The following is a 144,179-nucleotide window of genomic DNA, read 5'->3' on the forward strand; positions in this document are numbered from 1 at the left end:
TGGATTCAGCTCCACTATGCACTGAACCTCTGGAACCACGAACCGAAATAAACTTCCCCTCCCCTTCTCTGTTGTTCGTGTTGGGTAATTTTGGTCACAGCAAAGCAAAAGCTGACTAACACAGCAGGGGAGGGAAACTCTGGCATATGAGACTCCTTCTCTCCCACTTAAGCAAGTGCCAGCCTTGGTTTGTGCTAAACCATATTCTCTGCCCACTGAAAGTGCTTGTCATTGCCTCCTTTCTGCCGCCCATGAGTCTAGATTTTTTTTTTTAGACCATATTTTTAAGTAAAGTATTTATAAAGGAGTTTTTGCCAACATTATCTCTACAATTTCCTCCAAATAAACTCTTCTCCCTCGTCAGCTGCCTAACAGGCATTTTCCTTAATAAAAAATGCAAAGGCTTTAACCAGCACACATCAATCAGTGTACTGGATTGCTAAGCTATAGATGTATTAAATGCATGTTCAGCTTTTCAATTTATGATGAGTTTTCATGGATGTAACTCCATTATAAATTGAGGAGAAACTGAACCTAATTTCATGGAATTTCCCAAACAACTGCAAAGAAGACATCAGTCTTCATTTGGTAAAGAGAAAAGGGAGGCAAAAAGGTAACATGAGTTCTAAAGACTTATTACACCTTATTTGCATTCACCTGGGAATATGACTTTTTTTTTTTTTTTTTTTTTTTTTGCAGTACTTAGGGTAGAACCCAGGAGTGCTCTACCACTGAGTTTCATTTCTGCTTTTTTTATTTTGAGATTTCACTAAATTGCCCAGGTTGTCCTCAAACTTGCAAAGTTCCTGCCTCAGCCTCCAGAGTTACTGGGATTATAGATGTGTGCCACTGCAACCAAATGGTTTATAACTTCTTTTTTTTTCTTTATTTAATTTATTTATTTATATGTGGTGTTGAGGATCGAACCCAGGGCCTTGCACGTGCTAGGCAAGTGCTCTACTGCCTGAGCCACAACCCCAGCCCAGAATATAACTTCTTTATCTCCCAGTTAACAATGATTATGTCTTTCCCATCTCCCTCCTTATCATATCACAGACTCAGTGAGTTTTTCAAAGGGTTTCCTCCCCTGTATTCGTTTGGGACATCAAACGGCTAAGATGATGAAATACTGTAGTGATATAACATATGTGCCTCAAAACCTGTGGATTGCAACTTTTCAGTGAACTTTTATGATCATAGTGATCGCTGAGATCAATAGAGCACACACTGAGGCTAGCACTGACCTAAATGCTTGACATGCATTATCTTTTTTTTTTTTAAACTGAGAATTGAATGTTTTACCACTGAGCTACATCCTCAGTCCTTTTTATTTTGAAACAGAATCTTGCTAAATTGCATATGGCCTCACTAAATTGCTGAGACTAGCCTCAAACTTGCAATTCTCCTGTCTCAGTCTCACAAGTCACTGGGATTACAGGAATGCGATACCATGCCCAGAAGCATGCATTATTTTATTTACTCTTCATAACCACAGTAAGAGGTAGGTATTATCATTGATATATTACAGATGAAGGAAAAGGCTAGAGAAGTAACAGAACCTACTCAGGATCACATAGCTATTAGGTGATGGAATCTGGATTCAAACCCAGGAGATTGGTCAGAAGTTTTGAACTACTGCAGAAGACCACATGACTTCTTCTAAGAGAAGTGTGATCAGTATTATGCACATTTTATTACCTTCAAAATTTTATTATGTAATATTTTAGATAGAAAAAGGTACATTATGCACAATGTTTCATTAGTGCAATATATAGATGTATGTTTGCATACACACACACACACACACATATATATATATATACATATATATATATATATATATATATATATATATATATATATATATATAATAGTTTTGTGCCACTTAATGACGGATATGTTTTAAGAAATGTGTTAGGTGATTTTATAATTGTGCAAACATTATAGAGTGTGTTATCACAAACCTAGATAGTATAGCCTACTAGGGAATGTAGCTCAGTGGTAGAGTGCTTGTCCAGTATGCACCAGGTCCTGGGTTCAATCCCCAGCACCGCCTCCCACCACCACCACCAAAAAAAAAAAAAAAAAAAATAGCATCACCTACTATATACCTGAGCTATAGGTAAAGCCACTGTGCTATATGCAGTCCATCATTGACCAAAATGACTTTATGTGGAACATTACTATATATCTATCACAAAGTGTGTGTCGAGAATTAGGATGTAGTAACAAATTACCCCAGATGAAGAGGGTCAGGAGAAAGTTTAGGGCAATGTTAGAAAATCAGTTACAGTATATTATCCATTTCCACTTATGCGTCTAGCATTATCCTAGTCAAGAGAAGTATTAGAAGACCCTGCCATAAAATAAACCACATAGCCTATTGTGGTGGCAGCACCTGTAATCCCAGCCGCTCTGCAGACTGGGACAGGAGGATCACAGGTTCAAAGCCAGCCTCAGCAGCTTAAGCAAAAACCTTAAGTTTTTTTGTAAGAAAACTTAAGCAAAAAGGTAAGGGGTCGGGGGATGTTGTCGGTGGTTAGCTCCCTTGGATTCAACCACTCCCGGTACCAAATAAAATAAGCCGCATAGAGGAAAGTCACTTAGTTTTGTTACCCAAAAAAAAAAAAAAAAAAAAAAAAAAAATTGGTCTCTCTCTCTCTTTTTTTTTTTTTTTTGTACTGAAGATTGAATCCCAGCCTGTTTCTCATTTTTAAAATTTTGAGACAGGGTTTTGCTAAATTGTTCAGGACCACCTTAAATTGCCCAGGCTGGCTTTGAACTTGTGATTCTCCTGCCTCAGTTTTTTTTTTTTTTAATATTTATTTATTTATTTTTTAGTTATTGGCAGACACAACATCTTTGTATGTGGTGCTGAGGATCGAACCCGGCCGCACGCATGCCAGGCGAGCGCGCTACCGCTTGAGCCACATCCCCAGCCCCCTGCCTCAGCTTCTTGAGAGGCTGGGATTACTGGTATGAGCCACTGGGCCTGGCCAATTGGTCTGTTTGTACAGCATAAAAACTAACATTTTATAATTGTATCCTATAGACATAAAGGCAAAAAGCAGGTACAGTGATGGGCTCTGGGTGGTGTACAGGGCCAGACCTTGGGAGCCAGTCATCCCATTCAATCAAGTATCTTCTGAAGGATATGTCTAATAAGATGGGGATACACTTAAAAACCAGGTAGGCAGGTCGCTGCCCTCCTGGGGCCTATCGTCTGGCGAGAACCCTGCTCTGAGTCATTGACAAGCTCTAGCTATGTGACCTTGGATAAGAAAATTCTCCGCTCCCAATTCTGTAAAATATATGGGGTTAAACCAGGGAATCTGGTACTCAAATCCGGTGACCAAGGAATATCACTGGCTGCTGTATTCATATAGGAGTGGGTTAGGCTCCCGGCCCCTGTGCTACCGCAAGCCTGACGGCGGGGGCGCTGTGCAGGCATGCAGAGCGTTTGCGTTCCGAAAGCGCGTGTCCCTCGCCGCATGCCGTCGGCCGCGCGGCCGCCACCGCCCGCGGAGCGGGAGGGGCGGAGCTGGCTCTGTTCGGGCTCCCGAGCGGGGAGGCTGCCCAGGAGGAGGTGCGGCGGGTCCCAGCGGCCGAGGTTCGGGCGGAGCGACTGGAGAGGCTGGCAGGTGGTGCTGGCAGCGTGGGGAGAGCGGCGCCGTGGGCTGGGCGCTCTTGGCCAGAGGAGTTCACTCCATGCGTGCGGGCCAAGCACGGCCCCTGCGAGCCGCCGACATGAAGAAAGACGTGCGGATCCTGCTGGTGGGAGAACGTGAGTCCGCGCGCCCGGGCTGGCCGCGGCCGCCCTTGTCCTTCTCCTGCCTCAGCCTTGACCCTCCTCGCCCCTCGCAGGTCGGCTGTCCTCTCCGTGCCACCAGGCCTCCCAGCTCCTTCGCTCTTCCCTTTCGGCTACCCGCCGGCGGCCCTTATCCTCTCACCGCACCCGGGCCCTCCCCAGATCTCCCTTTCCTGTCCCCAGTGCTCGTCGCAAGCCTCGTCTCCTTTATCCCCTAACACCCGTCCTCATCCCTCCGAAGGTCCTCTCATCCTGCTCCTCCTCGCGTCCTTTCCTCCTGGGCCTCAGCGCTTCCCAGGCCGCCTCCTTTCACCCTCTCTTCTTCTGTGGAGATTCCCTTGTCAGTCACTGCCTGGTAGATGCTGGAACAGCAGCCTAACCAATTGGGATTGCGGGAGCCGACTCCCGGGGAAGCTAGGGGGAGGGGTGCAGAACTGTGCCACTTGGGGGCAAGGTCAGGTCTCTCTCTCTCTCTCTCTCTCTCTCTCTCTCTCTCTTCCTTTTTGCGCTCGCTGGCGGTCCTCGCTTTCTCGGTGCGTTGATTCAGAGCGCTGGGCTGTAGTCTAGCTTGGTGGTAGAGCACTTGCCTAACCTGCGCCAGGTCCGGGTGTTCGATCCCTAAGGCCGGGTGGTGGTGGCTGCGGAGGAGGCGTTTCATAGAGATCCTTGTGCTTTGTATGGGAGTAACTCCTGGTACTGCACATTTACTTTCAACTTCAAGTACTCAATTAGTAATAATTATCTGGGGAGAGTCCGTTAGTTGAGTCAATGATAGTTACCCTAAAACCTAATTCTTCCTACTTTTTTAACCATTATTTACTCCACGATTACTTGGTAGTTAATTTATAAATATCAGCAGGCATACAAGACTCCAGCAGGTATACACACACACACACACACACACACACACACACACACACACACCACGACCACAAGACACACACGATCCCAACCCTGCGAGATTATAAGATTTCACCTTTTGCGGATAGCGGATATAATAAAAGAGAGATGCTTCTGCTCGGTGACATATAGATAGAACAGCAGGGACTTTTCTTATTTTTACTTTTTTTTTTTTTTGGTATTAGGGTAAACCCAGGGGCACTCAACCACTGAGCCACATCCCCAGCCCTTTTAGAGACAGGGTCTCCCCGAGTTATATAGGGCCTGGCTAAATTGCTGAGGCTGGATTTGAGAACTCACGATCCTCCTGCCTCAGCCTCTGGAGCTGCTGGGATTACAGGCATGTGCCATGGCGTCCAGCAGCAGGGACTTTTTAATACCATTGTGTCAGTTACATGACTCAGTTGCCAGGATTAAAATAAAAAGAAAGTAGGCTAGGGAGGGCTGGAGTTGTTTGGTTTTGAATCATTAATTAATGCTCCATTGCTGTTTTTTTCTTTCTTTCTTTCTTTCTTTTTAACAGGGATTGATCTCAGGGGTGCTTAGCCACTGAGCTGCACCCCCAGCACTTTTTATTTTTTGAGACAGGGTTTCACCAGGTTGCTAGGGCCTCGTAAATTGCTGAGGCTGATTACAGGGATTACAGGTGTGCGCCATTGCACCTGGCTGCCATTGCTGATTTTAAGCATTTTTTTTTTCCTAAACTACGTTACATATTTGAAGTTTCTGCTATGCGCTCCCGAAAGTTAACATATATTTACTCTCTGAATTGTTTGTTGAAATTTCTGTTCATCTGCTGTTTGGAGATATCTTCCTTTAGAATCAGAATTTTGAAGCAAGCTTAGCCATAGTTTATGTTTAGTTTGCAGTTAATGAATTTTAAGTTATAACTATTTAATTGTATTTTTCATGGATTTTCTTGATAAATTTCAGAAAGGTGTTATTTAACATGATTCATGAAGATACATTTGGAGCAAGATTAGAGAAAGTGGGTGACTTGCTTAGAAAGCCGATCCTTAACTGTATCTTGAAATGGGTTTATAGTATAGTAATTTTTATGCTAATTTTTAGAAAAAGAAAACTCTGGTTGGGGATGTAGCTCAATAGTAGAGTACTTGCCTTGCATGCTATCATCTACAAGGCCTTGGTTCCGTCCCCAGCACTGGGGGAAAAAAGATCCTAGGTTTAGTTTTGAATATAGGAAGCAATTCCATATTGTTGGTATATAAAAGATCTAAATAGAAATGTTGTCAATAGGGGCGGGGGTTGTGGCTCAGCGGTAGTTGCTGGCCTAGCAGTGGGAGGCCCTGGGTTCGATCCTCAGCACCACATAAAAATGAATAAATAAATAAAATAAATGTATTATGTCCATCTACAACTAAATAAATAAATAAATATTACAAAAAAGTTGTTGATATGTAAGATACATCATCAGCCTTCAGACATTTTGGTTAAAACATTAAAGGTGTTGTTTATTTAGAAATATGTAAAATAGGGACTGGGGTGGTAGCTCAGTGGTAGAGTGCTTGCCTCCCATATGTGAGGCACTGGGTTCGATTCTCAACCCCACATATAAATATATAAATAAAATAAAGGTCCATCAACAACAACAAAATATTTTTTTATACAGTTTTTTTTTAATGTTTATTTTTTAGTATTTGGCGGACACAACATCTTTGTTTGTATGTGATGCTGAGGATCGAACCCGGGCCGCACGCATAGCCAGGCTAGCGCGCTACCGCTTGAGCCAAATCCCCAGCCCCAACAACAAAAAAATATTTAAAAAAGGAAATATGTAAAGTAATTCAAATATTTATTACAAAAATCACAAGCTGTATTCTGTAGAAATGAAAGCAAGGAAAAGAGTTAATAAAACTATATATTAGAGTTTTCTGATTACAGGGGGAAACTTGACACAAGACAAAGTCTTAGTTTTTGAAGGTGACACTTAAAGAGGTTGAAATCAAAAGCTTTAGGCCATCTACTATAAATAAATAAATAAATAAATGTAAATATTCATTTTTAAAATATTAGAAATAGAGTACATTTAATTAAAGTATATAATTTTATTTAGTCATTCAAAAAGCTGATATTTGGGGGGAAATATTTGAGACTTTATTTTTGGAGATTTAAAGAAAGTATCTGTTAGTTGTTAGCTCTTTAAGTGTGACCAAAGCTATTTTAATATGGATCTGATACATGGATTTATCTATACCACTAATATTAGAAAACAGTGGTAGCAATTTGAATTATCACTTGCTTGCTTAAGTGAGCATAGTTTTCAGATGCCAAGGTGAACAGAAAAGTAAAGAAAATGGAGCATCCTCTCTGGTATTATTGTTTTAAAACTTGCTCTTTCATTCTGTATCACTTTGTTACATTTTATTGCTGTCAATTTCTGTCCCTGAACCATGCAGTAGCAGCTTCATTCACTGAAGTTCTGAAATAGTTATGAGTACTTTCAACATTCTATTAGCTAAACCATTCTACTGTACTGTTGAGGTGCAATGGATCTTTTTTTTTTTGGCCCACTTCTGATTCATCCAGGCTTTAATGCTAATTGCTTAATGTTTATTTAGCTTAGACCAAAGAAGTTTGTCTCTCTATACATTTTAGGTATTTGTTACAGAGAAAGTGAAAGTGTCTTAAATGTAATATATATCTTAGCTTAATTATTGAACATAGCAAATGCTATTCAGACCAGACCAGAAGTCAATTACTATTCTTAAGCCAAAATAAAAATTTAAAAATCTTTAAAAATACACTCACATAGAACTCAGTTCTTCAGGGCATAACTTTTCATGGTCAATTTGTTGGCTAGAATTTATACTTAACTAGATTTGCTTTAGTATACTTAACAGGTATCCTTGTTACAGTAGAATTAGCAAGCACTGTATTACCCTTTTATCTAAATCATGTTGCTACATTAGTAGATTAATGAAGGCTTGAGATATATTTGTCTTCTACTGGTAAAAGTCATTAAGAAAATGGAACTGTTATTTTGTTTTCCAAAGAATCTGGTACCTCTAACCTGGTTTGTCTTACCTAATTTATCTCCCCAACTTCCCAAACTAGTTCAAGCTTCAGTTGTTGTGGTCTAGACTTTTGCAATATCTGCTTAACTGGTCTCCCTCCTACTTTTGTTCATTCTCTGTGAAGCAGGCAGAATCACCTTCAAAAAATATCTCGGATCTTTTTACCCATTTTAAAAATTCTCGAATGATTTCTACTTTCACTTAGAGTGAAGTCCAGACTTTTTAAATACAGGTCTCCGAGACTCTTAATGATCTTGCCTTTGCTTCACTCTCATGCTACTCTCCTTCATTGATTCTCTACAAGTAGGCCTTGATTTGGGAAATATCCTCATTACCAAATGTATTTACTCATTTGCTTTCCTATTTCTCAAAAGAAAGCTTCATGAAGGCATGGGATTTGTCTTATTTGTTGCTCTCTCTCCAGCAGCTAGAACAGACTTGGCACAAAGTAAGCATTCAAGTGTCTGTTGAATGAATGAGTTCCTTTTTCCAAATGACTCCTCTCATTCATAAAAATGTGATCATTCCCCTTTTCTCTCTCTCTTTAAAAAAAATTTATACTTTTATTAGTGCATTATAGTTGTACATAATTGTGGGGTTCTTTGTGACATATTCATAAGTTCATGTACCATAATTTGCTCTATTTCATTCCCGCATACTTCCCCTTTCCCTCCTTCTCGTCTCCTTCCTCAATTCTACTGGTTTGCCTTCTATTTATTTATTAATTTATTTTTAATTGGTGCATTATAATTATTCATAGAGTGGAATTCATTGTGGTACATTTATACATGCACATAGAATAAATAATTTGGTTGATTTCATTTCACAGTCTCTCCCCTTTCCTACCCTTCCTCTACTGGTCTCCATTCTATTTTCATGAGATCCTCTTTTGAAAATTCCTAATTTCCCTTTAGCTTCTGCATCATTCTCCTTTCTTAAATCCAGGCTCATGTAGTCATTGTTATGATCTGAAGGAGTAGCATTCTTCCAGTTCTCTCCTTTTGTGTCCTTAGCTCCTGTGTGTGTGTCCCCATCCCATGTGATGCTGGGGGTTGAACTCACGGCTTTGAGCATGCTAGACAAGTGCTCTACCATTGTGCTACATCCCAGCTCCTTAGAGTTGCTTGGGGCTGGGGTTGTGGCTCAGTGGTAGAGCACTTGTCTGTCATGTGTGAGGCACTGGGAAATTTCTGTGTTCTGGCAGTAAAAGTAGACCAGTGAGTTAGGATGACAATGCCATGTCTAGTTCATGTTTTGGCTGCTAGGAATTCTAGTCCTTGTCAAGAAATCAGCTTTTCCTTGAAACATCAGAGGCTTTTCTAGAGTATGGAAGTGGTTGAGGAATGATTCTTTAGCTGTAGAGTAGGTTTGAGTCTAAGAGACTTCAGGTATAAGCTGGCATTTATTTTAGGGAGAAAAAAGCCTTTTAAGGTAATTTTAAAGCCTTATTGCTTTCCATTCTGACCTTTCTTGGAATACTATTTAAAGATTAAACTGCTCCAGTTTCAATTACACTGTGTTTACATATAATGTATCTAGATGATATTCTGTGGCTCAGGATGTTTGAATACATTGAGTTCATTCTGCATAGTCTGTTCTGTATATAGAGTCTTCTATATCATGTTCACACATGATTTGAAACCTGCTTTCTACTGTCTTTATGCTCCTTTGGCACCAGCTTTGCACGAGTGTTGATCTGGTTTGAAGGAGAGGGATGGATTGTAGCAGTGGAACAGCCTTTGTCTTGTATCATTTGCATATCATCAGTGAAATCTTCCTTCTACAAATACTAAAGATTATTAGTTACAAATATAATTCCATGGTCACCCTTGCCTCCTCCATGTATTCTAATTACAGTAACTTAGGAAGGGCCAACAATTCTTCTTAATAAAGAAACAAATAAAAAGGAGGCGTTAGTTCTTTTGTCACTTGGTGCAGCAAGGGGTATCTGTTACCAAAAAAAAAAAAGTAGGCAATATGGCTAAAAGGGTTGTAACTGGAACCTCAGAATGTTATTTTTGCTTCATGATTATCAGGACTTTGCTGTCATTTGGAACTAGAAGTTTACAAGATGTGATGAAAATACAAAGGAATTTGTAGACTGGATAAATCTAGATAATTTGTTCTATAGTAATGAATTATGTTTTTCATGGATGACCTACTTAGAAGCTTGGAGTCTCAGAACTGTAGCATGTGGTGTTGAACGATGAATCACAGGCCTCTGTCTTTGGTTGTAATTGTGGCTTTGCTTTTAGTAGATCACTTCAATATTTCTCAGGCAAAATAGAAGAAATAGAGAACATTAAATAACTGGCTGAGAAAGAATAATTTTTTTCTTTTCTACATTAATATTAATACTTACATCAAGTCTTTACTTCAAATGAATTTATATTGTACTTTATTTCATTATAAAATTTTATTTGTAATAAATTATAGATTTTATTATTAAAATGTTTATATATAATATTTGCACTACAATCTTTATGTTAAATATAACATTTAATTAGTATAATAATTTAAGAAGAGCTTGGAATTTTATGCCCTTATGAAAATGATTTTTTTTTTGGAGCAGTTAAAAATATGCAGAAAATATACTCATAACTGCCATTGTTAAGGACCTCTTTTTTAAAAATTAGATTATAGTAACTGTCATTTCAATGCCCCTCCAAAAAGTTGTAGATAGACACAATTTATTTATTATTATGCAGTCCTGAGGATCAAACCCAGTGCCTCACACATGCCAGGCAGGTGCTCTACCACTGAGCCACAACTCCAGCCCCAAGGGACCTCTTTTAGATTGTAGACTGACTTACATGGATTTTAAAATTTGATAGTCTAAAATGTTTTTATTATTGTTAGGGTACTTCTCAATTAAAATTAGCTTTCAGAGGCCTATTTTAATTCTAAACATACTGCTACATTATTTCTTTTGTAGTCTTACAGGGTTATAGGTAGGCCATAAGGGAAATAAAAAGCCCTAGTTTAGATTCATTGAGCATTTCTTAAGTAAATTATATCTTTGTAATCCTTCATTAAAGTAACTATCATTTCAATGCCCCTATAAAAGTAAAATTATTGATGAAATGTGCTCATATATTCCTAAATTCATTGTAATCCATCTCTCTTGTTCTAATTTTGAACTTTTTTAAAAAAGGAAGTCACTCTTTATGTGGAAGATTCATGTTCTTTAATTTTTTTATTTTTAGCACTGTGAATTGAACACATGTGTGCTCTAGTATTGAGCTACATTCCCAACCATTTTAATTTTGAGACTTTGCTTACTACCTTACTAAGTTGCTGAGGCTTATAATCCTCCTCCCTCAGCCTCCTGAGTCACTGGGATTACGGGTAGGCACCACTGTGCCTGACTCATTTTTATTAGTATTTTTTAAATTTTGAGATAGTATCTGGCTAAGTTGCTGAGGCAACTTAGATCCTCCTATATCAGCTTCCTGAATAGCTGAGATTTAGGTTTGTGCCATTGCATGCAGCTATATTCTCTGATTTTTAAAAAATATTTTGGTTTGTTGTTGATGGACCTTTTTTTTTTTTAAATTTATTTATATGTGATGCTGAGAATTAAACCCAGTGCCTCACACTTGTTAGGCAAGTGCTCTACCACAGAGCCACAACCCCAGCCCTGTTCTCTGATTTTTAAAGTCTTTTATTATCCAATGACTTCACAAATTAGATGGGATTTATGTGTTATAGCGGTGTTAATTGCCTCAAATTCTTTTCCAGATGAAGCAAAACATAAATAAAGAAAAATGTTATGCTTTTTTAAAAAAATATAGTTAAAAAAATAGTAAACAATAGAAGTAACTTATACTGAATTATCCCCAGTCTTGATACTATTGTCCTGCATGTTCAGTTCTTCAAACATAAGTAAAGCTGATTATTTTGGTCTTTACAATGTCTCTAAGGCTTGCCCTGTTGGAATAGACCTGATGGCGGCTTTGTACCTTGGCAGGAGCCTGTTGCTATTCAGGCAGCCAGAACTGCCCTTCAGACTAATGAATTGAGCTGTGAAGAAATCTGAATTTCCAAATAAATTTTGGTCTTTCTGTTCTGAAGATATTGCTGAAGACATAGGGGATCTCTGTGAAAAGTAGGAGACTATGATCAGGAAAAAGTTGTTCTAATAATGTGTTAAGGAGAGAGGTGGGCTGGGGATGTGGCTCAAGCGATAGCGCGCTTGCCTGGTATGCGTTCGGCCCGGGTCGATCCTCAGCACCACATACAAACAAACAAAGAAATATTAAAAAATAAAACTAAAAAATAAATATTAAAAAATTCTCTCTCTCTCTCTCTCTCTCTTAAAAAAAAAATCCCCACTGATTTCTTCTAAAAAACAAGGAGAGAGGTGAGGAAGAATGATTGATATTTTTTTTTCTTTCTTCTTCTTCTTCTTCGATTTTTTGAGTTGTTTATGGACACAATACTTTTATTTATTTTTATGTGTTGCTTAGGATTGAACTCTGTGCCTTACACATGCTAGGCCAGTGCTCTACCACTGTACCACTGAGCTCCAGCTCCAGCCCCAGAATGGTTGAGTTTTAAGGGTCATAGAGGGGGAAGGGACTTTGAAGATAACATGGAATACCTGTTGCAAGCCTGAATTTTGCTAGGGGATCCTAAGCAATTTTGGATTAAGGAGCAGTGAATCCATCACTTTCTAGGAAACTAGTAGCCTTTTATTGTAGGTGATTCACTTAATTTTGAGCACTGTGTAGTAGTTTCTTCTGAAACTGGTGAGGACCTTGGAGTGGTGGGACATAAGCAAAATTTCTTCAAAGGATATTAGGTGAAGAATCAAGAAATTATGGGTGTTAAGGTAGGCAAATTTCTCAAGGATCAAGAATAGGACTTGTTTTCCTCTTGGTTACCAAGGAGCATCATTGGTAACCATTTTTGAATGTGTGCTTCATTTTTCCCATTCTTTTTTTTTTTTAATATATCTTATTTTTTAGTTGTAGTTGGACACAATACCTTTATTTATTTATTTTATGTGGTTCTGAGGACTGAACCTAGGGCCCTGCACATACTAGGAAAGTGCTCCACCACTGAGCCACAACCCCAGCCCATTTTTTCCCATTCTTAACATAGTAGGTCAGAGATAAGATCATAAAGATGTTTATCTTTTGTTATGCATAATTATGTGGAATTAGGATAGATATTATGGAAGTTGAGAGAAATACTACCTTGAATTATCTGAAGGTTTAGGGTTGCTGGGACTTTAAGCAAGGGCATTATGAATGGAGTTATATAAGAAAAAAGGACTTTGAAATGTTGTATATAAGTCAGCAAGTTCTAGAAATTCCTGAGCTCTGCATTGGCTTGTTGAGTCCTACTTTGTTCTTGTAGATAGATGAATGGTCTCGCCACATAGCTTTCCCATACACAATAAAACAGATAATTTGTGGATGTGTCTGTCATTTCTAGAATACTATATCTTACCTAATATAATGTGCATTTTTTCTTGTTTTACACACCTGTTTTCTAGGTGTGCTGATAAAGCATATAATATAAGCAGTTAGATGGCATGTAGTCCATTTTTTTTTTTTTAACTGACTTAACTAATGAGAAAATTGAGGCCTAAAGAGAGTCAGTAACCGTTCAGGATCATTATGATAATAGTGAAAAGCTGATTCTGGAATCCATATTTTCTGGCCCAGAAAGGCCCTCACTTAACTCCTTTAATTCAAATTTGTCATCATTCCAAGAAGAATTGTTAAGAAGTATCATCACTTTTTTTTTTTTTTTTTTGGTACCAGGGATTAAATACAGGGATGCTTTAATACCATATCCCCAGCCCTTTTTTATATATATTTTTTTAGAGACAGGGTCTTGCTGAATTGCTTAGGGTCTCACTAAGTTGCTGAGGCTAGCTTTGAATTCACAATCCTCCTGCCTCCAGGTTCATTTATATACTTAATGCATGCTAGTTATTGTACTAAGCATTATATAGCTGTCATCTTAATTAATTCTCTTAACAATTCTATGAGGGTTGTCAGTACTAAATTTCATAGTTGAAAAAACTGAGTCTTGATGACTTGCCCCAGAAAACATAGCTAAAAAATGGCAGAACTAAGATTTTTGGTCCAATTCTGTCTCATTCTAAAGCCTGTGTTCTTTTTCTTTTCTTTCTTTCTTTATGAATGTGTCACCAAAACAACAAAAACAAATACCCATCACCTAACTTAAGAAATTAAAAGTGTTACCTGGGGGCTGGGGATGTGGCTCAAGCGGTAGCGCGCTCGCCTGGCATGCATGCGGCCCTGGTTCGATCCTCAGCACCACATACAAACAAAGATGCTGTGTACGCCAAAAACTAAAAAAATAAATATTAAAAAATTCTCTCTCTCTCTCTGTCTCTCACTCTTTCTTAAAAAAAAAAAAAAAAAAAAAGTGTTACCTGTCCCCAGGAACAGTGGCACATGCCTGTAGTCTCAGAAGTTCAGGAGGATGAGACCAGGAGAATCCCAAGGTTGAGGCCAGCCTGGGCAATTCAGCAAAACTCAGTCTCAAAATTAAAAAAAAAAAGTTACCAATCAGTTGAAACTCTCTTTGATTTTGTTACCTTCTTTCCCTTTTCAAATCTGTGTTATTAATCACTAAGCTATGCAGCTGCATTTTACTAAGGACCAAGTGCCTTGTGATTTGCTGGGAGTGAGGGAGTGAACAAGAAAGACATATTCTCTGTCCTTGAGGAGTTTCCTATGGGTGATAGTTAAATAATTAATCCTTATCTTCTTGGATATGCTTAATAGCTGGTTTGAGTAGTCCTTCAGGAAACCATTGGTGTGTTGGAAGGTTGCCTAGGTATTACATAGGCACAACACTGTCTTAGGAATGTGTGTGTGTGTGTGTTGGGGATTGAACACAGGTTTTCTTATATGCTAAGTTCCTTCTCTACCTCTGAATTACACCCCCAGCCCTTAAATGAGTTACTTGATTTCTTGCTATGTTTAAAAACCTCTAGGAGAAGTAGATCTTTCGGTTTTTCCCTCCTCTCCCCTTTTGTCCCCTTCTTTGCTTTTAAATAGAGTGGTTGAACATACCTCTTTTATGGTGATTTTTGTCTGTGTTTTTAATATTTTCCATATTATTCCCATGTAGTATGTAAGGCTAAAGTTTGTACTTAGGAGACAACCAGGTAAATAATTATCAAATGAACTAATAGTTTGAGTTCTACACAAAAAAGATGGATCATATAGACATATAAGTTAATATTCTTTGTATGTTCTTTTAGTGTTTTTCCTTGTTAGGTCCAGGGGATGAGTGTGTGTGTGTGTGTATATATATATAACTACTCTTTTTGGATAAAAGATGTGCTACAATGTTTTGCAGTTTTTTGAGATATAATTACTTTATTTTTATTTTTAGTTGTAGATGGACACAATACCTTTATTTTTATTTATTTATTTTTATGTGGTGCTGAGGATCAAACCCAGTGCCTCACATGTGCTGGGCAAGTGCTTTACCACTGAGTTATAACCCTAGCCCCCATAGATTACTTTAATAAATACAAAATTTTCTTTCTCTTTGTATTCTGACACTAATTCTCTCATATCTACTGGGTGTTCTACAATTCAGTTCAATTTTTTGGGGGGGCCAACGGGGTATTGAATTCAGGGGCACTCGATCGCTGAACTACAACCCCAGCCCTATTTTGAATTTTATTTAAAGACAGGGTCTCACTGAGTTGCTTAGGGCCTCACTATTGCTGAGGCTGGCTTTGAACTGGAGATCCTCCTGTCTCAGCCTCCTGAGCTGCTTAGTTCCTTGCTAAATTGCTAAGGCGGGCCTTGAATTTGCAATCCTCCTGCCTCAGCCTCTCAAATCAATAGGATTACAGGTGCACCACCATGCCTGGATAGTACTAATTTTCTGTTTCTATCTGTACTTCTAATAAGAATTCTACTACATGGAAAACTTTCCCTTCTGATTCATATATATTTATGGACTCATGGATTTCTATTTTATGAATTATAATCCACAATCATAATTATTTTGGAGGTTTAAATTGCTCCATTTTACTTTTTTTGGTACTGAGGGTTGAACTTAGGGACACTCAACCACTGAGCCACATCCCCAGCCCAATTTTTTTATTTTATTTAGAGACAGTTCACCAAATTGCTTAGCACCTCTCTTTTGCTGAGGCTGGCTTTGATACTCCTGCCTGAGCCTCCCAAGCTGCTGGGATTACAGGCTGTACTATCATGCCCAGCTCCATTGTACTTTTCAAAATCATATTTATGCAGGTATAAATCAACACATGTAATATGACGTTTTTAAAGTTTTTTTTTAGTTGAAGATAGACACAATACCTCTATTTATTTATTTATTTATTTGTGGTACTGAGGATTGAACCCAGTGCTAGGAAAGCATTCTACCACTGAGCTACAACCCCAGCCCCTATGATCACATTTTATAATTATGAATGTGAATAAGAAAAATCCTGCAAGAATATAAACACCAGGCTGAGGTTGTGGCTCAGCAGTAGAGCTCTTGCCTAGCATGTGCGAGGCTCTGGGTTCGATCCTCAGCACCATATAAAAATAAATAAAATAAAGGTATTGTGTCCAACTACAACTAAAAAATAAATATTAAAAAAAAAAAGAATATAAACACCAAGAATGGTTATCTCGGAAGTAAAAGTAACTGTAATTATTTGTTTTTTCGTATTTTCTAAATTTTCCAAAATAAAAGTTTTATTACTAGAAAAGGTTAATAAATACTATTTTTAAAATAATTTTTGATAGTAAAAATTGGCATGTTCTAAATTTACAGATGGTAACTGAAATTTATCTAAAGAATGTCAGGTTATGTGCATTCTTTGGCCAGGTGCAATGGCATATGAGTATAATCCCAGCCTTGGGAGGCTGAAGCAGTAGGATCACAAGTTCAAAGTCAGCCTCAGCAATTTATTGAGGCCCTAAGCAGCTTAGCAAGACCCTCAAAATTTTAAAAAGGGATGGGGATGTGGCTCAGTGGTTGAGCAAACCCTTGGTTCAATCTCTGATACAAAAAAAAAAAAAAAAAAAAGAGCTACTGGAGAACTGTAAATGGTAGGTAAGAGCTGAGGCAATTTAAAAATTCCAAAATTATTTTGCTCAATTTGTTTTTAGTAAAAATTGTTTTTGAAATCAAATAACATTAGAGAGTGTGATATACAACATAATACATCTGGTCTTTGTCCCCAATTTCTGGCACAGAGCTTCAAAATTTCCTAATGATAGGAGTGTTTTTGTTATGAATAATGAACCCCTTCAACCATACTTGAGTTCATCCTATTGAGGTAACTCATTCATGAAGGGGGTTAGTCACCAGAAAAACCAAGTCCCCCAAGGATGAATGAGGGACTAATGTTTGAATTCAACCATATTAACCAATGATTTAGTCAGCCACATCTACATAACAAGACCCCCTATAAAACCTCTGAACATCAAAGCCCAGGAGAGCTTCCTGGTTGGTGAACATGTCAATGAACCAAGGTGGTGGCACACCCTAACTCCATAGGAAAGAAGCTTGCAGGATGTTTACATGGTTTCAAAGTATCTCCTTCCAAGATACTTGTTAATTACCAAAAGAAAAATAATAACTCTCCTATGGAGAAACCTCAGACATCACCATATCCAAGTGATCTAGCTAACATCCCCAGTCATGGGGCAAATTGACATCATCTGCTGTCTGCTATGATGCACTGAGAAAAACATACTGGAATATTCCTGCCCAAAGGTTTAAAAGAATTTTAAATGTTAATGTTAGGAAAGATAAGAAAGGGAGGGAGGGAGGGAGGGAGGGAGGGAGGGAGGAAGGAAGGAAGGAAGGAAGGAAAGAAAAGAAAAGAAGATTAAGAAATTTTTTTAGGGCTGAGGCTGTAGCTCAGTGGCAGAGTGCTTGCCTAGCATGCATGAGGCCCTGAGTTCAATCCTTGGCACCACACAAAAACAAACTAAACAAACAAAATAAAGGTATTGTGTCCATCTGCAATTAAAAAAAAAAAAAATATATATATATATATATATATTTTTTTTTTTAAGAAATTCTTTCAGATTGACAACAAAAGCAACATTTGATCTTAGACCATAAAAAATAAATATTTTCCTTTTCTGTAAAGGATAATGGTCAGACACATGAAATAATAGTATTGTGTTTGTGGTTAATTTCCTACTGTTAACAGTATACATTGGAGTTTGCTTTCAGGAAATATGTGTAAAGGTGTACTTATTTTCAAAGGGTCTTATGTAAACCTATTTGTAATAGATACAAATAAAGATATATAGAGAGATGGGAGGGGGGAAAATGATAATATAAATATGGTAAAATGATGTTAGTATGTGAGGAATCTGAGTAAAAGACATGAATACTTTGTATTCTGCAATTTCTCTGTAAATCTGAAATTTTTCAAAATAAGTTTAATAAAGTAAAATTGAACAAGATCTGGTTGCCAGTGAAATGGTGACTTGCATAATTGATGTTTATTTATTTTGCTATATGAGGGATCAAACCCAGGACACTTTACCACTGATATACATCCCCAACCCTTTTCATTTTTTTTATTTTGAGACAAAGTCTTCCTAAATTGCTGAAGCTGACCTTGAACCTGTGTTCCTCCTGCCTCAGTCTCTTGGGTAGCTAGGATTGTAGGGGTACATTGCTCAGCCCTGCTAAATTAGTGAATATTTTAATTATACTATGTGATATTTGTTTATGTATGTGATACATGCTGATACAGTCACCATTTCCTGTCTATATTATTAAGTTTTATTAGCAATTTTTTGGAAAATATAGCATAAGAGAAAGCATTGACTTTGCAATCTGCAGATAGATCTGCAACTAATATTTTTGTAAAATCTTGAGAAAATTTTTGTCTGTAGGTCCCAGGTTCCTTATCTGAAAATTTTCTGAAGAGCTATATAATTTGGTATTGCTGCTAGGTTCTAGCAATTCTGTGATCATGGCTTTGGACTCACTGATGTAGTAGGAACTCAGTCACACTTTATGGTAAGCCACTTGAAAAAGGCCCAGCCCTTCTCACACAAGAGAAGGTTTGTAGAAATCAGAGCTGGAAAACATCTATTAAAACATCTAATCTGTCCATCCACTAGTACTCAGTCGTTCACAGCAAATCCTCTCCTTCCTGTAGTGTAACCATTGATTATAGCCCTTTCCTTTAGTCATCTAGGAAGAGATTGTGATTGTTCTTAATTCTAAAAATATCTATTCTTTCATATTTAGACTTTACTTTTGAAAATTATAATTTGCTACTATGGCAGAGGCTAATAGGCAAGTTATTTTCCTCTGGAATCACAAAAGAATTTAGATGATAAACAGTTGAATGTCTAATAAAAGTAATTACTTGATAATAAAAATTATGTAAATACAAGTCAAATTTCAGAATAAAAATCAAGATTTTAAAGATAATATATTTAAAATGGAAAATGTAACAGATTTTTTTTTGTTTTAAATATATTTTAAAAGAAAATGTAGGAATGTAAAGAAATAAAGCACTGGTATTCTGTTGATGAAGATATAAATTGGTTTATTTTAGAAATAATTTATCAGGAGGGCTGGGGATGTGGCTCAAGCGGTAGCACGCTCGCCTGGCATGCGTGCGGCCCGGGTTCGAACCTCAGCACCACATACCAACAAAGATGTTGTGTATGCCGAAAACTAAAAAATAAACATTGAAGTTCTCTTTCTCCCCTCCCCTCCCCTCCCCTCCCCTCCCCTCCCCGTCTCTTCTCTCTCTCTCTCTCTCTCTCTCTCTCTCCCCCTTAAAAAGAAAAAAAAATAAAAAAAAGAAAAAGAAATAATTTATCTATTAAAAACAAAAATCATGCATCATAACTAAAATTCTTAAATTCCACTACAAGGAAATTATTTTGTAAAAATACTAATTACTGCATTGTTTGTAAAAGTGAACATTTGGATTGTTTCCAAATACTTTCATTAAAGTGACGATTTTTATTTTCACAGCCAGAGTTGGGAAGGCATCATTCATTATGTCTCGGTTAGTGAACAGTTTCCAGAACAATCCAAATGTTCACTGTTGGGAAATCACATTAATAAGTTATAAAAGTTTATACAATGGATTCTTATATAGAACTCCCAAAAATAACATTGGAGGTTTTTTAATATTAATATGAAACAGATTTATTATTACTATTTTTTAAAAATTACATATATATACACATATATATGTATGTACATGTATATGTATGCTTTTAAATATTTTATTAAATTTGGATGCCTTTGAGTTTAGCTAATAAGTAATATATTTCCTCTCTGGCTGCTGGATTTGAGCTTATATAGAACCAAACACTTTCATTAAAGTGATGACTTTTCTTTTCACAGCTAGAGTTGGGAAGACATCACTCATTATGTCTCTGGTCAGTGAAGAATTTCCAGAAGAGGTAAACATTTTGATTTCTTTTCCATATTTAGAATTTTTAAAAAAATTATCAAAAGTAAGGGCTGGAGGGCTGGGGTTATAGCTCAGTGATAGTGCGCTTGCCTCATGCATGTGAGGCACTGGGTTTGATCCTCAGCACCACATAAAAATAAATAAAATAAATAAAGTTATTGTGTCCATCTTTCTTTTTTAAAAAAAGTAAGAGCTGGGATAGTGGCTCAGTGGCAGAGAGCTTGCCTCACGTATATGAGGCACTGGGATTAATCCTTAGCACCACATAAACATAAATAAATAAAGGTATCCATCTACAGCTAAAGAATATTTTTAAAAATTATCAAAAGTAAGTTAAAGTGAAATAACTCTTACTTTTTAAAAAATGTTTCCTTTTCAACAGTTGAAACTTTTTTTTAGTTGTTGATGGACTTTTATTCATTTATTTATATGTGGTGCCTCACACATGCTAGGCAAGCACTCTATCTCTGAGCCACAACCCCAGCCCCAGATGAAACTTTTTAAAGGTTTATATTAGTTTATAGAGGCATATCTGAGAAAGAATCAACTAGATCTAAGTTTACCAAGTCCTTTGTGTTTCCTGCTTTTGACCTTGTCTAGGACATTTGTCATCTTGGTGTCTTTGTCATCTCATCTGTAAAATGGAAGTTGAAAGAGATAATGAGATTGTATAACTCATTCTTAAAAATAAAATGTTACTTATAAGCCCCCAATATAAAAGAGATGATGAGTATTCTATGAGTTGAAATTAGGGTGAAAAATCTGGATCTCTGCTTGTTTTCCACTGCCCACTCTTTTGAGTGTTTATGCAGAACCACTAGAATTCTAACACACATATTTGGAAACATTTATCTACCTATCTCATTTTACAAATGAAGAAACTAATTCATTCTTCCTTTGCTCACAAATGAGATGAGCTTAGTAATAGTGAAGTGCCACCAAAAATCAGGTGGTTTTATTATGACTGACAGTATATATTTATTTCCACTTTCAAAGTTCTAGTGTGAGGGGCTGCTAGCTAAAAGTTAGGCTATTTCTATGGGGAATGGGATAAGTGCAGTAGAATGAAAATGATTTCTGTTTTTTTTTTTCTTACATAATATTATTATTAGTAACACAGTTTGCATTTACTCTTTCTTTGCTCTTTTTTAGGTAGAAATAACAGTGTAATTTCATTGTTCAGGTAGAAATTTGATGTATCCTGTGTTAGGTTTTTTTGGTGCTGGGAATTGAATCCAGGGCCTTGTGCATGCTAAATATGTACTTTCCCACTGAATTACATTTCTATATGATAGTGTTTTCAACATCCACAACAACCATATGACCATTCATTGTTTCTTTTGCTTCCTGTTCCCTTAAATAAGATAGTCAAATAACTAATTACTTAGTTTGTAAGTATATTTTCATTTGTGGAATTGTTAACATTAATTTATAGTCAGTTGGGAAAGAGGTATAATACCTAAAGGTTTTCTGCAAAAATTTGACTTAGTTTAGAACTATTTTAGCATTGCCCTTCTGAGTATGGATAAGAGATTTTTATATTTTTTTTTTTTTTTTTTTAAAGAGAGAGTGAGAGAGGAGAGAGAGAGAATTTTTTTTTTTAATATTTATTTTTTAGTTCTCGGCGGACACAACATCTTTGTTGGTATGTGGTGCTGAGGATCGAACCCGGGCCACACGCGTGCCAGGCGAGCGCGCTACCGCTGAGCCACATCCCCAGCCCAAGAGATTTTTAATTAATTTAAAAATTATATAGTCTTGGGCTGCGGTTGTAGCTCAGTGGTAGAGCGCTTGCCTTGCAAATATGAGGCACTGGATTTGATCCTCAGCATCACATAAAAATAAATAAATAAATAAATAAATAAATAAATAAAGGTATTGTGTCCAGTTTAAAAAAAGAATTGTTTGCTAATTTCTTTTCTTTTTCTTTTTCTTTTTTTTTTAATATATAGTCTTGGGGCTGGGGAACATAGCTCAGTTGGTAGAATTTAGGTGCACTCTACCACCGAGCTAAGTGGTTCTTTCTTTCCAGCCCCTTTTTATTAAATTTTCATTTAGAGACAGCATCTTGCTAAGTCTCTGGGGCTAGCCTCAAACTTGCAGTTTTCCTGCCTCAGCCTCCTGAGTCTGTAACTACATATGTGTGCCAACATACTAGCTGAAAAATGAGATTATTAAGCATATGGCACATTAGGCAGCCAACTAGTTAACTTCTAGAAGTTAATTTGATAATTTACTGATTAATTTAAATATTGCTTTGTTTTTTGTGGGTTTTTTTTTTTTTTTCCAGTTCTTGAGATGGAACCCATGGCCTTGTACATTCTAGGCAAGTGTTCTAAACTTAGCTACACCTCCAGCTCCTGAAAATTGTGTTGGATTACCATAGCTCCTCGTCTGTAGAGTATCTTAGGCCTTCAACAAAATAGAATGAGAATAATATATTTTAAAAACTAATGTTTGAAACACCAAATTAATTTAAGAATTGTTTTTGTCTACATCAGATAAAAAGTGTCCTTAATATGTCTTCTACCTACATAAGTAGAAATGTGCATTGTTTTTCAAAAGAAAAACCTTTTTTAGTTTTTATTATGCTATTAGAAAATGTTTTTATCATGTTTTTCATATATATATTTGCATCTGTGATAAGTAAAAAAATAAGAATTTAAAAAGTTAAGATATGAATTTACAAGGGGCTAATATAAATAAATTTATATAATCTGCTAACGAATTTGATAATATCCCGTAATTTTTTCCTTTTCTGCGTTTGTTTGCAAAAAAGGTTCCTCCTCGGGCAGAAGAAATCACCATTCCAGCTGACGTCACCCCTGAGAGAGTTCCAACACACATTGTAGATTACTCAGGTAATGAATGTCCTTTTGTAGGTGAAGCTCTAGAGTTAGTTTAATAGTCCTGAAGACAGTCTCATTGAGCTTTTAAAAATTCTCAGAGGCTGAGCACAGTACATGTCTGTAATCTTAGCATCTTGGGAAACTGAGATAAGAGGATCATAAGTTCAAAGCCAGCCTCAGCAACTTGGTGAGGCCCTAAACAACTTGGTGAGACTTTGTCTCAAAATCAAAAAAATAAAAAGGGCTGGGGATGTGCTCAGTGGTTAAGTGCTCCTGGGTTCAATTTCTGGTACCAAAAAAAAAATCAGAGAGAGAGAGGGTCCTTTCTCTGTTGTAGTATATGATATTCCCCTAATATCTCTTTCAGTCCGCATCCCCCATTCTACTCCCTACCTAAAGCCTCCATTTGGTAGTTCTCTGTCCCCCAAATACCAAATTGGGTTCCATAATAATAAAAAATAAGGAGGAAAAGTAAATGGCAAATGGTATATAAGTCATTACCCTGCTGAAATTGGCACGTTTACAGAAAGAAGCTCTGGGTCAATTTTGTTGTCATCCATTCAGGTATGTTTTGATGATTTAGAATTCTGAATTTAAGAATATATTGAATTCTGAATTTGTTTTTTGTCAGCTTTACTAGTCAGCTTTCTGTTACTGACAAAATACCTGAGATAACAACTTAAGAGGAGTAAATGTATACTTTGGCTCATGGTTTCAATCTATGGATGCTTGGCAAGGTTACTTTTGGGCCTGTCATGAGGCAAGCCATGATGATAAAAGCACATGATACAAAAATGTTTACCTCTTGGTGGTCAAGAAGCTAAGAGAATAGAGAAGGGGTCTGAGACAAAATATACCCTTCAAGGGCACATCCCCAGTGACCTAATTTCTCCAATTAGGCTGTATTTTCTAAAGTGTCCATCACCTTCCAATAGTCCATTGAGCTATGAATGTATAATTGGATTATCCATTTATTATGTCAGAGCACTCGTGATCCAGTCATCTTCAGAAGGTCTCACCTCTGAACACTGCTGCATTGAGGATCAAGACTTCAACACATGAGCTTTGGAGGACATTTAGGATCTAAATCATATCATCAACCTTTGTCACAAATAAAATAAGTAAAACAGTTGTCAGCTTGCTTATATGTCAGAAACATATAAGCATTTTAAGCTTTTAATAACTTAAAAACTTTTTACATAATACTACTTACATTTTATTCATTTAATTATTTCTGATCTAGAACTTTTAGAACATGGATATAAATATAATGATAATACTTTGGATAAATTGATATTCCATATATTTTCAAAATAAAACACTATAACTGTACTGTCCAGTACCTATGGCCATTCTAAATTTTAAATGTTCTATAGCTGGGTATGGTGGCCCATGATGGTAATCCCAGCAACTCAGGAGGCTGAGACAGGAGAATCACAAGTTTGAGACCAGCTTTGGCAGCTTAGTGAGGCCCCAACCAACTTAGGGAGACCCTCTTTCAAATTTTTTTTTTTTTTTTGGAGAGAGAGAATTTTTAATATTTATTTTTTAGTTGGCGGATACAACATCTTTGTTTGTATGTGGTGCTGAGGATCGAACCCTGGCCGCACGCATGCCAGGGGAGCGCGCTACCGCTTGAGCCACATCCCCAGCCCCTCTTTCAAATTTTTTTAAACAATTTTTTTAACATTCATCATTCATTCATTCATTTATATGTGGTGCTGAGGATCCAACCCAGTGCCTTATGCATGGTGGGCAAGTGTTCTATCACTGAACCACAGCTCTAGCCCTCATCGCTCAAATTTAAAAAATAACAAAAAGAGCTGGGGATATAACTCAGGGGTAGAGTACCCCTGGGTTCAAATATTTTTTTTAATTTTAAATTTTTATTTGTAGGTGGACACAACAACTTTATTTTATTTCTTTATTTTTATGTGGTGTTAAGGATTAAACCCAGTGCCTCACACATGCTAGACAAATGCCTTATCACTGAACTACAACTCCAGCCCTGGCTTCAATTCTCAGTACCAAAAAACAAACAAAAAACAAAGGGCTATAAATTTAAAATGCAACTATATTTTTAAGTGTTAGCATAAAAAATGTAAAAATATCTCATTAATTTTTCTATTGAGTGGGAGTTTTAATTTTTTAATTTAATTTTTTATATTTTGGGTTAAATAAGAATTAATTTTACCTCTTTTATCTTTTTTTTTTTTTTTTTTTTTTGGTACTGGGGATTGAACTCAGGGATGCTTGACCTCTGAGCCACATCCTAGCCCTATTTTGTGTTTTATTTAGAGACGGTCTCACTGAGTTGCTTAGCACCTTGCTTTTTGCTGAGGCTGACTTTGAATTTGATCCTCCTGTCTCAGCCTCCCAAGCTGCTGGGATTACAGGCATGCACCACCATGCATGGACTCTTTTTACCTTTTTAAAGATAACTGCTAGAAAATTAACAATTACATATGTGGCTGCCGCAGCCCGGCTGGCTGGGCAAAATAACCGGGGGGGGTGACGAACAACTTGTGTACGTTGATACAGCAGGAGTGGAAGCCGTTTATTGTAGGACAACAGAGGTATTTATACATTCCACACAGCTTATCTTAATTAACATAAACTAGATACAGCAGTCAACCAATAAGGAATCTCCACACTCAATGGCTCCATGGCATTACCTCACAAACCACTCTCTCTGGCAAAATGCCAGGTGCCATCCAGACTTGTTTACAGACTCTAACATGTGGCTTGCATTGTATGTATGTTGAATAGCAGTATACTAGAAATTGAAGCCTCATAACTAGCTTTATTTATAGAATTATTCTTTTTTTTTTTTTTTTTTTTTTTTGATACAGACAGCCTTATAATTTGATTAACTTAATTATTAGAATTGAAGCCTTGTTGACTACTCAACATATGGGAAAATATTAAATATACAGCCTTTTTTTTTTTTTAAGCATAGTATAACATACCATTACTAGTTTCTTTGTGAGAAATAACAGGCATTTGGGGGGAGACATGTAAAATGATCTAAATTAATTGCTCTTGATTTCTTTGCTTCCTCATCCTAGCTCTATCATGTATACCCTTTGAAAGCAGTTCTGGCTAGAAATATGTGCTTGATTCTTCATTGTCATGCTATAGTTTTGCTTCTGGGTCCTGGTTATTATTACTTCTACCTGCTATCTAGATTGTAAGCTTGTATTGACCAGATTCTCACGTGGCCTTTTGGACCCTGTTATATAGAGTCTATATAACACTTAGTTTTCTATCTTGAGTTGCTGATCTCTTTTGCCTGACCCTTTGTAACCCTGGATCAGATGCTGGCCTAGATTTATCACACAATGCCTCTGCTCTTCTATGCTCCGGCTACCTTCATTATGGATGTGTCTTTTATCATTAGCCAGCTTTCTTATCTTAGTTCAATTTTCTCTGCTCCTGGGTTACCCTGGTCTTTGCTACCCAGTCTTGATTTCTTTGCTTCCTCATCCTAGCTCTCTCATGGATACCATGGTAGAGCTATACCATGGCATTTTGAAGGATAGTAATTGGGTGTCACATGTATTATAGGTTGACTATTGGTTATAATGAAAGTGTTTAAAATGTGAACATTGACTTTTGTCACTTGTAGAAGCAGAACAGAGTGATGAACAACTTCATCAAGAAATATCACAGGTAAGTTTAAAAAATAGTTGTATGTTTTTGTTTTGTTTTTGTGGAAAAACAGTGATGACCCTATGTGTGTGCTTTTTTCATTTTCTCACTTAGCAAGAATTTTCAGTTATTTATTGTTGATGCTAATTTTAAACATGTTTTTATTGTGGATCCTTAGGAATATTTTTCTCTTTAGGGTTAAGCTTTTTTTTCCCCTTCAAAATTTTTCTGCCTTCGAGCCAAATATATTAACTAGTTGGTAATTAAATGCTAATGTTTGAATTTTTATTTTAAAATGACATTAATTTGTTAATTTTTCTTCTAGGCTAATGTCATCTGCATAGTTTATGCTGTTAACAACAAACATTCTATTGATAAGGTAAAAATATATGACTTTTTCCCATTATGTTTAGTTAAATTTCAATGGAGCACTTTCAAAGTTGATCCTCAATTTAGAATTTTAATGATTAGAAGACAAAATTTTTAATGATGATCTACATCATGATTTTGCTCTTATTCATTTTCATTTTAGGTAACAAGTCGATGGATTCCTCTCATAAATGAAAGAACAGACAAAGACAGCAGGTATTTTTTCTCTCAAACTTTATATTGAAAAATTTCAAATAGGAATTTTACCAAAAAGATGTGAGCAATAGTAATGAGCATCTGAAAACCCTTCACAGATCCATCAGTTGTTAACATTTGCCACATATACTTTGTCAGTTCATCTGTCTGCTTACATACCTACATACATCCCCACACACCTGTTTTGGGAGGAATCACTTGAAGCAGTAAGTATATTTGAGAGCAAAGAAACAGCACTATGCTAATAATTCATAATTACAGACAGATTAATTATTTTGATAATCTTATATTTTTGTTTCTCAAATTGCTGCTTGAAAGTCTCAGTTTTAGAGTGTATCCTCACCTGTATTTTGTGTGCACACACACCCTCTATTTTTATGGTGGTGCAGATTGAAATCTAGGACCTTATACATACAAGGCAAGTATTCTACCACGGTGCTAGACCCCCAGTAACCCTCTCTCCTATTTTGTACTCCTTTGATGAAGTATGGCATCATCGATTACTCATGGTGTGGGCAATTATAGTTGATTGTATACAGTGCAGTGTATGTTAGAGCAGGAACTTTGAAAAAAATGAACAACCCTTGAAATCTGGTTTGACCCTTTATGAGCTTGTAGACTTTGACTTGTTAGTTTCGTCATGTATAAGTGAGGATAAGGGTAATATCTGTCTTAGCTACATGTGGTTATATTGAGAATCAAATGAAATAATGCATATGTAAGTACTTTATAAATTCTTTAAGTAACTCTTTAGGAATTAATAAAGAAAGATTTCTTTGTAATTCTTTGGAAGATGTAAGTATGACAGGGAAAAAGTAAGAGAGTGTGCATTCTGTATTTTTCTGAACCAGAATAGTAATTCTGAGCATAAACATTTTAAATTTAAATGGAAACAAAATATTTTCTTGCAATATTATTTAATTGGAATAACATTTATGAAGCGCATTTGAGTCTTAAATGTTAAGAAATTCAAACTCATATTTATTAATTGAGCACATTTGGTCCTGTACTCAATTTTTTAAAAATTTCTTTTCAGTTGAGCCTTTTTGTCTTTTGAAACTCTAAAAGCCTAGTTCTTTTTTTTTTTTTTCTTTTTGTTTTTTTTGGGTTTTTTTTGTACTGGAGATTGAACCCAGGGGGTGCTTGACCACTAAGTCACATCTCTAAACCCCTGTTTTTTGGAGGGAGAAGTACTGGGGTTTGAACTCAGGGGCACTCAACCACTTAGCCACATCTCTAATCCTATTTTGTAATTTATTTGGAGACAGGGTCTCATTGAGTTGCTTAACACCTTGTCATTGCTGCGACTGGCTTTGAACTTTGCCATCCTCCTGCCTCAGCCTCTTGAGTTGCTGGCATTACAGGGGTGTGCCACTACACCCAGTCAAATCTCCAACCCTTTTTATTTTTTATTTTGAGACAAGTTCTCACTAAGTTGCTTAAGGCCTTGCTAAATTGATTCCCTTATCTTATTCTCCTGAGTTGCTAGGATTACAGTTGTATACCACCATGCCCAGCTGAAAGTCTGGTTCTGAACAGATTAATGTGATCATTTATCTGTTTTACTTAGTTATGGAAGAGCAACTTTGGACTGAGATGGCATTGTAAGTGCTATGCCTAATAGCTCCGATGGTGCCTTCTTATCATGGTTTTAAACTTTATGGTGTCTTATTGACAAGATGGAAAGGGGAGAGTGGACCCTTTAAAGATGTGGTTCCTACTGCAGTAGTCTCTAGTCAGATTTGGCATTTTAACTTTAAATAAATTAAAATTAAATAAAACTAAAATTATAGTTTCTTCAATATGTTTAGTCACATTTCAGGAGCTTTATAGCTACATCTGGCTAGTTGTTAACAGTAATGAATGGGGCAGGTAAAGAATAGTCCTACCATCATAGAATGTTATATTGGACAGGGCTGCTTTGGAGGATCCAATACCTGTGTGCTCCTGATATTTGTTCTTCTTCATTAAGCTATTTCTGGGAGGGACTCTTCAGAGAAGGCATTTCTGTATACATCTGTTATTATAAACCACTATGTTTTTGGAAAACATTCTGGATTGGTTGGGAATCAATATTTGGGTAATAGAGTGGGTCAGTTTCTTTAAGCATGATGGTCATAGCAGGGAGGTAAACTAAATGCTTCAAGGGTTTCTATTGCAGTTTCGAGTTCCAACAAGATAATTTGCTTTCTCCAAGCTGTCTTGTAGGATTCACAAATAACAGTTCTTCATTAGACTGATCCTCTTTGATAACTTATTTCGATTTCCCACAGTCTTCTCCAGATTTCACTTGTCTAAAACAAAATCTTTAATTCTCTGCCCACCCACTCTCCCACCAAGAAACAAAACTCCCTCCATCTTCTATGTCTTATGGAATCTCTTCATTTTCTCTAGCCAAAATCCTGTATATTTTTCCCTTTCCTTCAGCTTCTGTGTTTATCAGATACTAATATCTGTATTAGCTGTACTCCTAAAATGTGTCCTAAATTTGAATATTTCTTCTTCATCTTCACTATTATGCTCTATTCCAAGCTATCAGATTTTTAAAAAGCCTTTTCTAACTGGGCACAGTGACATGTGACTCAGGAGGCTGAGACAGGAAGATTGTAAGTTCATGGGTAGCCTCAGCAACTTAGTGATACCTGCAGTAATTTAACGAGACCCTATCTCAAAAAATAAACTAAGTGCTAGGGATGTAGCTCAGTGGTAAAGCACTCCTGGGTTCAATCCCCAATACTGAAAATAAAAGGGGAAAAAAGCTTTTTCTTTTTGTTTTGATGGGAGGAGGGGTACTGGGTATTGAACTCAGGGGCACTTTGGCCCCTGAGCCACATCCCCAGCCCTTTTTTTTTTGGTATTTTATTTAGAGGCAGGGTCTCACTGAGTTGCTCAGTCCCTCGCTTTGCTGAGTCTGGCTTTGAACTCATGATCCTCCTGAGCCACTGGGATTATAGGCACACACAACTGCACCCAGAAAAAAAGCTTTTTCTTAATGAAAAAAATCAAACATATACAAAAGTGGAGAGAATAGTGTAATAATTCCCATGTATCTGTCATCCAGCTTCAACAATTAACTCACTGCCAGTTTCATTTCATCTATTACTCCTCCCATTGGAGTCATTTTGAAGCAAACTAACATACTGTATCACACTATGTATCTTTCAGTATGTATGTTTTAAAAGTAACAAATCATTGCATTTAAAAATGTGGATCAGATCCTGTCATGCTCCTGCTTATAACCCTTCAGTGGCTTCCATGTAAACTAACAGTAAAACCCACACTTCTTACTGCAGCTTTTAAGTCCTATATGTCTGGCTTTTGATCGTGTCCAGCCCCATTTCATAATTTTCATAACCCTTTTGCTCAGCATCTCTTCACTCCAGCATCTTTGACCCCACCAGGATTTTTTTTTTTTTTTCTCCAATTTGAGTCCTTTGAATGTGGTGACCCTTCTTCCCAGGTAGCTCTTCCTTGCTCTTCATATAACAAATTCTAATCTGGTCCTTCACTCCTTTGTTCAAATGCTACTTTGTTGGAGTGTTTTTCTCTAATTACTATTTGTAATTAACTTCTTCCATGTGCTCTATCTATCCTTTATGCCCCTTTTCAGTTCCTTCATAACACTTACTGAATTGAAAATTGTTTACTTATTGTTCATTTTCTGTTTTCAGTGTTAGAATTGGAAGAGATCTTCCTTGTCTTGTGTCTTTAATATGTTTGTGATTTATTACAGGTAGCCATTAAATATGTGTTCAATGGTTAGATGAAACTGCTATCTAGGGGGCTTAACCTGACTATAGTAAGAGTTCATGAGTTTTAATAAGATTTTTACTTAGAAATTCTGAGTTATGATGAGAATTAAATGTAGATATAAGGTCTTTTCTCTTTATTATTACAATTCCTATTCATTTCAGGCTGCCTTTGATATTGGTTGGGAACAAGTCTGATCTGGTGGAATACAGTAGCATGGAGACCATCCTTCCCATCATGAACCAGTATACAGAAATAGAAACCTGTGTGGAGGTATGCCTCATGAGAATTTATTATTGGTGAATTCTCACTAACCTGATATTCTGAATAGGAATGGGGGTGATATGTGATGGAATAAATTTTCTGCTCTTTGTGCACTCATGTAAACCCAAGTACAACAGAACTAGGCTGTGTGTAGACATTGATATTGTGATGTCCACAAAGGAAAATGCAGTTTTCAGTTTCTTCACAAAATCTGCCACCTTATTTTGATAGTTTTAAAATACATTTTTTGTTCTCATAATTGATTTACAGTATAAAATTTTTAACCTTTTGGGGCTGGGGATGTGGCTTAAGCGGTAGCGCGCTTGCCTGGTTTGCGTGCGGCCTGGGTTCGATCCTCCAGCACCACATACAAACAAAAGATGTTGTGTCCGCCAATAACTAATAAATAAATAAATAAATATTTAAAAAAAAATAAATAAAATTTTTAACCTTTTCTTTTCAGTGTTCAGCAAAAAACCTGAAGAACATATCAGAGCTCTTTTATTATGCACAGAAAGCTGTTCTTCATCCTACAGGGCCTCTGTACTGCCCAGAAGAGAAGGAGGTAACCACCAGACTTGTTTACTGGAATGTAGGAGAAACTCTAGTATGATAGTGCTTTTTAGTAACTCTTATGTGTTTTTTGCAAAAGTTAAACTTTCAAATTCAAAATTTATTACTTTATTAAATAGCAACATTTTCTTAGTATTTTTCTTCACTGATATTCATGTTAAATATTCAGAATGTTTTCCAGATTAAATGTTTCTTTATTTGCCATTAAAGCAAACAGAAGAATTTGCAACAATAACAACAAAAAAATCCAAATATTTATCTAATTATTTATACAACTTTGCTATTATAAAATCTGAACTTAACACAGAAACAAAAAACTTGTGCTTTTTTAACAATCGTAGTACTGGGGATTGTGCATGTTTAGTGCTCTTGGTAGCTTTACCACTGAGCTACACTCAAACCTTTGTGTAGTTTTTAGAAATGAGTACAATATATAACTTGAATGCTCCTTTTTGTTTTATAGCTAGAAATACAGTTATTCCTTATTTAAATACTTAAAATTTAATAATATATTGCCATAAACTTAAGAAAAACTGATTATATTTTTTAAAATTTACATGCTATAAAATTCACGTTTTAAGATAATTCAATGATTTGCAGTATATTAAATACATTATGCAAATATTATCTAATTCTAGAACCTTTCATTACTCCCAAAAGAAATCCTGTTCTCAGTAGCAGTCACTCTGTAAACCCTCCTTTTCCCAGCTCCTTACAACAATTAATTTATTTTATTTTATTTTCCATTAATCTACTTTTATTTCTAGTTTTGCCTCTTGGATATTTCATATCAATGTAATCATACAAAATATGTTTTTTTTTGGTTTCTAACTTTTTTCACTTAGCATGTTTTCAAAGATTATCCATTCTGTAGCAAGTATTTGTATTTCTTTTTTCTTTCTTTTTTAAATGGTCAAATAATACATCATTGTATAGATACATTAGACTTTTTAAATTTCCTTATTTTTGATGAACATTTGAGCAATTTCTAATTTTTGGCTAATATGATAGACTGATTTAAATGTTCACATAGAATTTTTTGTTGAAACACTTGTTTTTAATTTGTTTGAATCTGTATTTAGGAGTGTAATTGCTGAATCAAGTGATAATTATATGTTTAACTTGTTGAGGTACCACTAATCTGTTTTCCATAGTGCCTGAATCATTCTACATTTCCACCATCAGTGTATGGGAGGTTCCAGTTTTTCCACATCTTTGCCAACATTTATTTTGCTCCTTTTTTGTTATTGTTTATTATAGTCATCCTAATAGATGTAATTGGGTCCTTTGCCTTTTTAAAATTATTATTATTATTTTTCTGTAGTTGTAGATAGACAGAATGACTTTATTTTGTTTATTTTTAATGTGTGCCGAGGATCAAACCCAGTGCCTCACAGATGCCTAGACAAGCGCTCTGCAGCTGAGCTACAGCCCCAGCCCGGCCTTTTTTTTTTTTTTTTGTACTAGGGATTAAACCAAGGTGCTTCATCACTGAGCCACATCCTCAGCTCTTCCTATTTTTTGTTTTGAGACAGGGTCTCACTAAGTTGCTTAGAGCCCCGCTAAGTTCCTGAGGTTGGCCTCAAATTTGGCTATCCCGGTGCCTCAGCCTCCCAAATTGCTGGGATTACAGGTGTGTGCCACCACAGTTGGCCCATTGCCCATTCTTAAATTTTGTTTTTTATTATTGAATTTTAGGAGTTCACTATATGTTCTCAGTATTAATCCTATATTCAGCTGTAAAATGTATAATTTGTCTTTTTTAAATTTTTTATTATTTTTTTTTAGTTTTTTAGCACTGGGAATCAAACTTGTTGGCACTTTACCACTGAGCAACATCTTCAATCTTTTTTATTTTAAGAGAGTGTCTCACTAACTTCTTAGGGACTTCCCTGAGATTGGCTTTGAATTTGTGATCCTCCTGCCTCAGCCTCCTAAGTTGCTGGGACTACAGGCATGTGCCACTGCATCTGGCTTTAATTTGCCCATTTTTAAATCAGGTTACTTACCTTTTTATTACTGAGGTATTGTTTTTAAAATATAAAAAGCTGCAGAAAAGTTTATAGTAATAGGGTGAGTGATTGGCAAACTATGCCTCATGGGCCAAATTTGGCCTGCTGCCTATTATTATACAGACTATTAACTAAAAATATATTTTATATTTTCTAAATAACTGAAAAATAAGGCTAGGGTTGTGGCTCAGTGGTAGAGTGCTCACCTAGCATGCATGAGGCACTGGGTTTGATCCTCAGCACCACATAAAAACAAAATAATGTGTCTACCTAAAACTGAAGATACATACATAAATAAATATTTTTTAAAAAAATAACTGAAAAATATCAAAAGGATGTTTTGTGATATGTGAAAAATTATCTGTGAGCTTCCCCCAAGCCTTCAATTGGAATTGATTAATCTGCAATGTAATAACATACTAAAAGGCAAATATCAAGAAAAGAATCTAATATAATTCTATGAGTGCCTTCCAAGTGATGAATGTGCTCAATTAAAATTGTGTTTATGGGGGCTGGGGAATGTGGCTCAGTGGTAAAAGTACTTGCCTGGCATGTGTGAGACTCTGAATTCAGCCCCCAGCATTGCCTCCCCCCCAGAAAATCATGTTTATGAATATATATTCTATTTGTAGTATATATTTGTGCAAATAAGTACTTTTCAAAAATAAGAGACATAAGGGCAGGGATTGTAGCTCAGTGTTAGAGTGCTTGCTTAGCATGTGTGAAGCTTAGAGTTCAATCCTCAGAACCACATAAAAATAAATAAACTAAAGGTATTGTGTTCATATACAACTAAAAAACATAAATAAATAAAAAAAGACGAAAATCTCATTACAGATCAGCCTTAACATATGAACATTTGCAATTGATTTTCACAGTAGTGAACACTAATTTTGATTTCCAAATAAGCACAATATTATCCCTCCAATAAAATCTGTTCTCATTAGTAGACCTGTACAGAAAAGTTATACTCAGCAATATAATTTGAATTTATCAGTAAAAACTTGATGAAAATTTGATTTATCTTTTGCTATGTAAGTACCTATATGGTATCCTTGATTTTGCCTTTTGGCTCCAAAGCCTAAGATATTTGCTGTTTCCCTTTACAGAAAAAGTGCTGACACCTTGAAAAACTAATTTGTGTTATCCCTAATCTGATCATGATTTACTCTTCCTTATTCCTGATTTACAATTTCTTAATTGGGATGCTTATTTCTGATTTACTCTAAGCCAGTATTTCCCAAACTTGCCTCATCATAATAATTAGTAGGTGTAGATATATTTATTACAAACACATGCCCTTCTTATTAGCCAGGTGCTGTATTTTATAATAAAGGAAATTGGAAAGTGCTTTTATACTATATTTACCTCTGAAGCCTTAGTCTGGCAGTATATTAAACTCCCCCATTAGTTCTCAATTCTTTACTTGCTACTTTGTTCTCAAGACTATTATTAGTTCTGTTAATCTGCTAATCCCCCGCCTCTTCCCTTAGTCCCGCAAGGGTAAAACACCTACCACCATCTGTTGCTTATTTCTTAGGTACACCTGCCTAATAGATAAAATTTTCAACTTTAGACAGTATGTACAAGCTTTAAGTCTAAGCTTATACCAGAATCTTTTATTTCAACAATAAGTGTTTTTTGGTTTAGGTTTTTTTGTTTTGTTTTTGTTACTGGGGATTAATTTTAGGAGCACTTAACAACCGAGCCACATCCCTGGCCCTTTTTATTTTTATTTTTATTTTTTTTTATAGTTTTTTTTTTTTAAGTTGTAATGGACTCAATACCTTTATTTTATTTATTTACTTATATGTGGTGCTGAGGATTGAACCCAGGGCCTTGCACGTCCGAGATGAGTGCTCTACTGCTAAGCCACAACCCCAGCCCCCCGCCCCCCTTATTTTTAATTTTAAGACAGAGTCTCACTAATTTGCTTAGTGCCTTGCTAAATTTGAATTCTCCTTCCTCAGCCTCTCATATCACTGGGATTACAGGCATGTGCCACCAGGCCTGGCCAACAGTAATAAGCTTTTTTTTTTTTTAATATTTATTTTTTAGTTTTCGGTGGACACAACATCTTTATTTTATTTTTATGTGGTGCTGAGGATCGAACCCAGCGCCACGCGCATGCCTGGCGAGCGTGCTACCGCTTGAGCCACATCCCCAGCCCCAGTAATAAGTTTTTAATACAGATTTGAATCATCAATTTCAAAATTAAAAGCTGAGCTAAAATGTTAAATGATGATTAACTCTGTGTGACCTATGTTGTCCACATTTTACCTACTAATGAAAAAGATGTGACTACTATGTAATAATAATATTTATTGTGGGAATAGATCTCTCGTATAGAAAATGTTTTTATTGCTGGGCATGGTGGCACACACTGTAATCCCAGTAGTTTGGGAGGCTAAGGCAGGAGGATTGCAAGTTTAAAACCAGACTCAGGGTTGGGGTTGTGGCTCAGTAGCAGAGCATTTGCCTAGCATGCATGAGACACTGGGTTTGATCCCCAGCACCACATTTAAAACAACAACAACAAAAAAAACTAAATAAACCAAACTCAGCAACCTAGCAAGGCCCTGTTACAGAATAAAAAGTAAAAAGGGCTGGGATATGGCTCAGTGGTAAAGCACCCCTGGGTTCAATCCTTTGTACCCAAAAAAAATAGTTTTTTTTTTTTTAAAGAGAGAGAGAATTTTTAATATTTATTTTTTAGTTTTCAGCGGACACAACACCTTTGTATGTGGTGCTGAGGATCGAACCCGGGCCACACGCATGCCAGGCGAGCGTGCTACCGCTTGAGCCACATCCCCAGTCCTCTAAGAGACCTCATTTAACTAAGATTTATTGAAGAAAACTATTTCTTATCTTTTAAAGAATATTTTTTTCTGCATTTATTTTTGAACATAAAGTTGTCATCATGGACTTGGGCTGTGACTCAGCTGTAGCATACTTGCCTGGTATGTGTGAGGCACTGGGTTTGATTCTCAGCACCACATATACATAAATAAAATAAAGGTCTATCGGGCTGGGGATGTGGCTCAAGCCGTAGTGCGCTCACCTGTCATGCATGCAACCCGGGTTCCATCCTCAGCACCACATACCAACAAAGATGTTGTGTCCGCCGAGAACTAAAAAATAAATATTAAAGAAAAACAAAAATGAAACTGACAAAAGAAAATATTGATAACATGTACTTTAAAAAAATAAAATAAAATAAAGGTCTATCAACAACTAACAAACTATTTTAAAAAAAAATCTCTTAAAAAAAAAGGGGGGGGTGGCTGGGGTTGTGGCTCACTGGTAGAGCACTTGCCTTGAATGTGTGAGGCACTGGGTTCGATTCTCAGCACCATATATAAACAAAAAATAAAGGTTTGTCAACAACTAAAATGAATAAAACTGTTGGGGGCTGGGGTTGTAGCTCAATGATAGAGCGCTTGCCTAGCATGTGTAAGGCCCTGGGTTTGATCCTCAGCATCACATAAAAATAAACAAATAAAAATAGGGGCTGGGGATGTGGCTCAAGCGGTAGCGCGCTTGCCTGGCATGCGTGCGGCCCGGGTTCAATCCTCAGCACTACCACGTACAAACAAAGATGTTGTGTCCACCAAAAAACTAAGAAATAAATATTAAAAAAAATAATAATAAAATAAAGATATTGTTGGGCTGGGGTTGTGGCTCAGCAGTAGAGCACTTGCCTAGCACATACGAGGCCCTGGGTTCGAATCTCAGCACCACATAAAAATAAAAATAAATAAAATAAAGGTATGTGTCCAACTACAACTAAAAATATAAATATTAAAAAACAATAAAGATATTGTGTCCATCTGCAACTAAAAAAACCTGTCATCATTACCATTTTGCTTAGGATAGCCATATGGCTGAAGTTATAAACTAAAAATTATACATTTTTCTCACCTTGTCATCTCATTTCTCCATAACAGATGGGTCCATAAGAGATCTACCTCTAAGTCTAAACAAACTTCAAAGATCTTCCTGAAAGTTTTTTTGTTTTTTTGCAGGGTTAAGGATCAAACCCAGTGTTTCACACTTACTAAGCAAGCACTGTATCACTGAAACACATCCTTAGCTACTGAAAGATTTTTTTTTTCATTCTCAAAATTGTTGGCACTGGTGACCTATGCTAATTATGCAAACTAGAAATGTGGACCTTATTTTTATTTACTTAGTTTTTAGGATGAGAGTTATATATATCTTTATTTATTTTTATGTGGTGCTGAGGATCGAACCCAGGGCTTGCACATGCTAGGTGAGCACTCTACTGCTGAGCCACAACCCCAGCCCCAGAACCTTATTTTTAAATATTCAGATATTCTATTCTTTTTATATCGTAAGATAATTGAGGAAGCTATTAAAACATATTTCCAACAGCATTACTTATAAACATTTTACAGGGGCTGGGGTTGTGGCTCAGTGGTAGAGTTTTCGCCTAGCATGCATCAGGCACTGGGTTCCATCATCAGCACCACATAAATGTAAAATAAAGATATTGTGTCTACCTAAAACTAAAAAATAAATATTTTTAAAAAATAAAAATTTACAAAGTCTCAAAAGGCAAGATTCTTTTCTAAATGTAGATAATTCTTAAGCAGGTGTAGTTTTGCATGCCTGTAATCCCAGCAATTTAGGATTGCAAGTTTGAGGTTAGCATGAGCAACTTAGTGGGACTTTGTCTCAAAATAAAAAATAAAATGGGTTGGGGGTGTGGCTCAGTGTAAAACACCCCTGGGTTCAAAAAAAAAAAAGATTCTTATCTCATAATACAAAGTTAGTAAAAGTTTTTTACATGTATTAACTAATGATATTTTGCCATCTGTTTGTGAATAAGTTCATTTTACATCCTAGCTCTAAAACATATAAGGGGTAGATCAAAACATCATGTCCTATTCTGCTACCAGAAGTTGGGAAGGAGAGCCTTTAAAATTTTATGTCAGTTCAAATTCATTATGGAATGAGGGAGGACATAAATATATAAAGAATCTCACTGAATCCTCACCCAATGATGAACTTCTTTATTTATTATGATTTTTTTTGGCCTGTTCTCAGAGGAATTATGGTCATGAGGGAAGAATGTAGCCTTTCTAAATATTAGTGCAAGTAAATATTGCCTCATTTACCTAAGGCTCCAGTGTAAAAGTAAATGGTTTTGCTTTAGATCATTTTTCATGTTGATTATATTTGCAGTTATGTGAAAACGGTGAGAGTTGTTCTTACCTTTACTTATGAAAATCATATTTAAAATCCTACTTTAATTTTTTACAGATGAAACCAGCCTGTATAAAAGCCCTTACTCGTATATTTAAAATATCTGATCAAGATAATGATGGTACTCTCAACGATGCTGAACTCAACTTCTTTCAGGTAAGTGATTTTAGTTTTAGGCATTATCATGTCTTTGTCTTTGTTGATAAAAACTATAAAATTTTTTTAAGCTTAAACAATAATTTGTTGCTTGCCTTAATCTCTTTCTTGTAAAACTATCACATGAAGCTACTTAAACCCTTATGGTATAAAAAACTCTTATGTGTAGGAATTGAGGGGTTTCTTTGATAGTTTTCATTTCATGGTATACAATGGGTATATTAAGAACTTGAAGTTTGAACTATGAATCATTTTGCTTTCTTGGTTTTGTGTAACGAAGCTATACAAAGACCCTTGTGTTTTAGAAACAGGATAAGGGGAGTTGGGAAGTTTCTTTTCTTCGAAGTAAATTATTCAAAGTGGGGACTATTTTAATTTAGAATTTATTTTGGTTACAACTACTTGATTTTTTTTTTTAAAAAAGAGAGTGAGAGACAATGAGAAAGAGGGAGAGAGAGAGAGAATTTTTTTTAATATTTATTTTTTAGTATTTGGCGGACACAACATCTTTGTTTGTATGTGGTGCTGAGGATCGAACCGGGGCCGCACGCATGCCAGACGAGCGCACTACCCCTTGAGCCACATCCCCAGCCCACTACTTGATTTTTTTTAATACTTATTTTTTAGTTGTAGTTGGGCACAATATCTTTATTTTGTTTATTTATTTTTATGTGGTACTGAGGATTGAACCCAGGGCCTCGCACGTGCTAGGCAAGCGGTCTACCACTGAGCCACAACCCCAGCCCCTTATTTTCTATTCTTAGTAGATTATTGTTTTATATTTGTGGTTTTAATGCTGGTTTATTTTTAAACTTATTTTTATTTTATTTATTTTTGCTAGAGAATTTGTTTCAATACTCCATTAGCTCCTCAAGCTCTGGAAGATGTCAAGAATGTAGTAAGAAAACACATAAGTGATGGTGTGGCTGACAGTGGATTGACGTTGAAAGGTGGGTTAATGGTGTTTTTTCAACACTTTTAATATTTTTTGAAATTTCGCAGAAAGTGAAGGTGTTTATAGCATTATTTATGCCTTAAGAAAATGCCTAAAATCTGATTTGTATATTTAAAAGTTGGAAGATAGTCCATATTATCTTTACTATCACTATAAATTAGAGGTAGAGAACTTGGTTGGGGGCTGGGGTTGTAGCTCAGTGGTAGAGCATGTGTGAGGCACTGAGTTTGATTCTCAGCACCACATAAAAATAAATAAATGAAATAAAGGTATTGTGTCCATCTACAACCAAAATATGTGTATGTATAATATATATATATATATATATATATATATAAAGTCTTCTACTCATAAATAGTCTTTAAATAGAAATTATTTTCAGAGAATTTTGTCTACAAGTCATACTTATCAAGTATAGAATATTCCCTGTTGAATATATTATAGAGCCACAAGTGAAATAAGAAATAAAATTGAATTCCAGAATTTTCCATTATAGAAATAAACTCAAGGGCTGGGGATGTGGCTCAAGCGGTAGCGCACTCGCCTGGTGTGCGTACGGCCCGGGTTCGATCCTCAGCACCACATACCAAGAAAAATGTTGTGTCCGCCGATAAAATAAAAAATAAATAAATAAATATTAAAAAAAAAAAAAAAAGAAATAAACTCAAAATCTAAAAAACATTTTCATTTGCTTCCATCATATAACTGTGATACATGTATTCCTTGGAATGTAATTTTGGCCCTTTCATCCAGTGGTGTCTTGCTGAGCTGGGTGTATATGTAACTCAACTCTGAAATGAACTCTGTTTCATTAAGGCAGTTGTGAATTTTGTTTTGATCTTCACCATGAAACTGGTATATTAATATTTACAAATCTAGCTCTTGCAATTATATGCTTTTCTCTTGTGTGACCCTGTACCTTCCTTTACATCTATTGTATTTACTTTATTTCAGGTTTTCTCTTTTTACACACGCTGTTTATCCAGAGAGGGAGACATGAAACTACTTGGACTGTACTTCGACGATTTGGTTATGATGATGATTTGGATTTAACACCTGAATATTTATTCCCCTTGTATGTACCTTTGGTTTTCTAATTTTTTTTTCAAATTGTTTTTTTAGTTGTTGGTGGGCTTTTTTATTTTATTTTTTTATATGTGATGCTAAGAATCGAACGCAGTGCCTCACACATGCCAGGCAAGCACTACCACTGAGCTATAACCCCAGCCCACTTGCCAAGTATTTTTAAGTTTTATTTAGCATACAGATTGGCAGGCTTCAAGCTCCTCAGGAGTAATTTAGATTTATAGGCAAAGGTTTGTAGCAGGGTTTCTCAGTTTTGCCACTATCAACATTTTGGACCAGATAATTCCTATACAGCCTGTCCTGTGCATTTGAGATGTTGGGCATACTTAGATGGCAGTAACACCTCTTTCTTTCCTTAGCTGTGACAACCAAAAATATCTCCAGAAATTGCCAGGTATCTTCTTAGAAACTAAAACATCCATCCTTGAGAGCTACAGACTTATAGCAGGGCTCAAATTCTTGCTCTTCTTCTCACAGAGAATACAAGTTATTTTTTTTTTTAATTCATTTTTACTGGAGAAGGAGAAAGAAGCCATATAAACTTGGTTTTGCATCAAGAGATCAAAAATATGCATTTTTCTTTAGTTCTTCAATTTTATAGCCCGTTATTAGCTCAGGATAAAGTATTTTCCCTAAATACCTGGTCAGTTTGTTTTATTTTCCTTTGATAATGCTGTTTAAATACTGTTTATTTAAAAGTGGACCCAGTGCCATCTCATATAGAAGAGTGATGTGCCATAGGATGCCTCTTCTTTACCCTGGGGACACGGACTTCTCAAAGTTCATGACTTCCCAAGATCTGGCTTTGGAGCCTTTGATCTTTCTTCCTCCCTTTTTCATGGTGTTATTCCATAATGTCTTTTTTAAATTTTAGAATCACATCTCCAGCTAACTATGTAATGGTTCAGAAAGACGTAGTTGTTCCCTTCCCCATTGGAATCAGAAGTCTTTCAGATTAAATTCCTGGTTCTTTCATCAGTTCTAAGTTCAAGCTTTGCTTGTCTAAGGTACTAAATCTTGGCTCAAGTTAATTTCCCAGGGGCTAGGGTTATAGCTCAGTGGTATAGAGCTTGCATAGCACATGTGAGGCCCTGGGTTCGATCCTCAGCACCACATAAAAATAAGTAAATAAAGATATTGTGTCCATCTACAACTGAAAAAAAAATTTTAAAGTTAATTTCCCAGATTTTTTGATAAATACATAATGAATGAATTAGTCCTAGGACCCCTCAAAAGTTTTCTTTCTTGTGCTGTTTATGTGGGCAAATATATTCTATAGGTGGTTGCTTATTGCTTTTTTAAGACAGTTAGGAAGTGCCATCTCTTATTGCTTTGTGGCTTATACTAATCATCTCTTTGAGTTTCTTTATACTTTCTGCATTTAACTTTCTGTAAAATAATCCCCTAGAGCCACCATTTGCATTTTTATTTCTTATTAATCTTTCTGTTCTGTTCTTCACCTTGCTACTAGATTAGTGTATGTGTACATTTACATACATATACACAGAAATTTGGCTATGTCACTTCTCTTCAAGGCACAGCATAAAGTCAAGCTTCTTTTTTTAATATTTATTTATTTTTTTTTAGTTTTAGGTGGACACAATATCCTTATTTTATATTTATGTGGTGCTGAGGATCGAACCCAGTGCCTCATGCATGTTAGGCAAGCGCTCTACCACTAAGCCACAACCCCAGCCCCCAAAGTCAAGCTTCTTAATGTGGTATCTGAGGTCATTCATAACCTCCTCTGCTCATGCTCTCCCCTGCCTTCATTCTAGAAGTAAATACCAAACTATTTTTAGTCCACAAAACATATGTTGTTTCCTACTCCAGGCCTTCATCTATGCTTTTTATCATTCTCTCTCCTTTTCCCCAATCTTATTAATGCCTCATACTTCAAGTTTCAGTTTAGGTGACAGTGACTCTTAGCAATATTGACACCTTCCCACTCCCAGGCCAGAGATGTTCCCCTCCATGGAAGCTCTTCTAGCATCCTTAACTTACGTACTTAGCACTTACCTCATTCTGTTGACATCTGTTTGTGGTCTGCCTCCCACTTGAATGTGGTTCCTTAGAAATAGGGAGCCTATCATTATCAAAATCACACACACACACACACACACACACAAAAATGGTAAAGATGAGAAGAAAAGGAAACTCTCAAACACTGTAGGTGGAAATGCAAATCAGTTCAGCCATTATGGAAAATACTATGGAAGTTCCTCAGAACAACTGAAAATAGCTTGGCATGGTGGCACGTGCCCATAGTCCCAGCGACTTGGGAGGCTGAAGCAAGAGAATCACAGTATAAGGCCAGCCTTAGCAACTTAGCAAAACCCTGTCTCAAAATAATAAATAAAAAGGGCTTGGATTATAGCTCAGTAGTAGATGTCCCTGTCTGTATTCAATCTCTGTAATAAAAACAAAACAAACAAACAAAAAACCCTGAAAATAGAGCTACCATCTGATCCCATACCCTTGCTACTAGTTAGGGAATTATTAGATCAGAGAGATACCTATACTCCTGTGTTTCTTTAGCACTAGTCACAATAGCCAGGATAAGGAATCAACAGAAATGTCCATCTATGGATGAATGAATTTTTAAAATAGCGCATATATATGATTGAATATTATTCAGCCATAAAAAGGATGAAATCCTGTCATTGGTAGAACTGGATGACATTATGTTAAATGAAATAAGCCAGGCACAGAAAGACTAATACCACATTTTCTTACTCATTTGTAGAAGCTAAAAAGGTTAATCATAAAGAAGTAGAGAGTAGAATGGAGGTCACTAGAGGTAAATAAGGGGAGTGATGCAGGGTAGATTATTAATAATGTGTATCAAAATACAGTGGCAGGGGGAGTAGTTCTGTTTTATCTATTTATTTATTGTTTTATTTATTTATTTTTGTCTAGTACTGAAGATCTAATCCAGTGCCTCACATATGCTAGTCAAGTGCTCTACCACTGAGCCACAACCCCAGCCCCAGTCTATAACAATTAATTGAATATTTCAAAATTAGAGAAAGATGGATGTGGTGGCCCACATCTGTGATCTCAGTGGTATGAGAGGCTGAAGGAGGAGGATTATGAGTTCAAAGCCAGCCTCAGCAAAAGTGAGGCGCTAAGCAATTCAGTGAGACCCTGTCTCTAAATACAAAATAGGGGGGCTGGGAAAGTGGCTCAAGCAGTAGCGCGCTCGCCTGGCGTGCGTGTGGCCCGGGTTCGATCCTCAGCACCACATACAAACAAAGATGTTGTGTCTGCTGAAAACTAAAAAATAAATATTAAAAATTCTCTCTCCTCTCCCCCCTCTCTCTCTTTTAAAAATAAATAAATGAATAAATACAAAATAGGGTTGGGGATGTGGCTCGGGTCAAGTGCCCCTGAGTTCAATTCCTAGTACAAAAAAAAAAAAAAAAATTAAGAGTTTGAATGTTTCCAGCATATAGAAATGATAATATTTGAAAAACAGAAATGCTAATTATACTGATTTGATCATTATACATTGTATACATGTATCAAACTGTAATAGTATATATCCCACAAATAAGTATAAATAGGGCTGGGGTTGTGGCTCAATGGTAGAATGCTCGTGTAGACAAGTGAGGTGCTGGGTTCCATCCTCAGCACCACATAAAAATAAATAAATAAAAATAAAGGCATTGTTTCCACCTACAAGTAAAAAAAAATATTAAAAAAATAAGTGGTTGGGGATGTAGCTCAAGCCTGGCATGCATGGGGCTCTGGTTTGGATCCTCAGCACCACATAAAAATAAAATAAAGATGTTGTGTCCACCAAAAGCTAAAAAATAAATATTAAAAAATTCTCTCTCTTTTAAATAAGTATAAATATTAAATGTCAGTTTAAAAAAAAAAGTAGAGAGCCTGTCTCCCTAATACCTAGTTCAGTGAATTTGATTAATATTTATTGAACTAAATTTAAGATGGTTCAAAAGGTGAAATAACATCTATTCATATCATTTTCAAGTTGTTACATATTGGCATTGATATTAAGGCCATAATTGTGATGATTTGTTTATAGGAAAAACAAATCTATTATAGTTTAATCATTACTATTTGTAAAATTTGTAAAATTTTAATCATTACTATTTGCCCTTCTGATATTTGGAAAAAGATCTATTTTTTTTTTTTTAGAATTTTTTTTAATATTTATTTTTTAGTTTTCAGCAGATACAACATTTTTGTAAGTGGTGCTGAGGATCGAACCCGGGCTGCACGCATGCCAGGCGAGCGCGCTACCGCTTGAGCCACATCCCCAGCCCAGGATCTATGTTATTTTGGAAAAAGCATTATTATGACTCTTCTGAGGAGTGTTATACTCCAGAGACTTACCCTGGGAAAGTCTAAATGCTCCAGGGGAAGAAAATTTTGTAAATAGTGGCATCCCACAAAAACACTTGTTGCAATTTTGTATTCATTTCTTAAATTAAATTTTAATATTTGATTAATGATTTATTTTTTTAATTTTTTCATTAACAGGCTAAAAATACCTCCTGATTGCACTACTGAATTAAATCATCATGCATATTTGTTTCTCCAAAGCACCTTTGACAAACATGATCTGGTGAGCATTTAGCTGACATTTTCCATGATATATGGTAAAATATTCTTCTGTGGGAGATTTTTCTCTGTTTCCTTAGCAATGTGATACTTATGTATGTAGCCCAAACTGTTCAATCTCTCCAAGTGCAACTAGCAAAAATATTTTCTACTTTTACTTTCATTGTTTTCTTGGGGATGAAAAAGTGTAGTTTCTGATAGATTCATTATTATATTTTTATAGTTTTGATGAAATGTAAAATTTCTTATTGTTTGTTAATTCACATTTTTAGAGGCAAGTCTTTCATGGACTATGGGGATTTTGTGTTTGAGAATTATTCTCTTGGATATCTAAACATTATGTATACTTCCTTGTGTTTTGTCAGGATAGAGACTGTGCTTTGTCACCTGATGAACTTAAGGATTTATTCAAAGTTTTCCCTTATATACCTTGGGGACCAGATGTGAATAACACAGTTTGTACAAATGAAAAAGGCTGGATAACCTATCAGGGATTCCTTTCCCAGTGGACGTGAGTATAGAGCTCACTTCTTTCCTCTAGAACTACCACTAGTTTAAAATTGTGGTATATTATATTCATCGTTTTGTAAGCTTGTCAGAGCCTATGAAATGCTTCAATCATAACTGTTTCTTAAGCAGGATTTGTAGTGCTGCTGGGATTATAAACACTTTATAGATTTATCAGGAAGGGATTATTTTCTTTGGATGATGTACTAGGAAACAGTAATCTAAGTCTTACATCAAAAATGAACTTCATTTTAATACTTTTTTGTTTGATTAAGAAAATTGGGGCTGGGGTTGTGGCTCAGTGATAGAGTACTTACCTGGCATGTGTGAGGCACTGGTTTAGATTCTCAGCACCGCATATAAATATATGAATAAAAATAAAGATCCATCAAAACTAAAAATATACATAAGATTTTTTTTAAAAAAAGAAATTTGGAGGGCTGGGGTTGTGGCCCAGTGGTAGAGCACTTGCCTAGCATGTGTGAGGCACATGTGGGTTTGATCCTCAGCACTGCATGTAAATAAATAATTAAAATAAAGGTCCATCAACAACTAAGAAAAATATTTTTTAAAAAAAGAAAGAATTGGAAATGACATTGCTATTGCACAATTACTCCTTCAGCATATGAGGAGTAGCATATTTTATTGGACACTGAGGTCTGACTGCATTATTTGTTGTTATTAATAAAATTTTAGTAAAGTTTAGAGAAGATTTGTCTACAGCTTTGTTATGTTCTGGTTGACATTGTATTTAGTGTCTTCAGGGAATTCCCTGGTCTTGTGTGATGACATAATTATTTTAACCTTGGTGAGACTAACTTTTTCAACATTAGGATCTTTTTTCAAATACATAAGAAAGGATAGCTGATTTCATAAGTCTTTTAGTTATTTTTGTTCTTTTGTCAGTCCTTTTCTGATTTTTTAAAATTATCATTGAGTCTTCCCAACCCACTTGGGAAGCAGATAATTAAAATATTCCTACTGTGGTTTTTAAAGGCACTATCTGCTTATCTGTGTGGCATTGCTTTCTCTGGCAGTGGAATAGATAGGGGAATTTGCCCCATCTTGCATTCTCTTCCCTTTCTTTCTGCTTTAAGAATGGCAGTATGGGGGGCTAGGGATGTGGCTCAAGCGGTAGCGCGCTTGCCTGGCATGCGTGTGGCCCGGGTTCAATCCTCAGCACCACATACCAACAAAGATGTTGTGTCTGCCGAGAACTAAAAAATAAATATTAAAAATTAAAAAAAAAAAAAAAAGAATGGCAGTATGGGGCGGGGGGCGCTTGGGTTGTGGCTCAGTGGTAAAGTGCTCGCCTAGCACATGTGAGGAGGCCCTGGGTTTGATCCTCAGCACCACATATAAATAAATAAATAAATAAATAAATAAATAAAAATGCAGGCATTGTGTCCAACTAAAACTAAGAAATAAATTAAAAAAAAAAATGAATGGCAGTATAGCAGTCAGCAGTGGTGGTGGTATATGCCTTATAATTCTAGCAACTCTGCAGGTTGAGACAGGAGAATCACAAGTTTAAGACCAGCCTTAGCAACCTAACAAAACCTTGTCTCAAAAAATAAAATAAAAAGGATTGGGGGTGTAGCTCAGCAGTTGAGTGCCGTTGGGTTCAATCCCCAGTACCATGCCAAATAAAGAAAAAAGAATGGCAGCCCCATGGTTGGGTACACAGGAAATTGAAGTAGTGTGACAAACACTGGGTCTAGTAGGAAACATTTTTTGAGCTGTTGGAAATGTTTTCCCCTCATGAGTGTTCATTTAGGAACTTTTCACCGTGTAAACCTTCCCTTCCTTAGGCTCACAACCTATTTAGATGTACAGCGGTGCCTAGAATATTTGGGCTATCTAGGCTATTCCATATTGACTGAACAAGAGTCTCAAGCTTCAGCCATTACAGGTAAGCGTTGGCTACTATTCAGTTTATGATTAGGAACATTTTTAGACTCTAGTTTCAAATGTTACAAAGAATAAAAGTAAACTCATCTTCCTTAGTTTTCCATGTCTACACTGTATTAGTTTTCCTCAAGATTTAGTACTTTCTTTTGAGTTGTGATGCCTGATTTTATTGTTTGTCAAAAAAAAAAAAAAAAGAGTAGAGTTTTTGTTTCTAATATACTGCCTTGGGATACTCCACTAATGAAGATGGGGAAGAACTATGGACATTAAAGGGTTTACCAATCTGTCTTGCATTTTAATTTTCTTTGAACATTAAAAACAATGCCAGGCTGGGGTTGTGGCTCAGTTTTAGAGCGCTTGCCTAGCACGTGCGAGGCGCTGCATTCGATTCTTAGGACCAAATAAAAATCAATTACAACTAAAAAGTAAATCTTTTTTAAAAAAGGCAGTGGGAATTACTGTCATCAAAATGCCACTTAAAAAGAAAGAAAGAACAATAGAAATAAAGGTCCATAAACAACTAAAAATACATATAAAAATTTAAAAAAAATTTGGAGGGCTAGGGTTGTGACTCAGTGGTAGAGCACTTGCCTAGCATATGTTAGGCCACTTTAAAAAAAACTTAAACAGTTGATTTCAGTCTGGAACTAATTATACATTTATCAACTTTGTAGTCTTTTTCCTTATTAATAAATCTTTCACAGATCTTGAATTGTAAACCACACATTCTTGCCAAAGCAGTGTACTTCATTTAAAGGAAATTCATAGGTATGAAAATAAGAAATTTAGCAATTGGTCATTATAGTATTTTCTTATATACCAATTGATGGAAACTCTGCTATGTGTTACAGGAAGCTCTTACAAGAAGCTAGCCTTTTTTTTTTTTTTAATAATGTTATTGTAGTTTTTTATACCTTTATTTTATTTGTTTATATTTATGTGGTGCCAAGGATCAAACCCAGAGCCTCATACATGCTGGGCAAGTGCTCTATCACTGAACTACAACCTCAGCCCCAGAAGATAACCTACTTAAACTGACAGAACAAGTACCCTTTCAAGTTTTTAACTAATTATTAGTATTTAATTCAGCACCAAAGAGTAAGCAGTTAATTTCTAGCCAGCTCTGGGGTTCTTTCACTCAAGAACATGTTGTGAACATCTTTGCGTATCAATAAGTATACTTCTATATATCTTTAATGTGAAATATTGTGCCATTGTATAGTATTCTATAATGTACTTAACTTTTACATAATTATTGTGTATTTCTATCATTTTGACTTTGCTATAATCAGTAGTGTCTGTGATGGGCTCTACTGTTGTTGTACCTTTGGGTATAGCTTAAGGAGCTCTCTTTACCTCAAGAAGAGATGTCCCATTTTCCTAATGATACAATATTGTTTCTGTCATGCTTGTTTTGACAATTGATGCCTAAGAACCCAGTTAACCCAAGAGTAAAAATCTCTTTCTAGCTCCAAGAGGTTGCAGGTTTCAAATAGCATTCATAGTTGATAATTTGTTATGCCAATAATTTTTTTTTTTTTTTTGGTAGTACTGGGAATTGAACCCTTAGCGTTACACATGCTAGGAAAGCTCTCTACTATTGAGCTACACTCACATTCTATGTGACAATAACATCAAATTAGATAGGATATAATGTTAGATATATTCATTGTAATTTTTATTCATTTTTAGGATATTTTCCTAGTGAAAATATACTGCTTATTTTATGCAAACTATCATTTTTTACTGAAAATTTATAGTCAACTTTCAGAAATGCATCTTTTCCACTAAGTTATACCCTTCTGCATTATATGTATTACTTTATTTTACATAAGCTTGCCTATTTTATGTGTTTTTGTAGATTAGATACTGCATAAAAGTGATAAATAGCAATACCTTATTTTGAGAAGGTGGAATGAAGGCTGCAAGAATCTGGTACATATTTAGTGTTTCTTTTTCTTTTTAGTAACAAGAGATAAAAAGATAGACCTTCAGAAAAAACAGACTCAAAGAAATGTGTTCAGATGTAATGTAATTGGAATGAAAAGCTGTGGGAAAAGTGGAATTCTTCAGGCTCTTCTTGGAAGAAACTTAATGGTGAGAGTTCTCAGAATATAGAATTATATCCAACAAATTTCTGTAGTTTACGTAATTTTTATAGCCATTATTAACCTTTTTAGATGATTACTAGAGCTCATTGCCCTATATATATTAGTAAAGTGTTTCATTGGTGTTAGCTGTGTGTGTGTGTGTGTGTGTGTATTTATATATATATATAAAAACCCTTCTATTTTTTGTTTTTTACTTTGAGACAGGGTATTGCTTGATTACTGAGGCTGGCCTTACAGTCCTCCTGCCTTAGCTTCCCAAGTAGGTGGGATTAATATGCATGTGCCACTGTGCCCTGCTCTCATTTGCCTTTTTTCTTTTTCTTCTTCTTCTTTTTTTTTGTTTTTGTTTTTGTTTTTGTTTTAACATGTATAGGGCATGATGTCACAGGAAGGCCAATATATTCTGCTTCCTGTGATGAGTAAACCCAGATTTCTGTTGGGTGTGTTATAAACAGAGAGGCCATTCATCAGGTCTCCTCTCCTGAGCACACCCCTCATTTTTTAAAAAAAACAGTTATTTAGATGATGATTAAATGACTACACATACAAAAGCACCTCAAATAGTCCTTGGCAGGAAATAAATGCATGGTAAATCTTTCAAATTGAATACTAATACCTAGTTCTGTTTACTTTGAGTAAAACTGACATATTTCCAGATGAGGCCAATATCAGACCAAACTATAGTGTAATGTGAATTGTCAGCAATGGCTCTAGAATCTACTTTCAAAAATACAGTTTACTTCCTCTTAACCTACTGCTTTTGCTTTGTGCAAAACAAATGCATATTTTTTCTTAGACCCTAAAAACTAAAAAACATAAAATTAACATCCCTTTTATACTGATAAATAGTATTTAGTATAGAGAAGAATGCCCTTTTATTTATAAACCACCTACAAGTGTGTGTATTGATGAAAACTAGTAATTCCTTCCTATAAATATTGAGATGTTTGGTTCTGTTTTCAGAGACAGAAGAAAATCCGCGACGATCATAAATCCTACTATGCAATTAATACTGTTTATGTATATGGACAAGAGAAATACTTGTTGGTAAGAAATTCTCAATATAAAAATTTTAATTGGTACATTTTAAAATGACAGAAACAAAATGACTTTAATTTAATGTCTGAAGTAGACTCTGTGTATGATTTCTCCCCCTCCTAGTTTGTTCCTTAGAATATTAATTCCTTTGATCTATGTGATTATTACGTGAATATACATATAAGTAAAAAAAAATCACCTGTAGAAAGTAAAACAGAAGAAAATGAACTTACTTTTTAGTCTCCCATTTTGACTTTTTAAAAATTCTACTGCTATTCACTAAAAATTAATATGAAAACAGTGCTGATGCTTGTTTGTTTACCTATAATCTGAATCAAGTTTATCTACTTAGCAGGAAGGAGTATAGCATAAAAATGTATGAAAGGATCTGACTGAAAAGATACCACAAAATACAGTAAAAAGAGGTTCAATATAACCTTGGTCCACCATTGATAAGTTCTGTGACCTTGGGCAAGTGGCTTATTCTCTCTGAGCTTATTTCTTAATAAGTTAGATCCTCAATGAAAAGTTTCTAACAAATAATAGACATATTAGAAAATTCATTTGTCTATTTCTTTTTGGATATATTTATTTTACCAAATTATCACATTGAATATTACATATATTTTACTCTTTCTGATGTTTGTCAGCTTCTTATTACATCCCTTTGTCTCCTAGTCTCCTATAAATATAGTTTTAGATATTAGGTACTTAGTTAATATTGTTGACTGTTAATTTTCCTGTTTTATTATTATTATTTTTTAATTTTTTAAATATTTGTTTCTTAGTTTTTTTTTTTTTTTAAGGTGGACACAATATCTTTATTTTACATTTATGTGGTGCTGAGAATTGAACCCAGTGCCTCATGCATGCTAGGCGAGCGCACTACCACTTGAGCCACATCCCCAGCCCCCTGTTTTATTATTATTACACTATTTTTGCAAGTTGTATCTTTCATGTCTCTGACTATGCATTGCTATAATAGTGTTTTATTTGAATATATTCAGTCACAGCTTCTTTTTTTCCCCCAGTATTAAGGATTGAACTCAGGGCCTAAGCACATACTGTACCACTGAGCTACATCCCCAGCCCAGTATATTTCTTCAGGAAATATAATAAACATTGAAAAGATAAGGCAGTGCAGTACAATCAAATGACTTTAATTAAAAAGTCTTTTGCTTAGTGGTTTTGTTCGGAGAAAAGTTAGTGTGGTAAGAAAAATAATACACTTGGCAATTATATCTGAGTTCACATTTTGGTCTGATGACTTCTTAGGTATGTTGTCTTTTGTACTTGACTTATTCTAACCTGTTTCCCTATCTATAGAGTGTAGACAATATACAGAAAAGGCTTGCCAGCAGCACATCAGTCAGTCACTGAATGCTAGCTTCTGTAGATTCTTAATCACCAACATTTTTAATGCACAAAATCAGCAAAAAAATACTTGTTTGTTTATACTTTCTACTTCTAAAAATGGTCTGAAAAGTTACGATTAACCAGGAGTTTTTTATTAGGATGTCCAACCAAACAATTATAATACATCATGACTTTATCAAAATTGTGATACTTGTGTTTCTCATTATCTTTTTCTTTTTACCAGTTGCATGATATCTCAGAATCGGAGTTTCTAACTGAGGCTGAGATCATTTGTGATGTTGTATGCCTGGTATATGATGTCACTAACCCCAAATCCTTTGAATACTGCGCCAGGATTTTTAAGGTTTGTAGTTCTTATAGACTATGATTAAATATAATTTTATATGGGGTTTTAATGAATTTCATGATGTTTCCTAACCAGAAAAATGCAACAAGATCATTGGTGGAGCTTTTAAAAAATATATACATCTTTGCCCTATTCCTGAAGGTTCTGGTTTTATTCTGCAATGGTAGAGTCCCAGACATATGTACTTTAAAAATTTTCTTCCACACGTGATTCTGATTTGCATTCCTGGTTAAGAACTTTTGCTTTAATGGAGGGTTTTCTTAGCTGTTAGGAATGCATGTGGAGTATGTATTGCCATTTACCCAAGAATAACAGCCAGAGCAAGGGGATAAACCAGAGGCTTGGAAAGTGTATCAGTCACTTTGAGATTATCAGCAAGATTCAGTAGGAGGAAAAAGCTACAAATAGAAAGGTATTTATTCTAGTGTTATTTTTAATAGCCTGAAAATAAAATATTCCAGATATCTAACACTATTAAAAGATGGTTTTCTAGCCGGGTGAGGTGGTGTATGCCTGTAATCCCAGCAGCTCAGGAGGTAAGATAGGAGTTTGCGAGTTCAAAGCCAGCCTCAGCAATTTATCAAGGTGCTAAGCAAATCAGTGAGACCTTGTCTCTAAACAAAATACAAAATAGGGCTGGGCATGTGGCTCAGTGGCTGAGTGTCCTTAAGTTCAATCCCTGGTACCAAAAGAAAAGAAAAAAAGATAGTTTTTTATTTTATGATAAAATAATCTAGAAGATTAAGCATCCATGAAAAGTGATAGTTCTGAATTCTGAAAAATAGGGGAGATACAGTGTTACATTTTTAAAAGAGTTATACCTAACATGACTGCAACTATATAAACATATATAAATGCAAGTACTCAAGGATTAGAGGTAATATAAAAAAATGAAAATAGTCATTTTTAGTTTAGAAGTTAGGCGGATTTCTCTTATTTCAAAATGTTTACTGTGGTTTGTTTTTTTTTTTAGATTGTAGTGGATACGATACCTTTTATTTTATTTATTTTTATGTGGTACATTGGGTCAAACCCAGCACCTTGCACATGCTAGGCAAGTGCTCTACCACTGAGCCACAACCCTAATCCCTATTGTTTTTTTTTTTTAATTTAAGAAATATATTTTAAAATTATAGTGAATCTAAAGAGTTAGGATTGGTTTCTTTTGTTACCTATATTGGAAAAGTTGGGCTAATCATATTTATTATATCAGATTGTCCTTAGGCCACTACCAAACTTTACCTCTTGGGTCATTTTTCCTCTTTGAAACTATTGTTACTTTGCCTATTCAGAGAAATTTTTTAGTTCACATTGAATTGAATAGTAACTTTTGAATTCTTCATCAGATTTTGATTTCATTTTTTTATTTCATAGCAACACTTTATGGACAGCAGAATACCCTGTTTAATCATAGCTGCAAAATCAGACCTGCATGAAGTTAAACAAGAATATAGTATCTCACCTACTGATTTCTGCAGGAAACACAAAATGCCTCCACCTCAAGCCTTCACTTGCAATACTGCTGATGCACCTAGTAAGGATATCTTTGTTAAACTGACAACAATGGCCATGTACCCGTAAGTACCTGCTCTGTCTTCATTTTCATGTTGCATGGTTCATAATAACATTGCATGCCATTATTAGCCATGAGGGGGGAATCTTTGTCATATAGAAGTTGTTCAGCAACAGAAAGAGACTTTGTAATGAGAAGGTACAAATTTGAGCAAATCCAAGTTTGGTTTGGGTACCATAGTAAAACAATACAAACAGTGCTTCTTACAATGTTTGTATATTTTTGAGTAGGCTATAGCTCTCTTAACAGGATAATTCAATAAAGCACAGCCTCCCACCCAGCATTAAAAAATAGTCTTAGTGCAATAAAATGGGGTTAACATCATGTTGCTTTATGCATTTCCATACACAAAGTTCATTTTTATATTTGTTGATTAATTGACCTTGAGTATGTGAAGGATTCTAAAATCTTTTGTCAATTTGTGTTGAACATGTGATTTCAGGATATTGTGTCTTCTTTAAGTGCTATTTTAAAAAGTATTTATAATTGGAATTTCCAGTATGTAAATGTTTTGCATTAAGTATTATGAGCCACAAATTTCATGTACATTTATTATATATCTATACATACATATATGTGCAAGCACGTAACTGGTTATATTCATAATTTACTAACTGCCTTAAAATTGCATGATTCTTAATGGCATTCTCAAATAGTGTGTTTGTATAAATTCTGTTTTGTAACAAAATAGTTTTTCAGGCAGTGCGTTTCTCAGGTCTCTGTAGCTTATGCTATATTTTATTATATTAGTTTCTAATTATTTGCCTTCTTATGAAAACTACAGTGTAAAATAGAGTAATAATCAAACACTGCTACAACCTGAGGTTTTCCAGACAGGTGTTAATTTGTAAAGATTTTTAAAATCAGTTAATTTTCCTGGTATTCCATTAACACACACTTTAAAAAATGCAACAAACCTTTACATTTCTATTTTATTCGAAGACAACTTGTTCCTATTAATATAAGATAAGCAAAACTTTATTTATGTTTTACCGTTGCTTTAAAACTCTCATGTATGTTATCTACAGAGAGGATCATTACAGAGACAGACTCTCCCGAGACATGGGCAACACTGATAGAATAGAGAATTTGAGAAAAATCTGGGTCTTTCTAAAAACTGCTTTGTAAGTTACTTTTTCTTTATGACTTCTGTAGAATTTTGTTTACATTTTCTTATAGGGTGACCAAATCTCCTTTCTTGCTATAATTAACATTTAGTAATTATCTAGAAACGCACTGCTTGGTCAGATTTAACCTGTTTATTATGGTGTCGTCTTTACTATGTAAATGTACTTTTAAAAATCTTGTAAATAACTGCAACTGTGTTTTTAGATCTGCATCTTTAAAACAGTTTACTTTAATTCTTGTGTGTGTGTATATATGATAAATGTACATACATGGACACTTGTTTATATGGTTAATCCCAAACTACTTCTCATGAAGCATCTCCCTGTTGCTAAGCATACTTTGCATCTCTCCTTTTTGGTGGGTGGAGCCTTGTGTATGTTGAAGAATCAGATTCAATTTATAAAATAACAGATGGATTCCAGTATGACAGCTGGCAGTGACTTAGTAGCAGTGCTATGTTCATCATCACAAGTCAGGTTTTAAAAAGGAATGTCTTGAGCATTAATTTTCAAAATTAATTCTTGTTTTTCTCCATGTTGAGAATTAGGCATTATTGGGATGCTGCTAATCTCCACAACCATGCTACCGTGTGCTGTGGTCTCATCAGATCTTACAAGCTAAGCCAAGTCAGATTGGGCCAGTCCTTTGACTGAGAAGCCTCTAAAAATGATCAGGTGTTACAGGAAGTGATGGCATTGAATCATCAGGCGCTCTTCTGAATGGGTTCTGCGCCAGTGCCTCTTCACGGGTGGTGTGATGGTTTTGTATGTCTGAGTGGCTCCGATCACTGAACAGTCATTGGAGACCCCCTACTTTGGTAGATAGGGCCTAGGTGATATGGGTTGCCCCATGTGCCTGTACCAACTAGTGCAACTCCACTCAACCAGAAAGGAGTCAGAAAGCCTCCCTAAATTTCATATCTAATTTCAATTGGATCCATTGTTGATTTTTACATCCTTACTCAGAGTTTCATACTATCATACTTAGCTGCTGTGTTTTGGTAGCAGATGAAATCAACCCTATATTTTGTTGGAAATTTATGAAGCACTTTGATTTCCTTTGGGAGCCAAGGTGCTTGATGAATTAAAGACGATATTGTTCATATCTTCTCAGGGTTGAATATACTCATCTTTTGACCCTTTTATGTATTTGTCACTCTTCTCCTTCCTGGTTTTCAGGCATGTGTGTATGCTGAGGGAGGAGGAGGGAATGGTTATTTAAATGCTAGCAAACCTTGTACTTTTGATGGGTGCTATGGCTTATTCAATTTTTATTTTTATTAATTTAGATAAGGGTGCCATCTATTGCTGTGCATACTTATTCCACTAAAACTCATATAATAATTCCACCCCCCTCCAAAAAAGCTAAAGTGTTTAGAAAATGTTCCCTATACTTTCTATAGGGAGGGAGGAGGAAGCTATTACTGCTTATTCTGTTTTTTGGTACATGTGGAATTCTGCACAACTTTAGCATGGCCCACACTATCCTTTTTCTTTCTTCAAAGAGTGTTGCTTATGCCTAAATCTTTTTTTTTTTTTTAAGTTGGCACACCCTGACTTGTGCCATATTTGTAAGTAAGAACTCAACCCTGTCCTTCTGTGTGTTTTCGCAGCCATGCCCGGTTACGCTGTATGTGCACCTGCAACAGGTGTACATTTTGCATCTGTCAGAACTTCCTCAACTCAGACTTGCTGCAATCTGTAAAGAACAAAATCTTCACTGCAGTTCTTAACAGGTTCTTAACTTTATTTACTGGGTACCAGGCATTCTGTTAAAATACAAAAAAAAAAAAAAAGTGGATAACTATTTATTATACAGATATTCACTACATACGCAACAAACCAACTGACACCCAACTAACTTCCACTAAAATTCTCACTGTGACCACAATGTTCAGTTTTGGAAAAAACCATAATAATGTTTTTAAGTTAATAGGTGTATTTCAAGGATTTTTTTGTTAATTCCTTAGGAAAGTTAAAATACCTTTCATATTAGAAGATAATATGTGTAGGGAGATTAAAATCTTTTTGCTGTAAACCCTAGAAATAGATTAGGACTTTTGTAATAATGAAAAGAGACATTCATCCCAAGTAAAAGATTATTTTGCTGTGCTCAGCTAATATTCACATAATGTATCTTAGCAAAACTATACCAATGTGAACAATATTTTGGTTTGAAAAAATTCTCTAGTCTTGAACCATTTATAATTATAACCTACCTTTACTTATTTTAAAAAAAGTACTTGGAATGCTTATTTGAAAAAAACATGATTTCTGGCAGTAAGAATAAGAACCAGCTTTAAGGACTCAAAAGTATGGAAAAGGGAAAAAAAGAGATGTGAAGTATTGTTTTTCAGGTCTTATTATTGAGCCAAAACATGAAATGTTCCTATAAAATAATATGCTTTTGAAAAGAAAAAGAGAAAAAAAGGATGTAAACATTCCCTTAAAGCAATGAACTTGAAAGGTTATATTCTTATTCTGATCATGCTGCCTTTGTTCAAATCAGTTTTATTTTTTCTGAGCATTTAAGAACCTATAAACTATATATGTATCTGGTTGTCAAATTTATATGTGACAGGATTAGGGTTTTGAAGTTACTTATATATGTCATTGAGAGCTGGGCTTGATTACGATGGATGATAAAGCTAAATACAGATTTTGATTAGAAATGGGCCAGTTTTTTTTTGTTCCATTATTGAACACTTGCTAAATAATAGACTCCAGCTGGACCAAATGATCATGGTTTATGTCCACCAGCAATATAATAGTGGTGTCTATGAAATGGTTACCTATTTCTTATGTGAGTCAGAAACTGGTTTTGAAGGCATTTTAAAAGCATTTCAGTGGTTTTTTGAGCACTAGCAGCTCTGGAATAAGAATGCAGCCATCTCAGGGACTGCTTTGAAGGGATTACCACATTGATTTGTAAAGTTCTGCCTCTGTTCTTTGAGTGACACCTTGTAAAGGAGTAACCCAGATAGAGTCCCTCATGATGACTAGCTGAGAAAATGCAAGGCTAGTTCAAACCAAACAACATTCAGGAGCTCCACTGTTGGGAATCCTAGTGTTGGAAGAGATTCTGGAATTCATCTGGCCTAACCTCCTGGTAGCAAGCCTTCCTGAGAGAGTACTGTTTATTTGCTTATGGCTTTTTTCTTTGGTGAGGGATTTTGCTTTTGCTTTTGCTTTTATTTTTTAAAACTAAAATGTTTTCCCTATAACTTTCTCTCCTTTAGTTTTAGTTCTGCCCTTTAGAACAACATACGACTATTCTACTCCCTCATCAACATAGCAATCCTTCAGATATTGAAGATGATCATCATGTCTCCCCTAATTTTCTCTTCTCCAGGTAGAACATCCCCATTTCTTTCAGTCTTTTTAAAAATTAGATGATCTAGTGACTTCATCATTCTTGGTTGGTCTCATCTGAAAGCCCCTTAAGTTCTCAGAGTACTTCTTAAGTGGTGCCACCAAGGATGGAAAGATAACAGTGCTCCAGATGTGGTCTGACTAGTCCAGAACAGTGGGCAGTCATGTTCCACACTTAAGACGACACCTGTCCAGTGCATGAATTAACTTTTTAGTAGCCTACTGTCGACATATTATCTGGGGGTTAATCGAAATAAAAAAAAAATTTTGTATGATGTGCTATTAAAGCAGATGTCCCTTCCTTTCTAATTGTGTATTTGATCTTTGAACTTAAATGCAGATACATATGTATCTCTATTAAATGTCATATTCTTTTTGATCCATTTGTTCTAGCTCAGTCATTTCAAACATTATTTCTATCATTTGTCCCATTATATATATTTTGTTATTTGCAAATTTGGTAGATATGTCATATCTTTCAAGTTATTAATAAAAAATAATGTCAATTACCCAGAGGTTGGAGAGAGAGAGAGAAGTAAAGCAGTCAAGCCCTATCATACTCCAATAGGCAACTCTTGCCAATAACAGGTTCAGATTCTTGGGGAAGGAATTTTCAATTAAAAATATGTTATTATCCAGCCCATATTTTATCTTGTCTTATCAGAGATTTTGGAAAGGATTTTTCTAAAATCAATATAATTTTTGCCTCATTCTTCTGATCCACCAATGTAGTAATTGTATCTAAATACTAAGTATTTGATCTTTTATTTTTTGTGCACCTACCTTAGCTTCCAGTAATTGCCCATTACAAACTACATATCTTATTATTAATTCTAGATTGTCCATGATACTAGATTGATTCCCTGTCTCCATTTTTGGTGATTTTTTTTTCTAGGATGGTTTAATCAGCTTCCAAATGAAATGAGTTAAGATGTGCATTAAATTGATGTACTTACTCATAAATTACTCATAGTAAATCCTCAAAGAGAAATCAGTATATTTTTTCATATCTATTTATATACTGGAAATAATTTAATAGTCGTGTCAGCACAGATACTGACATCTCTGGTAATCAAGAATGAGAAGGATGAATAGGGAAACCAGTGTACTTTTCAAAGAACTCCTTCCTTATCCCTGTTGGTATATCAGTCATTTATTTGATGCAAGTACAGTGGAATTTTAGGGGTTCTATGTTGAAGTTTCTTCCAGTGTTTGGAAAAAGATAGGTAATTAAGATAGGTGGGTGAGGGTCAAAACTCAGTTCCTGGAGGATCCAAATGGATAATGGAAAGGAATGAAGGTAGCCAAAGTGGAAGAAACAAGGAAAGGTGGGGTCTGAGGCCCTGTCTAAAAGGCAGCACTGTTCACTGGTGGCCCTTAGTTGTACAGGCCCAGTGTTGCTAGGTTTTATGATTCTACAAAAGATAAGAAATCAAGATTTTTATATGAAATTTAATAATATTTAAAGAATAGCAATTTTAAAAAGTACTATTCAGAACAAAACATGTTTACAGGCTACTAGTTTGTAATCTTAGTATTAAGGCCTGGAATCAAGAAAATGAGAGCAAAAAAAAGGGAAAAAGGGACAGCTAATAAATGAGAATCTCCTTGTTCACCTCTATCCCACAATTTATTCCTTTCCCACACAAAAGTTCTTGAATAATGGGGTGAGAAAAAAACCTCCTTTCCCTATTACTTGTCAGATATTGGCAGCCTTTGGTAGTTGGTCACTATTGGTTTGCCATGCTAGATATATCTTAATTCTGAAAAAGCAGAGGAAATAATTAATTAATTAATTAAACGTCATTTAAGATATATTTTACTTTGTTCCTACTTAACACTAAGTCTTGTATCTTTGTTTCTAGAAATTAGAACTTCCATGCTTAGTATTTGATTTAGAATTTACTGTAAAAGATTATAAAAGTTTGTTATTTTTATTTAAGCCAAATACTTCTTTAAATGTATGGAAAGAGCTAGGCACAGCTGGGCACACCTGTAATCCAGGCCACTCAGGAGGCTGAGGCAGGAGGATTGCAAGTTTGAGGCTAGCCTCAGCAATTTAGCAAGACCCTGTCTCAGAAATTAAAGAGCTAGAGATGTAGCTCATTGGAAAAACACTCTTGGGTCCAATCCCATTATTAACAAAAATTTTAAAAAAGAAAAAAAAATAGGTAAAGAATTAAATTAATAGACAAATATCAGTAGGTACATTCTGGTCTCAAATTAGTACATTGTTTTAGTACATTTTATTTAAATGTTCATCACTGAGATAGAAATCACTACCAGATACAATACATGTTTGAGGTCACATTCTCCTATCTTCTCGTACTCCACCTCTTCCTCGACCCCCAGTTCCTTGATTTATTCATTTGGAATATTTCCAGTACCTACTCTGGATAGTAACCTGCTATGAAGTGGGGCAAATTTGAAAATGAAGATAGGTTACCTGCCTTTATCTTTCTAAATATTGTATCATTAAGATATTTCTTTTGAATTTTAGTTACATTTTTAGTGACTTTAGTCCATCATATTGAAACTAACTGCTATCGTCTGCTTATAGTTTAGGCAATTTCAGTGAGTAAATTTCTGAAAACTTATTTTTTTTCTTCTTTTACCAGAAAAAAAGAAAAAGAAAAGTCTTTGTTCTTGAGCTTTTTTACTGACACTACATATTTTAATAGAAAGTACTAATAAAAATGTTTTTCTTTCTGATTTAATTGATTGTGTATTCAACATATTAGAGTAATGTTAAATCACACATGGATCAATCTCACATAACTTTGTTCTTTGGTAATTATGGTCTCACCCTTAAAATCTGTATAGGTTTATGTTTTTCTTTGGAATAATTTATGAATAACTAGAATTGTTTTGAATTTAAATACATTTGGAGGATGATTAACGTGGTCAGATGATTTTAATCTTCGGGAATATTACTGGGGAAAAACATCTTTTGAATTTTAATTTTTAAATACTTTTAAAATATGAAAGTATTAAACTGGTTGTGTAGGAATGAGCTTGATTGTTGGTTTGAACTACCCAGGATATCTATTTATTAAGTATTTATTATTCTGACTTGAGAACACTTCTATTTTGCATGAGAATGTTACTGTATTGTAGTGTGCTATGAATTTTCCTTAGGCATTCATTTTCTTGTTTGTCTGTGGTACTTAGTCGCTTAGTTTTTTTCTTTTTTTTTTTAACACTTTCAGTCTTTTTTCTAGCTAGGTTTTTATGTATAATTCTCCCACTTCTCCTAAACTATAATCAAGTTTTTTATTTTATAATTTATTATTTTGATGTGATTTCCTTTGAAGCATATTTTGATTTTTAGGATATTTTTTCATTCCATTTTATTATTTGCATTAGCCATATAAATTATTTGTTCATGTTATTTATTAAGTTCAATAGTAGCATTTTACTTTGGCAACTAAGAACATAATTCACACTATTTAAAGAGACCTAAAGATATGATGGATAGCCATCCTACCATTGTATTTTTACACTATTTTTAATGTATTTTTAAATTGACTATACATGACATTTATTTTAAGCCACTCATTAATGATTTACTTCATTTACTCATATTCCTTTAATAATCACCCAACTTCCTCCTTTATGTAGTTTAAACTCATGTTATTTCATATGGAAGCCCTTTTTTGAAAGAAAGAATTTTACTATCATCAGACTAAAATGAACTGCTTTTTCATAGGATTGCCTTCTGAAGAGGATGGATTCTTAGAATCTTAGTGTTAGATGTTGGGAATCTAAGAGTACTTGAAATATCTGTTATAGTAAAATAACACATTCAAGGAAGTGCTGTTTAGTTTCTTGTGAAACTTTTACATTCCTTGTATGGAAGTTCTTATAAGGTTGTTCTTTGTACACACAGTGAAATTTAAAATTATACCAGAGTTTGTGTTATACATTCCAAGTAAATAAGTAAGCTGCTACTGCTCATAATTTTTTAAAAATTTGCCATTTGGTTAGTGTATTAAAGGGCTTAGGAAGGTAGAGTTTGCATAATTTTATCTTCAAATATCTCTACTTAACAATTAGATAGTGGATCATTTCCTCTGTATTTATGATCATTTATAAATTTGGATTTTTCTTCTGCTAAATGAAGCATTTCTTGATACTGGCATTTATCTGTGTCCTTTCCCAAAGTACAACACTATTTGGGCATGCTCAGTTAACAGCTTGCTTATGATTGGAGTTGCAGTTCATCTTTACTATATACCGTACATCAACTTCTTAACCTATTTTGAGAAATATTTTATTAAAATATTTCATGTCTTCCAGTTCAAATAGGAAAATTATTATTAGCAGGGCTGGGGCTGGGGATATAGCTCCCTGTAGAGCAGTTGCCTGTCATGCGCAAGGCCGAGTTCTATCCCCAGCATTGGATTGGGGGGGGGGGGGAAGGAAGAAAGAAAAAGGAAAAAAAAATATATATATATATATATATACACACACACACACACACACACATATTATTAGCAGTAATGACATTATTAGAAACAAATATAGAAAATGATAGGTAAAAAAATTTGAAGGAATAAAAGAAAGGAGGTCCAGAATTATTTTTTTCTATTTTTTTGAAATAGCAGACTATTTAGAAACAAAACTTTTATTATTTTTGTGAACTCAGTATAGTGTTCAATTGAGATACATAATTACAAATGATAAAAGGTGATATATGATAACTCTGTGCCCTAGTAACTTTAAGTACACATGCATTACAATTATATAGGCCCTTTCCAATTATTTTTTAAAAATTTGTATTCAAGATACATAAATAAATAGAGTTATAAAATTAGAAGACCATTCATACTAGTGTATTTGTTTACCTCTGAGTTCTATTTGGAAAGGATAAAATGGCAAGACAAGAGGATGAAAAATTCAAATTCATTTTTGAGAAATGTAGAAAAACTGATAAAAATGAATCTGTGGGTGTCTTACCTTTGCTGCTTTTGAGTATGTTCTTCTAAATTTTTCTTTTCCTTAGTATAATAGCCAGTAATGTAAGATAAGATTGGTTGAACTGCGGTTGTAGCTCAGGGATAGAAGCACTTAACCTGGTATGTGTGAGGCACTGGGTTCAATTCTCAGCACCACATATAAATAAATAAATAAAGGCCCATTGATAAAAATCATTGATTGTTATCTGAATCTTTCAGAGTTCTCACCCTTCCCTAAATTCTATATGTTCAGACTTTTAGGTCTCTGCAATATAGTTTCTACATTGTCCATATAAAGTCCTAATGCAGATGATAAAAAATCTCAACTAGAATATTAAAAATACCCTATTTGGAAATAACTAGAATAGATTTAATTCCTTTGGACCCTTTAGAATTTGGTATTTTATGTTTCTAAATAATTACAATGATAATTTCCCTTTTTTATTATTGTTTAAATATATTGAGCCAATAAAGCATTTTAGTTCATGTCTTTATAGTCACCATAAATTGTTGAGTTAATCAAATGTGTTTTTGTCTGCCTTCTTTTAAGGTAGTCATTGCAAAGTCCACAGGATCGTGGTCATCCTCATATGCCATGAAGGACTGTTCATAGAAACAATTCATTTAATTGCCTGAATTGTGAAACATTTTCTTCCATCTGTATTATTAAGAAGAAACCATAATGATACCTAAATCAGAACATGTTGCTTCTCACACCAGTATGGAAGAGAGCTTGACAGCTAAGATACAGTTGAGTCCTAAGCACTTCTAAGTCAGAATTTGCCACCTAAGAATCTGAGAGCTCTGACAAGCTTCAAATGATCAATTTGGGTTATGTTCCAGCATTATTTCTTAGGTTCTTATTTCTTAGGTTCTAAAAAGAGATACTGCTGAACTAAATGATTATATTCCACATATAGTAGGAAAAATTGGTGATTCTGCTGTATCACTGGGTACAAAAAAGAACCTTTCTATATACACACATACACACACACACACACACACACACACACACACACATTTTTGACCATGTAATATTCATTTCTGTGAGGTCTAAGGAAAAGTATCCTAAATAGAAAAATTTTATAGTAGAAAGATGCTCATTATTTTTAGTAATCAGAAAATGGAGATAGCCAGAGTAGGAGGATGGAATATAATGCAGCTGTTTAAAATGATATTTCTATAATCTATAGAAAAATTCTTATAGTAAGATTACATATAAATATATATAATATGTACTAATATAAATGTAAATTACACCTTGTGTTTGAAGCTATCTGAAAATGCATAGAAAAAAACTAAAAGGAAGTACTCAAAATTTAGACATCTTAGTTTCTTCCTTTGCTTTATTTTCCATATATTTTCTAATGAGTGTATATTACTTTTTTTATAGTTGAAAAGAAAGTAAACTTTAAAAAAGAAGAAAAGTTATACAATAAGATATTATAATTTATTCTGATGATATATGTGAGTCATTTTGAAAGAATTGTTTTTGAATGTGGAAGAATTATTTCTGCTTGAGTTTAGAGATGAACTAGATACGGTTTTATAAAACTGTTACTTTGCTTCTGTTTGAGACCTGAAATGAGAAACATAAGTCAGTTTTTTATACTTATGGGACACATTTAAGATCACACTATTCTGTATTCAGAAAATATTAATTATCTAAGCAATGACAAGTATGCCATCTATTATAAATACTTTCTCTTATAAATACACCCTGGTAGTGCAGCTTTTAAATGTTCAGTAAAGACATAAAATAGTACTCTAAGTAGCTTTTCATGTCTAAAAGTATCTTAAACAATTTGTATAACATTGATGGAGCCATTGAAATATATTTTGAGTTAATAGTTGCCTTAAGTTTTAAACTGGCTTGTCTAAGTATGTATCTATACTATTTGATATATAAATACATACCTCTATTTTACCTCTGAAGGCTATATCATAGCTTGGGGAAAATACAGTTACATCTTGAAATGCAGAAAAAAACTAAGCAATGTTGTCAGTCAGAAGACTTTTATTTCATGAACGATAATGCTGTCCTAAAACACAACCAAAGGAGCTATGTGAAACAGATACCCCTATGTAAAGACTATTTACCAAGAAGTCATTTTGAGGTATTGGAGTGGTGGCCCAGTGGTGGAGCACTTGCCTAGCATGTGAGAAGTACTGGGTTCGATTCTCAGCACTGCATGTAAATAAATAAAATAAATGTCCATTGACAACTAAAAAATATTAAAAAAAGAAGTCATTTTGACTTATCTTCATTATGATTATGACTAGCTATAATCCTAATGCCTTTCTTCCCCCAGATTAAAGAACAAATGTAAAAATTGTTATCAGTGAAGATAAGTACTGGGAAACCAAAGCTGAAGCAAAAGCTCTAATAGACATTTTGCCTGTGCTTTCACTTGAAATTCTGCACATCACTATTAGAGATGTAAACATTATTTTCTCATCACAAGTCATTGGTGGTCTATGAGTTTGGGATGTTGGAGTCAAATTTTCACAGATGTATATTTGTAGTTTTTGATAGTTTTGAATTATAGAAGCATCAATAAACTTCATGACTAATAATTGCTAACCTCATTTTGAATGAATACTGTGATTATCATATGTTGTCAGGTACTGTTTTGGGTATTGTTTTCAAGGACTTCTCTTAGTGTTTCAGATATATCAAGACTAGCCTCAGAGTGATATATAGAATGTATGTGACAGCTTTAGGTTTCCTTGTTGGTGTATGAATGTTTAAGAGTACATATAGAATTTTTTTTTTTTTTAGGTTTGGCAATTTGCTAGGGAATACATTTATTTTAATTATAGAAGGCTTGAGATGCATCATATAGAGTGGCAACTTAGTATACGCGTGGGACGTTTAATTGAGAGATGTTATTTTGAGTCACTTCTTTCATGAGTTCTGCTGTGAACTGCAAACTGTGTGCATGTGTATAAAAGGTTAAGAGCCCGGGTAGCTGAGTGGGGTGCCATGCTGTTAGCAGACGACGAAGGCAGTATTACTCACCAGGTGCACGCCGTCAGCTCTGTAGAAGATTCCATCTTCATGGAGTCATCTCCTGGTCCACTTTTTCTTGAAACCAGGTAACATTTCCCACAACAATGGGTTGACCTTGTTAGAGGTTTTCCAGCTAGAAAAAATGAAACTCTCTAACTTTAAAAAAAAAATAAATAAAACATTGCCTGTTGAAAGAACTAACTTGGAAGGTAAAATGAACGTGTGTTATCACTATGCTTTATGAAAAATAATTATATGAGGAATGATTTTTTTTTCTTCCTTAAACTGGTAAGAGTGAGAAATGGGAATGGCATGTGTTACTTGGTCATGGAGATGAGCATGGAGCACTGACTTGTGGAATTTTGTTTCTAGGGATGTACAGACTGCATTTTGTGATAACTAATCATTCTGTGACTGTTACTGAGGCACAGTAGTTTTTTTGCAATTTGAATTCATATTCTTGCATATATCAGTGTCTTGGTCTTTTAATGATGTCTCACTTTTGCTTCAATCTGTGAAACTTAGTTGTAAAATAACCTAAACTAGATAGGCTTTCCAAGCTTTTAATTCTGGAAGTTTTTTACATCACCTCAGTTGTGTTCACTAAACTAAGACTTCAGTGACACTTGAATAAAATGTTCCAACCTTTACTTTAAAGCTTTATCCTCTTCATGGTAAGCTGTCATACTTGAGACTCTTGAGGGTGCTTAGCAGTGTTATTAACTGAGCATGCTCACAAACTCAGTTTGTGGTACAGGCTGTCCCCATTCTTGTCATGCATCAGATGATTTCTTTTATGTCATTACCTTTCAACCCATCATGTTACATTTTGTCCTTTATTTGGTATCATTATCACTGCCTGTCTGACTAACATCAGGGTTTTGGTTTTGGTTTTGTTTTTGTTTTCTGTTTAATTAGTAGTAACCAAATTAATGTAAACTGGCAAATCTTACCCATTCCCTTTGGGATTTTGGGGGGGTAAACTTTAATGGAACCCACTGTTTCCAAAGTTGACTTTAATCTTTGCTCTTAAAAAAGTATTGTCACTTGTCGCTTAACTGCTTACAAGATAGCTTTTGGTTCCTGGGATAGAAGATTGTACCTTAGTTACATTCCATGAATATGACCCTCAAAATTATGAGAACCCAGCCTTAATTCTCATTTCACAGGACCATGGTGGTATTAAAAAGTGATGGATTGATTTATCTAATTTCATTTACCATGTGAAGAAATTTCAAAATTTTAGATGCCAATTCCCAAGTAGTATCAAAGACATTTGCTTTTACTAATTTGTCTGCATTATATTATTTTCTTAAGATGGTGGTTATCTAAGCAATGTGTATACATGGCTGTACTGATAAAGGTTTTGGTAAGCATTACTGTATGCAATTAGTCTGACAAGTGTGCTAATACTTCCCTAAAAGTAGACTGTTATATGACTGGTGTGAGATTTTCCTACTAACCATGTTTTAAATATTAATTATATTTTCTGACTACAGGCATGTGACACAAGCTGACCTCAAGAGCTCCACGTTTTGGCTCCGAGCAAGTTTTGGTGCTACTGTTTTTGCAGTTTTGGGGTTTGCTATGTACAAAGCATTATTGAAACAGCGATGATTAAAAAAAAAATACTGGCCCTACCAAAAACAGATACTTTTATGTACATTCTGAATGCTTTAAATTCTGCTAGAAATATTGAGATATTTATACATGCAGAGTTACTTTATTAATATTTGTAATTCATGCATAAGAATATTTTAATGATAGTAATAACTACAGTATTGGCTAGCATATGGAAAGAAAACAGCATCATAGCCAAATTAAAATGGCTACATTTCAGAGGCCAAAAGGGAATATTTTGTAAATAATGTATATATTCAGGTAAAATATGGTCTCCCAAACTGAGTTCTAGAAATGATGTTTCTAGTCATTTCTACATGGTATTGTTAATGCTCACTTGGCTCACTCTCCTAGGTTTAAGTCATTCCAGAGATTATATTTACTCATGGATCACTTATTTATTTCACATTTACTCAAAATGATCCTTTGGGTACATGAGACACAATTTGCCATTTTCTCTCTATTTTTAAAAACACACAAGTCAATGTCTGCTTACCAACACAATTTACTTTCAGTCACTTATGATAGGCCAGCCTTGAAGCCATTGTGCAGTCTAGAAAATTGTATAGCTGAGTGTATACTCTCCTTTAAGGAGGCAGTAAGGTAAAAGCATTGAGCTGAGGAGTTCTCTATGTGATTATGTTGCTTCCTTTGTCAGTATGTGAAATTTTATAGCCCTTTCAATCAAATGAGAAAAATAATTTGTATATTATCACTGTTTTTAGTTTAAATAAACAAGTTACCCTTACTACTGTTGGAATTTCCTCCCAAAGTATAAATCATTCTATAATGGCTGTGTCTATTATAGTATATTACAGTAGCTGCATGTGTCATGAAGTGTTCTATATCTGCTAGGATAACCTAGAAGCAGCACTTTTTTAAATGGTAAAATAAATCTAATGAATATAAACTCTCATGATAAACCTATTTTTTTCCATCATTGACCTTTTCAAGTATTTAAATAAATAAATGCTGTGTACTGTGATCTTGAGTTTTTTGTCTTACAAAGTAAATATTTCTGCACAGATGTGAGTCCAGTCCTCTGGTTTCTATCTTTATTAGTTTGAAAAATATTTTTATACAAAAAAATTTGGAAAATAGTGAAGTATGATTTATAAGTTTAAGAGGATATCTATTTAAAAGTTATAAGGAAATCTATTCTTAGAAAAGGTCAATAGTTTTCCCCCATGTATACCATAATAATAGGGCTTCTGTTGTGGTTTCCATGTTCATTTTCTCCACTAACATAATTTTTCTTCTTTGCTGTTTTGAGGAACATTTTCTCATAAGATTAGACTTCCCAAACAACTAGTGACAGTATAACTCACTAACTATAAGCTTGTAAAGTAGTATACACCACATTTTAATGACAATTAATTCTCCCAAGTTTTTTTTCCATTTCGACTGCAGTATTGTTTTAAATGAATGTGCTTTATAGAAAATTACATTTCTGAGGAAGAGAGGAAAGAAGGTAGTTTGCCAAGAGGCAAAAATGGTGACTCTGTATGTTTAGATTTTCTCTCTCAATCTTTTCATTTGAAGCTAAGTGTCTTTGGTTCACAAGAAGGCAGAGTGGTAGCTGCCTTCATCTTTATCTCCTGTTCTTGGCAGGACCCCCTCACTCAGGCTGGGTGGCAAGCAGAGGGCATCTCACTGCTTCCTCCTCCTCATCCTGTAGGCTCATGTGGACATTTTCCTTTATTCCACATGCACTTTAAGGACAAATTAACTTGGGGAAATACAATAATAGGCTTTCTTGACTTTCATAATTGCTCAGTAGACTCAAGCTATAAGAGTGCTAAGGAAAAATGAAGAAAATAAGACTTAGAAATTAAAAGGAAATCTTTGATTTTACACCAGTTGCATTATCTTATAAATGGACAGTTTTGAGGCTGTTTGCTATGATGTTTTAATAAGTAATACAGCAGTTTTGTGAAGAAATATCACTTTGAAGGTTTGTAGTCCTATGGCTAAAGTAACTTCAAGGGTTTGTTGCTTTTTGCCATTCATGTCTTTTCTTTTTCACATTTGACCAAAAAAATGAGTAATTTTTTATACTGTTGGTGCTGATAAATGCCAGAATAGGAGTGGGCTCAGATGTAAGGCATTTGGAGAGCATATCACCATTTTGAAATGGCTTGTAAGAGAAGTAGGCCAGGCCCAATGATGCACGCCTATAAATACCATCTATTCAGGGGGCTGAAGCAGGAGATTCACGAGTTCAAAGCCAGCCGTGGCAAATTTAATGAGAACCTATCTTTAAAAAAAAAAAGTAGGACCATGGATATCTGGACTATCTGTTTGTGCATATGTACATGTCACCTCATATCACCTGTTAGGGAATGCACCAAAGAAGATCTAACCTGATGAGTCAGTCTTGAATGAAATGAGAATTCTCTTGACCTGAGGGAAGGCAGCTGAATAACGAATGTCAGGGAGGAAACAGGTGAGTGCACAAGCTCCGTAGTAGAGCATGAATCTTCTCTGGCCCCCAGAATACAACTGTGGTTAGTTTTGATGTCCCTTTTGTATGAACTGCATAAGTCAGTATAATGTTGTCTTCAAACTATCCAGTTGTTCATCTGTATCCATGAAGGATTGATCCCACTCAAAAACAAAAATCCAGCCAGGCATGTAATCCTAGTGACTCTGGAGGCTGAGGCAGGAAGATTGCAACTTCAAGGCTAGCCGCAGCAATTTAGTGAGGCTCTAGGCAACTTAATAAAACCATCTTTTTTTTTTTTTTTTTGTGGACACAATATTTTACATTTGTGTGGTGCTGAGGTTGAACCCAGCGCCTCATGCGTGCTAGGTGAGCACTCTACCACTGAGCCACAACCCCAGCCCCAAGTCCCTGTCTTAAAAGGGAAATTTATTTAAAAGGCTGGGTTGTAGCCAGGCACAGTGGTATGCATCTGTAATCCCAGCAGCTGGGGAGGCTGAGGCAGGAGGATCACGAGTTCAGAGCCAGCTTCAGCAAAAAACAAGGCACTAAGCTACTCAGTGAGACCCTACCTCTAAATAAAATACAAAAAAAAGGGCTGGGGATGTGGCTCAGTGGTCAAGTGCCCCTGAGTTCAATCCCCAGTACCAAAAAAAAAAAAAAAAAGGCTGGGAATGTAGCCCAGTGGTAAAGCACCCCTGGGTTTAATCTCTAGTACCAAAAAAAAAAAAAAAAAAAAAAAAAAGGGCTGGGGATATAGTTCAGTGGTAGATCATTCTGGGTTCAATCCCCAGAATTGAAAGAAAAAAAAAATCTCACAAAAACACTGTTTTTCTTCTTTAGCATTTTTATTCATAATTTACATTTGCAATTTATAATCAAATAACCCAGTGATACAAGTAGATATGCTGTATTTTTTCCATAAAGATTTGACAGTTTATGAGACTTTGACAACTACTAAATTCTGTGTTAGCATGACAACAGTTATAGACAACATTTATAAACAAAACTGCATTCTAATAAGACTGTGCACACTGAAATTTGAATTTCATGCAATTTTTACCTGCCTCAGAATATTTTATTTTTCTTTACCACTTACAATGTAGGAGCCATTCTTTGCTTATATTCTATACAAAAATTTTTAGTGGTCTGGATTTGATCAACCCCTATTGTAACTGATGGAAAGATGCATGGCAGCATTTATTGGGCATCAAATTATCTGGTTGTCTTAGAATTTGAAAAATTATAGTGCTAGGAAAGATGTAAAAATACTGCAGTCATGTTTTGTTTGTATGGAAACTAAGATTGGGCATATAGGAGACTTTTTTTTTTCACTTTTCCTGATTATATTGCTCGCAGCAACATGGTGCTCTGACCAAGCTGGGGTTAATAACCTCAAAGGGCAATATGACATTCAGAAGGTAAAGGAAGATCAATTCCGCTTCTGAGCACTTGCTTGGAGCTATTCTGTTGGTCCTTAATCGATGTTTGTTTTCAGTGTGTCCAATTGTGTAAATGACATACAATCTCATGAGAATGTTTATTGTGAACTCCAGTTACCTGGGGAAAATATACCCCTGTGTATATATAACCCATGTGATGTTTCTTATTTCCTTAGATTTTAAAGTCAAAATAGACAATGTGCATTGTCAAACTCCACACTTTTATAGCATACACTGAGCTCAGAAAGTGAAAATGACTGATTCACAGCCATGCTATTAGTCTGTGCCTGAGCTAGGACTGAAACCCAGCATCCTGGTTCCCCATATAGTACTTATTTCACTATAGGAGCTGACCTTTACCCAGTGGGCTTTATTATCTGCATTTTAATAAATTTGTGGTTTATTTGTTTAAAAAGCCTGGCTGAGCCTGGTGTGGTGGCACATTGCTGTAATCCCAGTGACTCAGAAGGCTAAGGCAAGAGGATCACAAGTTTGAGGCCAGCCTCAGCAATTTAGTGAGGTCCTAAGCAAACTTAGACCCTGTCTCAAAATAAAAAATAAAAAAGGTTAGTGGTATAGCTCAGTGGTGAAGCACCCCTGAGTTAAATCCCCAGTGATAATCATAATAATAATAGCCAAACTGAAGGAAAAAATGAAGGAGGATAAACCCCACTGAAGAGTTTTGACATTACTAAAAAGAGTTAAAATTGGCAAGGCAGAGTTTCTGGAAGCCTCTCAGTTCTTCCAAGGGATTTTGCCCTCATCTGTGGTAGATGTCACTAGGTAATCACTGGCATCTGTTGAGAGGGAGGGGTATAGGCACAGTGCTTAGATTTATTTCAGGTATAGATAACTGAGAGAGGGAAGTAGGGATAGAACTGTTGACAAACACCCTTTATGACTTCATTTAATTGTTCTTAAATTGCTAATTTGAAAAAATACTGTTTTATTTTTTATCTTTTGACCTATTATAAATGAAAAAAATACCTTGGAAAGGGAGCCTGTTATTGGGGAGGGGGCAAATAGAATAAAGCTTTGCCACTAACTTAACTATTTTTATCTTTCTGCAGTCAGCCTCTGAGGTTCTATAATTCTAGCCTCTTCCATCCCAGCCACTTCTATATACCGTTTGGAGCAGGAGTAGCTGAATGTGTCCAAACATCCATGACCCTTTTTACTGATTTTCAACCTGAATCTTTTTCCTTTTCTCCAGATTCTCAAAGTGTGGTCATATCACCTGAAAACTTGTAAGGAATGCAGTTTTCACAAGCCACCCCCTACCCCGCTAGACCAACCGAATCAAAAGACTTGCCACCAAAATCGCTGTTAACAACCATCACTGTCCCTGTCCCTCTATTCCTGTTCCTCAACCCATGAGTCTGGATGCATGTAAAAGGTTTGAGAACTTCTGCACTAGACATTGAAAACCCCAAAATACAGACTTTGCCTTCAAAGAAGTTGCAATCTACTTAGTCATCTAAGTTATAAATTTGCTAGTAAAAATTTTGATTAAAAAAAGAAAGGAAGAAACTTTCAACATCTTCCCCTCAGGATAAAATTTAAATCTTAAGCTCTGTTACAAGGCTCTGCAAACCTGTTCCCAGACCTTTGCAGCCAAATCTGTACTCTTCCCATTCAACTATAATCACCATAAATGGGCACTTTGCCCATTCTCTGTTGGGCCTTTAGCAATGCTCCCTCTAACTGGAACCATCTCCTCCCATATCTTTATCCCTTAGGTCTTGGGAGGTCAAGGCCTGCCTGACAATGTCCAGAAGCTACTTCTTGGCATTTGGTACACTTCTATCCACCTCTCCCTCCTAGTATGGCACTCCTGCACTCATCTGTGTTTTGTCCAGAGATTCTCTTACCCTTTCTAAGAGTTATAAGGTGGAAATTGATATATTAACCAGGTCTCAGTAAATTACCTTTCCTCTGTCCCTCAGGAACTGAATGTGAGGAAGCTTTCCTGGTCTTCATCCTGCCCAACCATATCTGACACTGAACTGAGTACTGACTGGATCCTTGCATCAGCCTGCCATATACCTTAAAGTACTAGGGGTGGAGGGCTGTATATCAACGTGCTTGACTTTAACTTAGTTTTCTTGATTTATGCAACCCTTACTTGAGAAGCAGCTCCTCTGTCACACAGCCCTTGTGGGAATACTGACTAGCGGCCCTGGGGACTACATGATCTCTTAGTAATACTGGGAATGCAGGAGATTGTGACTGGGAGAGTAGAAGCTAAGACCCAGGTTTGAATTCCAGATTCGCCATTTCTTTCTGTAAATAAATTCACTTTTGTCATTCTCTTTCCCTCTCTATAAATAAGTATTGGGATTTTTTTTTCCCCCTTTATGAGTGTTATTTAACCACCTTCCCACAGGGGCTGAGAATGTTTTGATTTTCTTGAGTATTAGAGCTGTCTTAGTTTATTTGGACTGCTATAGCCATATAAAGCTTATGAAGATACAGAAATTTATTTCTCCTAGTTCTGGAGTTTGAAAGTCAAAGATCAGTGCATGGCAAATTTGATGTCCAGTGAGAGCCTGTTTTCTGGTTCACAAATGATGCCATCACGCCATTACTCTCATGGGAGAACAGGTGATGCAACAGTTTCCTGATTTTGTTCTTTTCCTTATAAAATCTATTCTTACACCAGTCATCTTGCCACCCTTATACTTGAGTTCTTTTATGATCATTCCATCACACTTAAATAAAGCTCAGGGCTGGGTGTGGTGGTGCATGCTTATAATCCCAGCAACTCAGGAGGCTGAGGCAGGAGGATCACAAGTTCTAGGCCAGTCTAATGGCATGTTATCTCTGAGCCACATCCCCAGCCCTTTTTATTTATTTATTTTTTTAATTTTGAGATAGGGTCTTGCTAAATTGCTTAGGGCTCACTAAATTGCTGAGGCTGGCCTCAGACTTGCCATCTTCCTGCCTCAGCCTCCTAAGCTGCTGGGATTATAGGCATGCTCCATGATGCCCACCTGAGGACGAGCTTTCTTGAAGTCACCTAGTCACCAAAGCTCCTTGGCCTGAACTCAATGATCTCTCTCTTCCTACTACTTACACTGTTTATCAGGAAGGACTTCATGCCACTTAGCCATTCATTCTTTTAAGAACTTGTATTTGAAACTGCCTTTGTATAAGATTCTGGATGGGGTGTTAGAAATAAAAATGAATTAGTTACAAGGGGGGTACCTGGTTCAAAAGCTCTTCCAGTACTGTAGGGAGAGGTAATATGTAAATAAATATCTACCACAGGTAGAGAAATGATAAGAACTGTAATAGGTAAGATCAAGCACAATGGGAATTTAAGAAAATGAGATTTTCCTCCAGCTGAGAAGTTGCCAGGAACTTTATGGATAAGGTCACATTCCCTTTGCACCCTAAACAGTTCATACATAAAGAGTAGTTTCATTTATGCTGCAAGAGTTCAAGTGCCTGTGTTCCTCATACTTCTGGGACTGGAGATCAATAATCACCTCATTAGAGGAATTTCCTCCAGCTTAGTATTGTAAAAAAATTGAGACACTTCAGTAAAGTCTGTCAAAGTAGCAGCTGAATTTGAAAAATATACTGTGTAATAATATTCTTGAAACAGAATAGTGCTCATCTGAAAGCTGTGCTAAGCTGTTACATTTCAGTGGCTGCTGAAACATGTACCAGAATGTAACTGTTGCCAGCCAGGTACAGATATAGCATCATCTTATTTCGCCACCAGGATTCTGCCGCATTTTAGGATTCACAGTTACTGTGTGCCAAAAATGACCTTCTACACCCAAGTGAAGAAGCTCTGGCCCACAGTCAGAATTAAGAGATGCTGTATCATTGGCAAAGTTTTCCTGTGTGACCAGGATCATGGAAATCCCAAAGCCAAGTGACTGAGAAATCCACCAAGGAAACTTGCCTTGGGTGTCTCCCAGCTGATTTCTCTGGGTCAATGGAACCACCTATCTTTAGAGCTCCTAGTTGCATTTCCTTTACTGATCTTATATTTATTCATATTTTTAAACTGATTTCCTTTTGGGGTATCATAAATTTTAGCACAGAAAATGTGAGGTTCTAGAGTGTGTGAGAGACAGGATCAACTGTATGGTTTGCTTCATTAGTGCTTATTCAGAGAAGGAAGATTGATCCTTGGTCCTCTGACTGTTCACCTAATCCAGTTTGCCTCTAGTCCTTAAACTGCATTCCTATAAGGATAATCTTTTAGTTGCTACCCCAAGGAAGTGTTCAAGTGCTGCTTACGTTCTTGATTCCAAAAAAAGAAAGAAATTTAGATTCTGAATCCTGATACTTCAAGCAATCTTAGTACTGGGGAATGATCAGGTAAGGATTTAGGTAAGTGAGCAATCCTTGTCTTGGGTCAGTTCATTGTATGTGAAAGTTCTCAGTAGAGTGGTATACATCTCCTCATCTTTGTATGATGTTTAAGGGGTACTTACAATAATGAGGCACACAGAGTGCATATCAACCCCGTTCATCAATATGAGTTCTTAAATTCCCAGCCAGCAGATTGGATTCCCATTCATTTTGTAGCACAGGCCCTATTAGGGTGCCCCTTCTTAAAAAATAGAAACAATAACAACAACAAAATCCATCCTAGAGAGGGTATGGGGTTATGGCAGACAAGGGCAAAATGTCTGTCACAGAAGTCAGATTCTTTCCCTCAAAAATGAGTCATCTGTCGTCTTTCTCAAAGTTCTGGAGAAACAGTAGCTCAGCTGGCAGTGCCCTGGGAGGACCCTTACAGTGCTTCAAGTAATTGGTGGAAGGGATGTTTGCTTTCTGGTTATGGGCCTTTGTCAAGAGACATAGGAAATTCTGGGGTTGCAGGATGAGAATGTGCACCAGCATTATTTCTACTTTCAGGAGACAGCCTGAGTCCCTGGGGACTGGGAGACTCTCAGCTTGACCTCTTCCTAGACAAAAATGGAAATGTATTTAGAAGCATCTGGATTTATCAGGTCTCCAGTTTTCCTTCCCCAGTCCCCATTCTGCCACTGCCACTGCCCCCAAAGCCCAGGAAGGGAAGAACAACTTAGCCCTCTTATACATACTGCAGAATCTTCACCCACCTACCTCAGGGAAACTGCTGACCCGTGAATGCCTCACATTCTCCTAGAATGCAGCCAAGGCGGAGTTCTGACTGAACTAAGCAATTCTATCTTTGGGACCTCTTCTTCTAGCTCTCGGTTTTCTTCTCCTGCTCCCTTTTTTTCTGGAGTTTGAGAGCTGTACTGTTCATTGTTTCTACCCATCATTATTAAGGGAGAGATGGAAACATTCCCATGGTAACAGTTTCATCTCAAAATATCTGAATGCTCTTAGCCACCCTCCCACTCCAGGGAAAAGATGAGCTTTGTTTTTTTTTCAAATCTTCATCCTTAGAGTACAGTTGACAGGTCCTCTGCACACCGCAGGGAAGCCAGCCCTGATCAGGAACACAGGAAGGGCCCAGAGAGGTAGATTTCTTTCTAAGCTGACTGCACTTCCAGAAAAAAGTGGAAATATTTCAAAAACTTAATGTTAGATGGCTCTGACACTGACCCAAAGAATTACTAGTGGAAACAGTAGTGAAAATACCATCTTCTCTGGGGAAGATTAAGTGAGAACATCTGAGATAGGCCAGGACAGACTTGGTTCAAAGAGCCACAGGCCACCCTATCTGACTGCAGAGAACAGATTTTAAAAAATTCATCAGAGATGTGTGTTGATCAACATCAGGGAAGTGGGGACAGAAAATGGGACAAGAAAGCATGGTACTTTATATTCATGACCTATTTTATGACTGGCAAAGAGCCTTCTGTATTGAAATGGGTTGACAGGAGATAGGAAACATTTTTCGTTAATATGTATTGGTATCTGTTGCATGTGTAGTTTATTATCTATCACAAATTAGATCAAAACTAGGTAGCTTAAAACAGCAAACATTTGGGGGCTGGGGTTGTAGTTCAGTGGTAGAGTGCTCACCTAGCATGTGCTAGACCCTGGGTTCAAACCTCAACACCAGATAAAAATAAATAAAATAAAGATATTGTGTCCAACTACAACAAAAAAATGAATTTAAAAAAAATAGCAAATATTTGTTATCTTACAGTTTCTGTGGGTCAGGAATCTGTGAGTGGTTCTGGTTCAGGGTCTCTAATTAGGTTGCATGCTGGAGTCAGGAACAGTCAACTGAAGGCTTCACTGGGCCTGAAAGATCCCTTTCCAAGACAGCTCCTTCACATGGCTATTGGCAAGAGGCCCCAGACACATAGTTTGCAAATATTTTCTTCCATGTGTGAGTTGTCTTTTTTTTATTTAATGATATTAGGGATTGAACCCAGGGACTCTATCACTGAGCTACATCCCAGCCCTCATTTTCTTATATATTAGTGTTTTGGTTTTTGTTGTTGTTTTTTGGTGCTAGGGGTTGAACCCAGGGCCTCATGCATGATGAGAATGCACTCTACCACTGAGCAAAAGACTCCTGGCCCCATAAATTTTTTATTTTGGTGACACCCAAATTATATACATATTTAAATTTTTATTTCTTTTTTTTTTTTATTTGTTTGTGCTTTCAGATTCACATCCAAGAAACCATTTCCTTATCTAAAATCACCAAGATTTACACTTGTTTTCTTCTTAGAGTTTTTGCTTCCATTTAGGTGTTGGCGTTATGTGAGCTAGGGAACCAATTGCATTCTTTTGCATGTGGATGTTCAGTTGTCACAGTACCATTTATTGAAAAGACTATTCTTTTCTTCTTGAAGAGTCATGGCACATTCATCAAAAATCAATTGGCAAGCTGGGGATATAGCTCAGTTGGTATAGTGCTTTCCTTGCATGCACAAGGCCCTGGGTTTAATCCCCAGCACCACAAGAAAAAAAAAATCAATTGGCCATAACGTAAGGGCATATTTCTCGATTTTATTCTATTGATCTATGCATCTATTCTTATCCCAATACTACAGTGTTTATTCTATAGCTTTTTAGCAAGTTTTGAAATATGGAAGTATGAGTCTTTTTTTTTTTTTCCAGGATTGTTTAACGACTATCCTAGCTCCCTTACATTTACATGTTTGCCCTTTTCGTTTTTTATTTTGAGACAGGGTCTTGCTAAATTGACTAGGCTGGCCTCAAACTTATGATTCGCTTAACTCAGCCTGCTGAGAAGCTAGAATTACAAGCATGTGCCACCATGCCTACCCTATTTCCATATGATTAAGATCAGCTTGTCAGTTTCTCAAAATAAAAGCCAAATGGATTTTGATAAGGATTACATTGAATCTGCGGATCAATTTGTGGACTATCACCATCTTAACATTTCCAATCCATGAATGTGAACTGGCTTTCCATTTATTTAGGTTTTCTGTGATTTCTTTAATTATGTTTTATGGTTTTTAGTATACAAGTTGTTTGCTCCCATGCTTAAATTTATTTTATTCTATTCAATGATATTGCAAATAAAATTATTTTCTTAATTTTATTTTCAAATAATTCTTTACTCAAATGTAGAAATATAGTTGAACTTTTGTATGGCCTGCCACTGTTATCTCTAATAATTTGTAGATTCCTTAGGACTTTTTTTTTTTGGTACCAGTGATTGAACTCAGGGACACTCAAATCACTGAGCTACATCCCCAGCCCTAGTTTGTATTTTATTTAGAAACAGGTTCTCACTCCATTGGTACAGAATAGAGGACACAGAGACTAACCCACATAAGTACAGTTATCTTATATTAGACAAAGGTGCCAAAAACATATATTGGAGAAAAGATAGCCTCTTCAACAAATGGTGCTAGGAAAATGGGAAATCCATATGCAACAAAATGAAATTAAACCCCTATCTCTCACCATGCACAAAACTCAACTCCAAGTAGATCAAGGACCTAAGAATTAAACCAGAGACCCTGAGTCTAATAGAAGAAAAAGTAGGCCCAAATCTCCATCATGTCAATTAGGCCCCTACTTCCTTAATAAGACTGCTATAGTGCAAGAATTAAAAGAAAGAAACAGGGCTGGGGTTGTGGCTCAGTGGTAGACCGCTTGCCTAGCACGTGTGAGGCCCTGGGTTCAATCCTCAGCACCACATAAAAATAAATAAAATAAAGATATTGTGTCCAACTACAGCTAAAAAATAAATATTAAAAAAAAAGAATCAATGGGATGGATTCAAAATAAAAAGCTACTTCTTAGCAAAAGTGAGGAGCATCTTGAGAGCAAATTTTTACCACTTGCACATCAGAGCACTAATCTCTAGGGTATATAAAGAACTCAAAAAGCTAAACACCAAAACAACAAATAACCCAATCAATAAATGGGCCAAGGAACTGACCAGACACTTCTCAGAAGAGGATATACAATCAACAAATATATGAAAAAATGTTCAACATCTCTAGCCATTAGAGAAATGAAAATCAAAACTACTTTAAGATTTCATCTCACTCCAGTCAGAATGGCAGCTATTAAGAATACAAACAGGGGGGCTGGGGATGTGGCTCAAGTGGTAGCGAGCTTGCCTAGCATGCGTGAGGCACTGGGTTCAATTCACAGCACCACATAAAAATAAAATAAAGATATTGTGTCCACCTAAAACTAAAAAATAAATAAATATATATATATATTTATTTATCTATCTATAAAGAATGCAAACAGGGCCGGGGTTGTGGCTCAGCAGTAACATGTGCGAGGTCCTGGGTTCGATACTCAGCACAACATAAAAATAAATAAATAAAATAAAGGTATTGTGTCCAACTACAACTAAAAAAAATTTTTTTAAAGAATACAAACAACAATAAGTGTTGTCGAGGATGTGGGGGGGGAGGCACACTCATACATTGCTGGTGGGACTGAAAATTGGTGCAGCCAATATGGAAAACAGTATGGAGATTCCTTGGAAAACTGGGAATGAAACCACCTTTTGACCCAGCTATCCCATTCCTCAGTCTATACACATAGGACTTAAAAACAGCATACTACAGGGACACAGCCACATCAATGTTTATAGCAACACAATTCACAATAGCTAAACTGTGGAACTAACCTAGATGCCCTTTAGTAGATGAATGGATAAAGAAAATGTGGTTATATATACACAATGGAATATTACTCAGCAATAAAGGAGAATAAAATCATGGCATTTTCAGGTAAATGGATGAAGTTGAAGAATATTATGTTAAGTGAAGTTAGCCAATCCCCAAAAAACAAATGCCAAATGTTTTCTCTGATATAAGGAGGCTGATTCATAGTGGGGTTGGGAGGGGGATCATGGGAGAATTAGACAAACTCTAGATAGGGAAAAAGGGTGGGAGGAGAAAGGGAGCTTGGGGGTAGAAAAGATGGTGGAATGAGATGGACATTATTACCCTAAGTACATGTATGAAGACACAAATGGTGTGAATATACTTTGTACAATAAGAGATGAAAAAATGTTTTATATATATGTAATATGAATTGTAATGCAATCTGCTGTCGTATATAACAAATTAGAATTTTTAAAATAATACATAATATATACTATTATAAAAAGAAAAAAAAAAGAATCGGGGTCTCACTGAGTTGCTTAGTGCCTCACTTTGGTTGACACTGGCTTTAAACTCTCGATCCTCCTACCTCAGCCTCCCAAGCTGCTGGGATTACAGGCATGCGCCACCTGTAGCACATTTAGGACTTTTGTACACAAGATAGTTTTACTTCCTCCTGTCCAAACTGGATGCCTTTTAATTAATGTTATCTTCCTTAATTGGCCACCCCAAAGCCCCAATACAATGTTGACTAGAATGACAAAAGCAGATGTTTGGTTTGTTCCTGATTTTAGGGAGAAAACATCCAGTCTTTTCAGCATTAAGTATGATGTTAGCCAAGGGTTTTTTATAGATGTCCCTTATCAGATTAAGGAAATGTCCTCCTGTTCCCAGTTTTTGACTGTTTCATCAGGAAAGCATGCTGGATTTTGTCAAGTGCTTTTTCTAAGTCTACTGAAATAGTTTTATAGTTTTTGTCCTTTATTCCATGAATATAGTGTATTTCATTGAGTTTTGTATGTTGACTCAACCTTGCATTTTTGGGAAAATCCCACTTGGTCGTGATGTGTAATCCTTTTTACTTATTGTTGGATTCGCTTTGCTAGTACTTAGTTGAGAGTTTGCATTTATAGCAGAATGGGTGTTCTGTGGTTTTCTTGTGCTGTCTCTAATTTTGCTCTCAGAGTAATGCTGACCTCAGAATGAGTTGGGAAGTGTTCCTACTCCCATTTTTTTGGAAGAGTTTGTGAAGGATCAATGTTGTTTATTATGTCTTTAACCCATTTCAATCAGGTTTTTGCCTCTATTACTATGCTGAAATTGTTCTTGTCAAGGTCTCCCAGTGTCCTCCATGTTGCCCAATGCAGTGGTCAATTCTCAGCCATCGGTTTAAGCTCATTAGCAGCTCCCCCCGGCCCAGTACTAGGACTTTGTGCTGGCAGCAAGCACTCTATCACACAGTCATTTCTGAACCTTTTTAAAATTTTATTTTGAGACATGGTTTCACTAAGTTGCCAAGGTTGGCCTAGAACATGGTTCTCCTGTCTCAGCCTTCCCAGTAGCTGGGATTATAGGCAGGTGCCACTATACCCAGCTCATTAGCAGCATTTGATTTATTTCCTTGCTTCTTGGAATAATCTCTTCTTTTGCTTTCCACAATTTTCTGGGTATTCGCTCCCTCATTGGCCATGCTTTGCAAGTCTCCTTTCCTGGATTGTCTTCCCCTCTCAGCCCTCTTAATAATGGAGGGCCTCAGGACTAAGTCTTTGAAACAGTTTTTATATTTTCTGACTTTGGTGATTTTATTGCTCTCCTAGATTTAAACGCAACTCATGCTGAAGACTCCCAAGTTTAGAGTCCAAGGATGATCTGTCTCTTTATCTTTGGACTTAAATGTCCAGTGCCCCCTGGACATTCTTTTAAAAATATTTTTTTAGTTGTTGATGGACCTTTATTTTACTCATTTATTTATATGTGTTGCTGAGACTTGAACCTAGTGCCTCACACACACTAGGCAAGTGTTATACCACTGAGCCTCAACCCCAACCCCCACTGGACATTTTAACTTCAATATTGACTGTATATTTCAAACTTAACATGTCCAAAATAACTTTTGATCTAGCCCACAAAAACCTGCTGCTCCCCTAATCTTCCCCATCTTTTTTTTTTTTTTTTTTTTTTTGAGATGGAGTCTCACTGTGCTACCCAGTCTGGTCTCAAACTCCTGGGCTCTAGAGATTCCCCTGCTTTAGCCTCCCAAGTAGCTGTGACTATTCCCACATCATTATTAAACACAGCTTTTCCTTTTAATTGCTCAGGCTAAAACTATCAGTGTCAACCTTATTGGTGTCTCTCAATCCTGACAGTCACTCCATTAGTAAATCCTGTTGGGCCTACCTTCAAAATAACTAGAGCATAACCACTTCTTACCACCTTCATGATTAGATTATGTTTATCTAGCTGGGATTGTTGTAATAGGCTCTGTGTGTTGGGGTGGGGGGGGGGTATTTAAGCCAGGATTGCTCTACCACTGAGCTATACCTCCAACCCATTTTTATTTTGAGACAGGATCTCCCTAAATTACTGAGGCTGTCCTTGAATTTGAGATCCTCCTGCCGGAGCTTCCTAAGTAGCTGGGATTACAGGAAAGCACCACCGTGCTCAGCCATACTATACTCTTATATAATTGTGTTGGTTGTTAGTCTCCTGACACTGTAAGATCCATGAGGGCATGATTTTTTTCTGTTTTGTTTATTGCTTTACTCCTTGCTCCTAGAATGGTACCTAGCACAGAGGGAAGTGTAATAAAAAGGAAAAGAATTAGCCCATTTTATAAATCTATTTATAAAGTCCTTTTCATATACCATTTAGTTCTTATAAACAAGAGACAGCCGGGTATGGTGGCACATGCCTGTAATCCCAGCGATACAGGAGGCTGAGGCTGGAGGATTGCAAGTTCAAGACCAGCCTCAGCAATTTAGTTAGGCCCTAAGCAACTTAGACCCTGTCTCAAAATAAAAAGTGAAAAAGGGCTGGGGATGTGGCTCAGTGGTAATGCACCTCTGGTTTCAATCCCCAGTACAAAAAGAAAGAGAAAGACAGACAGACAGACAGATACTACCATCTTCCCCACTATAAATATGGCAGTACTGAGGCTAGAGGAGTTTGAGAAACCAGTTATAGACCCAGTGAAGCAGCAGGAATGGAACTTGAACCCATGTCTACAAATGCCATGTTGGAGGTCAGTACTTGTTAGCAAAGGCCTAGGCAGAAGGGCTCCTTTCAGCTTTGATTTTGCATATGACCATTTCCCTAGAGAATGAGCAGCACTTCTGCATGGACTTGGTATAAGCAATTTTCCATTTCTGAATTACAGCATCCCAAGAAAACTCCAGCATGGCAGAGAGAGCACACCACCTGCAGATGCCCAGGAGAGCCTGGGACTTATTTTTAGCCAGGATAGGAGAAGTGCCGAATATCTTCTGGAAGAGTTGGCAGCTGGCTGGCTGCTGATACAGCTGTGTTTATGTAAGCTGGTGGCAGAGGGTTACAAAGAAGCAAGAGGAGCTTAACCCACCTCCACACTAGTCCAGTGCTTGTTGGGAAGCTGTGGGTCAGGAGTCGTTGGTGAGGAGAGAGGGTTGTGCGATAACTTGGAGACTGCAGAGAGCATGGGGGTAACTGGCCCCCACCCCTGTCCCCAAGTCAGGGCATTTGTCAAAGCATTCCTTTGAAAGATCTGTCCACTAATTCTGGTCTCTTCCCATTTATTATCCAGGAGTAAATAAAAGAACAGAAACTCTTTCAAATGGTACAGCTGTAAAGCAGAGCAGTTCACCTGATGCTGACCACTCTTCTCAGGTGTGCCAGATAAAAGTAATCTGTAACACCCCATCCCACAGAAGCTGTCAAATATCCAGTGCCTGCTTCGTCCTGGAAGCAGCAGAATAAGGTTTTTAAAAGAGTTATCTGAGGGTACTCTCAAGGAGAATTCATGTAGACCTTTTAAAGTCAGAGTTGTTTTTAGGTTTAGTTATAAAAATGTTCAAGTGAAAAACAAAACTGGAGTAAAAGCTGTAATGACCCCTCATGTTCCCATCACCCAGCTTCAACAATGATCAGCTCAGCCACTCTGATTTCATCTGTTCTCCCAGCCACTCTGGAATTAATTTGGATAAATCCAAAACAGCACATTATTTCTTCTGAAAATATTCCAGTGTGTACCTCTAGAATGTCAACAACAACAACAACAAAAAAAACACTTGAAAAATGAACTATTTGCTGAAGATCAAATATATATGGTATTCAGATTTCACCAACTATCTAAATCTAAGCAAATTTTCTTTCTTTCTTTTTTTTTTCCACTTGATCTGCTTAAATCAGAATCCAAAAAAGGTTCATCCCCTTCCCCCCCAATCCCTTGCAATTTATTGTTGAAGAAACCAGGTCATTTGTCCTGTAGAGGGTTCCACGGTCTGGATTTTTCTGAGTATCCCAGTGATGTCATTTGATATATTCTTCTGTAATTTGATTTTTTAAAAATTCTTTTTTGTGGTGGTGAGGATAGAACCCAGGGTTTTACACATCCTACTCAAGTGCTCTACCACTGAGTCACACCCTCAGTCTGCTATATTTCTTAACTACCAATTTATAGAAAATATAGGAATTTATTTCCTACATTTAAATTACCTATTTTAAATTATACTTTCTGTATTTAAATTTATTTCCTATAAATTGCTAGTTACATCTAGAGACTTGATCAAATTCAGGTTCAGTTCTCCAGCAAGAATCCTTCCTAGGTGTTCTTGTACTTCCCTCAGAGGCAGCAAATACCTGGTTTCTTTTTGTGGTGTTAATAGCCTGGATCATTGCCTAGACCTATTATTTGACTGATACTTAATGATTTTTTTCCCCTTTGTACCAGGGATTGAACCCCAGGGGCTTTACCCTGAGCCACATCCCCAGCCCTTTAAAAAAAAATGTTTTATGTAGAGACAGGGCCTCACTCAGTTGCTGAGGCTGGCTTTGAACTTGTGATCTTCCTGCATCAGCCTCCTGAGCTGCTGGTATCAGAGGCATGTGTCACAACGCCTGGCAGTACCTAATGAATTTTAAGAAATGAATGTGACTTCAATGGTTGTCTTCAAGTATATATGCAGAAAAGCACTTCTTGGAAAGTGTATTGTTTGTTATTTTCCAGAAGTAAGTCTGCCCTGGTGGATTACAGTAGGGGGCACCTTTGGGAACCCCGCCTAGCCTGGGGCACTGTGTGCTCTGGTTGGGTGCTGTAGCTATTCTTCCCCACTAGAGGACACTATGGCTACAGGACTTCCCGTGGCTCCTGGACAGTCTTGCTCCTAGTACCTTAGGAGGCAGTCTTTGGAGTACATTTATGAAGCATCAACTATGTGCTTCTTATATCAAGGAAGGAGATAAAAGAAGTCAAATACAAGGCCCTGTGGCATTGTTTCCCAAAGGTAATTTATTTGTGTGGCCCTTAAAAAAAAAAACCTGGGTATAGCTCAGTGGTACCACACTTGCCTAGCATGCTTGAGAGCCTGTGTTTGATTCCTAGCACTGAAAAAAAAATCAGATAAATAAATAAAACCCACATAGAGGAGTGTCATCTGTTGGAAACTATTTTAGTCCCCACAGGGTGGCTGCCTCCTGCTATAAACTGCAAATTTGGTTACCTGGTTGGGTTTTTTTTTTTCTTTTTCAACTGCCATATATGGTCTTTTTGGAATGTGAATATATCTAAGAAATATGCCAAAGTGTGTTCATCTCTGAAATGATTTATTCATTTATTCACACCATGGATGGTGTATCCAGAGGGGAAAGGAAGGGAGATGATGCCTCCTGAGAGCCACTCTGGATCAGGCACTATTCCACTCTTCTTACCTACATCCTAGCAAAATGGGTACTATGAGGCTCATTTAAATCCAAGGAAACATGGGATTGGGGTGTAGCATAGTGGTAAAGCACTTGCCTAGCTTGTACACAGCTTTGGGTTTGATCCCCAGCAATACAAACTTTTTTTTTTTAATGAACAAATAAATCCAAGGAAACAGAGACCCCCTGAGGTTAACCACCTTGCTGAAGGCTGTCCTGACATCAGTGAAAGTCTGAATGAATAAAGGTGTACATTTCCCACTCAACCCTTTGATACCACACTGACAGACATGATACAGGGAAAGAGAGGTGTTACAAAGCCACCCTGTCCTTAAGAAGGTCATGATATAACACGAAGTGACAATCAACAGATGAATGATTAGCAGATGACTCCTAATAAGTGACCACCCTTGCAACACGCCTCTATGTGGCCTCTCTGGCTGCTTGCTGTGATTCTGGCCTCCAGCACAGGGAAGCCACCATCTACTAGTAAAAGGGCATCCCGGAGGCTCTGCTTGTAATGATATCTTCATGTGGACAGCCCTCGGACCTTCACCCCATCTCCCTGATGACCACGGCTTTGGGGAGCATCACTGTGATTGAAGCTATGATCACTCTCCCACCTGCAGTAGGCAGCAAAGCCAAAATAGACATAATCTCTACTGCTCAAAATCTGTAACTGAATGAGGACAAAGGCAATAAGTTCTTGAAAAATCTGTGCTAATGTTGGGCATAATTTTAAATGCCTTCCTGGTTTTTCATATTTTCAGACCCACTCACCCTCTCACAGCCTCATCCCTACTGCCCCCTAGGTCAGCCCTGGCAGCACAACTGAAGCCATATCATCAGAGCCCAAGCTGTGTTATTTATAAAATCTCATCAGTTAACATGAAGAAGAGAGAATGTCAGCTGGCAGTGGAGAGAACGAATTGAATGGTTTAAGTTGGGAAAGATACAGGTGGCAGGTGCCTAAAGCAGCCAGGCTGCAAGTATTTTGAAGAGGCCCAACCCAAATGCCCCTTCTGCTTTGGACAATCAGTGGTAAGGTTCTGGGAAGGGAGGATAAGCGTGGGTGTGCTCCAAGCCACCAATCTCCTTCAAAGGAGTCTCGGATAATGAATGAGCCATCCACCAGCGCCTTTGCTCTCTGATGAAAGGACCTCCCCCTGCAGACAGTCACTCTGCAAATACAATTGTGCCCCAGAAACCATCTGGCAAACATGCCTATTTCTTCGGTGTTTCTGGTATTTCCCTGACTTGTGGCCTCTTTTTTCTTAGATATAAATTGTCACAGCAAGCCAAGCCAGCAGAATGCTTACGGACGCTTCCTAGGCTTTCCCTGAGCTAGGTTAACCCTGTGGCTCGCTGCCTGTGGGGCTGCTCACAGCTAAGGATGTCTTGGATGCGTGCATCTCCCCTCTCTGCTGTTCTTGAGTCTTTGGAGTGTGCAGAGCCAGGCATATGATGAGCTGCAGACCAGAGCTGCAGCCACCAGATCGAGAAGCAGGGGAAAACGCATTTCCGTTGCAGGACGTCCTTCACGGAGAAGGGACAGGTTAACTCCATCGCTCTGCAGAGGACTTGGACAGCTCCCCAAGGAGCCACAACAGGCTGCCACAGCTGTAGGGAGATCATGTGCTCTGGCAGCACAGGGGAGGATGCCCAGCAAATCGAAACTGCCCAAGGCAGTCTCTGGACCCCATTTGGTACAGAGTCCCCTTCTCTCTCTGATCTGGCTTGATGATGTGCAAGGCTGGAGAATTGTGGGTCACCTTGGGGCCATTCGAGCCATCCTCCTAATTCCAGTCTGCTTCCCTATTTCTAATTCTGAGAAGAGATAAAGGCAAGAGACAGAAAAGGAGACTTCTTATTCAAGTCATCATCTCCTTGGTGATGTGCTTCATGGACAGGGAGGCCACATTGAGACAACAATCCTAACCCCCCTCGGCCCCAACCCAGAGAGTACTGGCTTACTTAGGGGTAGGGGGGTAGGAAGCAGTTAATGCAAAGACTCCCAGAATGTCACTATCACCCTAACGACGGGCAGTTCCTATGCAGATTCACACCTTCCTGCCTTAGTACATGCAGTTCCTTCTGTCTTGAATACATCAAGCCTCATCCACTTGGCAAACTCCTACGTGGTCTTTTAAGATTCAGTTCCAGCATCACCTACTTGGACACTTTTTTGCTGCCACATGATGTTGCCTACTCAGTACCTATCACAAGTACCTGCAGGGTTTTTTGTTTTGTTTTGTTTTTGTTTTTGTTTTTTTCACAGCATGGCTTTCCAACCTGACTTGTAGCTCACTGAGGGCAGAGGTATGTCTCATAGCTCTCTCTGAAGGCTCAGTCTGTAAAAGATGTTTATCAGCAGTATCTGGGAAGAGAAAACCACAGATCCTAGGTTAGAGATGGATTCTCCTGCAGAATCTTAGAGTCCCTCTCACTTTTGCAAAAGACAAAACTAAGATGGGGCTAGGGTCATGGCTCAGCAGTACAGCACTAGTCTAGCTCATGCAAGGCCCTGGTGCAAGGCCCTCAGCACCACATAAAAATAAATAAACACAATAAAGGTATTGTGTCCAACTACAACTAAAAAATAAATATTTAAAAAAAAACAAACCCTAAGATAGGAAACTGTGCCTATCCCAGAATCACAAGGCTAAATAGTAGCAGAGCTCAGACAGGAGCCCAGGTCTGCTGACCCCTTGACCTGCTGTCAGGTATCAAGGAATCACTTCCTGAGCTCTGTTTCCCATGTCCTGCCTGGGAACAAGGGCTGATGGGTAATGAACAGGCTTCTGGGCCAACACAGGAGGGATAAGGTTTAAAGGGACTGCAAGTGAATTTCAGAGCTGGGAGGCATGTCACAGATTATCTAGTCCAACCTCTGCATTTACAGATGAGACAATGGAAGCCCGCAGTATGGCAGGGTGGGGGTGGGGATGAAGGGATTGCCCAAGGTTGCACAGCAAGCTGGCGATGGAACTAAGCTGAGGACACAGGCCTCCTAATTTCTAGGGTGGTTGAGCCCCCACCCCCACAACCAGCTGCTATACGAGGGGCAGATCCCTGGAGCCTTTGGATCCTCTAGGCTTTTCTTTCCCTCCTGGTGGCACAACACTTAAGTAGGGTGCATTCTGCATAAATAATAATGAATGCTTCCCTTCCAGGGAGGAAGGACGGCGTCTGGGCAGGCCGTGTGACAGATGGTATTTACAATGTGCACTGAGAAGTTCTCCCACAGCCTCACTGGGGCTGTGTGGCTGAGAGATGGAGGAAGCCCATTTGAGTGCCCACTGTCTCACTCCTCTGCCTGATAGGACCAGGCAGCTGCTGCTACTGTTCTGGCTGCTGCTGCATTTCTGTTCAAGGCCATTTCCCTGGTGTTAGTCACATTTTGCCACACTGAATGTGAAGCTCCAGGATGTCTTGCTACTGTGGCCTCTGCTGTTTCCTCATGGCCAGAAAGCCTGACTCAGGAACCCCAGGCCATTCTCCCAGCTGCCTTCCCCAGAGCAGGAGCTGGGTTGGATCCACTGGGGAGACTTCTCAGGGATGATGACCTCTGGAAGGCCTTCCTTAGGCCTGGAGAAGTATTAGCAGGATAGACTCATTCATTGGACCTTTGGGGGACTTTCTAGGTGTCAGAAATCACTCTAGGAATCAAAGACACTCCTGTGAACAAGCAAGCCAAGCCCTTGCTCTTGTGAACAGTACATTCTAATGTAAAGGTTGACTTAACTACACTTGATCCTCTCAGATTCTTGCTGGGTCTTTCCCTCTACAAAGTCTATTGGACATATTGGTGCCTGGCTTTGTGCAGCAGCAAATGAAAGCAAGCCAACCCCTCTTCTAGGAACACTACCCACATCACCTAAGAAAAATAAAGCAGCTGGTTACAGGGGCACACATGTGTAATCCCAGCTATCTGAGAAGCTGAGGCAGGAGGACTGTGAGCTTGAGGCCCATCTGGGCAATATAATAAGATTCTGTCTCTGATTTAAAAAAAAAAAAAAAACAGAAACAAAGTAGATAAGTAGGCGGGTCTTAGTTTTTGCCCCAAAGCCAGCTTGATTCATGCAAGCCTCAAGAAGGACCAGCCCTGTTTGGGATTTTTGATTTAGCCCCATCCCCTTGCCTTGGGGGAAGTCTTTGCAGGAAGTGGTCAGGGCCAATGGCAGAATACCTCTCTAGCGGAGTGGGGGTTCACCCTTAAAATAAGAATTTGGTGAGAAGAATGGAGATCAAACTTCCTCTGGACCCAGGAATTTTAGTCTCCTCCCGACCCCAATATAAAATGGAAGCAGTGTATCCATTCTGAGGGCCTTTTTGAGGATGAAATGAAATGACAAACATAGAAGTATTTGAAATAAATGCAACAGCATGCAAGTGTACCGTTATTATTATGCAGAACCATCTTTTCTCCATAACATAAAACTTGCCTTTTGTTGGGGGCTTGAGAGTAATAACTATGTAATTAGACTTCATGTCATATCAAGAGAGGCATGCTCTGTTTTTCATTAAATAGACATTTGTTTGGCTTCCACAGCGAGCAGTGTTGTGCACTGTGATGGATGCAAAATTGAATGAGCCATCATCCTCCCCTTCAAAGAATGCACATTCCGGTATCAAGAAGATAAAATTTGGATAATGTAATGCAAGGTCAAAAGAAAAAAAGTGATTCAGAGGAAGGAGGGGTCCATCTGGGTTGGAGAGTTGAGGAAAGGCTTGATGGGAGAGAAAGCATTCACCAGAGAGATGCACAAGATGGGACGGGATGTTCACTGAACAGACAAGGATCTCCTATTGCATAATCAAAAGTTATACAGCAATACTGCAGGTCCAAGGAGGATCCAGGAATGGATCCCTGGGGACCAGTCAAGCCCCACTGAGGTGGCTGGGAAGGAAGGCAAGACCTGAAGAAGTAGCATCAGAGTTTCCTGAAGGTGTGATTGGCTACATCTTGGGACTGGGAAAGTTTCCTCTGTGCTTTTCTGAGCTCAGCTTTTAAGTGCCCACACCTCTCTTTGAAAGGGTATGGTGTCTGTGAACCTGGACATCTTTCAGTAATGATTTAAGTAACTCAGAAAATTGGAGTGAAAGAAAGAGACGAAAGGAAAGGGGAAAAAAAATCCGCTTAGCCACCTTGTTCTGTTTGATCTGGCAGACAGCGGGCAACCACGGAAGAAGGCTGGAGATGGGGATGGAGGGTGGGTGGATTCCACGTGGCGGTCTCCTCCCTGAGCTCTGTCTGCTGTTTGGACTTGCAGACTTCAAACATGACTGGGGGATTCCTGGAAGACAAAAGAATTCGGGGCCGAGGCTTGGATCTCAGTCAAAAATAACTTATGTCTTCATCTCCGGCAGGCAAACAGCGGCAGCTCAGGGCTGGTTTGCCAGTTTCTCAGAAGATGGGAGCTACAGGTTGGGAGAGGGTCAGCTTAGGTTTACTTTAGAGAGAGAAGGAGCTGCAGAGGGTGTGGGACTGGCTAGGGGAAATGGGAGAGTGGGAAACCATTGAAGAAGAGACCCAGCAGAGGAGGTTCGGATGAAAAGTCACCCCTGTTGATCCACCACCCCGCCTTTCTAGGCACCTCCATTTACTTTGAGCGATAATTACAGCTTTTAATGTTCCTTCCCTGGCTTCTCATTAGCTTAAGGTATCCACAAACAAACTGCTGGCTCCCCTCACCCCTCCTCTTCCCGCGCCTAACACATCCTCCTGGCTTCTCAAGGGCAGCTGCATTGTTAGCTCCCAGGTTCAGAACATCAGCTGCTCCCTGAACATCATCTGAGGGTGCATTCCCTCTCCACTGCCTTCCCCGTTATCCCACTGGGCTGCAATTAGAGGGTTATCTAACTCTCCCAGGAGGCCAGGGCTTGGGTTCCCAGCACCTTTGCCAGACCCTGGCCAACCATGGACACTCACAGTATGTCATTGCATGGCACTGTGGGCTGCTGCCAGCTTCATCTTCCTAAAATGCTACTCTATTTAGAAGCCATCCCTGCTTCCCCAGCCTCCTCAGACTGGCCCACAAGGACGTCCGCCACATCTCTTCCTCATGTGCCTGGCCACGCTTACTTTGTGCCCAGCCACTTCATGGTTCCCCACACGATCAACAGCTTTCTGATCTCTGCTACAGTGGTTCCCTCTACCCAGAAACCCTTCCACATTCCCCACCCCAAAGCTGCCCCGTCTTTCGAGGTTCATCTCAACAGCTCTTCTGAATGGAATTGAATTCCTTGGCATCTGAACCCCTCTTTCCCAATGTATGAGTCCGGATGTTGAAGAGGCCTATGGATTACAGCCTTGGTTCCCAGGAGGGTGCTCTTGGGAAGTGTGGGATCTTTAAGAGCTGAGGCCTAGTGGGAGATCTTTAGGTCACTGGGGGTTTGCCCTAGAAGGGGATTGTGGAACTGCACTCTTTTCCTCTTCCTTTCTTTTTCTTCCCGGTCACGAGGTAAACCAGTTTTGGTCGGCTACATCCTCCTGCCTTGTTGTGCTGCCTCACCACAGCATGGATCATGGACTGAAACCTCCAAAACGGTGAGCTGGGAACTTTTAAAAGAGTTGCTGGGTGTGGACTGCTGACAAAATGAAGAGCAGGGTATATGCCTTGTTTGCTGTCATCTCTCCCTACACCCCAAGAGTCCTGCCAGGGCAGGTGTGTGTAGCACATCCCCTGGCATCTATTAATGCCTAGCCCATGGCAGGTCTTGAGTGAAAATGAGACACCATGACTATTCCTTTCCCTTGAGCAGAAGGTCCCAGTCCTTCAGCTGTGTTAGGCTAGAATAGGATAAAAGCTAGCAGTCTAAGATACTCCATGGCCACTCCCATCCCTTGGAGGTTTCTAGGTCTTGGGTCCCAGACCCCATGTCCCATTGTCTGCTGGGGAGCTGGCTGTACCTGATTGCGGAGTTCCCTGGGACTGAGGTGAAGCTGGTGTGGCTGAAGCAATGTTAAGGACATCAGGTGAGAGAGTGTTGGGCATCGCAATTCATCCCAATAATCTCCAAGTCCAGATGGCTATTCTCCTTCAAGCCAGGGAGAAGAAAGAGATCTGCTGAAGGAAGAAATCTGGTGAAAGGCTGAAATTCTTTCTTAGGAGACTTTTGGGAATACTGCCAGTAGGAGACAACTGCTTCAAGGGAGAGAAGGAGGAACAAGATACCCCTCTGATTACCTCTCAGATCCTTACTTTGCCCTTTCATCTAACCGCTGCTGATCTTATGACCCTGCGGTGGATGGTACTACTCCTGTCCCCATGCTTAGATCAAACTTCTTATTGAACTACAGCTAGAGGGGGGGTCTTTTACTTTTTGAAACAGGGTCTTGCTCTTTTGCTCAGGCTGGACTCTAACGACTGGGCTCAAAACCATGCTTCTGCCTCAGCCTCCCAAGTAGCTGGGAGTACAGCTGAGCACCACCTGCACTCCACCAGGAGGGACATTTTAAAATGTTACTCTCTATTCATAATCCTTCAGTGACTCCCGGTTGCCCTTAGGGTGAAGGGCTTTTCTCAGGAAACTCACAGCCCTTCACAACCCTCTCCAGGCTGACTCTTTACATTGAACATCTTGGTCTTATTTTAAACCAGGACAAATGGCTTGCAGTTCCCCTCGTATGGCATGCCACCTCTCATTTCAACCCTTGGCTCATGCTGTTGCTTCTGCCTGGAATGCCTCCTCTTCACCTTCCCACACAATGCCTAGATCTGGGGGGCATATCCTTTGAGAAGATTTCCTGGATCCACATGAACCTTCCCCTTTGGTTTCTGTATCCTCTGGATTCCCCTGGAATCCAGGACTTTTCCTAGTATTCAGCATGACTGTTGTCCTGAATTAAACCATTTCTGGTGGACAGGGTCTGGGTCTTATTTATCTCTTACTCCTAAAGCTCTATCACTAGTACTTAGTAGAAACTCAATAAATGTTCAGGAGTTTAACTGAGACTGCTAAAGTTCCTTGCACCTGAGGGAATGGCAGGATTAGATATGTTAATGAGAGATGTCCCTGGGATGGAGAAGAGACAGAATTCAAGGAGCAGCTGGAGTCAATACTTCAGGGTTTCTGGGTATCTTAGCAGAGTAGCCAACTCCTCTGTGTGTCCTCTCCTGCAAGTTCCCCTGGAACCAGGCTTCCTGGCTCACTTCTCCAGGACCCAAAGATCTGAGTGTAACAGAGTCAGCACCCAAGTCATGCAAATGACAGCATGGAGTGAGAGAGGCAGGGACACTGACCTCAGGGTCCCCAGTAGATGCTTATCCTTCTGGGCTTCTTTCCACAAAGAAGCCAGCTCCTCTTCTGTCCCCTGAAGGCTGTTTTCAAAATCACACTCCATGCAGACAGTTTTATTTACAAGGAAATCTTGGCAGGATCTTGACTTGTTAGTAGAGTAGAGATTGGGGGAGGGTGGTGAGAAACAAAAATAGTTGAAATGATCACACTTTCTGAAACTGAGATGAAAATTGGTGTCTGTAGCAAACTCACCTAATTAGAAAGGAGTTCATTTCCTTCTCTGTGTTTCAAGGGGAGCAGTCATTGCTAGATGAGCTGGTCACAGGTGGGATCCTGGGACTGGGGCTATGGGTTTGCCTTACGAAGATGAGAGCATTAATTGCAACTTGCAGAGCCTCGGTTTCCGAGATGAAGGCAGAGGGGCAAAGGCCAGTGAGTGAGTGGGTAGTTGGAAGAGGCTTGGAAGGGCACAAACTTGGTGCAGGCTCTATTCTACTGGGAGATATCATCAGGAAAGAGCCCTTGAGTCTTCCAGGGAGAGCTGGGCACCTGTTCCAGCTGGCCACTGCCACCAGTTACAGACAGAGCCTCTGCTTAGCCTTTGTTTCCCATAGGGAAACAGCCCCAGGTCCTCCCCACTTAAAAGATCTTTTACTCTTGCTAACTTCATTCCTGCTTTTTAGTGTATTTTCTTCCTTCCCTGGACTCAATGTGGTTAAACGAAGTCTGGGCAGAGTCCTATAGTTCTGAGTGTAGGGAGCTCAAGGTTTAGGGTTTGAAGTCTCAGGGCCTCTCTTATCTGACAACTCCCATGCATAGGCGTCCCCGGACCTCCCAGCATCTGGGACCCTCATGAACAGAGGTAGTTGAGGGGGCATCCAGTTATCACAGCATCCCTCCCCCAATTCATTCCTCGTTAACCCTCACCTTGCCAACTTAGTGTAAATCTCGCTTCTACCTCCGTCACATATCTGTTGCCTCCAAATTATCATTAACCAGGTGAGGGAGATGAACCCCGGCTCCAAGAGAAGGCTGCTGTTCACGGGCCAGGGGAGAGCGCAGTCCCCATCCCCACCCTGGGCCATGCAGCCACTTCCCCGCCAACACCGCTGCAGCTCTCCCTCCTCCCGGGGCCGCACAGCTCTGACCGCCACGGCCCGGGCGGTGGCGTCCGGGCTCGGCTGGGGGGCGGGGGCCGCGAGCCCCGAGCGCCGCGCCGCCCCGCCCCCGCCCGCGCGCCGCCCCCGAGGAGTCCGCGGGGAGGAGGAGACTCCGGCGCAGAGCGGGGGCCGCGCAGAGCGGGAAGGGAGTGCGGGGAGCTGCGGGGCCGGGGCTGGCCCAAGGGCGCCCTCGCCTCGGAGCCGGGCGCAGGGCCGTGGCAGAGGCGGAGGCCGGCGGGGTGGCGAGCGCGGAGAAGTTTGGTGGCTGGGGGCCGGGCGTCCCAGGGTCGCCGGTAAGCGGCGGCGGCGGCGGCGGCTTGGGGCCAGGGCCATGGGGGCGGGCGCGGGCTGCGGGGCTGGCGCGGAGGCGGCGCTGCGCTCTCTGAGCCCCGGGAGCAGCGCGGCGAGCGCGGCGCAAAGTTAGCCCGGCGCCCCGGGACGAGCGCTGCAACCGCCGGCCGCCCCTGGACCCCACCTCGGCCATGGGCGAGCATCCTAGCCCCGGCCCCGCAGTGGCCGCCTGCGCCGAGGCGGAGCGCATCGAGGAGCTGGAACCTGAAGCCAATGAGAGGCTGCCCGCGGCGCCGGAGGATGTAAGTACCCCCTCCTCCGCCCAGGCAAACTTTCTGGGGGGCGCCAGGGAGAGTACAGTCTCCGTCTCACCCCCGCGGGGCAACTTGGAGGTCTCAAGGTGATATAGGAGCTCCCCGATTGGCCGGGTCCCCAAGAACCGGAGTGGGCGGAGGGAACGGTCTCCCCTAGGTGCACACGCGCGCCACCCCAGCCCCTGCTCGGGCTCCAGCGGGTTTCTTGCGGGACACAGCCCTGGCCGCTGCGCCAGGGACCTGCCGGCCGCAGGAGCCCCCTCCCCGCGGCTGGTGCAGTGCCCGGGACACGGCGTTTTCCTGCAGAGGCGGCCGCGTCACAGCAGTGACTCCCCCTCCCCTCTCTTTCGCGACCTGCGGACTCTGAGCCCTGGGAAGAACGGGCGCCGCAGAATCCCCCGTCTCCGGCAACGCACACAGGTCTGGCGAGCCTCTTCTCCCTGATTAGCTCCCTCCCGGACACCTGCCTTGTCGCAACACTGTTTGAAATTCAAACTGCCCCCTGTCCCTAAACCCTGCCAGAGCAGGGAAAGAAGGAGTGCTGAAAGCGGTTTTGCTCCTAGAAGGGAGCTCAAGAGTCTGAGATCACATCGGAGCTAGGGACGGTCCCCTGGGCGAGACCAGGGAGGGGCTACCCCAAAGATCTTCCCTGCCATCTGCTGCTCGGGTCTCCATCACGCCGACCGCAGATCCAGCGCTGGGAAGCCCTGGGAACTGGAGTTGCTTAAGCTTCTGCCTCCCGGGGTTAACCTACCAATAGGGATGAAAAATTGGGCAGATACCCTGCTCAGCCCCATCCCTCCCTCAGGGCTGAACGATGGAAGTGAAACCAGGCCCCCAACCTACAAAACCAAAACCAGAAAATCTGAATGGGGCGGGGAGTTTAACAGGTCTCAGGCTTCTGTGGTTAAATCTATCACTTCCTTTGGGCGCCAAACCCGTGGTAGAATCTCATGTACCCACAGTTTAAGACTGAACCTTGGAAGAGAATGGGTGAGTTTCAGCACATTGGGAAGCCGCCCTCCCCCCCAACCCAAAATTCTGCAGGCAAAATGTTAATGTTTATGCAGGAGTCCCTTCTCCTTAGCAGGGCTCTTGGCCCCAGCAGGGACTGAGGGAATTGCACCTGGGCATGCATTCAGAGGCGTGGGAGGAGATGTGGACGTAAACTTTAGGCAGCAGAAGTTGTCAGAGGCCCTTGATCAGAAATGTATGCCTTTATTTGGTAATTTTTGAGAATCATCCTTGTTCTACTCATATCTCCACCTGACTGTCCCATACCTGAGACACCCACCTTGCTGCCCCCATCCCCACCTGCTACTGTGACTTCCCTCTATTTGTTCATTTGGGAACAGTTAAGCAGGTTTTCCCCGGGTTCTTGTGGCCAGTCCCTGAGCCTAATTATGACTCCTGGGCAGTAGCTGGGAGGCTAGGTCAGAAACATCAGGAGGCTACAGAGACCTTGGTGATAAGTGTGTCTTTCTTTCTTTCTCTCTCTTCCTCCTCTCCTGCATGGCCTCCCTCTCTGACAGCACTGGAAAGTCCTGTTTGATCAGGTATGTGAGCAGTTAAATACGCCCCCCCTTCCTTCCAGCCCTCTCTGAAATCAGTCTCCTGTCTCCCTGCTTTGCGTGGGCTTCCCTAGCTCTGTGCTTCTGAGGTGGTGACGTCGGGTGGAGGTGTGGCCTAGTGCATCTGGGGCTGGGCAACACTGCTCTCCAGGTATCAGGAGGAAACCACCGGCTCTCTTAAGAGAATCCCTCCCTCCCTTCCTCCCAATTCCCACTGCACCAGAGCTGGATTCATACCATGTAGAAACCGGATTGCTTCTACAATACAACATGTATTGAATGCCTGGGAAGTTTTCTGTAGTCAAGGGACTTGCAGTAGGAGGCTGGGGAGGTGGGGGAAGGGCTAGAGTTAACCATCAGGCTTTCTTTCCACTTCCATCATCAAAGGTCCATGGACACCATGAAGTCAGATCTCTGCCATCCTTGGGGAGTGCCTTACCATATGAGCTCTTTTGAAGGCGAATTTTATTTCTTTAATTCTGCAGTAATGATGAGGGAGTACTGGAGGTTACAAATGGAAATTAGTTTGTTATCATTTGCAATGCCTAGAGTCTAGATGCCAGGAATGGAGTGGGGAGTGCCTAGTATTGGCTTTGGAGCCCAGAAATGGACATTTGACCTTCAACAAGGAAGTGGTTCTTTTCTTTGTTTGGTACTCAGGTGCTGTTGTGCATTTGCTTTTCCCTCTTGGTCTGTAGGAGAGAGATGTCCTAGTGATTGGGGGTAGAGAGCGCTGCGGTCTGGGGATGAGATGACAGTGTCATAGATGTTCAGTTACACAACTTGAAGAGATGGGTCTGTTTGGGCCAGAGGAGATATGCTGGGTTAGAGGAGGGAGATAAGGCTGAAACAACAGCTTGAACCAGACCTTTATTGTGGGGGAGGGGAAGCGTTTCAAAGTTCTTAAGCAGGGTTGTTTCAGGATCCAGGCAGTGTTTGGAAAGATCCTGTGTGGTAGTGGGAGCAGGAATGAGAAGCTGGTCAGGGACCTGCTGCCAAGAACAGACTCACTTGTGTTAGCTTTCCAATGCTGCAATAAATACCTGAGATGGTCAACTTATAAAGAGGAAAGGCTTAAATTGCTTCATAGTTTTGGAGGTTCCTGTTGATGATTGGTTGACCCCACTGCTTTTGGGCCTAGAGCAGCACATTCTGGTGAAGCAAAAGCCCCTCACTTCATAGCCAAAGAGTAAAGGGAGGGGGGTCCTTTGAGGACATACCCCCAATGACCTGAAGACCTCCCACTAGGCCTGACCTCCTAATAGCTCCAAGCTGGGGACCAAGCCCTTAATATATGGACTTTTGGGAGACATTTATCCAAGTAATAGTACAACTTGGAAGACAACAATGAGCATGGACAGAGAGAGAGACCTGCATAGCTGAGGAGGGTCCACATTACCTGAGATTCAGAAGCTAGGAGGAAAGAGAAAATGGGGGATGGGGGAGGAGGGTTGGCAAAAATGACAACTTTGGTATAATTTGAAGAGCCAGCTAAACGCAGATGCCCAAGTGGGACTGAAGCCATGGAATTTCCAGGTGAAGGACTTGGTGAGCCTGGGCTGAGGATTTGGGGTTATCGGTTACATTACCCATAAGGCCCTGCTGCAGTTGGAGGTGCATCCCCCAGCTGCTGTCCTTACACGATAGAGCATCTCTCCCTGGGCTCCTGAGTGCCACCCACTCTCCCTTTGGTTCCTAAGGGTATAGCAGCTGCTGGCCTGGCACCCCAAGCCCAAGGCAGGAGGGAGCCCACTGCTGCCACTGCTATGGCTACCACCAAGCTGCCAGCCCTTCACACCTCCTGCCAGATTTAGAATCAGAACCTAGAACAAAGTGTATCATGTTTTTTTTTTTTTTCCTCTGCGTCTTCCACATTTTTTGATTAATTTCCTTTGCCAGTTCCTATGGGTGTGTGTGTACATTTAAAAACAAACCATTTGGATGAATGGAGGAGAATTTTTAGTGGGAAGCATTTGGGACTCCAGGGAGCAGAGAGGAATGTGTACCCAATATTTCATTTTCAGGAGGGAGGTCCTGAATATCACCAAGAACATCCCCCTGCTTCTGGAGAAGCCCACCTAGAAATCATTTCTGGACAGACAAAGTTAATTCTAGGAAAGAAACTACGAAAACTTTGGACAGTTTTTTCTCGTAATAAGTTCCGCATGATGCCTACTCTCCATCCCTCCTGAGGCATCAGAAGCCTATTTCTTCCTTCCTGTTGGTGCATTGTGTTTAAGGAGAGCGGCTCCTGAGCATGACTTTGACCTCTGGCAGATGTCCAGTTCCTCTGCATTCATTGCCCCTGTGCTATTAGCTATCTTTTGACTGTTCCCCTGACAGGGCTCAACAAGAAGCAGGGATGAAGCCTTTCCAGTGGATACTTGGTCTCAGATTGTTCAGAAAGCTGTTAGAGTTTCTCCTTCCTGCCTCTGGGACACTGGTGCACCTGGCACACTTGGGGAAGAGTGTGGGGGTTGCAGGCAGCTTCCCCATTATTTCCTACCAAGTGGACAGTCTTGGAAGATCAAATTGTGGTGAATGGGACATGCCACCTGTCATGAGTCCCTGCCTCCAGAATTCACTTTCTAGAAATCAGTGGCAGGGGAGGTCAGTATAGTCAGGCACACCCTTCCTCCCCTTCTTGGATCAATGGGACACCAGTGGTCACCCAGTTTCAAACTGGGGTCTGTTGGGCTCTGTCTCAGAAATGGAATTGAACCAATTCCTCCAAGCTGTGTGCTTCTTCAGCATGTGGAAGCTCCTTGACGCAGCATGAAGCTAACGGGACCCCACGATGTTGGCCTTGTGGTGGGTCCCATGGGGGTCTCCCTTCAACCAAATGTTCAGGATGCCTTTTGTGGGTATTGGAGGTGAAAAAAGTAGGTGACCCCTGTCCTTGGGTCCCTGTTGTTCTGGCGTTAATCTGGTCTGCTCAATCCATGCCATCCCTTGACAGCCCCCTTCTCCTTCCCCGTGGGCTGCAGAAGTCACCCCAAGCAGGAAACCTGAGGGTTACAGTTCAACTCCCAGATGTTCCATGTTTTCGTTTTCTACTCAGATTTTTCCTTGAGGGAAATATCTTTTCTTTTCTTTGGGATCTTGATGGTTTTCCTAAATATTTAAATAGATTTTTAACGTTACCATAAATATGAATCTGTTAGTTGTGATAGTACACTATCATTGTAGAAAAAAATCTTATTTTTTTACTGTTGAATCAGTGAGGCTTCTCTTCCACCCTTCCTTCCATTGCTTCAGACCCAAGACAGTTTGCATCCAAGAAACCCTTTCTTGGGGGCTGGAGTTGTGGCTCAGCGGTAGAGGGTTTGTTTAAGCACATGCGAGGTCCTGGGTTCGATCCTCAGCACCACATAAAAATAAATAAATAAGGGCTGGGGAGGTGGCTCAAGCTGTAGCGCGCTTGCCTGGCTTGCGCGGGGCGCTGGATTCGATCCTCAGCACCACATAAAAATAAAATAAAGATGTTGTATCCACAGAAAACTAAAAATAAATAAATAAATAAATATTAAAGACTCTCTCTGAAATAAATAAATAGATAGATAGATAGATAGATAAATAAATAAAGATATTGTGTCCATACAACTAAAAAGTAAATGTTAAAAAAGAAAAAAGAAACCCTTTCTTTACCTATTGTTTGAAATGTAGTGTTATTTGGCAAATTTTATATGTGGTTGGATTCATTTCTGATTTCTGATCTATGCCACTGATATTTATAATTTTGCACAGATAATATGCCCTTTAGTTATTGCTTTATATTTGTTCCCAAAAAGCTCCTTTTTTTCAGATTATGTTCTCAGTCCCTTCCTGAATCCTAGAGTAGTTTGATCTAAGGTCAAATATTTGATCCAAGGTCAAAGAGTAGGTCAGTAGCAAATGTGGGACTGGAGCCCAGTTAACCCATACAAGGTTTCCTGGGTTGAAAGAGCCATTTGCAGGTTCATCCTTAAAAAAAATGCCTCCAAGATCTTTGAATGTTTTATGAGAAAAGGGGTTTGGAGCAGAGTTCTGTTAAGTCAACAAGGCACAATGGCACAATTTGAGTTCAGAAGAGCAAAAGGGAGTAGAAAGAATTGGTCATCACTTGATTTTGTCTCCTCTTTCTCTGGGAACATGCATTTCCCAGACCCCCATAAATATAAAGAAACCCCAATTTTGTCAGTCTCTCCGATGGGAAGTAGACAAGTATGACTATCTCACCAAACTTCTAAACAAATGCTACAAACACAGCATGGGGCAGCTTAGATGGGCTTCATGGGGCTGAATCTCATATTTGGAGATGGCCAGACCTGAGTTTAAGTCTTACTGGCTTGTCACTGAGGACAATCATATTAACTCTCTGTGCCTCTATTTTTTTTCTATATAAAATGGGGACAATGATCCTTAACTCCAGGATGACTGGAGAATTAAGTGAAAGTGGAATCGCTTTTTGCATTATCTGATTCCTAGTGGACATTTGACAGATGGGTCTTGACTAGGAATCAAAATTTGCTGGGAGGAAACACAAGGACCACTTTTGAGATCTGGGTTCCTTGAGAGAGCCACTTCTAAGCCCAGAGGATTTTTCTCCTTTCTTTCTCCTAGTGTCTCCTCTGCCCAGCCCCACTCCTCCTAGCCTGGGGGTCTTCCCCTCGCCTGACCCAATGCCCATCTCATTTGTAGTCCTCCTGCAAGCTGGCTTAAGGGGTTCTGGGAACTGAGAAGAGGTTCAGATGAGACTGCTGAGTGGATTAGTGAGGAGCACAGAGAAAACACTGCCCCAGAGACAGCAGCATTGGCCATGGCTCCCGGAACACACGATTAACCATCAGAACAGTTCCCAGAGGGGGACAAAGCCTGGGATTTAACTGGAGCCTCCCTTTGCACTCTGTACCCCCAACCCCTTACCAAGTAGCCTCTGGGACTCTTGTGGCTGTGGACTCACCTCCACCACAAAGCCAGATTCCCTGCCCTGCCCCTGCTTCAGTGACCCCATCAATCAGCTGGAGTTAACCTTTTTATCCCTGACCACTCACAAAAAAATGCATTTGATGGCAGCTGAGCAGCAGAGACAAGGGATCCCAGATCACACACTGCCTGCCTGCCTGTCTGCCTGTCACCCATGCACATGTAAGTTTGCACAAATGGCAGGTCAAATTACATCCCTGCATGTGCTCTCTTGGGTTAGAACATCTAGTCCAGGAGCAAGTCCTAACTATGGGCCTACCACATCCATGTGCCCCTGCATGCCTCTCCCCACCACCCCTGCCACCATGTGGACCACAGGTTCTTAGAAGGTCAGTGGAAGCATCTTGTCCAGTCTGCTTGTTTTGCAAATGAGGAAAGAGAGGTCAGTGGCCCTGTGAGGTCACTTTCTATAATAATGCCATAGCGTCTGTGTTCTTGCCACCAGGCCCTGCAGACTCCCATTTGCTTGCATGCCCTGGGTGGTGACTAAGGCAGGTAGGGGACACATGTCTAGGCCAAATCCTCATTCTCCCATTAGCTGTGTGACAATGGGCAAGCCAGGCAACCTCTCCAAGCCTCAGATTTCTCATCTGTAAACTGCCTAGAATAATACTTGCCTCTCGGCATTGTGAGGACAGGGTGGTGTGTGTAGTACCTGGCATAGTGGGCAGTGAGCACCTGATAAATACAGTTGTATGTTATTAGAATTTAAAGAAATGAACACTGTTTTCAAAATAAGCTCTGACTTTGGTCTTTTTGTTTGTTAGTTGTCAATGGTCCGTTATTTAATTAGTCTGTTTATATGTGGCACTGGGAATTGAACTCAGCGCCTTACACATGCTAGGCAAGTGTTCTCCCACTGAGCCACAACCCCAACCCCTGACTTCGGTCTTGAATCAGTGTCTGGATAGCCAGTCCGAGTTCCTTTCTCCCCATCAAGTTGCCTTTTTTAGGGTAGAAACTGGGAAACCACACTCTTCAATGAACTTTCCAGAAAGAAAGATGAGAAGGTTTTGGACAAAGGGTACCTGGGAAGTGCTGATGCCCAAGTGCTCCTCTCTGGTCACCTGGCTTGTCTGCCTGACTGGTAGAGGAGAAGAGGCAGATGTCTGGCCACCTAGTGGGCTGGACCAGCCTCCTCTCTGCCTGGCATTTCCATCTGGCAATTCCGGCTGGACTTTTGTTCGTGACTGGTGGTGACATTGGGCCCAGGGCGCTGTCCTGTTAAAGGGAAATGAATCCAGTGAATCTTGAGCCATGAACAGCTAGAGGTAGCCCTCAGCCTCTTTCCCTGGGTGGGTTTTTTTTTTTTTTTGCTTATTTGTTTTTAAACAAAGTACAGGTCTCTCTGGGTAAAGTTTCTTCTGAGAGAGCAAACACCGAGTGTCTACTGTCTGCACATGTCTGTCATCTCATTTTGACTTAGCAGCCCCAAGAGAAGTGTTGTCCTGTCTTTACAGAGAAGGAAACTAAGGCCTGTAGGGATGGGTCCTACCCAAAGGCACAGAACAAATGAGAAGCCTCTGTAGCAGGTGTGTGTGTTTGTCCCCAAGTCCTCTGAGAGGCTTCTGAAATGTGGTAGAAGGGCTGTAGGAAGTGAAGGGGCAGTTTGGTGCCCCTTTATCCTGCCTATCTTCTCCTGGTCTGCTTCCTGCTCCCCTCCTTCTGCCGGATCTCTCAATCTCAGTTCTGAGTTACTTCAGTGGCTTCCAGGAGAAGCAGCAGAGGATAAGAACTTGAGCTAAAGGGGAGACATGGGGCAGATGACAGACCCCCTCTCTGCTCCCACCCACTCCTGCTGCTCCCTGTCTGCTGCTCCTTCCAGACTCCTGGCTTTATGGTCTTGACGTAGTTTCAGTCCCCAGGTGACCCTGACAGACTGGGCCAGATGAGTCAGCCTGGGCACTATGCCTGCTCCTGGTACCCAAGGGGCCTGCCTCTGAGTCACAGCCCCCAACGCCCCCTCAGAGCCTGTGACATAGCAAAGGCAGGGGATCCAGGACTGTCTGCCTGAGAGGCCCTGGGGGTGGCGCTGAGCAGGGAGGAGCAGGGGCTTCTGAGGTATATTCTGGGGGGAGGGAGGGCTGGGACCTGGTAGAAAGTCTCACCCCCCATCCCCCACTGTCCACCCCATCCCAGCTCCTTGCATTCCAGGGAAAATCTGGGATCTCCTCTTCTGCTCACTGTCCAGGTGCCGGGAGAACTAGGTGGTTTTCTAGACAAGCTGACTGTCCAGCCACTCAGCCTCCATTCAAGCCAGGACGCCCCCTTCTCTGCTGAGGGAATAGTGTCTGGCACCTTAATGACCCTGCCAGCCCCAATCCCTAGGATTCAGCTCTGTGACCTACAAATGCTCAGGAGCCTGGCTTGGGGCTTTCAGGAGAAGTCTCTTGTGAGTCCTGAGCTGTCCCCAGAGTGACAGCTAAAAGAACAGAAATAATACAACTGGGAATCCTGGAATCACTGCAGCTTCTCCAGCTGGCGAGGGGATGGTCTGGCCAAACCCCAGGGGAGCAGGGAGCACCAGGCCCCTACTGCCTCCATCTGGGGAGGCTGGAAAACATGAGGGTCAGAACCTGGTTTTAGGAGCAGTTCCCTTCCCCTCCCATGGAGGCTCAAGGTCTCTGGAAATCCCTGCCTCACCCTCTTGGAGCTAGCTAGAGGTGCCCACGGTCCTCACTTGGAATGCTGTGATCATTCAGGTTGGTTATCTCCACGTCTCCAAGATCTCAGTTTCCTTATCCGTTAAATGGGACTAGTTACACTTAATCTGGGGTTGGTGGGAGAATAAAAACAACAGAAGAATTGTGAAAGTGAGTATTTTGAAGAGTCAGGGGAAAGAGGTCAAGGGAAGGGCACACAGTGGTTTTCTCTATGGGGCAAATTAGCATCCACATTTGCAAGGAAGGAAAACTGAAAGAGAGAGCGCCTTCTCCCGTCACCTCACCTCCTGACCTCGGCAGCTGCAGCCAGGACCTAATTTATGGGGTTGTAAATATCCATGAATGCACCAGAGTTCCCTGGTGGGCTCTGGCTGTTGGGTGGGGACAGCTCTGCTGAGCCATAAACCCTTGAGCAGCCTCGTTAATTCTGCTCTGCTCAGAAGCTTTGTAATGATGCAAGGAGCCAGCAGGTGAGCCGAGGTCCCCCCAAACCATGGGGAGGGCAGCTGCCTGCGCCTCACCCCAGTTCCAGTGCGCCTGTGCTGTGGTCGTTTCCCAGGATGCACTCTGCCTTGGTGGATAGCAAGGAGATGAAGGAGATGGGGATGGGAACCTGTCTCAGATCCCAGGTTCTACCTCCCAGATCCCTGAGGTCTTCATGGGGTAGCAGCTGGTTTGTGGGTCCCAGGGGCTGCCTTTGGGATCTTCGTGAGTGCTCACAGCTCTCAGTGAGGTCCTGGGCCCCTACAGAAGTGGGAAAGAGAGGGTCTTCCTAGGAGAGAGACTTCAAGTGCTGGCAGCAGGAACCATAAATGTACTTGTCCTAGAAATGCATTTTGTGCAAGTCACACATACATAATAGATACGAAATAGATGGGTTCCCCTCTTCTTTGTCTTACGCTCTGTTGGTGCCGAGGAAATGCCGGAAGCCTTGGCCAGGCTTGCTAGCCTGCAGCCGGGAGGGGGAAGCGGAGCTGCTGTCCTGGGTGCTGAGCAGGCAATCCCAGCTCCAGCGGAGTTGGTTCCCTGAGCGCTTAGCTCAGCGGCCCCATTAGGCCAGTCACTGATTTCTCAGGCTCTCCTGAGACCCGGTGTCCCCAGTCAACCCTCTGGCTGGGCCTGCATCCCACAGACTTCTAGCTTTGCTGGAGTCCTCCAGCAAAGTGTCAGCTGCCTTGAGAGCCTGTGCCATTCATGAGGTGGAGGGGAAGGGTTGGTTTTTACCACCCGCAAGGGTGCTGCATTACCCGAAAGGGAAACATGACTCTACTGTGGACACATGCGTTTTTCCTAGAGAGAATTCCACGCAGTGTCCCTGTGAAAAAACACTGTGATCTAAGGTCAAAGTCGGTTGGGAAATGCCAGCTGAACAGAATCAGTCAGGTTTCTCCACTTTTCCTTGTAGAGCCCTCCTCACTATATAGCCTTCTGCCCGTCATTTCCCTCTAAGAGGGTTTCCCAAACTGTAGGACCACAGAATCCTTGTCTCGTGTACTGTCTTGGACCTGGAGTTCCACAAAACACATACTGGTGGGAAAATCCCGCAGCAGGGACTCTGTTTCATAAAGCTGATGCAGAAAAACAAGGGAAAGTCGGGGGTGGGGATGGGGGGCAGCAAACCCAATGGAGGAACCTCAGATCATGTCCATCTTGACTGCTGATGAAACTCTCTTTGAGTAGTTTCTTTCACTCCCTTGGCTCCCTGCACCTGTTTTCCTGTGACTCTTTCCCCGTCCTCCCATAGAATGAACAGTACCTGGCCCACAGTTGATCCTTGGTAAATAGGTGTTAGATGAACACGTGAGAGGATGGAACTAGAGTCTTTCAAACTCTTTTTAGTTCCTAAATCCTACTAATAGAAGAGAGAGCAGGCTTTGAGCCCTTCTGCCTGTTTATCTGCATCAGTTACCATCTGTGCAAACTTCAGCAACTCAGCACTTGGTGCCTTCATCCTCCCTCCCACCCCAAACAATTTATCAGCCTAGTTGGGGCACTTTGAACATGAAGGGGACACTTTGAACATGAAGGGGACACTTTTTTTTTTTTGTAATGCTGGGGATTAAACCCAGGGCCTTGTGCATGCAAGGCAAGCACTCTACCAACTGAGCAACATCCCCAGCCCCAGACACTGTTAATAATCATGCTGAGAGAATAGGTATAAACCATGTCAGTCCCAGGTAAATCGGGATGGATAGTGGCCTAAGGTTTCAGTGAGGTAGCTCAGGTACCTGATACGGAGCAAACATTCCAAATATTTTAGTTCTTACTGTGTTGTCCTTTGGGTGGGTAGTAGGTAGAAGGCCAGTATATACACAGGCTCAAGGCAGAGCTGCTTGGCCTAAGGAAGGCTGGTGGCTGCTCAGCAGTCCCCCTCCGTGCTGCCTGTGTGCATCAGAAGCCTCACAGCCTCTAAGAACTTTGCAGTACAGTTTGAAAATCACCAAGGTTCCTTCCAGGTCTTTGGACTAAGATTTATAAGTCCCTAACCTGTTGTCCCTCTCTCCAGTATCACTAGGACCCTCTGACAGCACAGACCTAAATGATCCCACCCACCATGTAGAGCCACCTCATCCTGGTCCCAAACCTGCCCTTGGCCCCTTGACTGTGCTAGGATTCAGAATGGATCTGTACAGTGTGGGCTGTGACTCTTTCCCCGCCCTCCATCACTGATGGTGTGCATCTCACATGCACGGGGATGGATGTGGACCCTTCAATTCCTCGAGAAGGGAGAGCGCCTGCCACTTGATTGATGGAGACACTGAGGCAGTGTGGCAGAATGAACTGCCCAAAACGGCACAGCAGCTGGGGTGGGGTCTTCTTCCGGGAACTCTCCTCCCACCCCTGGTCCCAAAGAGGGGAAGTAAACCCAGATGGCAGCAATACAGAGAAAACTGGGGTAGACCATTGTCCAGCCTAGGTGGGCTAAGTACCCCAGGAAGGGGCTCAGGGAGATGACAGAGGGGTGTGTGTGTGTGTGTGGCTGGCCTCAGTCTGGGGAGAGCTATTGACCTAGGGGATTAGGGGCCAGAGGGCTTGGCACTGGTGGGATTAAAAATCCTGTGGAAGGGAAGGTCTTTTCAAGGTGGGTGGGGGGCGTGGGAGGGCCAGCTTCTCGCCTCCTTCCTTTCTCCTCCTTTCTCTTCCTTTCTTCCTTTCTCCTCCCTTTGCCTCTCCCCTCCTCCATTCCAGTTGAATGTGGACTTGCCCCCTCACCCATCTCAGTCCCTATTCCGGAGGCCCCCGTGCCATTCACAGCCCATGTTCCTCCAGCTGCCCAGACCACCCCACCCCACCAGGCTGCCTTGAGCCCACCCAGCCCCAGCCTCATCCCCAGAGCGCCCCACGGCCAACGCGGGTGAATCCGGGGCACAGGGTACTCGAGGGAGGGGGCGCCTCAGGAGCCCCGGCACATTATTAGGAGGAAATTACATTTACAGGGCTAGTTTCCAGAAAGCTCAGAACCATGCTGCTAGTATGATCTCCCCCACTTTAGAGGCCTGAAGGAGGCCAGCGGCTGTGCCCAGAGAGGGTCTGCTGCACCTCCTGGCAGAGAGGTGTCCCCTTGTTTGAATGAGGCAGGTGAAGCTGGTGTCACAGCCCCCGGACCCTGGCAAGCTGGGCCCTGTTTGCTTCAGCCCAGTCACAGATGGGGCAGCCGAGGCACCAGCTGTTTACCCTGAGTTATACCAACCCTCACTAGTGGCCGAGACAAGAATAGGATTTTGTCATGTCCCTTGCTGCCCCTCAGCAGGGGCACAGGCTCCTTTAGAAGCTCCCTGCTTCCTTCTGGGGTGCTGGACCTACCTCTCTCCTGCCTTCTGGGCATGTGCTCTCCCCCGGTTCACTCTCTTTCTCTCTTTGTCATCTTCTCTCTGTCTCTGACCCCATGTCCCCTGCCCGTCTCTGCCCTTGCCCTCATCTGCCCAGGTGTTGGATGTGGTTGAAAGATGTCCTGTGTGCATCCGGGGAGCTCAGGAGCTGGCCCCATCCCTGCCTCTCCCTCCCCCTCAGTCAGCGTCTGGAGTCCCTGAGGCTTCAGTATCAGGGTAGCAGTGACCCCCCATTGTCTGGCCTGTCTGGCCCTGGCATGAAAGGTGGAGTTTTGGCAGAGAACGGAGGCTCGGCCTGATTCCAGCTCATTCTCCGCAGCGTGGAGCCTGTAATGTGCTTGGGGCAGGGTGGGCAGGCCTGGGTGGGGGCTGGGGGGTGGAGGAGCTACAGGGCAGCCCCTGTCACTAGGACAACAGCAGGGAGCCCTGGAGGGGGAGGCTGAGGAGGAGAGCAGGTGGCTCTTTGTCTGGTGCTGATCCCAGCCCCCTACCCCAGAGCCCTCCCAGGCCTTCCAGGAGGCCCCTGGGAGGGGATTGGTGTCCCTGCTCCCAGAAGACGCAAAACCATTGGGCTTCCTCCCCGGCTGCGGGCCAGAGAAGCTTCACACCGTGTGGCAGACCACTGCGCCCTACAGTGTCCACTGGAGGTCTCCCAGGACCTGGACCCCATCCCTGCTACCCATCTGCCCTCCCAACACTGAGGTCCATGTGGGACCAAGTGGGGCAGGCGAGTGCTTTCCCATGATAAGTGGAATTAGCACAGGTGGCTTCTGGGGATGGAAGGGGTTGCTGGCACCCATTGCCATGGTCCTTCTCTAGGGTCACTTTCTGCCTCTGAGCGATAAGGAGGCCAGAACTGTTGCTGTCTGGGGGCTCTTCTCTGCTTTAAATATCTCTGTTTAAGGTAGGAGTGTGAGAATTCTGGAGCCCCCGCCTTTTACAAGGTTCCTGACCGTGGCTCCTGACCACTGCTCTGGATTGTCTAGAAATATGGCACAGGGGCTGGGGACGGCTCAAGCGGTAGCGCACTCGCCTGGCATGCGTGCGGCCCGGGTTCGATCCTCAGCACCACATACAGACAAAGATGTTGTGTCTGCAGAGAACTAAAAAATAAATATTAACAAAAAAAATTTCTCTCTCTCTTTCCCTCTCTCTCCATCTCTCTTTAAAAATAAATAAATAATAAATAATAGAGATACGGCACAAAGAATCTGCTTCCCCAAAGTCACTTTCTTTCACCTCATCCAGAGACATGGGAAATGTGGCTCTGGCCTTCTTAGGTTCCCTTGTCCTGTACTCACATATGTCCCCAATGTCTGTTGCCTTTTATCATTTTTATTTTTATTTTGTAGTATTGGGGATTGCCTACCAGGGTCTTGTGAATGGTAGGCAAGCTCCCCACCACTGAGCTACAGCTCAGCCCCTCTAATGCCTTTTGTGTGTGTGTGTGTGTGTGTGTGTGTGTGTGTGTGCACACGCGCTGGGGATAGAACCCTGGGCCTTGTGCATGTGAGGCAAGCACTCTACCAACTGAGCTATAGCCCCAGCGCCCCCTCCACTGCCTTTTAAAGCCTAAGCAACCCACAGCAGCATCTTCAGGGATGCCCCCGAGAGGCCTGTGGAGAAGCCCTCTGCAAACAGGAACACCCTCGGCACCCAGGAGAGATGAGAGACACGGAGTGGTGTGGAGTGTCATTTCCTAGCAGGGAGCGTGTGGGGATTGGCATCCAGTGGGCTGTGTGGGGAAGGAAGGGCAGACAGGTTAAGGGCTTCTCCGGGACAGATGAATACCATCCTGCTTTTTCTAAATGAATCCACGAGAGGTGTTTCCTGGAAAATTAGCGCCTGTCTGTTCCTTTGAACATCCCCCGCCTATTCATCCGGCAAATCTTGATTGAGTGCCCGAAGCACAGGCTCCGTGTGCTAAGTACCTGGGACAAGTCGTGATGCCAGCCTTCAGGGGATTCGCAGGCCGGCTAGGAGGTGAAGGTGGTCAGAGAGCAGTGTGAGCCGGAGCGAGGCCCAGAGCCTGTCCAGAGTGAAGGGGAGCAGCCAGGACGGGCCGGGCCGTGTCCCAGGAGAGCCTTCCAGAGAACAGGATACGGGAGTAGTTGGGAAGAGAGTCTGGGCCTCCCAGGGAGATGAGGGAGGGCAGGAATCTTAGATGGAGGGACCCAGGTGTGCAAAGCAGCAGAGGATAAAAGAGATTGATGTAAAACACACAGAAACTCCAAGGCAAAAACTACAGAGCCCAGCGCCTCTGGAGCGGGGGTGGTGCCAGTCCTGCGGGTGTGGGTGTGTGAGTGGGTCCTGGGACGGGCTGGTGGCAAGGTGGGGAAGGGCTTGCCAGGCTGGGCTTCCTGTGCTCCCCCACCCTGCGCCTGTCCCCAGGAAGGTCTTCCCTGGGACACCTCCTCCCACCCCTCCTCCCTGCCCCAGGCCCAGCAGTTCCTTCTCTTCTCAACTCAAAGCCTTTCATTCCTGCTTTCACCACCGTCTGCTGAGCAGGGGGGCGGGGGGGGCAGTTTCCTTGTCCTTCGAGAGGGTTGGATTGTTGGATTGGGTGATCCTGAAGGGGGCCGTAGGGACATCCCGGACACCACCTGGGCCTCCACTGGCAGAGGGCCGGTGACAGGAGCCTGTGAGTGGTTGTGGGAATCTGGGTCCCCACGTGAGTCCCCGGAGGGGGTGGTGTCCTGCTGAGCCCTCTGCTGTATGCTTCTCCCCCAGTTTGACCCCGGGAACACAGGCTACATCAGCACGGGCAAGTTCCGGAGCCTTCTCGAGAGCCACAGCTCCAAGCTGGACCCGCACAAAAGGGAGGTACTCCTGGCCCTTGCCGACAGCCATGCGGACGGGCAGATCTGCTACCAGGATTTTGTCAACCTGGTGAGTGCTCTGGGGCCCTCACCACTGGGCAGGGCCTGTTTGGGGATTGTGACTTAGATACATGAAAGAGATTCAGACAAGGGAATCTGTTGACTCACAGTATTTTTAAAAAGCCCAGGCTTCAGCAAACAAAAGGGTACCATTAGGGACCAGGTAGATAGGCCTCTGGCTTTGGGTTCTGGTTTCTGCAGTAGCAGCTCCTCCTCAAAGCAGCTCCTGTCCGTTCCAGAACCTCCCATTGTGACAGCGAAGTAGCTGCAGCTGTTCCAGCCCTTTACATAACCCCCAGGCCATACCTTACAGTCTCTTCTTGTGGTAGCTCATGCACAAGTCCTGGGTTTCCTCCCTTCCACTGACCTAGATTGGGTCAGTAGAATGTATCGATTGACTCAAACCATTCAGTGTCTGTCCCTAGAGCTAGGAGTGGGGTCACTTCCGCCAAAATGAAGTCTAGGAGTTGGGTGGTTATTGCTGGCAGGAGAAGAAGCTAAGGAGTAGATGCTGAGGAGGTCAGGCCAGACCTCCCTGGAAGGTAGCAGCTGAGCAACTTGGACCGGCCGGCAGATGCCAAGGGGAAAGAGATGGACGTCTCATACGTCCAGCCCTATGGTCGGGCATCTTGAACAGAGACTTCCTCCTTACTGAGGGTAAATGCTGTGCTATTTGGGGGTCACTGTGGTGGGTTGGAATGGGGGTCAGTGGGGTCAAGCAGGCAGCCTTTTGCCCACCACTGGGTGAACGGGACCTCAGGAGAAGCAGCGTGAACTCGTGAGATGAGTACAAGACTAGTCTTTGGTTTCCCAGCTGGTGAAATGGAGGTGATCCACCTCCCTTCACGTCACCTGTGGAGGGGGCAGGGGTGGGGTGACTCCCGTTGAAGTTCCCCAGGCTCCTGGAGCTCCAAGGTATCATGTGGGGCACCCGTACCCCACACCTGCCATCACACCACGGAGACCTCTGTGATGTGGGTGCCCAGGGGTTGCTCTCACAGCCTCCTGGCCGAGTGGCTAGCCCGTGGCCCTGGGGCCAGTGCTTTTAACAGCTGCCACAGGGAGCTGCACAGAGGCCTTGTAGGCAGAGAGGAATCTCCTGCTGTTCGGAGAAACCCAGGGAGCAGACCTCCTAGAAAGCCTGGGGTAGAACTGAGCTGGAACCGGGAATGTGGGGATACTCGGGACTTATGGGGTGGACAACAGAGGTGAGTCCTGTGACTTGGAGCCCAGCATTGTCACCAAAGACTGTGCCATGGGATTGAGCCTGCACAGCCCCAGTGTCAGCATGTGTAGTGCCACAAGATACCTCCCCAGTTCCACAGGAGTACCTCCCTTTTGTGGAGGCTAAGGCAGGAGGATCACCATCTTCGAGGACAGCCCAGCAACTTAGTAAGGCCCTGTCTCAAAATAATGATAATACATAAAAAGGGCTGGGGATGTGATAACTGCTACAAGAGTGGTAAAGCGCCCCTGGGATCAACCCCCAGTAACAACAACAACAAAAAAGACAACTGCCCAGTTTCAGGGCAGAGTGAGGGCTTGCGGAGCCAGAGAGAAGCTTCTCCATCCCAGAGGCCTCTCTGTGAGCTCACAGCAAGTAACTGGCTGCCGTTAAGATTTCTGTGTTGAAGTTCTGAGCTGGAGCAGCCCACCATATCCTGGAGTCATGTGGGTGGTGCTGCCCTAGAGACTGGGCAGCAGGGACTCACCGGGGGGACCCTCTGGGGAGGGCAAAGAACTTGTATCCTGGAGGGAGGCAGATGTGGGCCCTGGTTCTCACTCCACCTTTGCTGCTCACTGGGAAAGATTCCCTGAGTCTCTGTTTTCCCATTTATACAATAAACCCAAAGATTTAGGGTTATTGCAAGGATCAAGTATGATAAAGGACTACATTTGGAAGTTTTTGTCTTATCTTAATACTCTTCCTCCACGTAGACTGCTTTGTACCTTTTGTGAGCCTCTACCAGTCCCAACCTAAGCAGAATGAATCAACCTTATCCAGAGCCCCAATAGCGAGTTTCCCAGGCCTCTCATGATGGGTCACATTGCATACAGCTGAGCCGACAGGAGTGTCGTGGAGGGGTGTGCAGGCTGTGGACTACACAGGATGCCTGCCTGAGGAATGAATGGGGGACTGAAATCTTGGCCTGAACTTTCCTAAGGCCTAGAGGAAGAGGCTTCTTTCATTGGCATGAAAGCTCCATCTAGGCTACTCTGCCCCTGGAGTCAGGCAGGTCTGGATTTGAATCCTGACTCTGATGTACTATGGATCAGTTAAATTTCTCACCCTAAGCTTCAGTCCCCATTTTCATGATGTGGCCATGCTAACATGCACCCAGTAACTAAGAGCACCCCGTCTTCTGCTGCCATTCACCCTTCCCTCCCTTGTAAACTCCGGGAGGCCTGAGACTCTGGTAACCACTGTGCCCAGCACAGCTTTAGACGTGAGGAGGACACATCTACGTGCTGAGTGCCTAAGGATCCCGCTTCTCCTGGGCTTGTCCTGAGCCTGCTCCCTCCTCCTGGCCATCCCTGGGCCATCAGCTGCCAGTGTGTGTGTGTGTGTGTGTGTGTGTGTGTACACGCACATGCTGTGCATGCCTGCATACCTGGAACTCCCAAGCCTCCGAGAAGCAGTCCATCCCAGCTTGGTAGGCATGGAGGGGACAGGAATTGGACTAGCTGGAGGGTTCAGCTGTCGTGGCCTGCTGCAGACCGGAGGCTGGAAGCCAGACACTGGAGGCGAGAGACAGAGGGCTCAGGAGTGAGAAGGGGGCTCTGCAGAGGAGACTCCCACCACCTGGCCTGGTCTGAACCCAGATCCTCCCAGCTGTCCTCCTCTGACAAAGGCTCTGATCCCTGTGCCTTGCTCCGGCCTGGTTCTCCTAACCAGCCCTGCCCAGCTCCTTCCTTCAGGCCTAGCCCGATGTCCGCTGCTGGCCCGTGGCCCCAGGAATACATTGCTAATCCCCTCACTAGGTGGGTTCTGGGGCTGGAAGAGCTGTGTCCGTAGGGCTTCTCCCCATGGGAAGGGTCTAGTGTGTGTCCCTGGAGCGGAGGGGGAGGCTGCAGAGGCTTCTGGAGGCTGGAAGCCCGCAAGGCCACCTCTGGTCTCTGCGAGTCAGGATGACCTCTGCGCGAGGCAGCCAGAACTCTATGGGGGATGTGTCTGGGCCGCTGAGGGTAGGGCCTGGCCTCTGTCTGGGCTCCACCCCCACCCTGGGCTCCGTGGGCACTGCAGATAGCAGATAGGGCTGCTTGTCCCTCCCCTTTCCGCTGTGTCTGAGGACTCTGCTTCCTACTTATTCTTTTTTTCTCAGCGGATGTCACCTTCGCAGGGAAGCCCAGGCTGACCACCTTGGGACAAGTTGGGCTCCCTCTTGTGTGCTCTCATCGCAGCTGTCTTGCTGGTGACTTCTTTGTCCTGAGCACCATTGTACCCACCCCTTTGCCCCTGGGTCTGGCAGTGCTCCTGGCACTTAGTAATTGCTCAGCAAATTGTGATAGATGGATGATGAAGGAGTGAATGGAAAGAAGGTAAAAGTGAAATCAGATACAGGCTCTGGATTTGAACTTGGTGCATTCCTGAAACAATCTGTGCCTTAGTTTTCTATCTGGTAGAGCAGGAGTGTTCCTAGTCCTCATCTCACAGTTGTATCAAATGGGCCAAAAGATGTAAAGTGCTTAGAATAGCCCTCAAACATAATCAGAGGCCAGTGAGTGTTGCTTCATATTCGATCGAACCCAGTGCCTCATGCATGCTAGGCAAGCGCTCTACCACTGAGCCACAACCGCAGCCCCCTAATCAATCCTTTTTTTTTTTGTACCAGGAATTGAACCCAGGGGCGCTGCTTAACCACTGAGCCACATCCCCAGCTCTTTTTTTTATTTTCTTTTAAGACAAATTTCGCTAAGTTGCTTAGGGCCTTGCTAAGTTGCTGAGGCTGGCTTTGAACTTGTGATCTCCTGCCTCAGCCTCCTGAGTTGCATGGATTACAGGAATGTGCCCGACTCTAATAGACTCTTATAAAAAGAAAATGAGGGCTGGGGATGTGGCTCAAGCCATAGTGCACTCGCCTGGCATGCGTGTGGCCAGGGTTAGATCCTCAGCACCACATACCAACAAAGATGTTGTATCCGCCAAATACTAAAAACTAAATATTGAAATTTCTCTCAAAAAAAAAAAAAAGAAAAGAAAATGAAATGTGGTGTTGGGCCCGGTTTAAGTACATGGTTACAGGGACACCATTGGGGGGGGGGGTGTTCCCAGAGGCCCCAGCTCTGACCCTCTCCCTACCCTGTTTCCTGCACAGATGGGCAACAAGCGTTCCAACAGCTTCCGCCAGGCCATTTTGCAGGGCAACCGCAGGCTCAGCAGCAAGGCCCTGCTGGACGAGAAGGGGCTGAGCCTCTCACAGCGGCTGATCCGCCACGTGGCCTATGAGACCCTACCCCGGGAGATTGACCGCAAGTGGTACTACGACAGCTACACCTGCTGCCCCCCACCCTGGTTCATGATCACAGTCACACTGCTGGAGGCAAGGACAAGGGTGGGGAAGGGGCTGCCCAGCCTTGGGAGAACAGGGGAGGGGGGATGAGAGGAGAGGAGCCAAGAGGATTCAGAGATCATGAAGGGGAGGAGGCACACCCCTCCAGCGAAGGATGAAGGTGGACTGCAAAGATGTTCCAATTATCACTTCAAGCCATTTAAAAAAGTTTGATTGTCGTTGTACCTTATTTAATTTATTTATTTATATTCGGTGCTGAGAATTGAACCCTGTGCCCTCCCACATGCCAGGCAGGCTCTCTACCACTGAACCACAACCGCAGCCCTTCAAATAATTTTTGCTGTAGCCAAGTCCCCAGATGGCCACCCCTCCCAAAACAACGGGCAACAGAAACCGTGCAATTAGTTCATTGATTTGGTACATGGTTGCAGGGACACCAGTGTGGGGGTTCCCCCTGAGGCCCCTGAGTCAGCCAGGCAAACTCAGTCAAGTCCATTTATTTTAGTTCCTCCCCCGATGGGCAAGGTGGACCAGTCATTGGCTCCCCTGGGACTCCATGACCCACCTGTAAAGCCGGAGTAACCACGCCCGCCCGCCTGCCCGTAGGAAGGATGCCTCTTTCAAGTGAAAGAAGGGCTGGGGTGTTTTCTGAACACAAAAGCATCACACAAATACCTCTAGGAAGGAGTATTTGTGAACAAGTAAACGTGGGCTAAACATATTTTTAAAGAACATTCTCCCCTAAGAGAATCAGCCATACCTATTATTATGCAAAAAAAAAAAAAAAATCTCCTGCTTAGGCAAAAGAGTTGGGAGATACTTTGTGCACCATGGAGCTCAGCTCTCATGGCTGTTCAACCCTGGCACTACTAAGCCCCCCCCACCCACCCACCCACCTCCAGTTCCTGATGAGTGCTTGACTTCCCTTTGGCATTGCATGATCTCACGCTGTTCCTTTTCCGAAGCCTTGGGCCCGGTCATCACCTTGCAGAGTTCCTGCCTCATCAGATGGCAGGATGGTTCAGCTCTGTGGCATCTTTCTTCTTCATCTTTTTGGTCAATCAGTCTGCTCTGTGGTTTAGAGCTCCTGTTTGTTGTTACGGCTTCCTCCAAGTACATATTGAAATTGCAAGTTTTTTTTTTTTTTTCCCCTGAGATATTCTTGGACTCGTTCTTCCAGCGCTGACTGTATTGGTCTATTTATTAACTGCTATTTGAGGACCAATAATAATGAGATGCCTTGGAAGCTGTATTTGCTGCCAGGCCACCCGCATGGTGTGAGGTGGACGGAAGCTTCTCAGAGAGCCCCAAGGAACACAGCTGCCAGCGCCTAAGCCATGCCCAGGCTGAGCCCAGCAGGTCTTAACCTGACACTAATTATAGCTTCCTTCTCTGAGTGTGTGCCAGGCACGAGGCTGGTTCTTTGTGTGCTTTATTACTTTTATTTTGGGTACTGGGGATTGAACCCAGGGGTGCTTTACCACTGAGCTATATCCCCAGACCTTTTTATTTTTTAGTTTAAAACAGGGTCTTGCTCAGTTGCCTAGGGCTTTATTAAATTGCTGAGGCTGACCTCAAACTTGGTGATCCTCCTGCCTCAGCTTCCTCAATCACTGGGATTACCAGTGCTTTATCACTTTTAAACTTCATGACCATGCTGGAAATCTAGGTACCATTTCCAGATAAGGAAACTGAGGACCAGAGAATTCAAATAATTTGCCCAAGTTGGTCCAGAGGGGTTAAATGTATCCAAATTGATTCAAATTTCCGGAAACCTCAGCGTGAACTTGAACTGCTATTCAGAAGAAACGGGAAAATGCTCAAACAGCTGAAATAAACTATCTCAGAGCCCTTCATGGGAAAGCCCAAGCCTTTTATTTTACATACAGTTCTAGTAACCTGATTCTCTAATTCCATAACAGGTAGAAAATAGAACACAGAGGGGGGTGGTGTGCTACTACACAGGGGCCCAATGCTAGCGAGCAGTAAAAAGTTAACAGCTGGCAATCTGGCAGTGAGAGAAACAACAGAAGAGAAGGAAATTGAAAACCAGACCTGAGCCAGTGTGGTGTGCATGCCTGTCATCCCAGTGCCTCAGGAGGCTGAGGCAGGAGGATTTCGTGTTCAAAGTGAGCCTCAGCAACTTAGTGAGGACTTAGGCAACTCAGACCCTGTCTCAAAATAAAAAATTAAAAAAAGGGCTAGGGATGTGGTTCAGTGGTTAATCCCCACTGGGTTCAATCCTCAGTACCAAATAAATAAGTCAAGCTAGGTGCGGTGGTGCAAGCCTGTAATCCTAGTGTCTCAGGAGACTGAGGCAGGAGGAGGATCACAAGTTCAAAGCCAGCCTCAGCAAAAGCAAGCTGTTAGGCAACTCAGTGAGACCCTGTCTCTAAATAAAATACAAAATAGGGCTGGGGATGTGGCTCAGTGGTTGAGTGCCCTTGAGTTCAAACCCTAGTACCTTCCCCTACAATAAATAAAATAAATAAATAAATATTTAAAGAATAAAAAGCAGACTCAAGTCTTAAAGGATTTGGGACCATTTAGTATAGAAGTGAAAACACCATCTCCTTTGATGGCTGAGGAAGAGGTCACTGTCTCAGTCCATATCAGAACCTGAAACATCCCTAAATGGTATTCATATGATCTAAGAACACAGGGACACAAATGGTACATTTTAAAAAGAGTTTCAGAAAAAAAAATAAGTCAAAATAAATATCCTTTTAGGGCCTAAATAGGTACACTTTTGTCAAGTGCAGAATCAACTCACATAGACAGTTGGTGAAGATGTGGAGAGACTAGAACCCTTGTGCGCTGTTGGTAGCAGTATAAAATAGTGCAGCCGCTATGGAAAATACTCTGGCATTTATTTGAAAAATTAAACACAATGCAGCAATTCTACTTCTGAGTGTATACCAAATGAATCGAAAGCAGGGACAAGAAGAGGTATTTGTAGACCCATGTCCATAGAGCAGTCTGCACAACAGCCCAAATGTGGAGGCCTCCCAGGCATCCATGGATAGATGAAGGGATGAACAGAATGTGGTAGATCCATACAATGGAGTATTATTTAGCCTTTAAGAGGAAGGACATGCTCAGTCAAATAAGCCAGTCCCAGAAGAAGAAGGACTTGTGATTCCATATATATATGAGACAGTTAGGGAAGTCATGCTCATGGACACAGAAAGAGGAATGGTAGTTGTCCAAGGTTGGAGTGAGGGGAATGGGGAATTGGTGTTCAGTGGGTGTAGAGTTTCAGGTTTGCAAGATGAAAGGAGTTCTGTGGATGGATGGTGGTGACAGTAGCACATGTAAATCTACCAAACTGAGCACTGAAAAACTGGTTAAGATGGTAAATAGATGGTAGATTATACGCGGATTTCACCATAATGTTTGTTTGTTTGTTTGTTTGTTTTGTGTGTGTGTGTGTGTGGTACTGGGCAAGCACTCTACCACTGAGCTGCATCCCCAGTCCCTACAATACTACATGGAATGGGTGAGTGAACGATTATTAGAATTACAGTTAAAATCCTCCAAACCTGCCTGTGTAGGAATTGTGGCAAAGACACCATGTGACTATGTTGGGAGCATTGAACACAAAATGATCAACCAGAAGTAGGTTGAGGCCTGGTTGGCCATTGAGCGAGGTGATAGCTGTGAGGTGTCTTTCCTTCTCTGAGGAAGGAACCCCTGGCGTGGTTCCCAGTGTCCATCAGCACACGGATGGGTCCTGGGCAGCTCCAGTCCTAGTGACAGGTCCTTTCTATTCTGTGCTTCATCCAGGTTGCCTTCTTCATCTACAATGGAGTTTCGCTGAATCAGTTTGTGCTGCAGGTGACCCATCCTCGTTACCTGAAGAACTCCCTGGTTTACCACCCCCGGCTCCGAGCACAGGCTTGGCGCTACCTGACGTACATCTTCATGCATGCAGGGTGAGCTCCTGTCTTCCTTGTACGGTGAAGAGTCCCTAAAGGGAAATAATGGTCCAAACACTGGGGTTGAAAATTGTACACACACACACACACACACACACACACACACATAATTTGGCAGTACTGGGGATCAAACCCAGGACTTTGAACAGGCTAGGCAAGTGCTCTACCACTGAGCTACATCCCCTGAGACCCTGAAATTGATTTTTTAGTTTATTTTTATCCACTTGGATACAGGATTTGAGATGACTGCTTGAAGCTTATCTAATGCCAAAATGCACAGGTCAGTTACTGAGAGTGTGTGGGAAAAGGAAAACAGGGGAACACGAAAAAGCCAGAGGAGAGATGAGCGCAGACTCGCACAGCACACGAGTCTGTGTGTTTGCTAGAGGTAGGTTGAAAGTTTGTTCTGGGCTCCTGGTAGCCAAGGCAAAGAGGGACATGGGATCAGCTGCCCAGGCTCATGTATGTGTTAGTGTCCCCATTAGTGAAATAAAGGAATAATTTATTAGAATCACCTCCTTCCCAAAGTGGTCTTCATGTGTGGTGAGGGTCTTCTGAGGAACTTTGGAAATATTCATCATTTCTGTTTACAGAGCCCCATGCCCTCTTTTGGGGCTATAGTGTAATCATTTCTCATTGGCACTTTTTAAAAACATATTTATTTTTTAGTTGTAGTTGGACACAAGACCTTTATTTATTTTTTATGTGGTGCTGAGGAGCAAACCCAGTGCCTCACACGTGCTAGGCAAGCGCTCTACCACTGAGCCACAATCCCAGCCCTCATTGGCATTTTTTTTAATACCTTTATTTTATTTATTCATTCTTTTTTTTTTTTATGTACTGGGGATTGAACTCAGGGGCACTTGAACCACTGAGCCACACCCCCAGCCCTATTTTATATTTTATTTAGAGACAGGGTCTCACTGAGTTGCTTAGAACCTTGCCGTTTCTGAGGCTGGCTTTGAACTCAGGATCCTCCTGCCTCAGCCTCCAGAGTTGCTGGGATTACTGGTGTGTGCCACCGCGCCCGGCTATTTATTCATTTTTTTATGGGGTGCTGAGGATGGAACCCAGCACCACCCAATGCTAGGTAAGCGTGGTGGCACTGAGTCCCAGCCCCAGCCCCTCTCACTGGCACTTCTTACCATAGGATCAGGACTCACAAGCAGTTCAGGTGACCACCCAGGTCCAAATGCCAGAACAGCAGCAATCTTGGCCGGAGCATGTTCTTAGGGTAGAAGCCCCAAGTTGGGAAAACAGAGACCCCAGGCACCAGCCTTGGTGGGGTCTCCTGCAGCCCCTCCCATGTAGTGAAGGAGCTCACTCCTAGCTGGGAAAACGCCTAGGGGTGCCTGAGTTGGGGTGGAAATGCGAAGATCCCCCAAGCCCTAGATCCCTCCACAGCAGGACCAAGAGCCCACCCCTAGCTGCTGCCCCTGCTCGAGAGGTTGCTCTAGGGTGAGGAATACTTCAACGTAATTGCTGAGGCACGTCACCATTCTTAGCCAAGAAGGACCATTGGTTGAGGCTGTTCCCCTGCCAGTCCTGTCCTGCACAGGGCTGAGGAGCAGAGGGAGGGGGATCATGCTTCAGCTTCTCATGAATCAAGCTCCAGAGACCACAGAAACTGGGGTTTTCCTGCCTGGGCTCCCCAAGCCTGTGGCTGCACGTGGGGTGGGACTGACTTTATTTTCAGGGCTGCCCTCTGACCTTTCCTGGCCCCACAGAAGGAAGGAGAAGAAAAGCCAATGCCTCCAAAGCCACCTCTCCCCTTTCTTTGCCTCCTGGCGCTAAGAGCAGTGTCCTGCGGCAGACAGGGCACAGATGTCCTCCACCGAGGCCCCCAGGGTGGCCCTGGGCCTTTTGCCAACAGTTGCTTCTCAGGAGGCCTTGCCTGCCAGGGAGAGCCTGAGGGGATTCTCCAGGTCTGTGGGTTTTGAGGAAAGGGCTCTTGGTGTGGGTAGAGTAGACAAGAGATAGGAACAGCTGGCTAGTACTTAGGGAGGTCCCAGCAAGGTGACCTATCATTCCGAGACCCTGTGAGCCTAGGAATCCAACAGTCATCATGTGGAGAAGAGAGAGTCGGAGCCCCGGGTTTTCCTCACCTGGCCTCTTCTAGTCGCAGGTTCTTAGGCTGTGAAATGAGGGCCCCGGAAAATCTCTCAGCTCAGTGACTGTGACCCTGTCACCAGCCTCTTTCCAGTGAGCTTTCCTGATCTTTCTCATCTCCACAGAATCCTTTTGCTAGCCCAGTCCATAGAGGATAGAAGATTCTAGCTTGTTGGGAATCGAAGACATGTCCAGCCAGTCTGAGCTACCTCACAGGTGCCCTCCTGAATAAGCAGGTGTCCATGTGTGTCCTCCATGTAGCTCAGGCAGGGCTCTGCAGACCAGGAGCAGGGCTGTGACCAGTTACACCATAACTGGAACCGTCCCTGGGGAGCTGTCCATGTGCTGTAGGCTCAGTTTAAATGAGATAATGGATGTTAAAATGCTTTGTAAACTTGAAAGCCGCACATTGATTTAATAATAGTAATGTTACGATCTTTTCTGGTAATACATGGACTTGGCTAGACACCCTGTGCTTTTGGAGACACAATCTGGACCCAGATGAGTAGGAGTAGGCAATGAAAGGCATTCACAGAGTAAGGAAGCTTGGGGTCTCTCTCCCCTCAAAAAATAAAACTCCCTGGAGAGTGTCAGAGTGGAAGGTCCCTTTTTACACGAGGAAGAAACCTCCTCCACAGGTCATTCTCTTCTCTGAGGTTTGTTTGTTTTTGCCTCTAGTGGAGATTGAACCCTGGGGTGCTCTGCCACTAAGCTTCATTCCCAGAACTATTTATTTATTCATTTAGGTACCAGAACTGAACCTGGGGCACTTAACCACTGAGCCACATCCTGAGCCCCCCTTTTTTTTTCCAAATTTTGAGACAGGGTCTCCCTAAGTTGCTCAAGGCCTCGCTATGTTGGTGAGACCAGCTTCAAACTCACAACTCTGCCTCAGTCTTACAAGTTGCTGGGATTACAGGCATATGTCACCATGCCTGGCTCAATTTTTTATTTTATTTTATTTTGAGGGGGAGGGTACCAGGGATTGAACTTGGGGGGGGGCACTCAACCACTGAACCACATCCCCAGTCCTTTTTGTATTTTAGAGTCAGGGTCTCACTGAGTTGCTTGGTGCCTTGCTAAATTGCTAAGGCTGACTTTGAACTCATGGTCCTCCTGCCTCAGTTTCCCGGGCTGATGGGATTACAGGCGTGTAATACCACACCCAACTCGATTTTTAAATTTTTTTTAAGTAACTTTATTTTTTTAAAAAAAGTGAGAGAGGGGCTGGGGATGTGGCTCAAGTGGTAGCGCGCTCGCCTGGCCATGCGTGCGGCCCGGGTTCGATCCTCAGCACCACATACCAACAAAGATGTTGTGTCTGCTTGTGTCTGCCGAGAACTAAAATAAATAAATAAATAAATAAATAAATAAATAAAAAAAAAAGTGAGAGAGAGAATTTTTTAATATTTATTTTTTAGTTTTCAGCGGACACAACATCGTTGTTTGTATGTGGTGCTGAGGATCGAACCTGGGCCGCACGCAGGCCAGGCGAGCGCGCTACCGCTTGAGCCACATCCCCAGCCCTCGACTTTTTAATTTTTGAGACAGGGTCTTGCTGTGTTGCCAAGGCTGGCCTTGAACTTGAGATCTTCCTGCCTTAGCTTCTCAAGTAGCTGAGATTACAGGTGTGTGACACCAATCCCAGCTCCCCTATAAGACTTCAAAGGAAAGATTTAAATTACTAAATTACAGGAGATCTCTTTAATACTTGCACTTATTTTGAGACCGTCTTTCTCTTTCAATATCAGTTCTCGTGTATAACAAGTTAGAACAAATAAATAAATTTTTTAAAATATAATAGAGAAGGACTGAGGATGTGGCTCAGTGGCAGAGCGCTTAATAAGCATGTGAGGGGCCCTGTGTTCAATCCCAGTACTACACACACACAAATACGAGAGAGAGCCAGAGTGACCACAGGGCCTGGTGAATGGAGAGCTAGCCACTAACTAGCCGTCTAAGGCAGTTACTGCTTTCTCTGAGCTGTGACTTCTCATGCATGGACCCATGGGAGCTGCTAGATGTGGTTAGTCCCTCTCATGGTGGCAGGTGCAGATACTGCCAGTCACCACCTTGTCCATGTGCTTCTGTCCACTGGAAGGGCCACTCTTTCCAAGATGGTCTGTCTGCATTGTCATTCCTCCTCCCAGATCGTGAGCTCCTCAAAGGTAGAGACAGTGTTCTTCCCTCCTGGATCCCCAGCATCTGGGCACACAGTGTCGAATGAATGAATGAATGAATGAATGGATGTGGTCTGTCACAGGGTAGAACACCTGGCACTCAACGTGGTGCTGCAGCTGCTGGTGGGGGTGCCTCTGGAGATGGTGCACGGAGCGACCCGCATTGGGCTTGTGTACGTGGCCGGTGTCGTGGCAGGTAGGCATGTGGGCCCCGTGTCCAAGGGGTGAGCCTCACCAGGTGGGCTGAGGGAGGGTGGGCCGTAGTCTGATAGGTGTGATCAGCCCCAGGCTTCCAGAGCGCACACAGGCTCCTCATCACTAAAGCTCCTGTCTCAGAGGGTTGTCCTGGAGGCAGACTCTTCTATTTATGGGGGGCTGGAAGGGGACAGCCACCTGGATCGGGAGGTGTGTCATGGTAAAGGGGAGAGGGCAGGATTTGGAACTGGCTGATGGCTTTTAGTTTCTGCTCTGCCATGTGGGAACCTCTCTTGGTCCTATTAAGTTTGAAGAGGGAACTAATGAGATCTGCCTGTAGGGTTCCTGGGGGGCTGGAGTGAGGCAACAAATGGAATAAGGGTGCTGCATAATCTGCAAGGGTGCAGCCAGATCACTGAGAGGGCATCAGAGGTGTGGGTAGAGGCGGCACCTGCCTGGCCAAGGTAGGAGGCACTTGAACCCAAAAGGAAGTCTTGTCTCTTCCTCTACCAGCCACAGACCCCTGGACTGACCCACCGCGGACAAAAGAATCTGGCCCTTGAGGCAGTGGCTCTCATTCCCCTCTGGAGGAGTCAGGCCTTTGCCTTCTTCCTGTTCCGCCTGTGGGAGCAGGGACGGGGCAAGAGAGTGGGGAGACCAGAGCTGATTTTTTTTAGGACCGGTTTCACCCATCTGGCTTCTAAACACAGGGATCTCCCTTGTAAAGTTTCCAACTTTATTGCTGGCTTTCTATTTTTTTTTTTTAAACAAGGTTTGCCGCCTCAGCTCTTCAGCTTGACAGCTGTGCCCAAGGGAGCTTTGTGTGTATGTTTAAGTAAGATCTTAATCCTTTCTGAGTGGCATTAAAGTCGCCATCAGGAGAGTGGGGCAGCTTCAGCCTTGTAAACCACAGGCAGGCAGGGACCCTTGGTGGCGACTGATGTGGTCTTACAAATTGAAGAGGGAAGGGTCCTAACCCCCCCAACACATGGGGCTGGTCCTAGGAGATTCTCCCCGCACCATCTCCATCTCTCCTGTGGGTGGCCAGAACCTTCCACCTTGGACAGCACCTACTGCCCTTCCCAGAATCCAGCAGCTACCAGGTCTCTCCTAAAGGCCACGGTGCAATTCAAGGACAGCCTTGGCAACTTAGCGAGACCCTGTCTCAAAATATAAAATAGAAAGGGCTGGGGGGTGTGGCTCAGTGGTAGGGAGTCTCTGGGTTCAATCCCCAGTACCAAAAAAAAAAAAAAAAAAAATGCCGATGAGCACCTCTATGTTCCAGATTTGTTCAGCCACCCACACCCCCCATCCTGACATCTGGGGATTTATAACCACTTTTTCCATACCCAGAGTCCCAGATGTTAAATGGAGAGGAACAGGGAAGACACTCGTAACACTTGCAGTTCGCAGTCAATTAGACGGGAATGCCAATAACCTGGAAGACAGAAATAAGATTCAAAATGACTCAGACCTCACCCAAAACAGATGACACACGGTAGGAGACAGAGCGGAAATCACTTCCCAGTGATGTCACTGCAGAGTGGGAAGCTACACAGACTGAAGCACAGGGCTCATCAAGTAAATGTGAGGGTGTGGGGCTGTAGCTACCAGCCAAGGGCACGCCGTATTCTGTTGGAGTCATTGATCCAGACCAAAGGGCATTCTGGTCGCCATGTATAGCTTGTCATTGATCTCCAGGATTGAGTTAATTGATCTGCCTGGGCTGGTCCCCCTCTTCCGCCTCCATTCCCCTCCTCTAAGAGGGAACCTTTTTGCAGATAGCTGGACTTCAACTGGATAGCCGGTAGTTATCAGTGCCTCCCACGTGAGGCTGTAATTAATCCTCACAACCCACCACACAGGGCAGGTACCAGGACTCTCCATCTGGTGCAGGTGCAGAAACCTCAGTTTAGACTCTAGGGGTGCAGTTCAGTGGTTAAAGTGTTTAATGTGTGGGCAGTCCCTAGAGACTGAGGATATAGCTCAGTGGTAGAACACTTGCCTAGCATGCATAAGGCCCTGGGTTTGATTCCCAGTACTGCAAAAAAGACAGGGGAAAAAATTGTTTTAAAATAATATGTGGAAGGCCGTTGATTGAATCCCCAACATCGAGGGGTGGGGGGGAATGAAGAAGAAGCATAGATAAGTGACCCCCAAGAAGACACAGACTGCACATGGTAGAGCTGGGCTTACACCCTTTAAACACTACCAGAGTATGAAGAGAACCAGAAGGTAGGCCTTGTCCTTTGTGCAGGTAATTTATTATCAGAAATCAAGGGCGAGCCGGCAAGGTAGCTCAAGCCTGTAATTCCAGCAGTTTAGGAAGCTGAAGGATTGCAAGTTCAAAGCCAACCTCAGCGAAAGTGAGGCACTAAGCAATTCAGTGAGACCTTGTCTCTCAATAAAATATAAAATAGGGCTGAGGATGGGGCTCAGTAATAGAGTGTCTCTGAGTTCAATCCCAGATACAAAAATAATAATAATAATAATAAAGAAAGAAAGAAATCAAGGGAGGCCTTAATTGGAATCTGGCCCTCCTCCCTAATGTCTCTAATTCCTGCTGAATGAAAGCATTCCAAACCCAAGGCCCTCTTGTTTTGTAACATGGAGGCTGACTTCCGAGGTGTACCGATGGTGCTCCAGCCATGTGATAAAGACTGTTTATGTATGCCATCACCTATATTCACAACAGTCCTGTGTTGTCACCCTTACGCTACCCGCAGGTCAGTGAGGTTAAATGGCTTATTCTATTTGCCAAGCTTAGAAGTAGTAGAACTGGGGTGGAGCCCTGTGCTTCTAGCCAACATCTGATGTGAATATGTCACTTGTTTATGGCTAAGAATTATGGAGCTGACAGTCTAAGTACTTTGAAAACCAGTACTTTCGATACATCACCAACCTTTTATTATAGATTATATGGATTTTAAGCCACATGTGCATCCCCAGAGCCTGGCACCTGTTAGGCAATAAATATTTGTAAAGTAAATGAAGAATACGTGAATACAGTTACATTGCTTAGGGACTGGGGTTGTGGCTCAGTGGTAGAGTGCTTGCCTAGCATGTGTGAGGCACTGGGTTCGATTCTTAGCGCCACATATAAGTAAATAAAATAAAGCTCCATTGGCAATTAAAAAAAAATATGTAAAACAAAACAAAAAAAAAGTTACATTGCTTAAAGGTAGATGTTCTGCCAGTTGTTGTTTGGATTGTTTTAATGGCCAAGGGAGATGCTGGAGAACACCTGCCTTAAAACTTTCCAACCTAAATGACTGCACCTGTGCCTTATGGTGAGGTCACCATGGACCCAGAATGTTTTTTTTTTTTGGAAAACACGTGGCCCTGAGTAAAACCTGCCCCTTAGTCTGCTTCGGTGTAGAGAATAGATGTCACTCTAGTTTGCAGTTCTTTCGAGTTCTCTGTCCCCACAACCTCCTTGGAATTTGTACTGGCCTTATGAATGGGTCATCCATGAGGTTCACAGTGCTTATGAAGGAACCCTGCCTGGCCCTCATGTCCTGCCCCTGGTGGCCTTTATTACTTTATTTATATGCACACATCCCTGTGTTTGTGTCTGATGCCCGTCTCCCTAGTCCCTGACTGATCTGTAGGAGCCTTAGGAAGGTCTGGGCAGGTGGGGCTAGGTAGTTACCTTCAAGGTTCCAGAACCATGATCTCAGCCTTAGTCCTGGATCTTGGGACAGACCCGGGATCATTGAATTTCCTCTCTGGAAGGAATGCTCCAGGACCCTCCATTGAATGGCAAGCTTTTCTATCCAGACCCCACCCCATTCAGTCTAAGCAGTTCCCTCCATGTGTTAGGGGTCCCCTGGAAAGGTTTCTTTTGAAAAGGAGATTTCACTGCTTGCAATTTGGAAAGCCTTAGACCTCTTCATTTCATAAATGTGAAAACTAAAGCCCAGAGAATCCAGGGTCATACAGCTAGCCAGCTGCACCACCATCCCATATTCCTGCCACCATCCCAAATTGACCCCTGGCTCTGGGGTCAGTACTCTAAACCATGGGTTGGGTGAAGGAAAGGTCAGCGTTGTGTAGGCTTGACCCTGGCAAGCGCCCTCCCAGGCCTGGAGTTGCCCTTACTCCTGCCTCTGGGCCCCTGGTAGACCAGGCTGGGCGGGAGGAGAGAGCAGGTTTGCTAGGACCTGCGGGAGGAAAGGAGCCAGCCCAGGGAGGCTGGGGCTTCCTCTGTCCAAATGGTAATTAATGAGGAGCGGCTTGGGCAGCCAGCCCTGTGCAGCCCTGCAATGCAGCCTTCTCAGACGGTGCTCCAGGAGAGAGTGTGGGAATCCTTTGTCATGCAGATCCTGCTGCCTGTTTGTTTGCCACCCTGGGATTTTTTTTTTTCTTCCTTCTTGTTATATATGGCTGACCCCGTAGCGAGGCCATTAAAAAAAGAAGACAACGAAGAAGTAAAAGAAAAGAAAGTTATCTGACAATAGATCAATACCTAATTAAAGCTGGAGGGAAGGCATGAAAGGCAGGAAGAAAGATTTATAGTTGCCCTGGGAGGGGAGAAGGACTTGGGAGTCCTCAGTTCTGGACAGTTTGGTCCCCCTCCCACTCCCCCCAGCAATGACATCTCCCTTGAGACCAAGGAATTGGTAGTGGGGATTCCTTCCTTCCCTGAAGGATCTCAGTGAATGCAGGAGACTTGAGAGAGCTGGGCAGAGGCAGGTGACCTGACCATGTCAAGGTCAGGCAGCTAGCTCTCTGTGTCCAGGTCCAGATGGTCAGGTGCCCTTGTTCCTGGGTTAGGCCCAGTTTTCTTCCAAAGGGATCCTGCACCCTATGGAGCCTGCAGAATCCCGCTTTCTGCCAGTGCCCCCCTCTCTCCGGTGGCTAATTGGCTCATGAGCCTGCGGGCATTTTCCAGTGGTGATTTCTGCACACTCACCCAGGCCAGCCACAGCTCATCCTCTATGTCGTGGGCTCTACCTCCTAGTTATTTTTAGTCTCTTGTGTCCTTCCCTGGAAGCCAAAGCATTGATCACACTTAAATGAGACCAGAACAATAAATTTCCCATCTCCTCTCTGCCCAGCTTCCCTCCTCCAGGACAAAAGTTTGTCGTCCCCTAAACCAAGAGAACAGTAGACCTCCCCTTTCCCCCAGAGGGTGTGACATCATCTCTTTTTCTTCCTGGGGGACTTTTCAAGGACATTTTTTCCTCCAGAGAAGCCCTACTTGGGAGATTCTGTTGGCCTTTTGTGATTTAGCTCAGCTGGAGAGAGGTGGGTGGTGAAGCTCTGCAGGTTTCTAGATGCAGCTCATTAGAAGGAGCCATGAGGAAGGCAGGGACAGCCTCTTGTACCAGGTTGGAGGGTGGCTGCCAAGAGCACCGGCTTTGGTCAAGACCACAGATTTGGGGCTAGGACTGTAGGCCGATGGTGGAGTACTTGATTAATGGACATGAAGCCCTGGGTTTGATCCCCAACACTGCAAAAAGAAGGAAAGAAAGAAAGAGGAATATGGGTTTTGGGGTTTTGTATCAGGCAGACCTGGCTCAAATCCTGGGTCCAGCACTTCCCACCAGGGGTCTCTGGGCTCAGAGCCTTTCCTCAAATCGAGACCATTAGCACCTGCATCAAAGGGTGATCTTCAGGGTGTGACCCAGTGTTCACTGCGGGGCAGCTGTTTCCATGATAACTGCTGTTATGGGTTTTACTGCTGTTTCCAACCCCAGTGCCACCTCAGTGTTAGGCAGAGGCTAGGATGAGAGGCAGGTGATACGGGTCATAACCCAAGTTCCATCTTGGGCAGGTCACTTCCCTTCTTGGAGTCTTGGTTTTCTATCTGTAAAATGAATAGGCTGAACCAAGTGGTCTTTTCGGCCATACACCAATCCTCTGGGAAATCTATAGGAAGCTCCAGGGCAACCTAGTATTAAAGGAAGAGGAGATAGAGCCTCTTGCTATAGGGTCTTCCTGCCCAGGCAGCTGACTCGGAGGGCCAGGGCTGGGGTGGGCAACCGAGTCCAGCATTCTTATGAACTCCTTCTCTTTTTCTGAACCAGGGTCCTTGGCTGTGTCTGTGGCTGACATGACCGCACCGGTAGTGGGCTCTTCCGGAGGGGTGTATGCTCTCGTCTCTGCCCATCTGGCAAACATCGTCATGGTGAGACCCTGCTGTTCCCACATGTCTCCCTTCCTCTCCTCTGCTACCACTGGACCTGGCCATTAATCCACTGGAGCTGGCCCAGCCCAAACCTGTCAAGTGCCAGCTGGATGGGAGCAGGGTTCGCAAACACCCTTCCCCCTCCACAGGCTCATCTCAGTGGAGTCCCTCCCATACCAATTTATATTTTCTCCTTAGCTTTGCCTTGGCCTATGAATGTACCCAACTCTTTCCCATTCAGTGACTTAGAAATAAGTGTTGAAATTTCGCCACTGCTGTGTACGATCTTTGGAATGCCTTGTTTGTCAAATGTTCGTTAAAAAGTCAAAGGGCCTTAGAGATTATTTCACCAAAAGTATCAAATAGGAAAAGAGGTTCTGAGAGGTTAAGTGATTTGTCCAAAGTCATAACCAAATTGGTTGCAAAAACCAAGACTTGAAGCCACATCTCCTGACAGCCAATCAAGTGTTGTTCCCCTGTGCTAGCCCTTCATGAGGTGGAGCACCCTCCAGTTTCCCACTCTCCTCTGCCTCTTCCTGAAGGGCAGTGCCATGTGATGGGTAAGAGAAGGGGCTCTGGAGCCAGACAGCCTGCATCTGACTCCCAGCGACCCACTTCCTAGAGGGTGACCTTGGACAACTTATTTAATCTCTTTGGGCTTCGATTTCTGTCCATGGAATGAAATGATACGTAATAAATGAGGTAAAGTAAGAATAATCAGGCTGGGATACAGCTCAGTTGGCAGAGTGCTTGCCTTGCATGCACAAAACCCTGGGTTCAATCCCCAGCACCACACACACACACACACACACACACACACACACACACACAAAGAATAATCACTGAAAATAAATGGTAACCTAATGTCTCTACTCCTCCTGGAAGAGGCCAGGGTGGGTTCAGACTAGATTCAACCTGCAGGGCAAGAATTGGGAAGAGCCTGATAGAGGTTGTCCAAACCCTCCTGTGTGAAGGACATCTGAGTTTGGAGGTGGAAGAGAGACTCCCTGGCCATGCTTGGCTGCCCTGCCCCGGCACCTGCAGGCCTTATGCATCTATTCCCGCCCCCTGTACCTGGCACAGGGCTGGGCTCATGCTTTAGATGGCACCTGCTGAATTTTTGGTGAAGGAAGGAACAGTGTGCAGAAAAGGCTTAGCCTCCCTCTGGGGCCCTCGGGCACCCCCCTTGTCCTTCATCACCATCTCCCTGTGTGACAATCATGTGACCACTCAGTTACAGCAGTTTGGGGCAGTCTTAAATTCACGTTTTCTTCTGGATTTGTCCTGTTCTTACCTTCCCCACTAGCAACACCACCCCTTCTTTTCCCACCAATGTCTCCTTTTTAAGTGGAGAGGGTGGGGGGAGGCAGAGGGAGAGGGAGGGAGCCCGACTGCTCTTGCTCTTGGCCTGGATTCTGGCAACTTCCACTTCCCGTGAGTGCTCTGAGTGCTCAGAGAGAGGCCCTGGGTGTGGGAAGCATGCGTGAACGGGAGAGCCTGGAGAGTGAGTGTGTGTTGGTGCACGTGTGTTCACACACAGCTCAGTCTGCAGAAAGCCCCAGAGCACAGGGCTGCCTCACATGGCCCTTTTAAATGGGTCATTCTGTATCAGTGCCACATCTTTCCCCAGACACAGCTCTTCCTCTGAATTCAGCCTCCTCCACTCCCCCCGCCCCCTGCCCCAATTCCTCTCCGTGGGGGAAGACTGACCTCCTCCCTCCCACTCCCCCCAACTGTAGCTGCGCATGGGGGCTGAACAGGCAGGACTGGAGAACATGGGGAAGAAGGAGCAAAGAGGAGTTGGAAAGCCTCATGGGAAACAGCCCTGGTGCCTCAGCAGTTCCCATGGTGAGCACTGCTCACCCCTGCACCACAGGGCAAGGCCAAGGGGTCCAGGGAGGTGTGAAAGTAGTTTTGTTCCAGTTTATGCTTCTTTCTGGCAAGTAGCCCACGGCTGGTGGCTGTGGAGATGGGCAGTCCCATCTGAGAACCCAGTGTCTTCCCAGAAGGAAGCAGCTTTCCCAGCCACCTGGGAGCTTTGCAGGCCCTGGAGTCTGGCATGTGGGGAGCCTCCTCTAGAAAGTCATGTGATGCTTGTCCAGGGTGAAAAAACTAATTTACTCACTAGAAACGTCACTTTCCCCTTAGTCAAGGGACATTCTTTGCCCAAATTAGCTCAGTAATGGGGCAATTCAGAGGTGCATTGGGTCAACCCATTTGAAATTGCCATTTCTGTGGCCCCAGAGCTTTTGAACATTGGCAATTTCATATGGTTCAACTTAATAAATATAACTCTTGCTTTTAATTCTGAAATGAAAATTTGGAATATCTGTGCCTGGGCACAATAAAGTCCCTCATCACAACAGAAGACAAAAAGATATGGATTTGACAGAAAATCTGGTTTCAGAGCCGGGCATGTAGTTCTGTGATAGAGTGCTTGCCTAGCATGTGCAAGGCCCTGGGTTTGATCCCTAATGCTACAAAAAAAAAAAAAAAAAAAGAAAGAAAGAAAGAAAAGAGCTGGGTGCAGTGCCACCCACCTGTAATCCCATCTACTCGGAAGGCTGAGGGAGAAGGATCACAAGTTTGAGGCTAGCCTCAGCAATTTAGAGAGAGACTGTCTTAAAATCAAAAAGGACTGGGGATGAAGCTCAAAGGTAGAGTACTTGTCTAGCAAGCACAAGGTCTTGGGTTCAATCCCTAGATCCCCAGCGGCTATGAGATCCTGTGTGTGTGTGTGTGTGTGTGTGTGTGTATGATTTCTCTTTATTAATTCTGCCAGCTATTTATATAAAGAACAATCCGAAAATTATTCTTTTGGCTTCAGATACATCTTAGAAAAGTGTCTGGCACTTCTGTTCTCAGGACTGTTTAAATAAGAGAATCTGCCTTAAATGAAATCACGTTTTATTTTCCCTAAAAACACATTGAGTTTCAAAAACCTTGCAGTTTACATCAAGGAATTAAATTCAGAAAATATTTCAACAAAAGATCTGGGTTGCAAAATCACCTGCTATTAAGACTGCTAAACATTAGAAATATAAAGATCTGCCTAACTGAATAATTTATTAATTGCCTCCTGCTGGGGCCCATAGGCCAGAGATACATTTTTAAATATACAAGATATTTACTTGCCCTTTGCTCTGTATGTTAGATGCTTTCCTAACATAGTTGAGATCTGGATTTATGCACATTGTTCCATGTGGTGGAAGCACAAGGAGAAATATTTATCTGGAAGACACAGAAGATTTTGGCTCTAAGGTTTATGTTTAAATGTAAACACCCTTTTGTAGAGCTGATGATCACTCCCAGTTTTATCTGTCACATGCTTACATGTTTCCTGTGTTGGGATTTCTTCTTTTTTTTTTTTTTTAGTTGTAGATGGTGACAACCCTAACCCTTTATTTTATTTATTTTTATACAGTGCTGAGAACCCAACTCAGTGCCTCACACATGCTAGGCCAACAAGGCCTTACCTCTGAGCCACAACCCCAGGCCCAGGGGATTTCTTTAAGTCATTTGATAAGAAACTTTCTACCAAGGATACATAAAGCTGATTTGAATGGAAGCTCCCTGACTGGATTTCCATCTCTGTGCTCTTTTATTTAAAAAAAAAGAAAAAAATATATATATATATATATATTTTTGTGTGTGTGTGGTGCTGGGGATGGAACCCAGGGCCTCACACACGTTGGCAAGGCTGGACCCCAGAGCTACTCAGGCAGCCCTGCCTCTGAGCCCTCAACTGGCTGGCTGAGCAGGATGTCAAGGCAACTGGTTTACTGACTTGTTTGCTGTGGCTGAGTTCCTATCTCACCCTGTGAGGCTCGGGGAAGAATGAAATTAAAGGGCCTGCAAAGGGTTTGTGTTCCCCAGGGGCCACGGGCTTTTCCACATTTATAGCAGCAGCAGCGCAGGCTGTGGGAGAGATTTTTTTCTTCTCTCCTGGTGTTTCACTGCACTCATTTTATTGGAGGGAATAATGGGTCGGGAGAATAAGGCAGCCGGTGGGAAGGGTTGACTTTCTAATTTAACCCCTCAGCTGCTAGGAGACGGGTCATTTACTGTCATTCACTCAGCTCTGGGGACAGCTGGCTCAGACAGAACAGGCAGATGGACTGTGACCCTGTCTGGCGGATGCAGTCCTACACCCAGAACCCTAGCAGCTCACCGCGAACTCAGTATGACCTTGAACTAGCCCTCCTGGGTCCTCAGGTTCTTCTTCTCTAAAGTGCTGGGCAGAGGGTTGGCAGACTCCAGTACCTCTGGCTGGGGGCCAGGCAGGTATAGTCAACTCAGGAAGCTAGCTTGGGAATGCTCTGGTCAAACAGGAGCCTCCGCCCTCCCTCTGTCCAAGGTCATTTGGATTATGAATCTTTACAGCCACTCTGCAGGAAAACTCATTGTCTTTGCATCAGATCTAAATACTAATATCAGACATTTATAGGACACCCACTATGTGGCCAGATGTTAGTGCTTTGCACATATTCATTTATTTCATCCTTATAATCACCTGATGAGCTAGGTAATTGACATGAGCGCTGTTGTTATCTGAAATTCACAAATGAGGGCACTAGAGAATAAGGAATTCTGAGGGACCCCATCAGTGACTACACCAGACTAGGAATATGGATGGTGCTTTTTTTTTTTTTTTTTTTTGTATGAGAGATTGAACCCAGGGGCACTCGACCACTGAGCTACTTCCCCAGCCCTATTTTGTATGTATTTAGAAACAGGGTCTCACTGAGTTGCTTAGTGCCTTGCTGTTGCTGAGGCTGGGTTTTGGATGGGTTTTGGATAGTGTTTTTTAAGACTAATCCAACCTCAGGCCCAGAGAGGCCACACTGTGTTCAGAGAAGATACTCAGAGACTTTGATGAGGAACAGGGACCTCAGAAGTGTTCCGTGTGGCTTCTGTTTGTACTGTGGTGAATGAATACGCCTGTTACGAGCTCGACACTTCAAGTTGCCGCTCACTGGCATTGAGGACGTTCACATTGTCATGTAGCCGCCACCACCATCCTGTGTCCAGGGCTTCCTCATCTTCCCAAGCTGAAACTCTGTACCCATTAAACACTTCCCTCCTCATATCCTCTTCCTCCAGCCCCTGACAACCACCATTCTGCATCCTGTCTCCACAAATTTGACCACTCTAGGCATTTCACACAAGTGAAATCACTGCAGTGTTTGACTTTTTTTGTGTGTGACTGGCTTATTTCACTCTGCATAGCATCAGGGTCCATCCACGTTGTAGCATGTGTCAGAATTCCTTTTTTACGATTGAGCAATATGCCACATTTGCATGTGTGTCTACATATTTTGTTTATCCAATCACCTATCGATAGACACTTGGGTGGCTTCCACCTTTTGGCTGTTGTGAATACTGCTGCTATGAACATGGGTCTTACTTATTATTATTATTATTATTATTATTATTGGTACCAGAGATTGAACCCAGGGCCACTTAACCACTGAGCCACATCCCCAATCCTTTTTATTTTGTATTTTGAGACAGGGTCTTCCTAAGTTGCTGAGGGCCTCACTAAGTTATTGAGGCTGGCATTGAATTCATGATCCTCCTGCCTCAGCCTCCCGAGCCGCTGGGATTACAGGTGTGCACCACTTCGCCCGGCTGGGTCTCACTTTTAATGAAGAATAAAAACCCATGGATAACTGGGCACCGTGGTGCACATCCTGTAGTTTCAGCTACAAAAGAGTCAAAGGCAGGTGAATCCTTGAGGCCAGCCCAGGCAACAGAGTGAGACCCTTTCTCAAAATAAAAACAAAAACAAAACAAAACAAACAAACAGATGCATAGGTGGCCTAGCAGGGAGGCAGAGCCTAGAGAACAACAGGAGGAGGAACTTTTCAGTGATAAGAGCCCTTTCCAGGGCTGCCTCAGGAAGTGGCCAGCTTCCCTTCACAGGGCCGAGAGCCTTCTTGTTGGCTACTTGACTGCAGATGTCCCCTTTGGGAAGAGCAGGCTGGCTGCTTCTGCCTGGAGGGGAGCTGGTGGCCCCCCACCTCCAGCCAGTTGAGCCGGCCCAGCTTGCTGCTCACTGCAATGGGGGCACCGACTCCTGTTTTGTTCCGTCTCTTGGCAAGGTCCCTCTGTGTGCAGAGACCAGCAGGGGACAGTGTTATCCTGCCATCTGCTTCTTAGCATGGAACGTGTCTGCAAGCAAATTGAGACTTTCCACCTAGAGAGGGGCCACATGTGGCCCAGCCCATCTTTTGTGAAGGCAGGGCTCGTGGGTCAGTGAAGAACAACAGAACGGGGAGAAGGGGACAAGGATTTCTCCCCGTTCTTGGCAGCTTCCCCCACGCCCTGCTGGCTCTGCTGGCGCTGTCATAGATGGCATTGTCCCTGCCAGGGTTCAGGGTCTCCGTGAATTTGAACTAAGGGATGTTCTTGTAACCTCCAAGGAGTGTGAGATGTGCCCTGGAGGGGACCCTGGGGCAGCCAGCCAGGACAGATGGGGTGGGTGGGAGAGAACAGAAGTCCCCCTGGCCGTGCCCAATTGCCTCCTTCCCTGGGCCGCTGTGTTCCAGGAAGCTCACAGGCTGGTTCTGGGCTGTGTGCTCACATCTGTAGAAATGGAATAAGGCTTTGCGCTGCAGGAGTGCCCCTTAAAGGAACCCTGTGGTGAAGTCTTTTGTAAAGTGAAAAATCCTTTTGTAAGGTGGATAATTGTACTGCTGATCTGCCTTGGTGGTTCAGAGTTTTCTCAGGGGAAAGAGAGACTTGTTTGGAGGCCATCTGGCCCACCCCCTTCCCAATGCCTGATTCTCCTCTGGAGCAGCTCTGTCTGAGCGATGGAAGTCCCTGTTTGGAACCTTCAGTGATGGGAAACTCACTACCCCCACCCCCCGCGCTGGATCATTCCGTCTTTGGACAGTTCTGCTTATCAGAAGTGAAACTGACCTTACACTAGAAGATGCATCTCTGGGAAGTTGGTTTTTTGGTTTGGTTTGTTTGTTTGTTTGTTTGTTTTGGTACTAAGGATTGAACGCAGGGTGCTTAACCACTGAGCCACATCCCCAGTCCTTTTTTTTTTTTTTTTTATATTTGACTAGAGACAGGATCTTGCTGAGTTGCTTAGGGCCTCATTGAATTGCTGAGGCTGACTTTGAACTCATGATCCTCCTACCTCAGCCTCCCAAGCTGCTGGGATTAAGGGTGCCACTCTGGCCTCTGGGAAGTTTTTATCTATGGAGTCCCCTATTTGCAGTTTGTGCTGAATCCTTTCCTCATGTTGACTCACTTGATGCTTGATAAGGGTGAACTCCACCCCTGAGTCTTTAAGCTGAAAGATCCCGGTTTTCTCATTTGTTCCTCACAGGCCCGATTTTGAGTTCTTTTATCATCTTGATGATGATGGTTCTGCTTTGATTTGCTTGATGTGCTACTCCACGTCGTGTCCCATCATGTCCCTTGTCAGCTGCAGACACAGTGCTCTCTCAGGTGCTATCTCACCGTGCTATCTGAGGAGGAGGACACGGGCTCTGGTCGCCTGAGATGTAGATTCTCTACTTCCGTTAGTGGACCTCAAGAGTTTTTATGACAGGGGCTGGGGCTCAGCAGTAGTGCACTTGCCTGGCATGTGTGAGGCACTGGGTTTGATTCTCAGCACCACATATTAAAAAAATAAAAGATCTATCAACAACTAAAAAAGTGTTTTTTTAAAAAAAAGAGTTTTTATGACAGGGATAAACTTACCTTCGTCTAAAATCTCAAAAGTCCTGCTGGTGTATTCTGCTACGAAGGCCCAACTCTCTCACGAGTTCATGGAGGTGATTTCTTTAAATGTCTGCTTTTCATCCCTACCTGCAGAGGAGCGGCCTGATCTTCAACTAATAAATCTCTCTCCTTTTTCTCTAGAACTGGTCAGGCATGAAGTGCCAGTTCAAGCTGCTGCGCATGGCTGTGGCCTTGGTCTGTAGTAAGTACTGATGGGGCAGGCTGGGGAGAACACCAGGCATTGGGTCCTAGGGATACGGAGATGTCACAGTCCTTGCCTTTCAGGGGCAAAGGCTTGTGATCAAGAAAAAAAAGTGAGACACATTAGTACTGACCAACAAGGGTGTGTGTGTGAGGAGGTCTGTCCCTCTGCACTGCTTCGTTGCCTTTTCTCATCTTTTTTTATGGACATAAAATATGCAAACAGAAAAGTTCTCAGTGACCAGAACCCAGATCAAGAGAAATAACTTCTTGACCTTTTGCATCATGGAGTTGTTTGAGATCCCCAGTTGGAAGTCAGAGACCTCTTCCTCAGATTACATGTGCATATATGTGCATACACACATGCACATTAAAACTTGCATTTTTATCAGTTTCATAAACTCTAACTACTCCGGGAGCCCCTATAAGCAGGATGCGCTGGGGGGCTGTGGTCAGGAGAGGTCGGTTCTACCTACAGAGGTCATGTGAGTATTAAAGACAAGCAGGTATACAGCAGGGAGATGAGGTGCCAGAGGCATGTTGGGCAAAGGTGCACCCTGAACCGAAGCACAGGTGGATGTGAAGGTCATTGGCTGGCACACTGACTGTCAAAACTCACTAAGGAGGCTTGGGACTGTGTGTGGCTGTGACAGGAGATAAAGCTAGTGAGATCCTGGAAGTCAGATTGGAATGTTTTTAAAGGCAAGAGGGAAAAAAAATGTGCTTCCTCCCCAGTGTACGGGGAGGTCACTGGAGGACTCCGTAAGAGGGAGAAATAGATTTGAGGTTTAGAAAACCAGTCGGGATGCCATGTGGAGGGTGGGTAGCGTGAGGGGGATGAGACCAGAGGTAAGGGGCTTGTCCTGAGCCTGAACAGAAGCAGTGGAAGTCCTGGAAGAGAGAAGGGAGACACACTCTCTCTCCTTTCATCCTCAGAAGATGCCTACAGAGAGCATATCATTAAGTCAAGTCACAAGTAGGAACTTAAAGCCCAGAGAGTTAAGCTTCTGGCTCAGGGTTGCCCAGCAAAGAGGTGATGAATCCAGAATTCAGAGCCAACCTGTGCCGTTTCAAATGCCCATGCTTTAGCCAAGCTGAGCGGTGAGCGCCTGGCTTTCTCAGCCTGGGGCAGCTCCCTGCTGTGTGGGTGGGAGACTGAGCAGGAACCAGCACAGCTGCAGGGCCAGGCCTGTGAGGGCTCCCCTCTAACGTACATCCACATTCTTTGCCTCTGGCCCCATGGCTCTCAGGAAATCACCTCTGTCCCTGACTCACAGAGGGGCCCTCTGGGTCTGTTTCCTGGATGAGACTAGAGGATTTCTAATCCCAGAGAGAACTTTTCAGCCTTAAAACCCTTGATGCTGAGCAGGGGACCAGGGGCGGGAGCATGGGTGAACTCCGCCACTGTGTCTGCCCAGACTCTGCCCTTCGCTTGCTTTCAAAGAAGGAAAGAGAAGCGTGAGTCTTGCCGTTCACAAACACCCAACCCTAAGCATCATAAAAACTAAAATGCTGTCTTGGAGTTGGGAACCATGGGTTTTGATCCTCTTGTATTGAACCCAGGACCTGCTCAGCAGAGGCAGAAAGGCTTCCCTGGGGGCTGCGTGGAGTGGGGGGAGCTGAGCCTCAGTCCCCAGCTGCTCTTTTCCCACCACCTATTGGCCACCTTGGGAGTTGCAGGGCCAGTGCAGAAGGTGGGGCAGTCCCCAGGGGAATGCAGGTCCCTGGCAGTTCTGGTACTCCAGAATGGTTGGAGTAGAGAGAGGCCCACTGGTTCACTAAATGGTAATGGAACAGCTGCAAACCTTTCCCTCAAAGGGCTTTCTTTCGGTCTGTAGGTTTGCCTTAGTTTCCTCCTCTGTTAAGTGGGGATGAGGAATCTCTGTGCTCCTTTGGTGTTGGGAAATGAGGTTGCCTCATACTTGTCCCTTCAAGACATCCCTATTTGGCCCACCCAAAAAATTCACAAAAGAAGGAAGGATTGGAGAGCAGATGGTGGCATCTTAGAATTGTTTTAGGGAGAAAGTCCAGAAATTCTCTGGGGTGAGGGTGGAGTGAGGATTGCTTACTTGCATTCCCTCTTTGTCCTTGTCCCTCTCCATCCCTTCCTTCTAACCACAAAAGCAGTGGTTCTGAGTGTTTTCTGAGGGTTTTGAGATAATGCATGAGAACACAGCATGTGCTGGGCACATATTGAAGTTGCCAACAGGCTCCACCAGTGCAGCCTGGCGCACCGAGGCTGAGACTTCCTACAGATGGACAAACGGGGATCCGGGCCCCAGGACTTGGTGCGACCTCAGCTTTGCCAGGGCCTTTGGGTTTGCAGTCAGCCCCTGCCCTCTCCCGGGAACACTCTCCTCAGGCTCTAGGGGCAAGACCCTTCTGAATATTCAGATCACAGATCAAAGATTGCCTCCGAAGGGACCTACCAGACTCCCTGAAGAGTCCCCTCCTTATGCCCGGCATTGACTTTACGTCACCTACTTTTTCCCCATAGATGAATCTCTTAATGAAATTGTCTTATGTGTGTAATTGTTGGCTGGCTTATCGCCAGGCCCCGTGAGCTCTGGGAGAACGGTTTTGTCTGTCTCCTTGATTCTCGTGTCCCCAGTAATAGATGGTACTCGGCCTCATGGCAGTGAATGCATTAACCACAGGGTGGTGGGCTGGGGTGCGAGGCCTCTGTCCCTGCAGCCCCTGCCCGGGGGGGCCCTCCTGTAACTTCTCTGCTTCCTCCTCCTGCAGTGAGTCTGGAGTTTGGGCGGGCCGTGTGGCTCCGGTTCCACCCGTCGGCCTACCCGCCCTGCCCTCACCCGAGCTTCGTGGCACACCTGGGTGGTGTGGCCGTGGGCATCACCCTGGGCGTGGTGGTGCTGAGGAACTATGAGCAGAGGCTGCAGGACCAGTCGCTGTGGTGGATTTTTGTGGCCATGTACACCGTCTTCGTGCTGTTCGCCGTCTTCTGGAACATCTTTGCCTATTCTCTGCTGGACTTGAAGCTGCCACCGCCCCCGTAAGGGGCTGAGGACAGAGGAGGTGGGGAGGGGAGGGAGAAGCAGCATCCAGAGGGAGCGCCTGGATCTTTTTCTCATCACCAGCTCAGTGAAGCCAGAGAGGAAAGGCAAGGACTCCGCTGCTACTGCCATGTTTGTGTTTCCATAGGGCACTCGGTGGGGCCTCTTGTTGAAAGGCACTGGAGGAGGAGTTGGATATGGCTGCTGTCATTTTTCTAGCCTGTTCTGGTGACATCAGGCCCCCGGTAAAGGCCTGGGGTAGGGTGAGAGAAGCTGCCGGTTCCATGTGCTGTCCTTTCCTGTCCACAGGAGGGGGCAACAGCTTTGTCCCTCATCCTCCACCCCGAGAGACCCTGAGAGACATAGGGAAGGTCTGAGGGTCTCTGTGGCCAGGTAGTGTTTCCTCTGTTTACTTTTTTTTTTTTTTTTTTGTACTGGGGATTGAACCCAGGGGCACTTTACCACTGAGCCACTTCCCCAGCCCTTTTTATTTTTTTATTTTGAGGCAGGGTCTCGCTAAGTTACTTAGGGCCTCAAAAGTTGTTGAGGCTGGCCTTGGATTTACAATCCTCCTGCCCCAGCTTCCCAATTTGCTGAGATTACAGGCATGTGCCACCA

At 41.6% G+C, this 144,179-nt stretch overlaps 2 protein-coding genes and 1 non-coding gene across 13 annotated transcripts; 2 read left to right on the forward strand and 1 right to left on the reverse strand.

The window, feature by feature from the left end:
* The first annotated feature begins 3,368 nt into the window (after positions 1–3,368).
* On the forward strand, positions 3,369–74,679 carry Rhot1 (ras homolog family member T1). 9 transcript variants are annotated; one of them, XM_077800412.1, is made up of 22 exons: positions 3,369–3,784; positions 20,107–20,165; positions 22,956–23,037; positions 26,654–26,697; positions 27,002–27,055; positions 27,209–27,261; positions 31,176–31,284; positions 31,739–31,840; positions 39,147–39,245; positions 40,087–40,195; positions 41,155–41,275; positions 45,793–45,877; positions 46,239–46,384; positions 48,192–48,292; positions 50,258–50,388; positions 51,366–51,449; positions 53,041–53,160; positions 54,538–54,740; positions 55,765–55,860; positions 57,477–57,599; positions 67,149–67,292; positions 68,706–69,805. In XM_077800412.1, exons 1-22 carry the CDS (start codon positions 3,709–3,711, stop codon positions 68,821–68,823), a joined length of 2,259 nt encoding a protein of 752 aa, XP_077656538.1. In that variant the 5' UTR covers positions 3,369–3,708; the 3' UTR covers positions 68,824–69,805. The 9 variants fall into 9 exon arrangements, 8 of the variants coding, with proteins under 8 accessions (XP_077656538.1, XP_077656539.1, XP_077656540.1 ...); XM_077800413.1 differs by lacking the exon at positions 67,149–67,292; XR_013343881.1 differs by lacking the exon at positions 55,765–55,860 and having other exon boundaries at positions 3,371–3,784; positions 67,219–67,292; positions 68,706–68,789.
* On the reverse strand, positions 50,768–50,896 carry LOC113182910 (small nucleolar RNA SNORA11). The gene has a single exon (XR_003300810.1). It is a non-coding gene; the product is annotated as a small nucleolar RNA SNORA11 (small nucleolar RNA).
* Positions 74,680–97,509: 22,830 nt separating the features above from the next.
* On the forward strand, positions 97,510–143,564 carry Rhbdl3 (rhomboid like 3). 3 transcript variants are annotated; one of them, XM_026388985.2, is made up of 9 exons: positions 97,510–97,620; positions 99,165–99,188; positions 113,392–113,550; positions 117,857–118,081; positions 121,838–121,986; positions 126,362–126,474; positions 132,506–132,606; positions 140,488–140,548; positions 143,293–143,564. In XM_026388985.2, exons 1-9 carry the CDS (start codon positions 97,510–97,512, stop codon positions 143,562–143,564), a joined length of 1,215 nt encoding a protein of 404 aa, XP_026244770.1. The 3 variants fall into 3 exon arrangements, with proteins under 3 accessions (XP_026244770.1, XP_026244771.1, XP_077657071.1); XM_026388986.2 differs by lacking the exon at positions 99,165–99,188; XM_077800945.1 differs by lacking the exons at positions 97,510–97,620; positions 99,165–99,188; positions 113,392–113,550 and having other exon boundaries at positions 140,488–140,545.
* Positions 143,565–144,179: the final 615 nt, after the last annotated feature.

Source organism: Urocitellus parryii, chromosome 7 (assembly GCF_045843805.1).
Source record: "Urocitellus parryii isolate mUroPar1 chromosome 7, mUroPar1.hap1, whole genome shotgun sequence".
Taxonomy (NCBI): domain Eukaryota; kingdom Metazoa; phylum Chordata; class Mammalia; order Rodentia; family Sciuridae; genus Urocitellus; species Urocitellus parryii.

Excerpts from the sequence above, each read along its gene's own strand:
- Rhot1 (XM_077800412.1), top strand. The coding sequence starts at position 3,709 with ATGCGTGCGGGCCAAGCACGGCCCCTGCGAGCCGCCGACATGAAGAAA. Across the intron at positions 53,161-54,537 it reads ACTGCGCCAGGATTTTTAAG|CAACACTTTATGGACAGCAG; the intron begins GTTTGTAGTTCT and ends TTTATTTCATAG. Across the intron at positions 54,741-55,764 it reads ACAACAATGGCCATGTACCC|AGAGGATCATTACAGAGACA; the intron begins GTAAGTACCTGC and ends TGTTATCTACAG.
- Rhbdl3 (XM_026388985.2), top strand. The coding sequence starts at position 97,510 with ATGGGCGAGCATCCTAGCCCCGGCCCCGCAGTGGCCGCCTGCGCCGAG. Across the intron at positions 113,551-117,856 it reads ACCAGGATTTTGTCAACCTG|ATGGGCAACAAGCGTTCCAA; the intron begins GTGAGTGCTCTG and ends TTTCCTGCACAG. Across the intron at positions 126,475-132,505 it reads CGTGGCCGGTGTCGTGGCAG|GGTCCTTGGCTGTGTCTGTG; the intron begins GTAGGCATGTGG and ends TTTCTGAACCAG.